Raw genomic sequence first — 136,883 nt, forward strand, 5'->3', positions numbered from 1 at the left:
AAGCAGCTGCACTATTATTCAATCTAGGCCCCACTGCATTTACATAATACTGTAAAGTAAGCTCATTAATCACTCTCAAGGAAGTGTATTGATCCCTTAGTGTAATACGAGTGTGACACAGGAACAGCACAAGAATGAAAGGGTGCATCATGGGTATGAGTGTCTCCTGTGGAAATGTGGTCTTAAGGACTCTGACACAGTGGTCAAAAAATATCTAGATTTCCAAGCCTTGAAAACATAGGTAGGTCCCGTTGAACACTTTTACATTTCTTACATACTGGTAATACAGTGTGGGTTGTCATGCAGAGAATAACAACGGTGTTAATATCACATCAAACCCCAGGCTTCGATAAATCCTTAATTGTCACCAAACCAAATCTATAAAATATTTCTTCCTCCATCACCGATAATCCTGGGAGAACTCCTAGTGTGAAAAGTTGCTATGATGATTTCAAATGACAAAAGCTCCAAAGGGGACACATCTGGCTTGGGTTGAGTGGGAGCACTCCTGTAATGAGCTAACTAGCCAAAACCACATGGCGGCTCATTTCGGAAGTCATCAACACTACGTTTTTTTTTAATTAAGTCCGCTGATGAAGTCATAGTGCCAAACTGAAATTCCCCATCTCTCCATAACCACACCACACCACACCACGCCGTTCCAGTCCACCTCCCCAAAATATAAGACTCTCTCAGAAAATCACTGACAGTGGCAATCAGAGGCAGCTCTTTGGACACAGCCTCAGTGTGATTGAGCCAGATCATAGGCGCAGTGTCTGGCTCTGAGCATCAGAGGGAGGCCGCCCGCTGAAGGGGGTTGAATTATGCTCTGCGCATCACAAAAATGCTCGGCAATCACAGAGTGACCCCTGTGGGGGCAAATCAAGATTGTGATTGCAGGGTCTGATGGATTATCACAGAAATACCAGAGCAGTGTCATTTTTCCTGCACTTGCTTGTTAGGGGTTTGACGATTGCTTTCTCCCAAACCATTTGTTTGGGCCCGATAAGCTAATTAAATCAATAACGCAAGAACACTCACGTCCTCGTCGGGCCAGTTCGCATCTTGATAATAAGCATGACCATGTTGTTTTTGTTAACAACCCAATAAAACACGCATGGCTTAAAATTGGACTGCTATTGACTGCTAATTGGTTTAGGGCCTGTTCAGAGGGTTTCCTGACAAAGACGGTTATAGATACCATCATTTACCATAATGACTTTTTCAGAAATAGAAGTAGAAATGCAACTTACTTATAGTCAGACGTTTACGGGCATACATGTAGCGTATGCCACACATTTTAATTTGTTTCGTTTCAGAAAAAAAGCGAGATGGTCCAGACATAATGCCTGATTAAGTTTTGACTGCAGCATCAAATGAAAGGAGACATTCTACTGCAGTCTCTTTACCTACCTAAGCATCTTGTATTTATTTCTGATAGGATCACAATATTTTGCTTTGTAGTGCAATCCTAACACAGATCAGACTCAGAAAACACCCACAGACATTATTTGAATCTGGTGTTAAATTAGACTTACTTATGCACTGTACCTCCCTGTCTCTTGTTTGCCAAAGACAACAAACAAATCTATACTATATAAAGGAGCATAAAGTAGAATTTTTTGTGAAGAATTTGTATGGTCTTCGGGATCAGTTGTAGTGCACAGAATTTGAACTGACCATTAGAAGCACAGATTTTAAACCTCTAGTAAGGAGATTACTGTTCACTTCCACATTAAATATAAGTAGTGCAAGTGAAAAATCAGTTGAACAAATTCAATTTTGTGAAAATCATTAGTTCCTGGAATGGGCTTTTTAGCGTTATTACTTTGAAGATATTGATCTTGAAACAATATTTTTGACTGAATTTCAGATTTCTTGGAATCTGGATGAGCAAACATGCCATCTCTCTCCATTTGTAGTGTTGCTGTTTTATGCTTGGATTGGAATAAGCTGAATCCTTCAACTATTATGTCACTTAAAGATATCAGTTTACCATAATGAGATCTGACAATGCTGGCAAGCTGGCAAAAGGAGTGAAGTGGTTTGCTAATACGCTTGCTGTCGCTTTTCCACCTTGATGTACTAGTAAATGATACCAGGATGCTAGACTTCTAGACTGTCTTATGTTAAGATATGGAAGTAGAAGTGGCAGAAGACAGTAATGAAATCAGGAAAACAAAACTGAGAAAGAAATCTGTATATACAGTGATAATAGTGTGTCTCTTGAACAGTGGTCCTATATTGCCAAACATTTTCCTCTGTTGTATATAGCAAATGAACATATACTACATATTTTACTCCATAGAGTTGACCATTTAAATGAATACACTTGTTGATAATGTCAAGAAAAACATATAGATGAGAATTTCAACGTATGATATATGACACAAGACAGTAACTCGTCTGGGCTGTTAATTTATATATACTATGTCTTAAATTCAATGTAAGGGGTTAAATTTAACTTTAAAAGACATGGGAACTGAGTGGCACTTGGCTGCTCCTTCAGAGGGGAGTGTTTGTCCTCTGCCTTCACTTTTTGCAGTCTGCTGGCATAAATTAGTCCTTCATTTTTCACAGGTTGAAAGTAAAAGCATTTTTATCTCTTCTAAGCCTTTCAAGAGAGTCTCTCACCTTCCTATTCAGCAGTAAACAAATGCATAACGCTAAGGAGGAAATAATTAAGGCCTAAAAGCTTCTTATCTTTCGGAAGAATGGTGCCATTGATTCCCCCCCCCCTCCCCCTCCCCCTCCCCTCCTATGTGTCTCGTTTGTACTCCGCTATGATCAGAAGAGTCTTTGTTTGGCGGGTGGGGGAAAATAAAAGGGGGACCACGATGAGGAGAGGAGACAGGCACACACTCATTATCGCCAGCAGCAAAAGTTCCTGGAACAAAAAGTCACATGACCTGTGTGGGCAACGCTCCTTATTTTCCCCCCGTTGCCTGCGTGAAAGCTCTTTGATACGCTCACTCTTTTATTTCTTAATGAGCAATATGGTTTAATCCCACTCCAACGTGTGGCATGCGTGACAATTCCCTGCGCCATCCTCCCATCTCTCTGCGTCAGCTGGTGGCCTCGGCGACCTGCCCTACCCCTCGATGCTGGCTGGGAAGGGATGGTGCTTGTTCTCCGCAGGATCTCGCTAGAGCTTTGTGGCGGCTTCATCGTATCTCATCTTAACAAGCAGGTCTGCAGTCCTTTAGCACTTCAAAAAACACAATACATCAGCTTACGCTCGCCATTCTTTTTAACTAGCAAGGAAGGGTCTCCCAGCCGAGTGAAACCTAGGCTCAAATGCATCACAGACCCTAACGCCCACAAAATAATAATAGAATTATTCATGTAGCCTCTCCCTTTTGTGTTGTTCTTGTATTTTATTACTTTCAAGTGATACAGAGTGTTTTTTTTACACTTCAGTTTCCAAGTGGTTGTCTTTGCACTTGTTTATGTTTTTGCACACATGTGCTTTGCATTATTCAATGATGCATATAAAACATTTGCATACAAAGCAAGTTTGAGATGCTGTGATAAAGATGATGCCTGGTTAAAATAAAATGCACATATGCTGACCAAACATGGTAACAACTGTGTGTTAGTAAAAATGTACAGATGTGTAATTGTTTATAGAATAAAGCACGATAAACATCTGTGATCAAATTGGTCGCATAACTGTGTTATCCTCGACTACACATTCCACAGTATATTCTAATGACTGCAGTGATGGTTAAAACATTCTATGTGGCCTTATTAAAAATAATTGGTTCAGACTGATTTTCAGGTTTATATACATTTAACATCCAATTATCAGATTGTTGTGACCCTACATAGTATCATCTCTCCTGTAAACTACGTAGTGTATGCATAGTGTAGTGACAACGGCATAAGGCGTTTGACAACATACTTATTTTTCATCCTCAATAACATCTGAAAAATGTGGCTTTTGATGAAATAAGTGCAGGTTGCTAGCAGTAGGAGGCTCTGAGAGCCTAAACCAAAGCTAATTACCCCCCCCCCATTTCCCCCTCATGCCTGATGTTTGTCCCACTGCCCCTGCTATAAACTAATGGTTGTTTTTAAGAGAGAGAATAGTAATATTCCATCTTAGTGACACCTCTGTGATATGAAGGGGGCGGGATTGATTTTCATTAATTGGATGTTTTCCATTCTGGAAAGCAGGTCCTGTGAAAGGCCAGTGGCTGATACTCATATCTTTACCATACAGCTAGGAGCTCAGAGCTCTGTTTTTGTCTTGGTCAAATTTGTCTCGGTTGCGTCCATGCGGGCATTTTCAATGATGATAAGGAGGATGATATCAAAGTGGCGAGGACCCTTTCAAGTCGATTTATCCTGCGTTTCTGCACATCCAGGACCCAGATGTGTCACCACCGGTATTATTTCTGCTGGTGTTGCCTCTCTTTGCTGAATTTCGGGTGGCGGTGCAAAACAAAGCCTTTTTTGCAAAACGTTTTGTGTTAGTCAGAGGCCTCCTTGAAGGACAGCACGATCTCAGTAATTCAGGTTCAAGGCAGTGGAAACAATGTGGAAAAACCTGACAGGTTCTGAGAGATTTTGCAATAGCGGGACATGATCGTATATGCACAGGTTCAAAGAGAAGTGATTCAGATGCTGAATAATTAAGGCACACTTCCCTTGGGCAAGGACATAAGGTTTCAGGTAATGACTAAAGTGAGATAATTTGTGAATCCCCTGGGCTGTTGTCCACAGGTACTGCTGATGAAAACATTCCAACCTCTGCTAGTCCGTTCCCACCCTCGCCCTCCTCCCTGTGCCCACAAAACTCATGTAATTCGCTTCTAATCACTGAAAATGGGCTTACGGATGTGTTTGTTGTGCTGTGGCACCATTATAGTCATTCTGTACAACTACATGCATACACACAGTATGAATATCAATTTGGCACACAGTTCCATATATAGCCATCCTGTGGTGCTGAGATCTTCATTGCCATAGTCAATAGAGTGATAGTATTAAATAGCTTTATTTTCCAAATCATTAGAGGCTATTAGAAAAGGATGCTTGTCCCTCACTGATTGTTTTCACCCTTTGAGTTGAGTGGAAATGATTATAAGAAAAGGTCACGCAATAATAAGAAATGTTGTTAAAGGTTAACCAGGCATTTTAACCTTCTAAATGTTACCCTGGCAACCTATGCATATTAGACTGCATCTTAAGAGATTTTTTGTCATTGACTTGAATGCATCTTAAAATACTGTCACAAATCCTTTAAATTGGCATAAAATCCCCTTATTCTTGCTTCAGCAGCAAAGTTTAAGTTTGAGTTTCTAACGTTGCCATTCTCAGGTATTCCTTCAGAAAGTCGTTAGATATCATCTTTATTTTTCCACGTCATACTTCCATTCCTTATCGCTAATGAGACAAGACTTTAGCTTGACTTGGTAATTATGTCAGCCACATTTCACTTTGATCATCTTTGTGCAAGGGCCCCTGTGTGTAATAGATGTGGCTTGCATCCTCCTTACTCGATCACCCATATCCAATTAAATGTAATGTTTTCGGAGAAGTTGGGAAACTTAAAGTCTCCTTTCCTATTTTCACTCTGAGAGTCTTCTCCTCAGAGCAGGAGTCACGCTCTGCAGACATCTGATTAATGCTCCCTACACCATGTCCAAGCGGCAGGAGAGAAGAGAGAGAAAAAACTGAATGTCCATACACCTCAAAGTACAGCTGTGCGGATGACAGAAGGGTTTAAACTTTTGGTAGAGGACAGCATCCGGGATGAAAAATGTTCCATATAAGTGGTCCCTTCTTCCACAGCAAACACCATGCATCTCCCTCTAATGTTTAAATACCTTCCTCAGGCATGGCTGAAAATATGCTGCTGCCTCTATTTTTCTTTTTCTTTTTTTCCCCCCGGTGTTTTTCTTTTTTTGGTGTGTTTCTTTTCCGTTTCAGCTCACAGCTCTTCATTATAATGTTGGAGTCCGACGGGTCCTTAGTTTTCAGCAAGCTGTCTGTCAAAGGTGATGAGGGTCAGTCTTTAACATTAGCCCCTCTTCCTGGTCATAGCCCCCAATTACCTCCGGAGAGTTTGCCTGACAGATCTCTTCAAAGGAAACCATAGAGTTTCTGCCCATTGGGAAATACATTATTAATAACATTATTATTCTCAGAGAGAGTAAAAAAAGGAAAATTATAACAAAACTTAAGGACACCACAGAACTGCAGAGATGGAAAATACCAGGAACAATTAGAACAACTACCTGTGAGGTAGCTCAGGTCCTGTTTATTGTTTCCAACTCCAGGCCTAGGACGTCATCATCTGACTGTACTTGTGTCTGTCTGGACTCTTGAGCACAAGTCTGTCTGAGCACCGCTATAGAAATGTTGTGACTTTGTCACCATCTGTCATGAAGGGGATATATAGTTCAGTACGCATGTCACATTTCCTCTGTCATCTCACCTCCGACAGGTAAGTCCCTGTGCTATGAATCAATCAATCAATCAATCAATCAATCAATTAGTTTATTTGATCAAGAGGGACAGTGTACATTCATGAACATTAAAATGTAAATGCACCCAATTATAGCCAAAAGGCTAGTTTCCATTGGCAGTCCCCCTGAATTGATTGATTGATTGATTGATTGATTTACATGTTTTTCTGTTCCTACTCTCCTTACCCCTGTAACAGTAACCCTATGAGCACAGTGTATACGCACTATACTCAGGTGGTATATAAACAGGGCTGTAGTGGAGGGTAAACGCACATAAACGGCGTTTACGCACCTCTGGAATTTTGGAAATAGCGTTTACGCACCTCTAAATAGCATTTACGCATCTTAAAGTTCCCTGCGCCTTGTATTCTGCCGTTGGAATAATCCGAAATAAACTTGGTGTAATTTTAAATCACCTAAGACTAAGTTTCATATTGTTGAACATATAAACGCTGTAGTCTGAATCATTTTCATCTGCGCTGTATTATGGTATGTGATCCACCAATCAGTGCCTTGCGGCTGCGGCGGCGACACCAATAAGGATCCAGGAAGTATGTAAACACATACACGTTGTGGGACAAACGCTTTTAATAACGTGCTTTCAAATACGATGATGCAGGTAACAAGCCAGCCTTCCTGGTTCCATCTAAATAGGCTTAATAAAACGTAAATTCTTTCAGCAATTGAAGATGCATGAGTAATTATCCTCATGCATATTGCTGCAGATTATGCTAATTCATTGGAAATTGTAGACAGATTATTTGCAAGCCAGTTAGACATAGCTAAGTGAAAGCTATAGAATCTTCCATTTTCGCAGTCAAGGTCAAATATAAGTGTAGAAGAAGAGCAACGGCAGAACAAGCATAAACCCGATTACCCCCTTCATTGAGGCAGAGGTACTCTTTGCCTCCCTTCCGTGTTTTTTCACTGAGGTTTTTTGTCAGATCAGCAAGACTAAATAGGTTCTACGCATGCGCTCAACCCAGTTTGTGGGAATTGCGCAATCTGAGATGAGGCACAGCTAGTCACTGCCTCACCGGCCCTGTTCGAATAGGCTTAAAATGCTCCCTTCCTTCCTTCCTTCCTTCCTTCCTATTAAGAGAGCAAGGACTGTTCGAAATTTCTTAAACCCTCTCTTCCTCTTTAGTAAGATACCTTGAAATACGTCACATAACGGTCATTTTTCAAGAGAGCATATGAGCTGCCTTGCTGTCTTATGGCGGCAGGTATTACCCATAACTCTCTGCGCCATTCCCTAACCAGAGACAAATAAAAAAAAGGATGGCGGATGAAACCGTCGAAGTTCCACAAAAGTATTCACCGATGTACGTTTCTTTGCTTTTTTTGGTAATTTTTAAAAAAAGTTACAGAGAAATAAACAGTGTACTATGTACTTATGTCATGATTGATTAACAAAAATAGTCTGTTTCGTTAGCGATGTATCCGTTAGCCAGGTCACTAACAGTAGCTGCTAGCTAGCAAATAAGCACACACAGCATGATGACACAGCGTCATGTTGCCGTACATGCTATCTTAACCTGTTAGTTCAGATGCGCCCCCTAGCGATCGCACGGGCGCGATCGGCTGATAACATCTTAATTACGTGCATGTAGCCACAAAAATAAAAAACATTTCACCATAAACAGACTTTTATCTGAAAAAGCACTAATACTGCCACAAGCACACGTAATATCAAATGCCCAGACCTGCCAACCTTGAAGAAAGTTATTGAGTACCAGGGGAGTTTCAGTTTGGCAGGGGCCTTTGCATACGGTCAATTCCCCACTCACCGCCATATCATCCAGTTATTCAACATAATAAATCAGCGGCGAAGAAAACAATACAATCATATTTTCTTGACAAGAATTCCATAAATGAAAAGAGATCTTTACATTTTGCATCATTTAGCACTTCTGAAGAATATATTTATATATATATATACATTTAAAACTCCTATTAAAGTATCCATCTATCTACTTCTAGTGGCACTTGCTCTTGACTGCTTTGCCTCATAGCTTGGCGACTTGGCCTTTTTGAGCAGAGCATCACTGAAGCCTTCCATGTGACAGACAGTCCCCTTTGCATTCATGCTCACCTTTCTTGTCACCAAAGCGCTTATCATGTCATTGCTCAGGGTTGCTCTGTATTGGGTCTTGTTTTTGGTAACGAGACTGAAAACCGTCATCTGACGTCATGATTATTTTATACCTGCAAGGCTGGTCGGTTGACTGGCTGCAATAGTAGGAATTATTTGCTACGTTAGCAGTCTGTAGTCAAACACCTTTACAATGGTTACTTTGCCCCAACAGAGCGATTCAAAGTTAGAACAGTCTCCGTGGCGTTTGAGTTAACGTTACTGCAGCTAAATTAGCCTACTCCATCAGTTATTCACACCGTAGCCGTCTCGTAACCAGGCGAATCACATCGTATGCTAGCTACTAACTAACTACTACTAACTACTAACTTTTAATAAAAATGTATCTGAAGCATACACCCCTTGAAATGCATCATCTCGTTAAGTTACCGAACACATGTTTTAACGTTTTATATGCTAACATTACGGTCACATTTATGTGCTTGATTATTACTCCCCCACTTCCCATTGTACCTCAGCAATGTATTACGCCTCGGTGGATAATAAAGTATCAGTTTAGTAGTATCAGTGGATGTTGAGTGAGTGAGAGTACTATTGCGGGTCGGGGAGGGTTACAGAACCACAGGCACAAGGTCGTAGCATCTTGTCCAATCTGAGGGATGTAGTTTAAATAAATGTACGGTATAGGTTTGTATTGATTGATAATTTTTTTTTGCGTAGTTTCAGCTGGCATTTCGTACCTGCGTATTTTGACTAAGAATTGCGTGGTTGGTACACAAAATGCGTGCAGGTTGGCAGGTCTGAATGCCTGTGTTCAACAGTTCGTTGACCACCAAAAGAAAAACGTGGTGTGCCCCCTGCTGTGCCCCACCACCGACGCCTCCTCAGACTGTTCGAAATCAACGGTTTTTGAGATACCTTCCCCCGAAAGGACCTCTCTCGTCAGACACCTGTCCAACAAGAGATCAATGATTAGACAGCTATCTATGAATCCGAACACACCCACCGTCTCGCTGTCTCGTGTCTGTTTGAACAGGACATGCGCAAATTCAGCGATTTTGATTATAAAAATGCTCGAAATGATAAAGGTAAAGGCTATTTATGCTGACATAGGTAGTTATAGCCTACATGAGTGTTCAATCCAACACAGTATGTGAAGTCCTGGCTGGTGAAGCACAGGAGAGCCATGAACCCCAGAACACACCCCTGCAAGGCAGGTTTCTCCAATGGTTAAAGAACAGGGGGAGTGTTTAATTGCAGCATGGTTTCTTTTTATATTATACTTTTCAGCTGTAACACCCTGGGCCTGTTTCCAGAGGCCTTCATTTTTTTTAGGTCCTATATAGAGGTCCTTTCTTTTGTCTCCCCCACCACCCCCTTCATTTTCTTTACTGTTTTCTTGAAATTTTATAAACTACAAACTCCAAACACATCTTTTCACTGTCATTGATTTAATATGACTTTAACTGATAACATAATGGAATATAGCCAGGTCAGCCTTACAGAGTCGCAGGTTTGTTTTGCGTTGCTTCGCGCCGTCTTGCATTGCGTCGTGTTGCATCGGGTCGAGGTCTGTCTGATCACAAAATTCATAGTTTACCCACCTCTAATTTTACCACTACAGCACTGTATATAAATGATACTTTTGTATGAAGGGAAGGGGGAGTTTATAAAGCCACATCTGCTTGGCTGCCTCAGTCCACCAATGTCTTGTTTTTTTGTCATGCGCACATCCGTCGTCATGTGTTCAGCCTTTCCAGCCCTGTGAATCATTGGTGGCTCAACGGTAATCTTTTTTTTTATAGCCACGGCAATCATCTCTGTTATCTGAGTCTTGCTTTTTTTCTTTCTTGAAATGTTACTCAAATGCACTCTCCCCGTTCTGTCATTGCACGTTTGGAGGTGCCATGTCGTGAGATCTTTGCAATGGTTGTCACACATATGCGCCATGTTGACATGGAGCTCAATTTGTACATTTTTCTGGTTTCCATTTACAACTCAAGGCTTCACCCACACCAGCCTTCACTGTTACGGCAGTGCTATTTTTGAATTCTATTTCTGAATCAGGCTGCTTATTGTTATTCAGGTTGGGTCTTGGGCTCTGCCATACAGCACAAGGGCTCTCAGTTTCCAAATGATTCCAAATGGACACTAAAATCAATAATAAACTTACAAACAAATACATTACGAGGAATTACACACAATATATATATTGTGAGTTCAATGCGGAGGGGTCTTTCAAAGGACAGCATTGTTTAGTTGATCCTCGATATGATGGGTAGCCTACTGTAAAATCCTCAAGCTATGGTGCAACACTGTTAGCTGCCATGTTTGTTATTGTAGTAACAGTGATGAAGATCTAGCCTGAGGGGTTGATGGGTCATGTCCTGCCCTGCATGAGAAAATGGACCTTGTTTGGATAACAGGGAGACAGAATTGACAACTTCCTGGAGAAGGAAAAGGCTGCCAGTGTACAGAGAGCGTAGGTCTTTCATCTAAGTCTGCTTCCTGCACACACCAAAGAGTCTATGCTAACTCTTCCAGAATGCTATAACAAATGACGTTGACTTAATTTGGCTAAAAAAAACACTTCAAATGAATTTTCAAGAAGAGTAGTTTACACTTTGTATTTCCCTAGCAGTGCTTGAATGGTCAGCTATCATCCACAACAGCATCTTGCAAGTTTCTAAACAGATAAGCTTCTTTGAAACAGAATGTCAATGTCATGTATAATCTGCCAGACATTCATTGAAACCCTTTTATTCAACTCTGAACTATTATAAAACTCATCAGGATTCATCAACATTTTGTAAGTTTATGCAAAAATCCTCAAAGCGCTTTGAGTGTGCATGGAGTAGCATGATTACACCGATAACATTTAGAAATGAAATAATGAGGCAATACATTAACAAACCACAGCCATAAAGTTGCAGCACAATCTGCCACCTTTCAATTTTGATCCTCAGCCAGTGATAAGTGACCTCAGTCAGTCTTTTATTAAACTTAAAGCATACGTTCCCATTTTGTCAGTGACAGGCATATTGTGGTGAATAAAAAGAGAAATTTCATGAAATATGATTTGTGGAGAGCAGGTAAATTGATAAGTTCTTAAGTCAGATCCTCAGGATGAGTTTCGGGTTCTCCCTGGGATATTCTGATATCTGGCACCAGCTTCCTGCTTTCAGAGTCGCTGTCTCCCTCTCAATTGTCTCTGGGCCTTAACAATGATCTAGGTCAGGGCTTTTGGCAAGCTTATCAAAGGAGCTGCAGCTTAGGACTTTTTAAAGCCGTAATGGAAAATTATTGGGTCATTACTGCATAAAAATCTGTCTTGATTATGCACAGACACAGGAGTAGAACATTTCAACAAAAGACGTTCTGCAGCATAACTAAATAATAATAAACCTTTTCAACACAGCCGAGAAACAAAAATGACTCTCCAGATATATGTGCTACAATGAGGAATGCTGATATGCGCTACCACACTCATACGTCACATTACTCTCTTGTAAAATCATAATTCTCTGCTCTTTACTAATCATTTTGGTAAATGCCATTTTCAGGTTGAGGCGCCTGTTCTTTATCATGGATTCCCAGTGTGGGCTGATTTTCTCCCATCAAACACAGGTGCTTGCCCTTGGCTCTCTCTCTCCCTCACTCTCTCTCCCTCTCCCTCTCTCTCTCTCTCTTTCTCTCTCTCTCTGTGAGCACTTTCACTTGTGATATCCCTTTAGAAATCCAGAGCCTGGCTAGATTAAAGACAGCGTGAAACTGATGCTTGGATGCGTTCAAAGGGGCTGCGGTTTATCTTATTTTCCATAGAACCCTAAAGCACAGTTTTCTCCCTTATCAGTTCTTTCCTGAATAATCTGTGGTGGCACTATCCACCCTTTACATTTTGTCATCAAATAGAATACATCTCTGGTAGTGTCAAAGTGCTCCCCTCTCACAGGACATATTGACATAGCGTTTGTAGCCCATTTATGTATTTGCTAATTTTACTGCATCCATTGGATGGAACGCTCTGAAAGGTCAGCGATATAGTCATAATATATTATCATAATATGAAAATGTATTTCATGCTATCAGATTTATCACATTAACTCTTAAATTTAATATGAATAACCACAAATGATAATACCTGGATTGTATTGTAAAAAGTCTATATCAGGTTGAACCTCTTAATATTTTATACTTTCACAAATTAATTGAGTTATCACTAATTCCCTGTGGCTTAATAAAATGAAAATTGCTCATAAGCATAGATTAAGTCTATTATTTAAACAAAGCCATTTACTGTAAGCACAAGCTTTTGTGGTGCTGTCTGCTGTGACTCTCTCAAACTGTTACCACTTGACAATGGACGTTCATTATACTCCTGTCACTGACGTGTAGGCAGCTGGAAATGACACAGGGTCCTGCTAAATCTCCACAAATTCCGCTTCAACCTCATTCTAGTCTCAGTCCATGCCCAAGGTACAGAGCAAGTAGGGGGTCAGTCACTCATATCACCGATCCCATCACCACTGCTGAAGCCATGCCTCATGAGAGCCTATCACTGTTTTGTTATCCCTGCCCGCGTCCACACAGTCTTCTACAGTCTCTTGAGACTTCGTAATCCCAAGATAACCACCCAATCCCCATTTTGCCAGAGGTTCTGTATTGAGCTGTCTTGTGGTTCTTCTGGGACAAGTTCATCAGTCTCCATCTAGTTGAGAGACCCTGAGGTATATATGGGGTTCATGGAAGGTTTTTCTCCAAATATGGAACCACCGTATACATCTTCATTGCACTAGAGATTGATGTACTATAGACATGCTAGCAGGCACTGCTTATCCCTGTGATCTTATTTTTATTACTTGCTCAGACTTGTTTTTATTACCTGTTGAGACGTAGAGTGTGGATGCTAATATCCAGAAGGCTTTAGGGTTGTTATCATCCTTTCACATCCTCTGAATCAGTCAAATTTGTCTTAATGCAAAAAGAGGTATGGCTTCTGTCTGCATATGGAACTTAAAGGTCAGTCCATGATTCTACACACTTTTTGTCAAATTCAGCATATAGCTGTTCATTCAGTCTTTGCGCTAAAAGAAAACTCTGGTGCTTGAACACGGCCCTGGGTCTGTAAATGGGAAACACACATAGTGGCTCAGACTCAGCCATAAACAATCCCAGCCAATCAACACTGACCTTCAGGAGCAGGGAAGGGAGGGTGTAAGTTGATTGGCTCTTGAGCTCAAATATCAACAACCTTTCGTAACCTTTAATAACATTATCCTTAGGCATCTGTATGTTCTACGTCCTCTGCCAGCAGCCACTGAACAGCTGTTTCTCACACTATGTCACTTACCTGGACTTCTCAAGTGCCTTTAGCCTTATTTGTATCCAAGAAGGCAGAAAGGGATGCTACCCTTCAGCACCCCCTCAGGCTATTTGGAATACTTGGTTATGCTATATTGATTAGCAAATGCACCGTCTCTCTTCCAGGCATTTATCAATACCATCTTTGAAGGACATTCTTTGACGGCATCATTTTACAGTGATGACTTAATTTGCACTTCAGCAATTCCTGCACTTTTTCTTTCTATGTCGTTTTTTATATTTCTTATGTAAAGTAGTATTTATTGTTACACCAGGTTTTTATTGCTCTTAGCTTGACTGTTTTCTCCCTTGTACGTCGCTTTGGACAAAAGAGTCTGCTAAATGACTAAATGTAAATGTAAATGTAAATGACATCTTCATCCACTCAGTCACCTAGGAAATGCACATAGCAGAGCGCAATCAGGGCCTGAAATGTGTCCTGGTGAAGCAGCTCTACATCAGAGCTGAAGAATGTCCACTCCATTAGTCCACTATCTGTGGACTGTCTCCTGAGTGATGTGATCAGCTCTGAAGGTGTTAAGGTGGAGAACCAGAATGATGAGGTGAGAACCGAAGACACTCAAAGAGCTGGAGCACTCTCACTTCCTTTGAAAACTTGCATGGCATTTAAACTGGTTTCAGTTTAGTGGTAGTCCCTCTCACTGTCCTTCTAAAGGGTGCTCCCTACAAACCTGTCAGCAGTTTTAGTCTGACACTGCCTTAATCAGACTAAAAAAGGGTTTCATTTATGGACTTTGATTAAAATACCGTGACCCCACCATGGTCATTTGTTATTGTGATGAATTCTTCTGGAGCAGGTGTGGTGCCAGTCTCTCGTAATTATTTCTCGAATATTTCTATGGAGAATAATCTTAAAATCCAGAGCAATAGCCTTACACTCTGACTGCAATATCAAAGAGCTTGGCTTGCTGGTATGGCACGTAGAGCATATACTCAACCATACTGAAGGGCTCCGTCACATTATTTCAAGGATTAAATGTTGATGACCAAGTGGCCATGGCGGTAAAGATGACATTAAAGTTGTATCAAGTACTTAATCATTAGCAGACACGAATGATCTTGCTTTCATTATGGTTCAAACCCTTTAAGATGTAGAGGTGGAGATCGTATGGCTATGATTATAGTATTTAGCAGACACTTTTGTCCAAAGCGAGACTGTGTGCCAACAATGATAGGGGATCAGGTACTGATGTTAGCAAGAGCTTCTCTGGGTCCTGTACATGTTCTGGACAGTCTTTTGGACATCTGCTGAGCAGCTACTGGACATTTTGTGAACACCATGTGAGCATTGGAGGAGAGGCATCAACAGCCACCTTGATTCAAGATGTCGCCAGGTATGTGAACCACTGTTCTGTCTGTGCCACTGAGTCCAGTCCTAGTGGTCTATTTGGTAATGGTCTATCCATCCTCTCTCTGTAACCCTAGCAACCACGGCTTACCAATCCATGGACCTACCCAATGCTTACACCTCAATTCTAGAACAAGCGAGTAAGACATTCTTCATATCATTCAGGCTCAGGCCTCTGTCTGGTAGCCCTGTGGTCTTCCAGGTCCCTTAGGGTTTTCAGCACTACGGTGCTGTGGAGACTGGGAGTGACAGTCATACCCTCATCTCCGCCTCCTCAGTTTCCACAACTCACCGGTTTATGAATCATCCTCACCCGCTCAAAACAATCCCTACGGGTTAAGACGCCTGACCACTACTAACAGTATCATACCCATTTAAAACAGAGACTGCACTCGTGTTAATTTATCTTGTTCTACTGCATTCTGTAAGTTAGTAATACATCTCTATATTTCCCTTTGACTTTCTTTTTAAAAATGAATGCTTAACCTTTTCTTATTATTTAAATTTAGTTTTGTTCCGCATGGGTTTTCCATTATCTGGTGTCTGTCTACTTTGAATTTACAAACTAAAGCAAAACATAATTTTTCATGTCCACACCTGTTACCCCCACAGTACATCTGGGATAAATAGTAAACTTTATGAACTTCAAAAGCCAAGCAAGAACAGATTTTTATGCTGTTTTCATGTGTCATTGAAGTTCCCAAAAGTTACGTTCAGAATTAGAAACATGTCCTCAAGCTAAAAGAAAGCATTTCTCAGTGTTGCATTCAATTATCTTCACCACCTGATAGTGATACCCTCAGTGTTTCATTCAATTATCTTTACCTTCTGATAGTGACAGCCTTTGTTTAATACAGTCATTATTATTCAGATGTGTCCCCCAAAATGAAATAGCTTTCTGCTTACTAGCATGAATGCCAGTGCTTTGCATGAAGTCCATCTGTTACACTAAATAGAAGGGTGTCATTTATAATAAATGAGAAGGTATGAATTTTAAGGTTATCTTTCGTTTCCCATAGTTTGGAGGACAAGTGTCCGACAAGTGAAAATGTGGACAGTGACTTATGGACGGTGACAAATAAATGCCTTAACATATAAGACATTGATGTCTTGAGAGAGAGTAAATACATTTCCATTGTCCCTTGTCCTACCAAGGATTTCTCTTTATATCAGTCATGTGATGGTATAGTGTGGTACAAGCAACTGCTTGAAATAAATGGTACTTAAAAGTTAAGAAGTATGAAGTCTCTTCATCTTTCTATCATGCTTTTCTGCACAAAATCATAAATGCATTTTTCAGTTTCCTTTTATGCTTTCACCTTTTTCAATTTGTTCCCGTCAACTAATGTGTGAAACAGATGGACGTTTTATGAAGTCTCAGTTCAGTTATTAGTATATACTTTAGCCAAAATAGTTATGCTTTTCCACGTCTTTATAGTCAGGTTTACTTTCTCACACATTTCTGTGATTTGCAGAGAAAATAATGAGTCTAAATCTGTTGCTATATTTTATCTCCATGTTTCAGAAGCCCAAACTGTCACAAACCATTGGACTTGGACTTGCGTCAAATGTGAAATAGGAGAATCTTTCTCAAGCCAACTGTTTCTCAGTTCCCCTGACTGCCAGCTTGCAAGATGTATGTATGTTTGCTTTTCTTTAATGATACACAGAGAAATCATGAATCTTAACATACTCCTACTCATTTTGCGTTTTCCTTCTGTTCTCTGGTACTCCAAGAACCAGTTTCTGGTTATTCCTATATGTCTACATGGATGAGAGTAATGTAGAGGAATAATATTATATTTATAATATATAATATATTAAATTAGTATAATAAGTCTTAAAACTACAGTCTTTACAGTCCAATGTCCGTTTTACATTGAAACTAACACCAGTGCCTGAAAGCCATGCCTAGTACCTAGGGAATGAAAATGATGGCATGGTTTTCCTTCTTGCACATAGAAACATTAAAATTCATTCCCATGCAGTCTAGACCCTCAAGCATGGAAACACATGGCTAAATGATGAGGTTATGAAAGGCTGTTCATTATTTTCTGTGAAAACCTTAATGAAACCAGTCACACGTATGTCTTTTTATTCATGTGTTATACATAATAAATGAGGCTTGGATTTGGGATAGATGGTAAGGAATATTTAATCATCTCGGACAAAAGGAAAAGATAAAATCAGTAAAAGACCTTCAGATCATGATTCTTTAAGCCGTGAGCTATCTCAGTTTAAAACTGAACATTGAATCAGAGCTTACTACAGTATGGTTTCCTGTCCTGTGCTGAAATGTTGATGTAGAAAGGAAAATAATGAAGAGAAAATTGAATCATATTTTTCATACAACTTTTCAAGTACAACTGTGGCATACAATATAGTGTTCTTTTTATGTCAATTGGATGAGCTAATGCATGCTAAAAAACATCACCATTAATATCACCTTTGCTATGACAATTTCTAATACATCTAGGTTTATTAATGCTTTCAATATGGGAGGAAAGTAATGGAACCAGATCATACTTTATTATAATCCCCTTTCCCATGGACAAATGAATGAACATGAAAGCAATGAAGGACACTGAGCTGAATTCTTACTTTTTATATTCTGAAAAATATGACACAACAACAATCAAGATTTGTATCATTGAAATCTGGCAATAATGAAATATTTGGAATGGCTTGTTATAGAGGCATACAGTGATAGATAAAGAAAGAAAAGAAAGGGATAGAAAACCTTGGCAACAATTGATTTTATATTTTTTATGTGATTTGATGTGAGCGTGCTATGCCCCCCCCCCCCCCCCCCCCCCCTCTCTCTCTCTCTCTCTCAGGGCTAAATTACACAAAGTAATTGCTCTCATTGCCGTAGATTTATGCGGATCAACCACCTTAAGCTGGGTGTGGTCTGACTGAACTCTGAAAGGTAGCCAGTAAAGGTAATCTACCTTCACTTTGCTGTGATTTAACCACAACTTGGTATGGTTATGAGTCTAGGTGATCACATTCCTTCTTGTTATCCCAACATGACATCAAATGAAAAGTTAAGGGACACTTAAAGTGTCAGCTATCCTACTCTTACAAAAGTCTCAGCTACTTGTATGTTTTCATTTGAATATAGACATATACAAATACATTTTTACCATTTACATATCGCCCATATTCCTGTTTTAACACTTTCATGGAATTGTAATGATATAGTTAATAGATATTTTCTTTGCCTTCAAAGTTGTCTTCATTAGCAACAGGGAAGTTGATAAAATTGGGCTGATTACAAATCTTTATTCAGTTCACCAAGATGACCTAATGGTTCCAGTTGCCAAAAAATTAAAACAGATTTACTCCTGCGAAGGAAGTGTAGTGAAAGGAAGTCTGTGAACAAGTTTAAAATCAGTAAAATAACACTGTGTGCCAAGTTGCAGCAAACACGTCCAACTTAAACACTGCCAGAGAATGCAGACTAAACAGAGAGAGTGACAGACAGATACCAGTTTGTCTCATGATCTCTTTTTAATATTTGAAATAATGGCAAAGTTGTTTCTCTTTACGCAAAGGAATATATATATGTATTTATATATACATATTAATCTATCATGTTATAAGGCTTTACAGTTTATTGTCAATGACAAGTATTAAATTGTGGTAAAGGAAGTGAAGGTATGGGTGCACCTATTCCTTTTATTCACAGTATTTGTCTGAAAGCAGGTAACATAATATTTAGAAATAAAATAAGAATAAAAAACACTTTTTTTTTTTCATTGTGCTCATGTTTTTTATGTACTTCAGCGCCAGCTGTTTGCAGTCCACAGGTTTCTGAACATTTCTAAATTTGATGAGATACAGGAGTGCTACAATATGCAATATAAAAACATGTAAGATACTGGCTAGTTTATCTATAAATCTGACAGCTTTTGGAATCTATTGAAATGCAAAAGACTTAAAAAAAATCAACACTGAAAGATTAAAGAAAAATACAGATATATAGATAATCCAGAAGTTTAAGGCGGTTGAAATAAGAAATTGGACACAGTTACCTTTTAGTAAGACATTTCAAATGATGTACAAAACCAACTGTAACAGTTCAGCTCTGGGGTATTTTCATGTCTATGTGTACTTTGCTCTGTCATGTTCGACACTTTTGATCAGTAACTTCAAATCCTTTTCTACATCGAGGAGCTCAACATTTACAAAAGCTTCAGCCAAACCATAGAAAATCCAAGAACAAGACCCTTAGGTGTACAAACATCTTTGTTTCTCTGATTGTTTGTATGCTGTCGAGAGAGATCTGACAAAATATATATATATATATATTTATTGAAAGGAAGCATGAATATCAAAACCTAGCATACCGCATGAAAAACAGGGGAGCATATGGCTGTGAATAACAAAATTTGCAGCAGAAAAAAGAGCTGCTTTATATCATCATGTATGTAATACATTCATCCTCAGGGCTGTAGGCTCGAAAATGGTGGAAACGTCTGCAGAGAGTGATGAGCTGCCACCCAAGCACTTTGGTAGAACATCAGAGAAGTCCTCCCTATATACGATGTCTAACATAATCGGTAAACAATAAAAAAAAATGTCTGGATCTAGTAGAGCAAAATGTCACACAACTACAATACTATAGCAGGGGGTATTGCAGAAAGCAGGTTTAGCAACATACCCAGGCCTGTCAACATATCACAATTTGTACAGGGTTTTCTGCTCCCAAAAGTGAGGTCAGAGTGAGTGTCGGTTTGTTATGAGGGAGCCTCATGCTGAAGCTAAAATGTTAGCATTTTTCTTCTCAGCAGTCACAGTCGTTATGAGAAAATTTGAGTCTTTACATTTGCCTTGAATCTGACAAGTAGTCTAGGCGGGCAAACTACAGCCTAGCCTAGACCAATCTATATCAGATTCATTAAATAAATCGGTAGCTTGGCAACACATTGAATAAGAGATGAACAGTAGGCAAGCCCAGTGGTTCCGAACTGAGAGTATGCGTACCCCTAGGGGTACTTGAGCTGTGTGCAGGGGGTATGTGGAAAGATTGAGGATTACAGTTATTTCCAAAATGATAAGACAACCTGTGGCAGGTGTCAACTGTTGCGCTGCTCTGTGAAGAGGTCACATTCACAAATGACAAAACAGCACGCAAATCAACTAGTTAGCGAACATGGATCAATGGCTCAAGCGTCCAGCTGCTGTCACTCTGGATTCAGGTTTTAGGGTAGCCCAGTGACAAAAGGAAAAAAGAGGCCAAGATCAAACACTTTAGTAATCAGTTATCAGTCGTGTTCGATACAGAAAGCTAAATCTATCTTCAATAGAACACATTTAGAAGAATCATTAATACGGTTGAAATGGCAAAACAGCTCAAGGGGTACAGAAGAGAACAAAGGTGGGGAACCATTGGGCTAGACTAATTCTATTGAATCAGCCAGTGTTTCAACAACCCTGTGCATACTGTCATCTTTTTCTCTGAAAATATAAGCCTACATTCATGGTCTGTATACAAAACAGAAGTCAACACTCAACCACAAATTGTATGAAACAGGAAGTTGTACCTACACTTACTGTTGCTGGATGATCGAACAACTTTGAGCGATCACGTTTGGGAACATTCAAATCCTCATCAGCTGTAATGGGATAGATCAATCATTAATCAATCAGCTTGATCATCTGGGAGTTCAGGCCTTGGTTATGGCTTTCTGGAATACCACCCGATCTGCATTCAGAGCAAACAATGTTCATGATTTGCTGCTGTTTTTTTTCTAATTTGGATTGGGATGATCAAATTTCGGGTGTCTACTTCTACTTTGGTGCTGTAGCTTACCAGTCATATGTAGTTAAGATGGACACACCCTCCTTACTGAAGCAATACAGTATGTAGTTCACAGTATCACTTTTGTGTTTGAAGTATTGTGCAGTTTGTCAGACGGCATTAAAATTGGCAAAGCATAGGACAGGAAAAGTGGTTCATGGGAAACATACCATTTCATTAACCAGTGCAATGTAAATCTGTCAGGGTCCTAGACATTCATTTAAGAACAGATGAAAACACAGGGACAATCTCTGAAATCCATGGTCTAGACCTGATTCAAATACATCACATCTTTTCACTTTTCAAACAGCAAACATTGTAAATATATAAATGGGATCTGTACATGTTTCCTCTCAATTCTGAATGAACTCAAATATTTGTAGGGAGATAAATCTGTCTTTTGATGAGTATACAGTTGTTCTCCAAGAAAATATACCGACGATTCAGGAGACATGTTCTTAATTAATAGAAGTTTTTTTTTTCTCATAGAACACAACAGGAAATCCACTGTCACAGGACTTGGCCATGCGATATCCAAATACTTATAATCCATTGCAACATATATATTTTTTGATTTTCAATATGTTTACTTTGTGTTGTGAAAAGTGATTTCCTTTTAAATTTGGTACAGAAACTCACAAAATCAAGTCTGATGTGGGTCGTTTCACTCCATTCAGTCCAAGTGGGCTGTTTCATTAAAATGGTAGTAATGTATTAAGGTTTCTTTTTAATTTCACCACTTGTCCATTAAAAAGAGAAACCTTGCAGAAACACAGGGTGAGATTAAGATTTTTGTTGGGCAGATACACCTTTCCAGTAGTCTAAAATATCATGCAGATCTTCATCCTTGGCAAACTGCACTTTCTTACGCAGTGCGTGGCCTGCTGCCATGTAGTCCTCGTCTTTGTGACGTTTGCGGTTGAGCTTGAAACGCTCCCAGAAGGTGTGTGACGGTTTACAGTAGTACTCCGGACTGGAGGAGTAGCTGAGGTTGTGGTACTGAGGGGAGAGCTGTGAGTAAGCTAAGTCTCTAGGTCGGGGCCGCGTCAAGGGTTCCAAAAGGGACGGCTTACGACAGTCTGGTCCCTCTAGTTCCTCAATCTGGTGGGATTCGGGGTACGAGTGCCGATGCTCGCTGTACTGTCGAATCTTTTCCGCCTCTGCCCTTAGAATCGCAGAAGCCGGTGTAACAGTCATGATGGTCTCACCGGTCGGTGAGGTTTTCTCTATGTACTTGGACTCGGACTTGTAGGGCCCCTCATGACGGTATGGCCTGGGACTCCGCATAGGACCTCCAGTCGCAGTGCTCGGTCGCTTGGGTGAGACGTCGGAGCCGTGGTGCCTCTGCAGCGAGTGGTGGTAGCTGTCTTTGTACATGGGCGACAGGAAGTCAGACTTTCTCTGTGGCTGCTCGGAGATCAGGATGAGCTGGGGTTCTGCCGTGGAAACAGCGCCTGATTTGACTCCCTGGAATGAGGTGGACTCCGATTTCAGGGCATCTATGCAGTTGTTGATGATCTGATTGACTTTGTCCACCTCCTTCGCGATCGTTGAGATTTCCGCCACTGAGCCTTGGCTGTTTCCAGGCATGGCCATTTCACACTCTCTGCGATCTGGATGATCTCCTGTGCGAACCTCCATGTAGCTCCCTTTCGCCATTTTAGGAGTTCCACTTATGTCTTGAAGTTTGTACTGATCCATATCACTACCAGAAGGTAAGTACGGCATACGGGACATACTCTCCCCAGCCATCATCTGCTTCTGAGTCATTCGTGATATAGTCCCTCCTTCCAGTTCTGCCCCGTACTTCAATTCAATTATATTTTTCTTGAGGCTGCCTGCCTTTTTGTGCTTCTCATCTTGTTGCCGCTTTTTGCGCAAGCAGAAATAGACTACCCCTAACACTATCAACATGCTAAAGAGGCAGCCCAAGATGGTCATAATGTAGTGAGTAGCCGTTGCATTGCTACTCGTCCTTCCTTTCCCTGCTGTCGGCCCTGTTGTTATTTGCAGACACGTGTGGTTGTGACTTAAATTGTTGCGCAAGGATATCACGCAGTAGTTGTACACCGTTTGCGGTTTCAAATCTGTCAACTCTACATCCTCTTGCTCTTCTTTGAGATTTTTGATGACCGTGTAGAAGCTGTTGTTGTACTGGACCAGGATGTATAATTTTTTGAATCGGTGCGGAATCTGAATGGCGATGACGGCACTCCTGGGTTTCACCTCCTTCACCCGCATTATTGGTTTTGTTTCTGGATCTACAAATGCGGTAATGGTGCTTATTTCCTCTGGTTCCATTCCTGATGAACAGTCATCCCCTGCACAGGATGTTACGGAGGGGGGAGGGGTGGTGATTTCAACAGGCACACGGGGGGGTATAAATTTTTCATCCGGATTGTCGTCAGAGCACACAGTGGACAGAATATACAGTGCATGGCGGGTCCCAGGGTTGTTTGGATTCTGACTCAAGAGACTGTAACCAGAGTAGCTTTGGGGAGAGTCACAAACCATGCGTTCATTTGTTCTGTTCGGGAACGTCGAAAGCCATTTCACAAAGCCCAAAAGCTCACAAGTGCAATTGAAAGGGTTTGTGTAGAGCTCACAAGTGCTCAGCTTAGTCAAGGAGGCAAAGGTGGATCCGTCTAGCACTTGGATACGATTCATGGAGAGGTCTATGTTCTCTATGTTTATACACTCCCAAAAGGCATTGGCTGACACAGTCTCAATCAGGTTGGCCTGGAGGTAGAGATACTGAAGCTTGCCTAGCCCCCTGAGGATACCCTCCGTCAGATTCCGCAATTTGTTGAAGCCCATCTGGAGGACTTGTAAGTTGTATTGGGCTGAGAAGGCCCCGTCCTCTATGTAGGAGATCTCATTCTTTGTCAGGTTCAGGTATGTCAAATTGGCAAAGCGGCTGAGGGCAGAGTAGTGGATGCTTTTAATCTTGTTCTCATTCAGGCGAAGGTCCACAATGGTGCTGTTTATATGCTGGGGAATGGCCTCGTATGGTGGCTGGTTCTGACTGCAAATCGCCAGCCACACAAAGCCCTTTTCCCCCTCGATGAGCCAGCAGTCTCCACTGACACCTCTCGTGTTGATAAGATAAACTATGGCCATGGACCAGAAGGCACTCAACACCATGCCTCTACTGCAAGCCATCGTTGCGTCACTTGAAGTCATGGGGATCAATGGTAGAAACAGATGAGTAAAACAACGGATCTTTTTAGGCAGGCTGAAGTCTCACAGTCTGAAGTCTCAATAGTCAATTTATTCCCCCACTTTAAGGATAACTTGGGATCTATACATGTCTGTTCTATCATCCAGGGAAGGATTTTTAGAGGAGCAGGATACCAGGTTTTTGGTCAAACAGGCTAGCCCTTTTTTTCATGAAAAGAAGCAGGACACTGCCTGTGCGCTCCAACACAGAGTTTTCATCCGGAGAGTTACGTTTTTCTCGTGGACGGGTGTCAGTGTTTAGCCACCTCAGACAGGATTGTGCTTATTTCCCCTGGGGTTAACATTGCTGATCTCCTGCATCCTCTCGTCTCTTCGCCCTTCCCGCTGCGTGAGTGTCATTTATGGGCCCAGAGGTGTAGCCTGTAAAGACATAAGACAGGACTTCAGTGGTCTTGTGGAGGATTGTAGAGGACGAAACCCAGCAGAGATTAAAAAAAAAGAAATATTGAACATGTACAGCTAGGATCACAATATGGAAGGGAGGTGTGTGACACAGAGGCATTCAAGTATATTATTAGAAGGGCATCATCATAGTTACATTTTAAAAGATGACATTGCACAGTGTATTGACATATATACTGTATATGTATATTTATAGTTGTATAGAATATATAGTAATACAATATTAACTTTGCTGGGAGAATTAGTGTGGTATGTGTTCCGTGAGTGAAACAAATGGATTTGGTCACACATGACTATCCAATTACTTTGAACAAAAGTTAATAGTTGTCCTAAAGTCCCTGTGGCATATTGCTATTATGGAGAACCATTTGCCAATTACCACCTGACATGTTAGAGAAAACAAAATGTCCCTGTTTTCACATCATTAACTCAGAGACTTTCAATAAAGGCCAGTGGTTAGATGCTAGACCAGATCAATTGCTCTGCACCACAGGAAAGTCTCTGGAGGAAGTGGCCCTGACTTCCAAGGCATGTTTATGAAATTTCAATGCTGTCAATGAGCTAGTGGACTGTGTTAAACAAAACAGAATCAAAAGGCTGTTTATTTGTCCAAAGTCATCCAGGCTTAATGCACCCCCTGTTTATTCGGTCAATGACAGAGAGCTTGAGGAAATGTCATCGAATGCTTCATTTTTGTCGTACATGTACTGCTGGGCATCTTAGAAAGAGACACACAGAGAAGAATGTGGTTCAGTAGACCGGCCAATGTCCCTGGCAGGCATTTTAGTCCAAAGAGTCAGCTGTATATAATGTTGGCTGCAAAGCAAATCATTTTTTTATTGTTTTCAGAGTTCTCAGAGGACATGCATCTGCATCAAAGGAAAAGAAAATGAAATCAAACTTCTCAGTCCACTGCGTAAGACAATCTACCCGTCTGCACTGAGAAATCTGTTTTTTGGAAACTACTTTCTTACAGGAATATGTCAACAGCTACAACACTATAAATGCTTACGTTTGTTGGGAGTGCATGATTTAAAAGTGCGATTTACTAGCTTCACTAAGAAACTTACATGAATCTAACATAAACTCACTACATGAGATACCTTTCCAGTGAGATGTTTTATAAAGACACTAGGCCCCTGTTCTCCGGTATACAGTCTTACAGTGTGTTAAATGAAGACTTGCTTTAGGAAACCATAGCTGTTGGTATATAAGGGACTTCATCTAGAGTGACTGTGCCCTGAAGTAAACATGTATACGCATACAGTACATGCTGCATCCAAAGTATGAACTGGACGAAATATAATTGATCGTTTCTTTGGAGGCCTTTCCTGAAAAACTGATGAGGTTAATGTAATTACCTATATTGTTGATACAGTGCCCTGTATTTTTCAGTATTTATTTTCTTCGAGATGGTTTGCCTGCTCTTTGTGTGTGACTATTAGACTTTAAGCCATGCCTTGGCATGATATATATTCCACTAGCCTCGCTGAGCTCGGGGAGTGAAGACACACAACCCTGTCCGCGCTTCTGATTTACATCCCGGCCCAGCCATCTGCAGCTGAATTATGCAGAAACCACACGTCCTCAGAGAAGGAGAAAAGCATTTTATAACTATGCCCACTTTCTCCAGTTCTTAAATCTCTCTCAGGTAGGCAGTGGATCAATGCAAGGTTTTTTTTATTTCGACGTGGGGGGTCGACCAGGCTAGGAAGGCAGACTAAATCTGCTGTTGAGAGCATACAACCACCACACATATCCACTCATTCAAGCCCGTAAAGGGAACTGAAAAAACTGCTCGCGACAGAGGTGGTCAGTGGTAGGTTTGTATGCGGGTATGACAAGTATAGTAGTATAGTATAATGCAGCACAGGCTCACACTTTCATGCTGCCTCTTGATTTGTGTGTTTCTATGCTAAAGGATCATGGGAATAAAACAAAGGGTCATTACACATTCTTAGAGGACTTTCTGTGATGTATTATGAATGTATTACAATGCAATATTAATGCGTGCATAGCATGTAATACTGGCTATGCACACGCACACAACCACACATGCGTGCACAGACACATACACAATAGGACGCAGACATTTGCATGGCCCACGTAATAGCCATTTTCTAGACAAACTCAGAGGGCAGCATTATTTTTCAGAAATCATTTGTTATATTGTGGTGCATTCCAGAATGACAGCAGATATTTTTTCATCTGCATACACTAATGTGATTGGATGTATGTATGTGACCTCAGGGCGATGCCTCCCAAAGAGTAACATCACCCATTTCTTTCTGTCATGCACTTTCAAGCCACTTAACCGCCTCTCAAATCGGATTGAACTCCTCAAGTTATTCATTTTCTCTCGGTTAAAATTCAATATTCCAGAAAAATACGCCGCAGGAGAAACGCGCGCCAAGATAGTTAGAATGTTAGATGAGGAAAATATATTATTCACATAGCCCTCCACACCCACCTTCATTTCTGTGAAAGGAAAATTTACGAATAATCCCTGCACCTACGGCAAGTGCATGCCCATACAAAACTGTTGACGCACTGTCTTTAAATTGCGTTGTAGCATTAGTTGGCGGGTTTTAATGTATTGAGGGCCGCAATCAGTGTATTACTGCTGCAGAATAAATTATACGCTGTCGCTAAGTGGTTAGATAATATGGGTGCGCAGTCCCGTAGATGGATTCGTGTGCCGTGATATATTCACACTTTATTTCTCCCCCCATTCGGCCAGCTGAGCACACTGGTCGGCTCTGCGATTGGTCGGTTTCCCGGGAGGATCGGTCTTGATTTAGGATTGATTGCCTTTACACCACTCTCAGAGCTGGGAAATGAATATCAGTTCTGACACGCCATCATTTTAGAATTACCATACTGTACCCAGATCTTAAACAGATGCGATGGCCTGCTGTGGTGTGCTAAGGTGAATGAGATTGGTGCCAGTGCGGGGTCTTCTTCATTCCCCACTCCCGTCTATAGACTGCCAAAAGATGAACACCAGGCTGAAGCTCAACAAGAGCTAAGTCGACAACATTAAACATTAAAACGCATGAGCACTGTGCTGTTTCAGTCGCACAATTTACTATGATTGGTTTGCGTGTGTGACCGGGAGATGCCGGCAGATTGATGGACAAATGAATGATGTTGGACAGCATTTGGGACGGTTTAATGTGAGATGTATGCAACTACAGTGTCCTTTCCAACTGCTCTGGGTGAGATGGATTTCACAGGATCCCTCGTGGCAGATGTGCAACGCTGAGACCTCGGAGGACTCCTTTTTCTGGGGCAAAGAACAAATCCATAGCCGTCGGACTGCTCTGCGCTGGTGGACGCGGATTGTTTTGGCAGTTTTAAGACGATGTCTCTAATGATGTCTCTAATTTGGAGGCCCTGCTGATGTACAATGGATAAGAGGTCATGAATTCTGACAGCTGGCTTTTTCTTATGCCAAGCTTGTCTAATGTGTAGCTAATATAAAGCATGTGTTTTTTTTCCCTCCCCCCTGTCATTTCGCCGAGACACATCAGACACAGGGGAGCAGGAATGAAGAGGTGAGCGTGCAGTATGAGTGTATAGAGGGCGTAATGAGATAAAAGTCAGTCCATAATGGGATTAGCCTTAGGCTAAGGCACTGATGGCAGATACTAGTAGATACCCACTGACAAGATCCACTGACAGCCCAGTGGACAACATGAGGCTCTGCCTGGGAATTCTTGGGGTTTGTGTTTGTGCCACTGATGCCATTTATGTAATCCACAATAGCTCCCAGTAGTAATGCATGTCTGTTTATTTAGATGTGTTAATTAGTGATGGAGGATGATGCGCTTACATTTTTTTGCAATGTAAATGTCAACACAATACCAAAGCTATATAATGAATGTTTCTTCTGGGATTCACAAAGAACAATAACATTTTATGGCATAATGCAATACCAGTAATTACCAGTGAAGCAATTTTCTTTCGCTTAAAGCAAATGTCAGAGTTCAAAACCTGCATTATGTAAGCAAGCTACCTGCATTCTGAGCATAGAAAAGGGAAAATAAGTGGCTTGTATGTGATCTCTCAGTATTGCAGTATAATTTTGAACTGCATCACACATGGCAGTTTGCAGTGAACTTGAAACATCAAAAACAAAGTATTGTATAAGAAACCCAGCGAAGCCCTGTGTAAGTGGCTACTTTTGGACCGTGTCTGAGGCCTCAGGGAAAGACTACCCTGGAATCTGAGAGGAAGCCTGGTTTAACTCGCACTTTCATAATCTGCGAATTAGAAACGGCATGCATTCCAGGGGCAAATGCAGAACACGGATGTCGCCCAGGCGTCGCATGATTCCTGTCCTCCTCTGCCTTCGCATTCTGCCTTCTCATTGCCCCCCCACCCACGGTTCATATCCCTCCATATTAAATGACCCTCTTTTCAGGATGTACCATTTGCGTCCGCCTCGGGGAGAAGGGTTAAGAAAATGAACTTTGTTTCCATCACGCCCGAGGAAGGAGACGAACCACCATATGCTGTGAGCCGCTCCGCTCCACACAAAACCATCAGGCGGATGGCTGGGCTTGACAGAACTCAGTGGCTGTCGGCAGGCACTCTTCATATCACTAATCCTGCTGCTCTATTGTAGTGTCACGTTTTGAAGCATGCTCAACCCGTCCCCCCCCCCCCCTCCCGCCACCACACAGACCCACACACGGACACACACACAAACACACTTTGGTTTTCTGTCTCTCAGGATGTGTACAGTGGCTGGTCTGCTGAAAAGAGTGTGTGATTGGCACACAACAAGCCAAGGTTCGTGTAACACAGAAATTCCTAATGAACGGAAATGACACCCTAATTAGTTTTTCTTTAATTTAATTAGCGCAGCACCTTCAGTACAGGATTTGGACCACAAAGAAGCTTTGTGGATTAACTTGCATGTATTCATGGCAGGATTTAGTGTATTGGCTTCTTAGTTCTGTGTTCTGAGCTTGGAACATGAAAATGGTTTGCAAGTCACAATGTTAATGATGTCCTTTGACACAAGGGTGCTCATAACTGTCACAATTTGGTTTGCTGTGCATTTATTTCAATTAGTATGTATTTTGTTTCTCACTTATATATGCACTTATAAGGTGCATAACTTCAACCCACTGAAAAGTAAGTGCTCTGGTTAACCGATATATCACTTTTAGTGCATAACTTATATAACTTTAAATGCATAACTTCACCTAGCTGAAAAGTAAGTACTCTTGTAAACCCATAAAAGGGATCAATGTAATGTTTTAAATGTAATACCTATGCAAAATTCACACAGCAAACTTGCCTAATACATAGCTACATGTGTTGCACAATAGGCGCTGATCTCGAGCCTGAGGAGTACGCCTGATGCTGCCGATGTTTTCTGTGTTAATCCGAACCAACATTTCCTAAGGAAGGAATTTACAGAATGTTTACAAGTGTGTGTATGTGACAGGGTGAAGTGTATGTGAGCCACGGTGAAAAACATGAACTTGATCAGAGATCATGGCCTTCTCAGGGACCTGCTCTGAGTGACAAGGCTAGGACTGACGCTCTACTCCACATTGTCCATGGATGCCCAGTGCTTTACAAGCCCAAGGGGCTGCAGTACAATGACTGGCAGGACAACATCTGGATTTTTTTAAACATCACCTTTTATCACAATGATTTATATGATGCTCCTTGTTTTACAGAAGCGGCCCATTTGCAGTGATTGCAGTGACCACAGGGATCTTTTTAACAACGCAGAGTCTCTGAAGACAAACTACTTTTTTTTTAGTGGCTTAGCCTCCAGCTGAGCATGAACATGTGAAAGAGGGGGCAAATTACTGCGCGGCTTTAACTCTTTCTTCCGATAAATTCGGGAACCAAAACCCAAATATCCATGAAATGAATATAAGAATCCCGCGGTAGGGAATGCACTGAGGCGAGAGATCGTTTTAAGGTGTGAGAGAGAGAGAGAGAGGAAAGAGAGGAGAAAAAACCCTCTCTCCATTCTCTTCTCTTCATATCTGTGACCTTTAAAGTAAACAGGCTGGCAGGGGGCATATGCGTGATTGACCTGACCAGAGATCTCTCATAGTGTGAGATGGAAGCACGACCCTTCAGGTTAACACTGGCGCCCTAGTTGGAGTTAAGAGAGTGTCAAGTTACTTCACTGTAGTGGATGTTGTTTCCATGCATGCCATGGTTACAGATATGACATAAGAACGCAGGCATTTATGAATATCCACATGAGACCAAAAAGCACAGATACACAGACACAAACACACTCAAATTAAATTCTACTCAGCTCCATTCTACTGTCCACTGGGGTATTGCTACATCTTTCTCTAGTTCTAACATCAAACATGTTGTCGATAGCCCCATGCTTTTTACATAAACCCCTACAGAGAAAACCCATCCTAGAATAGTGTTGTTTCATGATTGCACCGAGGCCATTTGCCTCTGCTTTTTACTTTTCTTTCATTTTCTATCACTTTCATATACTATCTCTATTGTATTTCTCACTGTAATTTTCCTATTCTGTTTCTCACCCTCATTTTCTGTCATTTGCTAGCTCTATCTCTCACCATCTCTTCCCCTCCCCTCTCCTCTCCATCCTTTTTTTCCGCTGCTCATTGTCTTCTGTGCTACGAGCACCTCATTCCCACTGCCTCCATTTGTCTCTCTCTCCCCCTCTCCCTCTTCCTATTTCTCCCCACCTCCCTCTCTCTCGCTCCAGCCTCCCTGTCCCCTTTATCTTTCACATTCCTCACTACATCTACTCTCTCACTCTCTCGCATGCGTTCTCTCTCTCTCTCTCTCTCTCTCTCTCTCTCTCTCTCTCTCTCTCTCGCGCTCTCTCTCACTTTCACTCTTTCTGCAAAATCCTCTGTATATCCCCAGCCTCTGTGGTCCGGCAGAAACGCCAGGAACGCCTATGGCCTCAGATCAAGAAGCTTCCCCTTGGTGGACGTGTGCAGCTGCTCTCCTGCCAGCCTGTATGACATTTCGGCGCAGCCGCCTGTGGAGTGGTGACGACGCTTTGCCTCCTCCGCTGCGCGTGACCCACCTCAGTGGGCTGCACTCTGAGCCGCTGCCCGGCGCCACACTCGTCATTATGGCCGTCCGACTCATAAGCACACACACTTGCCCATTGCTCTGGCTTTCAGTCTGCGGCCTGATATAGATCTTACATACAAGCAGCTGTTTCAGACATGTAGACGTGCATTGTTGACGGCATGCATTGAATAAAATGCATGTTCTTTTGTTCACGGACATAAACACACACAAACACGCCTTCTTTAGAAAACTGTATTTCTGAACTTTTCAAGGATTTACAGTTTCTGGGTTGTAAATCGTCCAATGGAGCTAACTGAGAACTGAAGCGACTGCTAGCTGCTGTCTCGCGGTGACAGTAACAAGCAGCTGGGCCAGGACTACCGTCGGTGCGCTGGAAGCGAGCTCTCTCAGCTGTGGCAGCTCTGGCTTAGCTGCCAGTGGACGCCGGGGAGGCTGGCTGCCGAGCTCGAATGCTGAGCCTCAGGGATGCTCTTCTGGGATGAGAACCGTCACTTTAAGGCAATGCAAAGGGAGAGGAAGGTTAGAGGAAAGACAGAGAGGCAGAGAGAGAGAGAGAGAGAGAAAGAGAAAGAGAGAGTGAGAGAAAGAGAGAGGGAGAGAGAGAAAGAGAGAGTGAGAGAGAGAGAGAGAGGGAGAGAGAAAAAGAGAGAGAGAGTGAGAGAAAGAGAGAGAGAGTGCTCTAAGGCCTTTTGGATGAAATGAACACAAGACCCTGGCTGCTCTCCTCACCACCCAAAGATGTGAGCTCAACAGTCACTTCAGACTTCTGTGCTCTATGGCTCCTCTGTCTTATCCTTCATTTGCTTGGCTCTCTCAATCCCTATATCCCTTTCTCCCTCTCTCTCTATCCCTCTGTCCCTCTCTCTCCCCCTCTCTCTCCTTCTCTCTCTCCAGGCCAGTGTTATCTTAGAATTTCAGTCATCACTCCCTTATTATAATCTCCCTGATCCTTATCCCTTCCTCTGTTCTGCATCTCTCTCCTTCTCTCTCTTCATCTCTCTCTCTCTCTCTCTCTCTCTCTCTCTCTCTCTCTCCTTCTCTTATGGGCTCCCTGTCCACAGCTGGAAGCCGAAGGGTGCAGCTGTCCCTCAGAGACCCTGTTTGTGTGAAGCACAGCCCGCTATTTGTTTGATGTCATTGAGGAACCATATGTGTGTTGTTGGGAACACTGAGAGATGAGGGGCGAGCAGTAGAGAAACAATTGAGTGGTAATGAAACAGCATCTCATGGGAAAAGAAAGACATTCGCGCTGATTGAACTCGCTTGAATTACCTTGCGGTGATGGAGAATTTACGAGGGGTTGGTGGTGGTAGGGGGGGGGGGGGGGGGAGGGATTGGTGGTGGTGGTGGGGGGGGGGGACGGTGGGTGGGACTAGCGTGCTTCATTTGCGTTAGATAATATTAGCATTACTGGTTAATTACCAAGAGATGACGTGGCTGGGATTTTAGTGACAGTTGTTCTGTCTGTCCTGGACATTCCATTTAGAACACAGTCCCGCTGGTGTCTCAGGGGGCAGGGGGGGATGGGACAGAGGGGGGGGGGGGAGATAGGGGGGGTACTCCGCAAGCATCCTGCAGCCACCAGCTAGCTAGGCCCCATGCAGAGGCCTGCAGAGCCTTGAGCTTGTGTGCACTGATTAGCGTTATCTGACCTTTCCCTCACTTGTGAATGAAACACGGTGCTGCTCGGGCCCAAGCTGACTGCATCTGTCTGCTGGACAAAAGCTGTATTGTTCCCCCCAATGGCCCATTCCAGTGTGACCTTGTGAAAGTCGTACATATCACTTCAATCTGTCAGTCAAAAGTCTATGCATATGCATGAGCTCACAAGGGAACAGGAAGGGAATTGCTGAATGTTGCGCTATTCCTCGCCTTTCTGTGTTATGCTGGTGTATGTAATGATATCTTTTTTTTTGCAAAGTTTAAGCAGAGGGAAATTCAAGGACAAGTATCTCCAAACCTGGACCCCAGTGACAGTACTGTATGGGAGACCCAGCTATTCATTCAAACTTTCTGATCATTATCAAGTAATGATCTCATACTGACATTTTTTGTCTAGGCTGTTCAGTGGAGTGAAGGTGAAATTGCTGTACAGGGAGGGCCATTTGCAATCTCATTAGCCTTTTTACAGTGCAGTACAGAGTATTTAATTATTAATCTTCATACAGTATAAAAATATCTAAGAATATTGGTTGCCAATGTTGAGGTGTCATTCATATATCATTGTAAATTATGTATGGGCAAAATTATAAATGTCAAACAGTTAATTATTGAGCTAATTTGGAGTTTTAAGACAAGGTCTGAGGGTGAAATAAGCACAGCCTTGCTGATATTAAATGACTTCCGGTTTTAAAATAGAATTCAACTTCCTCTCTATTTCATGTACGCTTTTAAAGGCCCAGTATGCTCCGTATGTCACTCACAACTGTTCCACCCTGGTGTAAATACTAACAGTCATTTATGGCCAATACAGTTTAAGAGATCAAGAGGTATGCTGGCTATGTTTGGAGTTATTTTACATTTGATATAGACAATATCCTATACACTTACATAAGATAACATAAGATATCGCACATAAACTTAATGTAGATCTAACCCTATCTCACACAATAACGCTGTTTTTTTCTAAATTAGATTATTGCAATGCAATTTTAACCATGAAACCATAGCAGATGATTCAGAATAGTCTATGATCTTTCATCAGCCAAAGAGGACACATGTAGCTCCCCTGCTGGTCACCCTTCACTGGCTTCCTGTACTGCCGTGTTCCCTCACTCTGGCCTATAGGACTGCCACTGGATCAGCACCAACCTAACTAAATGCCATGATTCAGTGCTATTTCCCCTCTCAATCACGCTGCTCCTCTGATGAGCTCCTCTGTTGTCTTTACCTTCTATCAGCAGCAAGAGATCGCAGTGAAGACTCTTTTCGTTCATGGTACCTCGGTGATGGAATGACCTACCCGGCACTATCCGTTTTAGTGACAGTCTTGGTACTTTTACTTTGACCTTTTTAAGCATCATCTGTCTAGTTAGTACATTTGCCTGAGGCATACTTAATGTAACTACAAGTCATGTCAATCAAATTGATGCTGCATTTGACCTGAAGAATACACTGTGAAAGTGCCTTTAATCAGTGTCCTTGGTGCTCAAATGAGCCACACAATCTATTTGTTTGTGATTATAGTAAAAAAAAAAAAATTGATAGACTGGCAAATCAAATTTCCCCAGTTAATACTGCAGAAATGGTTAGGAAGAAGGGTCTTGCTTATTACAATACCTCCTTTCAAGTATTCAGAGTCAAAGCAGAAGGTAACATTCTAGACATATTGTGATCACGGAACCACAAATTGAACAAGTGCTCTCCGTTTTCAGTTAAACCACTTAAACAAGAACAAGAATTAGGCTGTAAATAAGAGCCTTGCCTTGTCACAGTAAGTGTCAACTCCAAAGAAAGTTTCGATCAATTCTCTTTAAGCACGTACAGTGCAAGTCAGATAGACAACCTGGGAAAGAAAGACCTTCCCTGTTTAATGCAATTTTCCAGACCATCAACTTTCCCCGCACTCCCTTCTGTGGCTTTTGAGCGGAACAGCTGCCGGGCTGGAGATGAGCGCCGACACCTCTGCCTCTGCTGACTCAGGCCGCGGAACCTTCCAGATCCCCTGTTCTTAAGTGCCGTCAGGAGTGAGGCTTGTGAGAGTCTTGTTTTGATGCGTCAGGTAGGCCCCGGCCTGGCCTGGTGAAGCAGCCCCGCTGTGTGTGTGTCTGTCTGTGTGTGTGTGTGTGTGTGTGTGTGTGTGTGTGTCTGTGTGTCTCTGTGTGTGTGTGTGTCTGTGTGTGTGTGTGTGTGTGTGTGTGTGTGTGTGTGTCTGTGTCTGTGTCTGTGTCTGTGTCTGTGTCTGTGTGTGTGTGTGTGTGTGTGTGTGTGTGTGAGAGAGAGAGCGAGCGGCGGGCTACATGTGTTTCCTTTGATAGGGCCGGGGCTCAGTCAGCATGATTAGGGCTTAAAGAGAGGGCCGCTTTGGGATTTGGGTGTGTCGCCAAACAGATTATTCTGAAAAAGATAGGGGGGAATAAAAGTCCCTGCCAGACAAACAATTCCTCTGCTCAAAACAATTGTGGAGGTGAGCAGTTATTTTTTTTTTTTAAACCTGTAAGCTTTAAATTCAATTTAGTCCTCCAGGGGCGGGTTTATTTTCCTCATTTTTAATTCGCTGTCAAAATAGTCCAATGATTAATTCAAAATATCCATGTGCAACCACAGACATTAAGCTGTATGTTGTCAGTAACTCAATGCACACGAAGGCATACATTTTAATACCAGCTGTCCATCAGTGTTAATCCATTCTGTCAATTAATTCAGATATGCGTGTTTGTTGATGGACAGAAGAACAAAAAGTTAATCTGCACTAGCTTTAGTACTGTTGCTGAAGGCTTTGTGTACACGCATCCTTTCCATATAAACACTGTTGCTAAATCACTGTTGCTCCAGTCTTTCTGTGAGTCTTCCTAGACAAAAACATCTCCCTTTTAATTTGATCAGGTTTTGTACATAATGTAAGTATAATGCGTATCACACGGGGACTAATCGTTAACTAAAGGAAACATAGACAGTTCCAACATACACTCGTTGTTTGCATGTATTTTATGACAGGCAGGTATATCAGATACCAGTTGTGTCTGATATGGGTGAGTCAAAAAAAATGGGAACAAGGTGTTCCAACTGCCAGACATAATCTGAGTGAATCTGACACTCCTAGAATCCATTTTCTGTCAATGGTGCTGCTAGACTCAAAACTTTTCTTTTGTGAGCTAATCACATTATTGGCAAATTGGGATTTTAATCTTAAATCTCACTTGATGCCATACTAGCAATACCACTGCATATGCCATCCTACTTTGCCCAGCAGTTGAACTACAAGGCAGCACCAACTGAGCCGTGCATTTGACGCATGCATATGACTCTGTAATGTCAATATTACATGCCCTTTATTAGATTTGACTTACTTCAAGGTCTGTGAACAAGGAAGGAACTGAGGATTTTTTCATTGCTTCTCTCCACTCTGTAGGCTTTTGTTCCCCCGGCCTTAAATGGTTTGATACTTTAACAAACAGTCAGGTTACCCTGTGTTTGTTCACAGTGATGTTTTCTGTGTTGTTTATGTGAACTTAAAAAAATACCATTTGACACCCTCATACAAAAGATACAGTTGTTTTTGGACATATTTGAGAACACAGTGGAAAATGCTTAACGCACTACAAACATTCCCAACTTCAACTGTGCCTCGTGCTTCTCGCTTTATGTTTTTTTTTTGTTGTTGTACAAGGAGCTCAGATCCAGGCTGTTTAGCCTGTAAACCGCACCTAAAACGCACGGGAAGATTTCCTCCGCACCCTCCTTCTTTTCAAAGATTTCTATCACTTTCAAAAAGCCCCTTTAATCTCCCCATGAGTAATCTAGACTGACGACTGTTGGCTGGCTGCGGTATTTAGAACATGCGCTTCCTCGGCGAAGTGTGAGGTGCTTCGCGTTTTCCCCACCTCCCCCCGGCAGCCATGTCAGCCATAAAGGGAGGTGCTGATCAGAGTGCTGGAGCTCCGACATGGAAGAAGTCGAGGCTGCATTAACATAAGAGCCCACAGGTAAACTCCTTCGTTGGCTTTTCATTTCAAATTCTGCAGTGCTCATCTCTTTCTCTCTCTCTCTCTCTCTCTCTCTCTCTCTCTCTCTCTCTCTTCTCGTGTTTACATTCAAACCACTCTTAAACGATACTCTAGGCTTACTTTCGTGGCACGGACCCTTGCAGAAATCAAGATTGCGGTATTCTCTTTGAGATGCTGGCTGGAACAGAAGTGGGGAAAAAACTGTGTGGCTTTATTTAATTTTAATGTTATGGATGGCGGCCAGATATGTAGTGTAACATCCGAAATACTTGGACAGGATGCAGAGAGTTCTCATCCCCCCACTGGAAGTCTATGATGTATTTCACTTTAATTTGGGAGATAAAAGAAATACCTCTGACTTCCATTTCCTGACATAGGATGTATGAATAGCAAATTATGGCAGTTGGCGAATGAATAAGGCCAAGCTTAGGGAGTGGATGTTTGCAGGGGCAGGGAGGAAAAAATTACGCAGAATCAATCACACAGAGAATATGGTGGCAGCAAGGACATTGGGTCTGTCAGAATATTCCAGTGGCTGTGTGTGATCTATCCGGCGAGACAGCCGCCGCCGAGCAAAGACAGTGACAAGGAAATTGGAAAGAGGTGAATAGAAATGTTTGGGGCTGTCTAGTGAGCGGCTGCTATTTTGTGAGGGTGGAAGGGATATAAGAGTTTTTTTCCTTTTCTCTTCTTCTTCTTCTTCATCTTCATCTTTTTCATCTTCTTCTTTCACTTTCAAGATTAAATCATTTGACATGGCATATTCCCCCGGGGGGCGCAAGCTGGAAAGTAAAGGATGCGCGACCTAGAGATGTGGGTGGCAAGTGTAAACTCAATGGCAGGCAGACAGACAAAAATAAAGAAAGAGAAAGAAAGAAATCGCCTGGGCCGATGCATGCTGTTTATTATTATGCTCGGCGGAAGATGAGTTGCAGAGATTCGAATGTGCACTGGCAGGATAAGGCCTGTTGTTGGTGGCGGTAACACTGGCCGTGTTTAAGATGGAGAGATGCACTCAGGAGGAATTATGGCCTTGGTAAAATGCCGAGCACATGCAGGGGGTGTTGTGCACTCACAGAATATTCTGATGGAGAGTAACAAAAAAAAAAAGAAAACCTGGCATTTGCATTTTTATTGTGTGCTGTCACAAACACAGGGGTAATGGAAGAAGTAAAGGGTATTAGAAAAGCCGGTAAAAGAAAAGTTCCACAGGAAAAACACTGCGGCTAGAACACAGTGAAGCTTTTAACGGATGGACAATCACTATGATTTACTTAAGTAACAGTCAGCCCAGAGCACTCATGACTTGTTTGATCAGAGGTCCACCTCCACCCTTCAAACCATGCCCCCCATGTGAATTAAGATCAGCGGGGTTGCTGTCTAGGCAACCTGTGCTCCCCCCTGACTCCCCCAACTCCAACCACCATCCACCACCCACAGTCCTCCCCACCGAATTCTCTCCCAACAGGCTATGAGTCAGACATCCCACACAGTCTACAGCTGGTCCCCAGCTCTTCAGTCCCCTATGGAGATCCAAGGCCCCATCCAGCCCCCATCCAACTACACAGCAAAGAGATAGCGGCTGACTAGGGACAGCAGACCTGCGGGCTGGTTTCACAAAGATAGTCTTGGACTATGGCTTAGATATAACAAATTGTCAAACTAAATTCATCCGTTGCACAAAGCATTTTAGTTCTTGACTACTGTTTCTTAAGCAGGACTATGGTACAATAAATTCTGGGTAGATTAATACTTTTTTCAAAGTAAAAAATATGGCAAAGTACCCGTGTAACCACATCCAACCGCTCAGCTCAGTTTACCACAGCAGAAAATGTTGGTCTTCTGGAAGAATTCAACAGTTACAAGGACATTTTACCTGGAAAGACTGATATGGTAAAAAATTGCAGTGACATTAAACGGTTTAAACAAAAATGACTAACGAAGGCCTGACTGCTGAATATTTCCAGTGGGTTACCGCGGCCCCTTATCATTGCTCTCCCACAACAACGTTAGCAAACCACACATGTCTTCCTCTTTTTTGTTGCTGGGTGTTACTGGTCAGCAGGTGTCACTGATTGTTACCAAGGTCACATGAGTTAGGCCTGAGTTAGCCTGGGGGTAAAGTTTTTTTGGTTTATTTTTGTGACATGGTCTAACTTGCATTAGACTGATCTTTGAGCAAAATTAAGACTAATACTAGAGACCAGCCTTAAATTTCTTTGTGAAACCAATCTGATCCAGAGTCAGCTAATGTTTGGGTATACCCTCCATGGGCACTTGGTGTACTCAGATAAATCAGAGGTAGCGACCGTTTCCTCAATACTGGACAGAGCAAAAATGAGAGTTGCCCCCATTTGAAACAGTCAGTGCGATTTGGTCCATGATTAAGCTGTTTTCAGAGAAGTCTTCTCTATTTTGTGAACTTTTATCTCTCTCTTCTCATGCGTTTGGGGGCATAACTTTAAAAAACTAAAAAGATGAAACACCAGACTATGATGTAGTTTCCTGTGATATTCTCCTCATGTTCCTCTGCAGTTTTTTTTTTGTCCAACTTGCAACACAAAATGGACCTTGTGGGCCCCTACAAAGAGGAGCAGCCCCGGAATAATAAATATTTCACAAGACTATAATATAGCTGGATTGTTTCCCTGGGAAAACACAGGGGAAAGAGAAGGCTAGAATTAATGAAAGCGAACTGGATATCAGATGACCTTCTCTTATAGCATCTGACACTATTACTCTAATAAAGCCATAAGTTAGCCCTCCCAGAGGCTGGCTACTCTGTCTAGCAAAATCATGGAAGCTTGCCGTAGCACTTCCCCAAATTAAGTCTTTAATTAGTTGTCCATAAAAAGTGACTCTGCTCCAGTGGGGACCCTGTTAACATTTAGGGAGTTTGCCATGATGGTTTAAAGGGAGTGCAGCCTGAATGTTTATGATTTATTTACCAAACCGGCGTGTCAGAGGAATAGACAACCTTTAAAAGCAGGGGAGTCCGCTTCAGGCGCTGTGCAGCGTTTTCAGTCGAGCCATTTCCAAATGAGTACCTTTGGGCCAGAGAAAGGTATTGGTGCTTTTCCTTTTTTTTTTTTTAAGAAAAAAAAAATAGTTCCCTCCCAGGTATCATGTTGTTGGGTAGTGGAAATGTCAGTGCTTGCCAGATTTCATCCAAAGTAGTCAAAATGTTTTTATGAGAAAGTCTCCTCATTTTGAAGAGAAATTACTTCAACAAACAACACTCATGGCTATCGGTATGAAAGCAGCGCACATGCTGTCTGGAAAGAGGTGCGGCCCAAAGAGGCGGCGGCTCAGAAGCATGGAGCTGTTTTTTGGGCCGCCGCATCTTAATGGAGGATTAGGACTGCTGCACCACTAGATGGCACTTTTCCCACTTGGAGAGGGAGAATGGCTGTCTAACCCCGTCACCCCTAAATCAGTGGTGTCACTGATGAATTAACATACACCTCAATGCATACCTCGCATTAATGAGAGGGCATATATGGGGTACAGATATCAAAGATAGCAGGGCCCTGATCCATGAAATAATCTAAAAAAAAAGTTATTCCAGTTCCAACGCATATTAGATCTCAGTGGAGTCTGTACATTCTTTATGGACGGTGCATTAAACATTAATGGCCATTTGGCTGTGGGGCAGCCGTGTCTGTCAAGAAGAATATAATATACACATAGCTGCAGGGGCTATATTGTTTTTGACCAGTGAGCCAGTAGGTATTCATGTCTGCTAAAGATGTTACCTGCCACCTTGCGGATTACAGGAGATTACGGTGTGAATGGTTTAAGTCTTCCTCACTACAGAGCCCGCTTCCATCTCAGCATGTGAGGTCTGGACTAGATTAGCTAACACTTCGCCCATGCTGGGAGATATGAGCACCTCAGAAATGTCTATCTAGTTTGTCTATCTCTGTCTTGGATCCGTGTAGAGGACGGAATGTTGTGTTGGTAATAGGCGTTGCTCCCCCCCCCCCCCCCCCTCCTTTCAAGTGCAATGCGGAACAAAAGCAGATGGTCGGCACCATGCTTTAAAGGTGAGTGCCCTCCGCTTTAAGCCTTTGTTTTACTGCAATCCGTCTTCACTCTGCTTAGAACACACTGAAGCACCCTCCACTGCAAGTGTTGACAGCACCTTCTATTGTGTGTGGGGAGTACGAGTGGTCGTGCATCAAAAATATTTATCCTATACCACAGTTGACTGTTTTTAAACATATTCTTTGATTTCCCTCTCCCGTCACAAGCAGCGGTAGCGGCTGGAGTTTTCGGCTGCTTGTGCAGGCTGCTTGAGCCCTCCCTCCCCTTAATGACCTCAATCCACGGGCTTGAGACAGCCTGAAGGTCACCCCTAAGCCGTCTCTGTGTGTCCACTGGAGGCCCTTGGTAAGCTTGAGAGGTAAATAGTGGTGGTGAACGGCAGAGGTGAGGTTTCACGGGCCATCAGAAAGCACTTAAACACAGCAGGGTAATGACGTGTAGATAGGCGGCGTGCTTCGCCACCATTAATGTGTGAGACCTGCTTGTCAAAGCAAAGCAATGGCTCTTTGACCTCAACCAGACACAGTCATCTCCTGCATGGTGATTGGCAATGTGAAGGATAGAGGCCAATTTACACCTCTATTTGAAAAGCCCAACACTAATCACTCCTATTGTTAATCACACTATAGAAACCAGTCATCTGCCTCATCCTCATATACATGTATATCCTCATATATATATATATGGCTACCAGCTGCAGGCATCACAGGGCATCATCAATCTCATGATAAACAGAGAAAAGATGACTGATGAACAATACCACGCAGATGAGTATGTCACCCTGCATCTTAAGCCATCACTGCTGTGATGTTTCAGGAGCATTATCATGAATAATGTCTCCATCATTGTAAGAGATTCTCCCACCATGTCCCTGATTCTCCCTGAAGAGCAACCATCATGCCATTCGTCCTGCTCTCTATAGTAGTGAGACGGTAGTAGGGGCAAGAGCAGGTCGATTCTCTTAACTCCAGGGAGTCCCGAAATGGAGATTGACATCCCATTCTACCCTTACAAAGTGCATTATTTATTTTTTTGCACTTCACCATAAATAAATCATGCTGCGACTGGCTATGTAATGTGTACGTTGCATTTGTAAATGCATTATCCATTGGAGCAAAGGCCCTGCCCCAAGTCTGTGCCCTCCGCTGGCTAATCCAGATGCTCTTTAAAGTAATCCATTCAAATAACTCTCCGATTCAATTAATTAAGAATCCAAATGGAACGAAGACCAGCTCTTTAATGCACTCTAGCCTCTGCAGAGCACCTTACTGTCCCGACTGCTGTTGTGGGCAAAACAACTTTGATTAAACTGAGGCCTGAAACTTCAAGGGGTATATTTAGGAGTCTGCGCCCAATGTCTTATTTTGTCACTCTAGCCATCAGACTGGCTAATTGAATAGTATGCCCACAGGCCTCCATTTTTGCTGGCATCCATCTTTGTTTTTGCCTGTTTTTATTCAGGGTTTCATGCACAAGACACGTGCAGCTACGGATGCATCAGACAGAGCCGTGAAAATAGATGGACCCCCCCACCCCCCCCTCAGTTTGTTGATTACGGCACCGTACTCTCATTCCAGCCGTGACAGGTGAGACAGATTACTCTGACTGGAGGATGCGTGTGTTTGCCTTACTGTATGTGATAAAATCACCTCAAATAAATCCCAAGGTCATGGACAGGCTCCACTAACCTGTGCAAATACATGTTTCTCCTAGAGTCGCACTGCAGGGGTCTCTGTCGGCGTTCACACAGGTTTGATAAAGGGGGTTTAAAATAGTCTGGAACGGAATGGGATAGAATAGTCAAGGCCACCGAGCAGCATGAGGCGTGAAGAAACAACAAAACAGAAAAGTGTTGCGGTTTAAACAGCCTGAATTTCCCCAAAGCTTCTGTAGGAACATATTCATGGCAAGTTTGTTTTTTAAACAATCAATTAATCAATCAATGAGACAATACAATAATATATCCCAATTTTGGATTAACATTTAGCAAACATTAATCACCTTCTTGCACATCATGCTGTTAGACTTTAAAATGTAAGTCATTAGTGATGAGCAATTGCTTCAAGATCTCTATTTTTCCACTCCCCATATTGATAATAATAATTGCACTGGGAAGCTAATGGATCTGGCAGTAGGAGGAATATACTCTCTCTCTCTCTGCATGTCTCTCTCTCTCTCTGTCTCTCTCTCTCTCTCTCTCTCTCTCTCTCTCTCTCTCTCTGTCTCTCTTTCTCTCTCTGTCTGTCTCTCTTTCTCTGCATGCCTCTCTCGATCTCTCTGTCTCTGTCTTTATTTCTCTGCATGCCTCTCTCTCTCTCTCTCTCTCTCTCTCTTTCTCTCTGTACTCAAAATAGACATGATGACATTTTAGCAAATGCAACAGGTTGTTCTGTGATGTAACAGAACATTAACTCTGCAGAGGGTGTATATGTCCCCATGCAGGAGGAAGCGTTTAGCTCAAGGACCAGAAACGGAGAGATCTTCAGGAGGACCGGGATCGATAGTGCTTACGTATAATCACAACACGCAGAGTTTCTTCAAGCCTACATGATTTAGGGGTGGAAGTAACAAGCCTGTGCTGAAAAATCATACAAGATTATGTTCAGCTGTCCTTTTCCTGTTCCCTCAGCTGCACTTCACAATGATGAGGCCAGAATAATATAACAAAAGATTAGGAGAACTGCAGACATAGTGCACGCGCACAAGCAAATATTCTTTTGGTGTGGTGATTAGAGGTAATGGCTGTTCTAAATACCAAGCTCTAAAATTGAAACGGGAAAGTATAATAACCACAGAGAATGTTAATGCCCTTAACGCCATTTTGTGTTGTGACACTCGTAAAATAACATATTAGAGGTTTATAACTCATTACGATCCCGGAAAGGAGAGTGTTTTCGCTTTCTTCTAAGCCCTTGCTGAAGTCTAAGTGCGTTTAGCGCTGATTGAGATTACAGACTGCCAAAGCAGGAGGCGCGTGGGGTAAGGTCATTGATTTTGTGTGTCTTCAGTCCCGTAGCGTGTCAGCTGTCAACCCCTGATGTTTCACACAGGGCACGCTACCACAGGCTCAGGGTGGACCCATTTTTCAGAAAGCTTCTGAAGTCCCAAACCCAGCACTTAAGGTTTCAAATAGCTCTTTTGGAGTGTTCTCTTGTTGTAAACAATGCTGCATAATGTTCTGGTTAAAAAAGAAAAGAAATACATAAAAGGTTAGAAGGCTTAGAGGAATAGTAATATCTGCCATTATTTCAATATTTTAACAATTTGTGAGTTTTCTGAGTAGTTGCAAGTTCGGTCCCAATGCTGGATTTTATTTATTTTTTTTTTTTTTTGTGAATTACAGAGTACTTCATATTACAGCATGTTACAAGATGGACTTGGTGTAAGGGTTACGTTTAGAAAGTAGGCTACCACTACAGCAATGACACATAAGGTATTCCATATAAGCAAATTACAGTCAATGTGTAAATAACCTATAGGCCATCTATTCTATCGTGAATTCAAAAGCAGATTTTCTCTCAGTGGATGTTTCATGTAGAACCCCAGCATCTTCTCTGATCCCTACAGAATGTTGCCATCACACACTTAAAATCAATCGATATTGTTCCAGAATGGTGATTATATACCTACCATGTGATGATTTTGAAACTTACTAGGTGTTTTATGCACATTTTTGTACAAAATAATGCTTTCTTGCCTGTCTAGTACACAGAGTACAACATTATCTACAATTCTGTGCAGATTAAACATAATTCATAAAAGCTCTGAGTAGGGCTTATATGTATCAATAGAGTTTGCTACTTAGGCAGCTGGCTAACTTCTCAGCTAATGGATCCCAGTATCTACAGAAGAGTACTTAGCAAAATCCCGTCCTGTTATGCCTCAGCTTCAGGCATGGTCAGATATAGGCACCTCACTAGCAAACAGCATTGAGTAGCCTACCTAACAACTTAGCTTACTTATCCAGGACCTGCTGAATGACTTGCTCTAAATATGAGAATATAAGGTAAATGTGGACTTAATGTTTGGGGTGTTAAGCGGAAAAAAAATGTTTTAATACAAGAAAATGTGACTTTTGTGCAATGATATTTATTTTTGTCAATGCGCGGCATATCTACTACAGTCAGAGACCTACAGCTGTAACATGCTTAATTTCTCACAGACAACTCAGAAAACCTTACAGACAACATGTGTGATGGCAACACCTTTTGTATGCTCCACCTACAATGGTTGGGACTGGTGAATCTGGTCTGAAGCGGGTAATACAACGTGGAGTAAAATCAGCTGTGGGAGTATTTGCGCCTGCCCATGTTGTGCTTTCCTGCAGGGTGAATTGTGTAGTCGGCTGTGTCAAGAGGAGGACCTTGTTGCTGCTGATCTTTTAACTGGACCATTTCTGGGTGGTTTCAACTACAGGGCGAGGTTCAGCTGTCGGTGAGGTACAGATGGTGGCAGATGGACTGAACATTTCATCTGGAGTTGCCAAAACAATGGTTTTTGAATGCGACTCTAGTTCCTTTATGGAGCCATTGATGGAGTTGGAGATGAGGACATTATTAGAAAGTTCAGCAATTAGATTTGGTTTATTGTATGGGGCTCGGATTTTTCAATAGTGAAGGACTTGGCGTTCCTCCTTATAGTGGCCTGGTGGTGTTTATGATACCCTGTGGACATCTGATGGTGAATGCTAGAGCCATGTACACCTGATGTGTATTCTTTTGGTTGCATTGCTGTTTGTGTGTCTCTCTTTTTACCATCCTAGGACCCAAGCCCTGGAGTGGTCATCCTATGGTGGGATGGAAGAAGGCTGCAGCGGCTGCTATTTTTGTGGTTTTGGTTCCTAGAGGAACCATTTTGAGGTGGGGGGGGAGGTGTTACGACCGTCTGCCGTCTGCACCCCCAGCTGGCCTTGCAGTGGCAGTGTGAGAACATTAGGTGGTGCTGGGCAATATCACCTCGTTGTCCATTGTCCTCTTTCTCTCTCTCTTTTTGTGTTGGTGCTTCTGTTTGGTGTACTTTCAATAAAAGTGATATTATTTTATTGAAACTTGAAATTGAAAATTTTATTGAAACTGTCCGTATCCGTTTATGATGTGACTCTGAAAAGACTGAAAAGACTGAAGTCTGACACGCTCTCACATCTAAAGACAATAATTATAATAATAATAAAACGTTTTCAAAGTTCTCAAAGACACTTTACATACTGTGGGATAAAAGAAAACAAACAATAAACTCTGTAATAAAGACATAAAAAGGTAAAAACAAAAGAGTTTTCAGTCACAGACTGGTTTTGCAAAGACTGGGGACCTTGCAGGGTCACTATTTGCAAGACTGCAACTAGATTCTTTTTGAGTCTAGTGATCTCATTCAAAAGAATGATGTCACTCTTTATTTTTATGATTCAAGACAGCTTGAGTTAATACTCATTTTTGTCACCGTAAAATTTTGTGTTGTCAGACCATATTGTGTGAGAATTCCCTGTGTGAGAATTTACTGGCTCCTTTTGCACAGTCCAACAGGACTGCAGGTTCCGAGGCCTCACCGGAGTCTCCTCCATGTCTATCTACATGCCTGTACGCACTCTCTTGCTTCCTGTTGGGTGCTGGAAAGAGCTCACCTAATTTTTGTTTGCAATGTCCATGTCACTATTTGCAGGAGCCAAGACAAAAAAAATTGACTATGAAATCTGTGAACTACTCCACCTGCAGCAAACACTGCATGCCACCATGTGTCCTCAACAACCCTTCTCACAGGGGACAAACTTCACACTGTTCATACAATTTACTACTTAAAAAAAGGAAAAAACAATCCCTTGGTAACTGAACCCCATCGAAAGATGCTGGGGAACTAAGACTGCATCTTATCCCTCTACAGTACACTTAGTTGCTCTGTAGTGTTGCAGAGTTGCATCAGCCGTAGACACAGAGTGAGCGCGCTCAGACTGAGTGGGCAGATGTGTGTTGGCAGTCAACACATGTGTCCACTGCATCCAGAGAGTCCCCTCAGAGCAAACACTGCCAACGCAAAATGCCTGGCAAGACGTTACAGGGCTCGGATCATTTTAATTACACGAGAAAAGCTCGGGCCAGTAACTCAATATTTGATGTGCGCCAACATCAAATGTTCAAATTCTTTCTGATATGCTGCTTAATTTTGACTTTCACAGGAAACATCAAAAGATAATCTCGGTCTTGTTGAAATGAAAATTGGAATAATCGTTTCCATGGACACTCTGTGTCAGCGTGGGAGCTTGTAGGGAACATCAAGAGACAATGATGTCAAGGCTTTTTTGGCTTTAGATGATTATCCTTTGACAGGTGGAAATTATTAAAACATTAAAGAAAGCTCATATAGTGGTGCTCCCGCTGTCCACAGTATCAATTATGAATACTTTCTGCCTTTCATATTTCACCTAAAAACTATATTATAACATTGTATATATCTATATTATAACGAACTATATTATAACATTGCAGGAGTTTGCTGGAATGTTCTCTCTCTAGGTATTGTATGGAGTGGAAGTACATAGCTGGGATCAGAGAGTGCACTTGGATTCTCAGGAGTAAATTTAAACTTTTCAGACTTCTCAGCTTTCTCTGACCAACATGCCACCCTGTCTCATGATGGACTTCATCCTCTCCCCAGGAATCTTCTTGATCTTTACTGATCGACTCTGTGTGTACTTCCTTAGGATTCCACTCATATTCACTCCAATCTATAAATCAAATCAACAACTTCTACTTTCTACTGAGGGAATGTCTTACCTCAGCCAACTATCATTTCTAAGCTTAAATAAAGTATAAACAGTGTTTGCTTTAGATTGTGTTTGCTTTAGATTTAGAAAAGGCATAGTAAATGCATTAGTTAATTATCTTATTGTGTTATATGCCATTTATTATTATTTTTCTAAATAATGAACTACATGTTAATACGTTCAAGTGGGTTTTTTGACATATTTATTGACTATGGGCTTACCCTTACAATGAGGTAAGGGCTCGTAAATATCTAATTATCCATTTGATAATACCTTGTAAACGGTTTATTAACACATTTTATTATAAAATGTTACTGCAGCGCCTGCACTCACTACCACGTTCAATGTTGGGTTGAATCTCTCCTTTTTTTTACTTATTCCTTTAAGTTCACAAAAGGTAAAGATCCACTCAGTAAAATCGTCTTTTTTGGCAGTGTGTGTATTTACTTCCCTGTTGGAGAACCGCCATGATCATCTCATCATAGATGCGTATAATGAATTGTGTGTTCTGTTGAATATTCAGATCATATTCAGCCTTTACCCAGGGCATTTACCACCTTTTCAATATATCCTCACGAACCATACTATCTGGGAAGATCTCCGATTTAGGTGTAACATACAAAACATACTCTGATAAAGCCATGATGTTGAAGGCTCACCAGTTTGACTTACCCCTGCTCAACAGTCTAAGCTCCCCGGTAAGAACACACATCCCTGGAACTCTCCATCAGCATCCGGTCAGACCCTCTAGAAGAAACAAAAGTACAAACCCATTAACAAATAGCGCCAGTAGAAACACTTTTGACCTACTGTGAGAGATGCGATTTCACTGTAAAACATTTATTAGGTGAGCTATGAATCTATAAAGCCTGTACCTGCTGCTAGGCAATCACCAGCAAATGTGGTGATGGGAATTCTAATGTTGGAGCGATGGGATTTGATTTTGCCGTAAGGCATGACAATAAAGTGCAGGCTTGAAAGCAGAAAACTGTAAAAATAGAGAAACAAATAGCCGTAACATTCAGTTAAGAGCTTTAAGCAACTGCAACTGTCCTCTCTATCATGACATATGCATTCATCCTTACAGCACTGTGATACTCAACAGAGTCCCCCTGCCCACTGATATCAAAAAGATGTAATACTGGTGAAACTATTCGCTTCCACAGCGCTTATATTCTGGTGTGGTTGAGCCCATGACAGACAATCAATTTCACTGCATTAGGGATGTGTGGAAGCACAAAAAGATACTGCCACATCCTGGAGAACAGTTCTGTATTATTTCACTGGCCGGTTTATTTTCTTGAGAGAATTCATTGACATGAATTCAGTCCATCAATCTATGGGGAGCGTGAGAGAGAGGGGTTGGGAGAGAAGGAAGAGAGAGAAAGAGAGAGATAGAGAGAGATAAAGAGAGGTGAGTGGTGAGGCAGACAGAGTAATTATGGGCAACACAGCTCCCCCTAACCCAACTATGAGAGGGTCAGGGGAGTTGACCTTTTGGCTTAGTTCTATTAAAGGACAAGGCCACCATAACAGCAGGCATAGAAGACCTTGTCAACGCTCAATTAGAATTAATTTATAGGTACTACAAACCCAAACAAGTATGTGTCATGTAATATATATATTTTAAACCAAGCTCAGGCTTTGAACATCTCCATCTGTGAGTTCAAACAGTTAATTTTGATGTGATCGTAAATCTCCTGTCTCTTCATCCACCCACTCCTCGGCCTGAGTGTACAAATTAATGATCACTTGTAAACTACTCCAATATTGACCTGTACGGGCACTGATTGTATTAATATGACCTTTGACCTTTTATAACCTATGACTCTATGTCATGTAAGTATAGAGATCTTAATAGTGTTCGAGGAAGTGTGTTACATTCACAGAAAATATGATCTGGTGAGCCAGGTTTAGCATGTCTTTGTGCTTTCAGGTTCTACAGAAGACTAGATGTGAAATTGACTAGATGCAGGTGCAGTTTGTAAAATTGCACACATGGGCCTTCAACATCAGGCAGTCCTTGCAAGGAAGCCCGTTAGACCTATGGGTAATTGACAGGGGAATGAAATAATTGAATGAATGAATTTATCAGGTTATAGATCTAAACAACAACAACAACAGCCTCTGCTTGGAGCAGCAAGCCAGTTAAACCATTAAGGGTTAAAGAGTCACGGTGGTCATGGTGACCACCCCGAAGCCTCATAAGCCACTAATCAGTAAGTAAACAAATTCAGCCCTGTGAACACTAATAACACCACTGAAGAGATTTGGAGATCCAGCAAAGGTAGTATATCGTGCCTCCACGTGCCTTCCATTGCAGTATTATTTTTATCACTGAAAATCTATCAATATATTAATCTTCCTCCACATTTTAACCCAGCGTTGTTTTCATGTCCAGAGAGGACAGTTAATTTGAAGTGAAAATGGTTCTTGGTCTGGCAGTGTAATCAAGAGCAGAATGTGTTTGCTTGGTATGCGTGACGAGTTCAGACATGCACTGCTGGTGTTTGTGTAACACCCTGCGGTGGACACCATATTTGTGTAAACTAGGGGCCTGACAAATATAAAAACCTGGTGGCCCCACGTCCATATCAATTTCTGAAGGGGCCGCATTTAAATTCTTATCAGGCCTCGTTTCTACAGAATGACACTGAGTTTTGGGTTCCTCGTGGTTTGTTGCTAACCTAATGTATATGCAAAATACCCCAAACAGCAATCCTCCTCCACAATTTTTTTTTAAAATAAATTATAAAATGTTGTTTTCCCAGGGATGGCTTCACACTCAGCCAGAATTTCAATAACGTGGAGGAACCACAGATTTTGCTGTTTAATTAGCTGGTGAGGACGCCATTTGCATGTGAGTGAAAGAGGTGATAGTCAGAGCGCCTTCAGCAGCTGCCGTACAGCGCGAGCCTGTGAAACCCCGAGCGCCAAGGAACCCAGAGCCCCAGCAAGGGCCCCCGAGTCCGGGGTGCTATTCTTTTAATTACTCATCATAATGACTCCATTTAGCCGTTCAATGACCCATTTAATGGTGCTGAACAGGCATGGGAAGAAGCCACGTCCTTGGCAGGGTCGCTCCTGCAGCTGTCCCCGGCCCACGCTGCCCCCTCGACCAAAAAACAGTCGGGAAGTTCTCCCTCACTGGGAGAAGGAAAGGCGCAGCGGAGTTTGAAAAGCCCACATCCTGTAAACAGCTTTTAAACACCAAAAAAAACCATGAAATTGAGGTCAGAGGCACTGGCAGCTTCTATCTGCATCATTTAAAAAAACAAAAAGCACAACGTAGATAAGAGTGTAATTAAAAGAAAGAGAGCCTCAGGAGGTTTATTCGAATTAAATAAAGAGAGAAAAGACAATTACCCTGCTCTGTTCATGTTTGCCGAATTAACAGAGATGTGTTGAGAAATAAAAGCCCTGTAAACGTGTCTCGGAAAAAGACTTGCCCCTTCATCAAAGAGTTCCCTCCTCATCTTCACTGGTTTAAAAGGCCTGTTTGTGCGCCTGGCTTTGAGAAGCATCTGACCCACATGTGACGCAAGAGTGTGGGCAGGTGGGAGGGGGGAGGGGGTGAGGTTGGGGTGGGGATGGGGGTTGGCAAGGGGGTGGCGAAGGGGTGGGGGTGCGTGGGAGATGGGTGGGTTGTGTTAAGGGAGCGTCTTGGCCCGGGAGGAAAGCAGAGAGCCCCATATGGTGGAGTGGGGCACATCACAGGCACACTGGCCAGAAGCGTGCCGAGCTCCTGTCTTGTCTCGCCACGGCTCTGATTGACTGACTCTGCTTAGCTGTTGACATGTGCAGGGAGGCAGGGAGGGGGTGGAAAGGGGTGAGGGCGGGGGGGGGGGGGGGCAAACACACATGGGCACGAGGACCAAAAATAAACCACAGACTGTGGCCCACTGCAGTTGGCTGCAATTCTGAAAAAGCGGGAGGCGTGTGTGTGTGTGTGTGTGTGTGTTAAAAGGGGCAGAAGTGCCCACTCACATGTGTGTGTATTTTGAGACACACAAGTAATTTGAAGCATCACTGAAAAAACAGCAAAGATCTTTGCCTCTTGGTTTTTCATCTCCATGTACACTGGAGACCCAGAGGCACAGGCTTTGCATTGATCTGCAAATTAATATTGATAAGATGATGTAAATTCTGAGCACACTTGCCAGATAAGAAACAAATATTCCTCAGTAACATCCAGGGGAAGTTGTGTATGAAGCCCTGTAATAACAATGATTTCCGCCTTTGTGCTTCTCTCTTCTTTATCCCTATAGCCTTGCACTCAGAAAACTCAAAAGCTCACCGGAAGAAATAAGGCCAAATAGATTTATTTTTCATACGATGCCGTTTTTTGCCCTGTTTAATATCTCCGACCTCAGAAACAAATAAGCAAGGTCCATTTCAAAGGATATGTTTAATAAAGAAAATACCAGCAAGAAAAAACTGAAGACAACGTAATTATGTTATGGTTTAAGGCTGTCGTTAAGGCGGGTTTAGATGTACTTTAATTTGACCATGCGGCATTGGCAGCAGTTTGCCATATGGAAGTGAATGTAACTACAGGGAAATTAGATCATCGACACCACAGGCCTCCTCATCAACACGCCCTTGCCTGTGGTGCCTTCACAACATGGGCGGGTTTGTTTGAATTGCCAGTCTCCGCGTGCTAACTCTCTCCCCTCTCTCCACATGCTAACTCTCTCCCCTCTCTCCTTTTTCACTGACCCACCTGACTATTGTACACATTCCCAGTAAAATGCCAGAGGATATGCCACTTTCTATACAATAGCCTATTGTATGCACGGCATGGACACATGGAAGGAAGCAAATAACAGACAGGCAGGCAGGCAACACGCATGACTTATTTGATGTGTTATGAAAATGATGTAGCGTCCTGATGAAGGAGACGTGATTTGCATTGGTTTAAATAGGAGTCTAAGTTTTGCTGTGTTGAATGCCTTACGGAATGCAATTTTGTTGAGTGCCAATTGACAGGCCTATTCCAGTGCCACTGCCACTCTCTGTCAGAGTTCTCTTTTGTGCACGAAAGGAACCTGACAAGCGCAGACAACAGAAAAGGGAAAACAATGTCATCCAGGCTTTATTGACTTTTACAATCACTCACTGGGCCATTGAAGTGGAAATTCAACATTTGCCAATTACACATTACATACAGTGCGCCTTTAATAAGGGGGAAACCTCAAATGCAGAGACCACAAAGCCTGCATGGTAATTACTTTACACAAACCCAAGCATCACACATAGCGCGCTGGTGTGTTTGATAACGGCACAGCTCATATGTGTACAAAGAACACTGCGCTGGCAGCCTAGGAGCCAGAGAAAAAAAAGTGTATTGGTTTATCAAGTGGTGCTGTTCCTAGGGCGCTGCTGTGTGGGTTCACACAAAAGAGAGGCGGGAAGCTGAGCGCAGTGACTTTCGGTTTTGCAGAAAGCCGTTTGGTGTTGTGCAATTAAAGTTGCCAAACCGAAAGGGTTAAATCCCCCCCCACCCCCCTGTAAAGTGCCTGGGGTTTGAATAAGCCTTGTGAGAACAGGCGAGGACTACCTGAACACTAGACCTCTGCAGACACAGGCGTCTGTGGGAGCACAGCGACGGGGTGGGAACAGGCACAAAATCCAAAGCCTTTAAAGCTATGAATACAGTGCAGTGATGAAGTGAAGGGGTGATGGAGATTGTCCCTGGGAAAAGATAGCTTTGGTTGGGCCTGATGCAACCACATCCTCCTGGTGGCTCCCAACATTGTCTTTTGGGTCTTGTTTCCACACACAAGGATGTGATGTCATTCTGTTTTCAGCACTTTTTTTTCGCAGGCGCGTTCAACCAATCCTCGGGGACAGGCAGACACACAGGCGGTGCAGGTTCACGCAGATGGACCAATCAGAGCCTCCTTGATTGAGCGCTGGGAAACACCTCGGGGACGATTCAGCACATGACCAATTTCAAGCGACAGAGGCTAAAGCAAGCAATTTGTATGTGACACAGTGATTAAGCACCTACGGGAAATATTTAGACCATGTAATTAATCAAATTTAAATAACAAAGCAATATAGAGATGCATTTGTGCTGCACCAGTGAGACAGGGTGATATAAAATGTTCCCCTCTAAGTATCCGTTAATGAGCAACAAGAAAAGCGACACAAAATATCTAGAGGAAGAGTATATTATTTCCCTCGTTTTTTTTTCAGCACTGTGCTCCTAGAGAGAGACGCGGAAACAGTGAGAGGATCTTTGGGTAAACTTTATTTCACATCTGGCTGACTCCATTTCTCAGACAGACCTGGAGGTAAGGGTGCGAAGAGCAAGACTATGAGCCCCTGCCCTCTCCCCCCTCCTCAGAGAGAGAGAGAGAAAGAGAGAGAGTGGGAGAGAGAGAGAGAGAGAGAGAGAGAGAGAGAAAGAGAGAGCGAGAGAAAGAAAGAGAGAGAGAGAAAGAGAGTGAGAGAGAGAGAAAGAGAAAGAGAGAAAGAGAGAGAGAGAGCTCTCATTGCTGGTCTTGCAACCCATCAGCCCAGAGCAACTCAAAGCAATGCCAAAAAAAAAGCCAAATGCCAAATGGAGACCAGGGAGCACACAGCATCTCTCAGCTACAAAGAGAAAACCCTGAATTTCGTTTTACAAAACCGTGATTAAAAGCTAACAATCTATGATTTTTTATGATTTTCCTTCTGCTTTGTAATCGACACATTTAATAGTTGGAGGTGGAAATTGGATTGTCGCTGTCGAGAACAACTGCTCTGAAGGATACAAGGTAACCACAGAAAAACCCCGCACATCACAGAAAATTGTTCTTTTCGGAGAGGTACACGCCACAAGCTTTTCTCCTGATTGACAAAAAACACAAGACCTGTCCACTCTGATCAAAAGCAGCAACCTGAAGTCCTTCTTTCCAGAGGCACTCATTAGTGGCCCTTTTCTCTCTGCAGTCAGACTTAATGTGCAGCAAGACGGTGCCTCTTGTGCTGTCTGTCATCTTACTCCCCTTTCAGCCACTAAGAGACCTCTGCATATTTTCCAAAACACTCAAGCCATCTTTGCATGTGTTATCGCATCAAAAATACATTAGCATGAATGTAATACTCACTAATGTTCTATTCCACCTCCCCTTCATTCTACAGAGGTGCTGGTAGTTTAAAAATTATATCCCCTAATATGAAGTCAGTGCTCCTACCTGTCAACATTACGAATGTCACTTAAGGTGTACCTAAAAACCGCACACTTAACTTCTGGCCTGTAAAAGCATAGTCAGTGTTTTTCTTTTCTTCTGTACCAGGGCTGTCACGAAGCAGGGGACTCATATTCATTTGTTACAGGCTCTTAAATGGAGTCTGGTGAGTGGCAGGGAACATGGTAATCTCATCTCATGGAGTAGTGAGTGGTGTGCTGTAGAATACCGATTTAGCCAAGCTGTATGCACACCAATTTGGCTCCAGGGGAACCTTTTCTTTTATTAATTGCTATTTGTGCTATATAGATTCTATACAGAGTGAGGAAAGAGCTGCACCATAGTGGTTTCGCATGGGCCGGACTGTCCCTGCATACAGAGCAGACAATGAAATGAATGTACTCTGCTGCCATTACCGAGGTAACCAACTGTTCTAGAACATACCCTCACTAGTGTAACACAAAAAGAACTACCAGAACTTTTGTCAGAAATCAGTGGAGGGTCTCCAGAGTGAGTGGCGTGTGCTGAAATGAGCTATTATACGAAATATGTAGGGTGGAAAAATGAAGTCAGCCATAGAACAAGGGATGAGTGCTTTTTGGTCATGAGTGCTTGGAGCATCCTCTCTCCTAAGCACACAGACCTATGGAGTAGTGCGCTGAATCATCGCTCATGTGTAATCCAGGATTGTGTCTGAAGCTCCCTGGGAGACAACCTCCCTTGAGGTACAGAATGGAAGAGTGAAGACTATCTGAAAGGATGAAAGCTATCTCTGCTGTATAGCTGGGGCTTTTGAATGCATCTGGTTAAAGAAATGATTCCTTACATTCATATATAACCTTGAACAAACAGCACTGTAGACTAAGGTTGAGACCTGTCATGCACTGAAAATGACACTGATAGCAAAGCAGTCAGCTCTAGTTTGTTTAAACATTCAGCTTAGACATTAAAGGGCACTTCACCACACACACACACACACACACACACACACACACATTTCACACACAATGTCGTCATCATTGCTGAAATCAGTATCGGGTGACACTTTCGTTTAGGGCACTGTTGATATGGTTACATCCCTGACCAGTTCACTTCCTAGCTGACTGGCTAGATACAAGATTTTGTCTTTGTGTGCTTCAAAGTCTCAGACATCTAATTATAAAGCTTTCAGTACTATACTGAACTGGCCAAATAGTTAAAAAGTAATAGTCTAAACTATATTTGAATCCACTGACATGTCATTGGCATGGAATAACATGGAACTCAATATGTAGCTGTTTTTATTATACACAGAAAAAGATGTTAAATTCTTTGCGCTGTTGGCTGGGGATTTCCCACAGCGGTCAGTCCTCTCGCTGTCACATGCAAGTCCTCATAGCCAGCAAACTAACCAATATAACAAACGCTCAACAATAGATCCTGCACAGCAGGAGACAACAACAACAACGCAAAACTGGCTGGTAACAGCCACAACACGTTGTATCCGGGATCCGTAAAGGCCCTCTTTCACTGCACAACATGGGCTGTCTGTACCTCACAAGTACTAAACACATCAACATGACTGCCACACCATAGAACCTGAGCATAAAGATACAACACTAACAATGACAACAATGCTGCCGTTGTAAGCATTTCACTGGGGTTCACTGCAGGCACTTTCCTTCATCAGTGTTTTGTTAAATTAGGCCCACGATACCTCCAGAAGGCTCAACAGCGGTGTCTTGCGTCCCAGATGGGTTAGGAAACTTGCCACTACCAGGGGCACCAACAGATACACCCCAAGGTACACCTCACCAAGATTTCACATATCTTACTGTAAGTTCAGGTTAAGTCACAACCCCAAGAAGTCTGCGAGCGCCTCAGCCTCAACCCCGGCCTCGCTTTTTCAGCAACCTCAAACAACTCCTTTAAAGCTCCTTTGAGTCTCCAAGTTGTGGTTGATTTAGGTACAAAGTAAACACCTATCTCCACTGGTCTTGTGTGTGCATACCATAGCTTCTTTCTTTCAAATGCTTCCTAACCAATGATATCCCTATGCTGTAATGCATATTGTGCATGTTGAGCTGCTTCTTGTGGATTCCACTTCTTCCCTGTTTTCACCGTTAACTTGGAGCAATGTTCTTGACTACTGGATCCTTAGACTGTGAAAAAGTAATCTTCAGGCTAGTGTTGAACTAATCCACCAAGCCGGTCATTGGTAACTCCAAAATTCCTTTTTCACACAAAGCTACAGCGTTTAGACAAAGTGGCACCTCAAGCCATTTCCTAACTGCCTTTTTCATGACTCAAATATCTCCAACTATGAAATAGCAACTTCATGTTAGATGCTATGTATATGCCATCTACATAAACCCTTCATGACAAAAGATACAAGCCGTATGCATGTTTAACACTACCCTAACGTGTTTCCTAATAATGTACCATTTGTGCAACATACAGTGTACACCACTGAAAACAAGGAAGACCAACCTACCAGCCCCGAAACAAGCATTCAACATTTGTTCATAAATTATTAAACGGCCAAGAGGGCAGATCATTTACGGTTAGCTGGTATATTTTTAGATCACAACAACTCTTGATGTTCGCTTTGCTATTAATTAAACATGGGTGTGTATGATATTATTTCATTTATTGTGCAACGTAGAGGATTTGTTGCTCCATGGCCTCCCCCAAGGTTCTGAAAGTGAGAAGTGCAGCACTTCGGAATCTAATCAGGGGAGAGAGAGAGTAAAAGTTAACCTAATTATCCTCCTTTCTCACGAGGGCAGAATTTGCTGGGAGTCTGAGCTCCTCATACTGCGGCTTTCTGGCTCATTCCGAGGCCCTGGACGCTGAAACTGTATTGAAACGGCAAAGACAGCCTCTGACAACCGGAGGCTGCTCTGGCATACAGTGATGCTTCGGCCTGCTATGACAATATTTTCTACACCCTGCAGTTTGTTTGTGCCTGTGTGTATGTGTGTGAGAATGTGTGCAGTGCTTCGTGTGTGTATCTGCTACGTGTGTATCCCTGAGTGTGTGCGTGTGTGTGTGTGTGTGCGTGCGTGCGTGTGTGTGTGTGTGTGTGTGTGTGTGTGTGTGTGTGTGTGTGTGTGTGTGTGTGTGTGTGTTTGGATGTGACTGCAGATCGAAAAGAATGCAACTGGAATATAATACAATCTTGTGAACACACCCATAAACAAATCCTTTGGTGTCAGACAATGAGAATCCCGTATGTCTTGGCTGTGCCTGTTCAAAAAGTAAGCTGCGGATCAGACGGTCTGATAATCTCGCGCTGGGTCTAAAAACGAAGGCCCTGCGCCATTTCCACTCAGTCAACTTGGCCCTCTGTGAATAGAACGGGAAGAGTATAACCATTACAATCGTAAGTGAGGTTGGACTCGAACCCAGTCAGTGTAATTGGGCAGACAATGAGTAAGATCTGTGAAGTTCCTCTGAATAGCAGTGCTGAGTCACACACTCTTCTCCTCTATCTCATTCTCTCCTTTGATAACATCTCACCATTTCATTTAACACTTTGCAAAAGAGGGGGGGGATGCTCACAATTAAATACTTTAATGTTTTACACAAAGAAAAGAGGTCCCCAAATGAATTAGCGCAGACGATTTTAATAATATGACAAGGCTTAACAAAAGCTCTCTATGCCGACGGAGAGCTGAAATGGCTGCCACAGCCAGCCAGCCAATCAACCAACCACAACTGCAAAGGAAAAAAAAATCTCAGCAGCCTTGAAAATCTGCTGCCGTCTTTCATATATTATTCATATATCACTGATAAACTTTAATGAATTATTCATTCATCTCAATCAGCTCCGATAATAAAAAAACACACACAAATTGCTACCGAAGCGCTTCACGCCGAGACAAGCGAAAGTACACATGTAGCTACACAATCTCGTTGCCGTGGCAAAATATTTGGGTTTGGGTTGGGTGGGGGGGGGGGGGGGGGGGGGGGGGGGGGGGGGGCGCTGTTACATACACAGGGGTACAGAACAGGGACTTTGACAGGCCTCCGTTGCAGGGCTCTTAGGGTTCTTAGCAGCACAGGAGACAGGGGAGGTAAAGAGGCTCGGGCTCGGGATCCTGGTTCCTGCCCTGCATGCTGATGTCCTCTAAATGTTTTTGCATGCCCCTGTCAGAGGGGCCTAATGCCTGAGCAAATGATAGGACGAGCTCCAAATCCATAAACGAAACAAATTGAGCATTAATTGGCATGCCAGCACAGCATGGTGGATGGTTTCACAGCAATCAAGGCAAGGCGGAGGTGCAGAAAACCATTGGCGCATTATATAGTGCATACATACATACATTAAAACATACACACATGCATACATACATATGTGTGTGTGTGTGTGTGTGTGTGTGTGTGTGTGTGTGTGTGTCTATACATACGTCTGATATATGACTGAATATCTTCATAAACTGGAGAAATGCAGCCAATCTCAGCCTTCTTCACCAGGGTGCCAGTCCTGCCAGTGTGTGCGTGAGTGTGGGTGCTGCGGTGGGTTAAAGGGAGGGAGGAAGTTAGAGCGCCTGCTGATTCAGGGGCAGCTGTAAATCATGGGGGCCTGTGTTCAACAAGCTGAACATTCCAAACCACTCTGTCGAAGAGACGGAGGCGGTAGAAGAAAAAAAAGGAAAAAGAGAGAGAGAGAGAGAGAGAGAGAGAGATACAAAGAAAGAAAGAAAAGTGCCTAGCCAGTTGTTTGGGTCTACGTGTTACAAGCTGTGAGGCTCACCTTTCCACAGTGTTGGGTGCAACGTTTTGTCAGTCTTGTCTGTCTCGCGAAACACTCTCTTGTTGTTTATTTTCCCAATCCTGTCTGATGTTGATATTCAAAGCCCTCATGGCACAATGTGCTGAATTGCCGCCGACCCGGGGTTTAATTCCTCCCCATTTAAATGTCCGTGTTAATAAATATGGAAAATCAATTTGTCTCAGTATATTTTCATTGCGGGCGCTTGTTCATTAAATCCCTCGTGAGTGTGCCACAGTCAGACTGCATTGTGCCTTGCTGGCTAAATGGCTCAGTTGCTGGACATCTCCAGTAAACACACTCAGTAGTGTTAGCAAGGGACGAACGCGCTGTTGCCCGTCTGTTTCCCCCCGCCTGTTTGCAGACTCATCATCACCACGGCACAAAACGTTGTGAGGGGAGACGGCGTGTAGTTTCTCCTCAGACTACTGTGAGATGAGGAGTATTTACACCGAAGGATACATTGCCGCTTCGCATTGAGGGAAGGATTCCAATGCCAGCGCTTTTCTGACTGTATTCTGGCTGTGTTGTGGGCAGCCAGTTGTGTGCCTTCCCCACAATGCAGAAGTAGACCAGGGGGTTGGGGGAAGAGGGACAGGCCAGAATTGCATGGCTCATGTGCTCTGATCGATAACAAATTAATTGTATGCGGGCCTTATGTGGCCTGTTTTTACTGTTTACTTCGGGAACCACTCAATAGTGGAAAGATTCACTAGTTAGAGTGTTTGCACTGGAGGCATTAGTCAACGTCTTCGTATTGATGGCGCATGCCACTGTTGATTCATTAAAGAGACTTAGAGGAACCAGTAGTGCACTCATGGGCCTGATAAAGTCACGGGCGTTGACACGCGGCCAAAAGCATGTGCCATTAGACATCCCAGCGCTGCAACATCCCCAAACAAGCCAAAGTGGTCCAGCATCAAACGTCTAAATACAGCATCAGTCCAAAGAGAGTGTGTGTGTTTGTGTGTGTGTGTGTGTGTGTGTGTGTGTGTGTTGGGGGTGGGGAGGAGTTGTGTGTAAGAAGACAAATGAGAGCAATCCCAAAGACCGGGCCGGTCTCTAGAACCTTCCGGCATCCAGGTATGTTTGCTGGGCATGCAAATGGTGGAAGCTGATAACGAGGCCTAAACAGTCCTGGTGGAGGGATGCCAATATCGGCTCATTTCTCAGCATCTGACATAATAAACGCTAATTGCTCAAGGCAATTAATCCATTATGCGGCATGCTCTCACTCGAGGCACCTCACTAGCTCAAAATGGATTCGTGAATTGAACCACAATGGATATGCATTTCTGCATTATTTCAATAAAACAGTGCAATTAACACCTTGTCGATTGAGCCAATGTCATGCCCAATGCACTTTACCAGTTACAGTGATTATAGAAGATGAATAAAGGTATTTTTTAGAGAAAAAATAGTCTGCGAATACAAAAAGGGGACCAGCATAATTTGGCTCCATCAACTGAAACACTTTGTGGCGGTAATAGAAATTGGTTTCATGCAAATTTCCCAGAGCAGTAATTAAAATGATCGTTTTTAAAAAATGAGGGAGACTGTGCTTCACAGGTTCAGAAGCGTGCTCATAAGTATGCATTGCCGTTAGGTGATCACAGCGGTGGGATTTTAATCATTTGAATCCGAGTTTGACTTGCAGAAGGGAGGAAAACTATAGCAAGCGTGCTCAGCGACCCTCGCAGTCCCAAACTGTGGCTTAATGTTTGGTATTGATGGGAATCTGACACGCTGTTTCGAGGACGCCCCAGAAGTAGCAGGGTCTTGTCAACCCACAAAGACGCACAATGCCTCGTGCGGTTGTCGACGGCACAATTCCCCCAGACCTCCCGCCCCCACGCACTCCCCCGGCTGAGCGGCGTGCATGAGTCTGCATCATGGCCGTCTCATTAGTGCCTTGGCAACCGTCTCCATCTGAGGCGATGCTCAGGCCCAGAGTCCCACCGTGTCAATCGCAAGGCGACACTCCTCCAACTTAATGCAATGAAATGCCAATCAATAGTCGGAGGGAGATGGATGAATTCTCTTTAAAAAGTCGAAAATGCTTTCTTTTTTCCCTTGTCCGTGGGAGCAAGCACCAGGGCCCTGGTGTGGTCTGAGAAAATGGTAAATTATCTCTTTGTTTCTTAAGAGCCTCATTCGTCTAATGGCCTCTTTCCTTTCGAGAGAGGGAAAATGGTTACTCTTTTATCACACTCAAATTGAGGCTCATATTGAAAGGGCCAGAAACTTAAAAAAAAAAGAAAAACCAAACAAAAAAAACAACCCTCCTTTCCATACAATGGGCCCTGTTTGTCTCTCTTTGGTGGGTTGTTTCCTGTGATGTGCTGCGCATGACGCATTATTGTTGAAAGCCAGCTTGCTCTCACGGAAGCTTGTCTCTAAGGGAGAACATTCCCTCTCTTGCTGGTGTGCCTCTGGGAGACAAGAACACCACTTCGCTCACAAAATGAAAACAATACACACATCCGACACGCAACCGCCAGATACCGGCACTTCCTTCTGAGCTACAATACTGTCCCTGCACCGCCTAAAGAAAAAAAGAAACCAACACAAAAAAAAACACTGTCCTGTTTACATCTCATTAGCAATGCTTAGCTCTTCCCTGTCACATCCCGGCCATTGACAGCCTCATAAGAAACCAAACCTGTGAGATGTCGCTACATCTAAAAACTACACCTCAGTCGAACCACCACCAGTATCTTCAACAGCCCCCCCCCTTCCTGCGTCACCCATTCCCTGTCTCTCATACCTGGCTGGTGAATAATTCAGTGCAATTTTCCCAGTGACATGTGGGTTAGCAGTTCCTTTTGTAGGCTACGGGATCAGCTTTATTATTCAGATGTTCCTCACCAAATGAAAGATTACTTTGTCTATATTCCTTTTTACATCTGCCAGCTCTACTGCAGCTCTACGTGATGGGCGGTCTGTTAGTCTGTCTATCGATCCTGTGTTTTTATTTCTGCTTGTGTCACTGGTATATCCTTTGAGACATTATTCTTAGTAGTTGTCAAGCACACTTCAGCCTGCTTGTCAAGTATACAGAATATATATATATATATGTATGTGTGTGTGTGTGTGTGTGTGTGTTTGTGTGTGTGTGTGTGTGTGTGTGTGTGTGTGTGTGTGTGTGTGTGTGTGTGTGGGTGTGTTCCTTCTTCTCCTAAATGGACAAGGAGATCAGTGGATGATAGTGAATGAAGTTGCATGCGGGCACGAACAGTGAAAGCAGCCTCATGGATTTGCTGCTGCCAGGGCTGTAACTAGGCCTTCCCATCATAAAATGAATAATTTACAGGAGTAAGTAATACGAAATGGAACTTAAAAGGCATTTGTTTTTGCTCTTGGGTAATCCAAATGTTTTGCTATGGAACAATTCCATTATTCATGAAACCTTTGAAAGTCATGGTGGAGACAGTATGTGCACCTGAATGAAAGTGGAAGCTGGCTTGAGCCTCACACCATTGCCACTATGGAGATATGTGTGTGTGTGTGTGTGTGTGTGTGTGTGTGTGTATGTGTGTGTGTGTGTGTGTGTGTGCGCACGTGTACTCGCACTCTGCTCGCATGGCGACTTTCTCCAGGAGAGTGAGATGTGCCAGAGTGATTGTTCACTGCCCTTCCAGCAACTCGCTGAAAATTCACCACAGCACCAGGGGCTCATTGTTAGCGCTTGTGCCGCAATGAAATGGCAATTTAGCCCCCCCCCCCCCCCTCGCCTGGCAACGAGGGGCCTGAGCGAGAGATCCAGTATCTATGGCAATGTGGATTTAGTCCTGGCTTATGAGTACTGGGACTGCTCTAGATGCTTGATTATAGTGATGTTGCACTCACAGTAGATTTCTTTCTGTTCTCTCCCTCTCTCTCTCTCTCTCTCTCTCCACACATCGGCCCCCTTTCCCCTGCGCCTTGCCATTGAAGATTTAATGCTCCTATTGATTTCTCGAATTTAAGACAGAGCAGCACTTCAAAGGGTATCAGTAAATGAATGAACTGTATCTCCCAAAATGACTTTGAATACTGTGGCCTGATGCGAGGCCTCTCTTTCTATTGACAGCTGCGGCAGATCAAGGGCCTGGGTAACGTATTACAAAGGGTCCATGGAACGCAGTGTGGCACAAGGGACTCATTCTTCATTTCACTTCACTTCAAACAAGTCCCTCTAATCATAGTGATATGATTAATTATGAAATGTGCGATCATCGAAATATGACATATTTTTATCTATTAAGATAAAAGGCACCATTGCAACACATTTAGAAAAAAATAAAGGGAAGCGGTAAAATGTGTGGTGATGTGTCATTCAAATGCTGACCCTCCCATCTCCCCCCCCCCCCCCCCCCCCTTTAACATTTCATTTGATTGCCTTTTTCTTGTAAACTTGTAAGGCGGTTGAGTATGGAGCCATTGGGTCACATCTGTGACATCTGTGACATCATCACCCCATGAGAGGAAGTGAGAAGATTTTTAAAAAGAATTCCACATGTGATGTAATCTTTGCTTGCATATGCTGCATGACAGAATGCTACTTTAGCAAATGTAAGTTTTGTAGGTCGTAAAAAAAGCCTCATCGATACTAACTGTCCCCCTTCCTCTTTTTTTCTCATTTGATTTCCTCATCATATCCTGACACCTCTGTCTGTGTTTTGCACGCAATGCCTTATATATTTTACCGTTTGCCTTGAGAGTGGCTTCCTTTAGTGTAAGTCTGACAGGGATTTGTCAATGTGTTGCCACTGTGTGGCCCATGCCAAACTCATTAGAACACTGAATCCACTAACATACTTTTCCTTTAACACTTCCAACCCCAAGGCTTTTTTTTGACTATGTTAGGTAGTCTGCCATGCCTGATATTTTTGTATATTTCACCTAACTAAAAACCATGAGGCAAAAGTGGCATTTATGATTATATTCTAGAACACCTCAGCAATAATAAAATGAGAGTAAAAGGAATGTAGTAAAACACGTTTTTTATTAAAATGAAATCTAAAGACACTAAAATTAAATCTAGTTTTAGAGGTGCTCAGACTTTGTACAAAAACACATTGTTAATATTTTGGAAGTTTTCTTTTTTACTCTGAGCCCTGTAAACATAGGTGTTTGCTCCACATAGGTGAGTTTAGCATTCAGAAAGTGTGTGTGGTTTCAATACTAATTCTAAGTAATATACAATGTGACACTTTTCTTCACTTAGACCACTATGCATATTGATGAGAAAGGTGTGAACATTCTGGGACACCTCGGTCAATATCAATGGCCATGACGTAATGGGCCTGGAATGTCTTTGTTCCTACAGGTTTACTTGACACATCATGACCCAATAGTGATCACTGAATTACCATCTCCTTATCATATGAATAGTTGTCATTTGCTAATGGGAGGGTCGAAACCTCACTCAGAGGCTTAAATTTGCAAGGGATTTGTAATATTGTCCTTACAAAGTGATTATTTATATTTTAGTTTCAAACTTTACATATTTTAAAAGAAAAGGGTTCAATGTTGCTGTGGGTGTTAGTTTTATGTTTCTAGGACAAAAACTCGCAGAGATTTTTAAATATATTAATCAAAATACCACCAAGTTCCCCACGGGGCCCCTTGGGGCTGGAAGAGTTGAGACCAGCAGGAGGCTTACGCACACACACACACACACACAAACACACACACACACATAAACACACACACACACACACACACACACACAAAAGGTTGGCTTGTCTAATTAGTGCCTGTTTGGTGCTGATCATCTCATTCTGTCTTGATGAGATTTGAAAATGTGTTTGAGACAAATCCGCCCATCTAATGATGCACTGATTGGCTTTCAAGTGATTTCCCTTTTAAAATGAGAGGCTTCCTACAGTAAACATCAAGCACTTGAGAGTTTGCCTTTGTTCCCTGTTGTAATGTTAAAAAGATGACCGCTTCCAGAGAGCAAAGGTTTGGTGGTCAGATCACACAATAAATGCTACCTAGTACCAAAATAAGTCCTGCAATGTTCAGGCGTGTTATGTAGGCTAGTGCAATGGCATCATCAATCACGGACCACGTTTCTCCTTGTAGTGTCAGCACTCTCAACAGTAATAATCTGCCAGGGCCTCTGTATTTTCAGGGTACAGGATATGGATGGTCAAGAGCATCTCTCCTCTGGTGACGTGAAGGCTCATGATAGCTGATTTTGCTCTCCTTCCATTAGGGCAGTACAATTTATCTCTGTTAAAGGACATTGTCCTAGTCCCTGCTATTTATAGAGAGCCATTCTGCCTGCCTGACTGATGTTACTTAGGGGAACCTTTTAGGAACAGCAGCAGCAAAAAAAATAACATCCCTTGTCTCTCCAGATCAGTCCTGAGGCAACATCACGCTTTGAATGAAACAAGTTAAGTTCATCAGCTACCCCCCTCCCCACACACACACACACACACACTCCCACTCTTGCCCAAACAAAGTCGCGCAGAGTCCTCAAAGTCACATGCTCAGCTATTCTCTAATTTATGTCGAGAACCCTATTGAGTCTAATTAGGGAGCCGTGGACAGGTTTCAAAAACAAGGGTGAAGCGTGCTGCGGGGTCTACTGGCTTTTGGAAAACAGCCGTTGCGATGGCGGCTGATGTGGGCACAGAAAAGAAGAAGGGTGAAGACAAGACAAGAAATTAAGAGTGAAAAGGTCTAGACATGCCCAAATTAGAATCCTCAGTTTCAGCTTTTAAATGCTAAAAAAAAAAACGCTTTCTCAGTATATTAAACATCTCTCATTGTTTTTTTGTTTTTTTTTCCTTGACTGTTTTCCACATTTCTCTGACTCCTAAAATATGCAGTGGTGTGGTAAATCAAATTATACAAAAAAGCTTCAAACGCAGACACGCTATATAGAGAACTCATGGGAATAATGAGAAATAATGCTTTTTTAATCAAGGCTTTAGAAACACATTACTTTCTGTAGATATAGGCACAGTTCCATTCGGTCAACAGCAACTACACACTGAGCCTGTTAAACACTCCTACCTGTCTGTTCTAAATGACATACAGTACATCAGAGCTGAGGCATTTGACTGTGAGAGGCGTGTGAGATGTGTTTAACACACCCAGCGGCAGAGCTCCTGCTGTTTTCACCCAGTTAACCAAGCTCAAATTCACGTTTAACACCGGCAGATTGTGCCTGTGCATCACAGTGTTGAGCTGAACCAACTGACACATGCCCATCAGTCTGAGGCGGTGAATGGGGTTGCCGAGGGATATGGCAGTGCTGGAGAGGACCTCCTAGCTTCTGAGTGAGGACTGGCTGGGAGCTTTGCCTATGACTGGTGACAACAGTGCGTCTAGACTGTCTGAGATTACACATATCTCCCAGCCAAGCCAGTTTTGCCTTTTTTCTTTTTTTTTTACCCCCGACTTTCTTCCGCGAGTTTAAGCACAGAAATATCAGGCAGTCCCTCCAGTGAGGTTTGTGCTGTACCGTGTTATTTGCGCTTGATGCTCAGAACCCTACACACCCCCACCCATCTACCCAGAGCTTATCAAGTCTGCTGGAATTCATATTACAACAAAATGCATCGTTCAAGTCTGAGAGTAGGAGTTTTTTTTCCCCCCGTTTGTGCTGCCATCGTGAGCTGATTCTGTGCCACAGGGGACAGGATCCCATGCCTGTCTAACATCAGTGAGAGTGGGACACAGAGAGAGTGAGAGAGGGACACAGAGAGAGTGAGAGAGGGACAGAGTGAGTCTAATTGAAGACGAATGGAGAGACTGAAGTTTCCACGGTAGTGTCGGCCATGGAAATATTGTCTATCTTGGAGCGCAGTGAGTAAATCAAGACCCACATGTCACGAGGGGTGTGCCTTTCAGATAATTATTTATGGCATGCAACAAACCTTTCGAACAATGTGTTTTAAATGTCAAAATCAATATCTAATTTCAGGAGATTGATGCACTTACACGCCTGTTATTTGTCTAGCTATTCATATCTTGGGGGGGAAACAATCCTACCAAGGGCCAATGGGAGAGCGACGCACTTTAGCATTAACATAAAACAGGAGGAGCGGAGGACTATATCTGTGGTGTCCCAGGGGGCCCATGGAGCTCACCGACAGCAAATTGGCTGATATACTTTATACTTACGCCACAGGAAGACTGGATAGCAGGATCAATGACAGCTTCAGGGTGGTGTGTGTGTGTGTGTGTGTGTGTGTGTGTGTGTGTGTGCGTGTGTGTGCGTGTGTATGTGTGTGTGTGTGTATGTGTGTGTGTGTGTGTGTGTGTGTGTGTGTGTGTGTGTGTGTGTGTGTGTGTGTGTGTGTGTGTGTGTGTGTGTGGTGGGGGGGGGAAGATGGAGTCTACCTCTGGGTGGTTGGAAGCTGAGAGGAGTCGCCAGTGATCAGATAATGTCAGTTAAAGTAGCTTCCAGCTCTGTTCTTCGGAGCCCCTGATCCTCTTTTCCTTCTAAACTTTGTATTCTTACACTGCACTCGAAAGCATGACAAATAATGGATTACCGGGATTAGAGGCAGACAAACATGAAAAGAGCCATATGTTGTCAACCTCCCCCTGACCTAGATATATGTGAATGCGAGAGGCAGATAAACCACACTGACCATGTGGTAGGTTGTCAGTGTTTTCACACTGTGTGTGTGTGTGTGTGTGTGTGTGTGTGTGTGTGTGTGTGAGAGAGAGAGAGTGGGTGAGTGTGTGATTCTCTGTCCTTGGCCATCGCCATGAGAGATTCTGAGGCCAGTCAGTGTGTTTTCACACACACACACACACACACCGGTGTTATTGTTGCGGAGTAGCATCACAGGCCGGAATTAATTTATAAAAGATAATTGTACATTTCCGGAGGGAAGGAGAGGAGGCAGTGAAAGGCAATGAAAGAATGAGTCTACATCGGCGCGCACAAACGGTGTTAATGAGGACGATGATCATCTCGAAATGAATCCAATTAAGGAGCTGTTACTCTGAGACCTCATGAATCTCAACACATTCCTATGGGATCTTTTGTCACCCATGAAGAGGAAATTGGGGACACTGACTCCTGGACCTCGCCGCTAATACATGAGCGTGTTTTATTTTTTTTAAATAATTTTTTCACGCCCATCTTGAGACCCCGAGAGGAGGGAGGAGGGGGTCTTTTTGTCTCAATTAGAGTCGGGCGTGTGAACGAGGAGGACCCGGGGAGGCGCGGAGGCTCCCGTGGGACCGGATCCAGTGCCCGGCTGAAAGCAATGGGATTACTCCGGGATTAGGAGGCGATAAGCACGCTAACAAAATCGTTTGACGAGGGAGGACACTTTCGTTTTTTAAAGAACCGCGGTGGAAAGCAGCCAACAGACGGCACCTCCTCAAAGCAACAAAAAAAAACAGGAAGTAAAGACAAAAGAAAAAGAAAAAGAGAAGGGCCTGGGGAACGGAGCACAGAGGGTTGCCGTCTGTCTCTGCGAGAGCTCGCTCACTCACACACCACAGGTTGCAGCTGATTAGCGCGGGGAGGTGGATAACAATGCCACCGCCTGTCCTGTCATCTCCTTCAGAAACACATTAGCAGGCCCTGGTGCACAGCCATTGCTCCTTATTCAGCAGTTTCTCACAGCTGTACATCACACCTTTTACTGACAGCTTTATACGTCCACTCTGCCTCTCGGACTGAGATGCGGGCTCATGTTTCTTAATGAGGGGTTAATACAATTGTAATGTAGCCCGGCAAATTGAAAATAGATTAAGATGAGCTGTCATCAGGCAAAGGGGAAAAAACTGGGCCTGGGCCCTCACCTTGCAGCAGAATTCAGAATTGTGTGCCAGTGTTAACAGAGCCAGTAATTACACCATTTTCTTTTTTTGGGGGGGGGGGGGGGGGGGTGAAATAAGATTACTGTTTTTTTTTTTGTTCAAATGGCAAATTAGATTATTCTCTTTTCTGACCGTTTTCAATTCAGACTGACCTTTCTTTTTTAAAGGCAGTTTCACATGCTCAATTATGGCAACGCTCTTCCCAGAGTCTTTCCCTCTCTTTAAAACCCTGTCACGGTGCTGAGGGTCTCTTTATTTTTGAAGGGAGGAGAAGAATGGAAAGGATGAAAAAAAAGGATAGACTTGAGCAGAGGTGATGGGTAGCAGGGGGTGGGCAGAGTACCAATCAGAAGAGACAACACAGGTGTGGAGGACAAGGAGACAGATAAGGGCTTGATTTAGAAGAGACGGCCTGTTGCTCTGGAGACGTGATGCTGCGCGTGTCCCGGGGAGTGTAGACTGCCGCAGTGCTGGGAGACCCACCGCGGGGGCCCCGAGGCCCCACAGCACATATTCAAGGGGCCAGGTCAACAGGGGGCATCGCAAGCAGCAAGGCAGGGGAGCTTGTCTTAATTCTGAAGGCAAGAGAAATCCAAGATCCCCATCCAGGCCGACACGCTCTAATCGATGCGGACAGGTAATTCAGACGAGTGCAGGGGGAGAGCGAACCGCTCACAGCTCGGAGCTGCCGCATGGCAACCACCACACACACACTCTCACACTCAGGGATACACACGTAGCAGATAAACACACCAAGCACTGCACACACTCTCACAGACAGACACACACACACACACACACACACACACACACACACACACACACACACACACACATACACAAACACACACACACACACTCAGGGATACACACGTAGCAGATACACACACAAAGCACTGCACACATTCTCACAGACAGACACACACACACACACACACACACTCACACTCAGACACACACATATAGCGAATGCACCACACACACTCACAGACACCCCCCCCCCCCACACACACACACATATACATACACACACACACACACACACACACACACACACACACACACACACAAATAAACAGTCACACCACACCACACACACAATCAGAGATACACACATAGCAAATAAACACACAAAGCAACACACACACACACTCACAGACACACACACACACACACACACACACACACACCCACACACACAAACACACTCAGAGATACACCCATAGCAGATAAACACATGAAAAAACACACACACTCTCAGGAACACACACTTACACACACATAGACATGCACTACACCACCAAACACACACACAGAAAAAAAACACACACACACACACACTGACACACACTGTCACTAGGCTACATCCACAGAAATGTAATCAGAGGCGCTCTTTGAGCCCGATACAGCACCAGCGCTGAGGGTATTATGTAAGAGATAACGGCCCACAAAAACACAAAGGGTTTGAGCAGGTAATAACAAGCGCTAATTATGAGAGCTGTGTTTATGAGTGTTCCTTCCTTCTTCACGTAGAAATCTGTTCCATCTCGCTCGGAGCAATGCAGATAGAGCACATACACTGGACATGGGACGAAGCAGGGAAGCAAGCAAGATGAGAGGCTGTCTGTTCATAACTGTAAGTACTGGCACAGCATAATTAAGAAAACTAAATCCTTTCATCAACCCGGGGATTGGGGGGGATCTATGGAGAAAGAGTTCTGTTAGTTAGCAGCCAATGTGAGAAAGAGGCCTTAGAAGCACAATGACTGTGCACTTTGTGCGATCCGTGGATGGAGCATTGCAGGCAGCTTGCCTTGCCTCACCAGAGCCCTTGGCAAGCCTCCAGGAAGGTGCATTACACACTTCCACACTGTCTCCCTCCCTCATACGACACACACTGTGTGCCTTCCTCCCGCACCGCCAAAGAGGACGATCTGTGCTGCAGTCCCAGCCTCTGCAAGACTGTTTGCTCATGGAGTATTTTGCTGCTGTGAGAAAAGAACTAAGACAAATGCACTCCGCTCAGCCACACCAGGGACAGCCGGAGTAACCACATAAGCACCGCTTCTCTCAAAACAAGGCAGACAATCCCCACTGATAAATGTTTTAGCATCTCACAGAAAAGTAACTGCCTTCTTTTGTGCTGTCAAAAGGCTCGTGAAACTGAACTAAGAAAAACCGTGGAAACGTATTTTGAGTTATGATATTGACATTGTGTAAGTCTTCAAATCAATGTTTTGATGAGATTTTTTGGTTTCCTCTATGATGCCGTGGCATCAAGCAAATCTTACAATGAGGAGAAAATGGATGTGTGCACAGGAACACGAAAACATGAAAAATTGTGTGCTCCATTGTGTGCTTCATTTTGCAAATGAATCCTCTCAGAGAGGTACATCCAGAGGTCTTGGCAAGACATCAACAAATGGTTAAGTTAATGGCTACATGTTTCACAAAGCTGGAGTCCCTTTTTTCTGAATATCGAATACCATTCCCTGTGTTTCTTAAAAACCATGTTTTTTCACTTTTCTGCTATGGCATGAAGGCACTGCATTTCTTTTCTTTTTTTTCATTCTCTATTCTACCCATCGCTGTATAGAGAGAAGCTACCCTCTGGCAGTGTTTCCAATGAGATTGCTTTCATTCATGTTTGGAGAAAAAAAGACAGAAAGAAATCTCTTTTTCTGACTCCAAACCGGCAAACCATAGGGGAAAGAAATACGCCAGAGGACAGTCCACGGAGGGCCATGTGCGCACACCAAAAAAAGCCTGGCTAACGTTACCTGAGACCGTAGACTACCCAAGTAAAGCGTGGCTGCGCAGTCTACACTTAACTCCCGGGGGCAGGATAAGAGCACTGAGAGAGAGAGAGAGAGAGAGAGCCAAGGCTCAGAACCCGACTGGGGCCGACCTCCAGGCGTCCAGGCCTCCAGCCAGGTCCTCTCACAAAAGGCTTGCCATGGTGCCCCTGCCAAAGGCTGGAGGTGAAGGATGGCCATGGAAGGACTGTGAATCCCGTTACCTCACCCTGTCTCGAGCCACAGCCATGTCCCTCTACTCGTGCCTGTGTATTTCCATGGGCTCTACGCTATCTAATTTTAAACACGCACACATATGCTGGGACGTTCCGCCTCCGGAGATGTTCTTATTGTATGGCAGCGAATGGGTGGTAGGAACTGCAATGTTGCCTATTCATTCTGTGAAGGCTTGTTGAATTTTCAATAAATTTTATCTTCATGCAAATACTGCAAAATGTGCTTGATCACTCCCCCTTCACTCCTACTGCAACTGTAATACATATATATATATATACTACCTACTTAGAGAGCATTACAGTATTGTAATATCACCGAACGAGAAGGAATCACATTCTGAGACTGAAAGAAGGTGATGCTATTTAGTGGTGAAATCCTTAGGAAATAAAAAATCTCAGCCAATGAGAATATCATAAAACTTTAAGGTGTCACATGGCCTCTTCATGCTAATTCCCAACCAGCTAAGCTGCCACAACCCATGATGAAAGTAGGCAAGGTGGGCTTCGCTTGGAGCAGCCTGTCACAGGGGAGGGGGGCAGGAAGGGGAGGGGTGGTAGGTCTCTGCACTCACACTGAAGAGACAGAAGGGTTCCATGGAGGGAAGGTAACAGAGGTGCCCCCCACCCCTCACACACACACACACACACACACACACACACACACACACACACACACACACACACACACACACACACACACACACACACACACACACACACACACACACACACACACACACACAGGTCCTGGAGGAGTGTCTAGGAGCAATGGCTGTTACATATTTAACCAACCTCTCGCGCCACCGCTGGGACAGGTCATGCCACTGCTTGCACAGTGTGTCACCGCTTTCTATGAAAACATTCCCAGCAGACATGTCACCTTGACCAGCGCCGCATGACAGCTGTGCATGTGAGCATGTGGGAATGCATGCATGCACGCACGCATGCATCTATTTATAAGGTGGGAGTTGGGCGCTGGAGCACAGCTGGAGACTGGGAAGGTTTTCTGAGACGCAATGAGAAGTGAAAGACCCCAAAGCATTAATTAAAAAGCGCGCGGAGAACAGCTTCGCCGAAGCCAAAGATAAGCGTCTAAGCATGAAATCTAGATTAGATGACAAAGGATACAGCTATTTAGGTTACACTGATGAAGTAACGGGGACACTAAGTGGTCCAAACCGTTGGACAACTCTAAAACTTCCTCCCCCCCCCCATCCCCCTCTTTCCCGCTTGTTTTCCATCCCTTCTTCTCGCTTTCTCGTCTCACTGCAGCTATAATATGACCCCTCTGTTTGGAGTTTGGATAATGTGGATTTATATGGTGGTCAAAAAGGATTATAGCTTTTAATCAGACCCAGATCTTACAGAAATATCAAAAGGGAATTAATTGGATTTTCAGGCTTTTATGGTGTGCACAGCCTCCTCGTCCTTTGTGCTGAAGCCTACTTTACTTTAAAAAGCTTGCCTTCGCATTGTGTTTCCGGCGGTACACTTAAATGGAGTGGCGGAATAAAAGTCTTATTCAGAGCGAGACAAGAAAGAACGTCCAAAAATACAGCATGTAAACTACAGACAAACATTTCATTCAAGTCACACAAAAAGAATTTTCATGCTAAAAACAAAAGCTGTCTATTCATCGGAGGGGCGGGGGTCAGCAAAGAGCATAGTGAAGAACCAGAAATATAAATAGTAGCCGGCAGACCTAATCCAAAAAGAAATGAAGTCAGCATGTAAATGAGCTCAATTAAAATAACCATGTTATTGTGCACAGTAGTCTAGGCTGGTGCTCAGGGGGGCATTTTGTGTGTTCCTCCCGGATACAGAGCTCCACAGAGAAATTGAAGTTCTCCGAAAATCAATACATACGATAGTATTGTTAAGGCTTGTTTCTTTTTCCTCTCCATTTCCTTCCTGCTGCCTGTGACTTTGGAGGCCACCAGAAGAGATCCGTGTAACTAGTATTTCTCTGCAAACAATACAGAACAGTGTTGGCTGTGGATTTGAGCTCCTGAACTGCCATTTACCAAAGTGTTTTTTTCTTCTTTTTTTTTAACTGTGCTTCCATATTGGTCAAAACCTCTTGAACCAGTGGCTTTCTCCATGTAATTCAGCAAAGGTAAAAGCTAGGCTCTTCTCAATCTCTCCAAAGACCATGTAGCCCACCGTCTGCTGTGTCCCTCAGCCCACCCCCTCCCCGTTCTTTGAGGCAGCGACAGCTCGGCCAAGCTCAGGTGGACCACCGTGAACGTGAGACGCTGTAACTGACACGCAGGGCTTTACATGGATCGCCATATTTATCTCCAGGATAACACCTTGCACGCGCCGCAATCTGCCGCCCAGGAGCGTTCTGCTGCGTCGGGCTCTCTCCCTCCCCCCCTGCAGCTCTCCCTGTTCTCACTCATTGCTTCCATCTCTCCGTCGCTCCGGCTCTATTCCTTCTCTCCTCCTCACACCTCTCTTGTTTTTCCTTTCCTCTTCCTCCTCTCTTTCTGTGTCTCTGTTTTTCCATGTCCCCCCTGTCTACCCCTCTACTTCCTCTGTCTGTCCGCTCCTTCCTCCCGGTGAGCGCTCACACTGGGTGATCAGCACTCAGAGCTGATTGGTGCTGAAAGGGCGCAGCTTAATGAGGTACAGAGAGATGGTGTGTGTGTACGTGTGTGTGTTTGTGTGTGTGTATGTGTGTGTGTGTGTGTCTGTCTGTGTGTGTGTGTGTGTGTGTGTGTGTGTGTGTGTGTGTGTCTGTGTGTGAGACTCAGGGACTGAGGACACAACAGGTGGACTGTCAGATTGACATGCTGTAGCTGAGGGGTTGGATTGGGTGAGTGGGAGGGAGTGGGAGTGGGGGGGGCAATGATGACACCTCTGTTCCAACCAGCTGTCCAGCTGTCAGACCTGGGAGACCTGATCATTTAAAGACGGAAAGAAAGAAATGAGACAAGAATAGAGGAAAAAAAGAAGGAACTGAAGAATTGGAGGAAATGGAGAAGAAAGATAGCTAGCTTTGAGACATTGCACCTGCACTGGAAATGGCTTCTTGCCTTGAGTGCACACGCTGAAATCACTCTAGACACTTGGCTTGTAAGCGCATGAACCCAGCGTGCAAGAGTGCAAGTACCATCATTTCCTGACTGCTAACTGCCCAGTATATTAACCGCTTGACAGTCCTGTAGCGTGCTGCGGGTGGGCTAGTACAACGTCTGGGCGAAAGGCTGCTGTGTAGCCTCCCAGTGTGACTCGGGGTTGGTCTGTTTGGTGAATTACCATTTCGGTGGTGCATCCCTTTTGTGTCCAGTATGTGAGTGTGTGTCTGATGTCTACAACAATTTATGTAATTTTATAAAAAAAAAAAACGTATTAACCGTTACATGTGTGAGCACGAGAGAGATAAAGAGAGAGAGAGAGAGAGGGAGAGAGCACCAGTTACAGGGCTTGTCATTGATGGTACCTGGTGGTAGCTAGCCAGCTAATTCATTAAGTCCCGAATGTTTTCAACTGCTAGCAACGCCCCTGCCATTAGAGACTCTAGCAGCACAATGCAAAGGCCTTTTCAATTAACACACTTCAACTTGTTTTGAATTTACCTACTTTGTCGACAATAAATAGTAACAATGCAGGGGTAAGGTAGGTAGGTAATTAAATGAAGTCCCTCCCCCTTCTCACTGTGGTCCAGGAGGGAAGAAGGACTGGACTCCCCTACCTAAATGGTTGGGTCTGGATTCCCCCACCCCTTTGGAGGGGTCCAATTACCTTTTAATTGGACCCAGGTGGCCTTACTTAAGGTGCACCTTATTGTTTCATGGAGGAGAAGGACAGACTGAACATGCTGGATGGAGCTTGGACCAGGTACTAGACAAAACCTGAATGATCAGAGGTGTACCTGGTCTAGTATAGGCTTTAGTGTGTTCAGTTTGTGTTTGTATGTTTTGGGGTTTTACAAAAACCCCACTGTAAATAAATATAGCTATTTTTATGGAAGCCACTGTCTCCTGCGTCGTGTGTTCCTGCCTGCAACCCCATTCTACCAGGCTACATCCCACATGGTGAGATGGCCGGCGCAAGCGGTCTTTCACAGAAACACAAGGCTTCACTGATGTCTTTATTTCTTATTTGAAGCACACACACTGTCTGAAGTCACACACAAGCACAATGAACTAAAGGTAACCTTTACCTATCTTGATCGTACTTTACACCCTAGAGGGGGTGTAAGCTCCTGTGAATGATCTCTGTGTCTCTCTCGTTAGCATCAACATATAAATGTCATAACGTGGATATGTACCAACCGGTTGACTCTACGTTAACATTGGCCTTGCAAAGTTTATGGCTTTTTATAAAATTGGTAAATTTGTCAATATTAACACCACCATTAATGTGTTCCATCACGGTACAGTCACTTAGTTTACAGCACACAAAAAAACCCACATTTAAGTGTCCACTACCTCTTTAATTCAGTTGGTATGGCACTGTGAAGTTGCTGCCCTGAAAACTCAATGCTGTGTCCACCTTCATTACCCTGCAATCGATCATCATTGGAGAGGCCCACTTCTTTGGAAATGACTAGGCAGTGGTGTACATGCTTGCAACGATCCAGAGCAAAACAGCAAGTGACAAGCAGGAACGGTAAAGGGCCAGGGAGAGGAAACTAAATGAATTTTTTAATGAAAGTTTGTAGTTTTGTTGGGTGCTCTTGGGTCGGAGACACAGACGGCAAGTCCTGAAAGGCCCCTTTTTGACATCAGTTAAAGTAAAAATGTCTACAGTATCCATCATTGAAGTCATTTCAATGATGTATTATGAATTAAATCTTTAAATTGTGCGTTCATTCATAATAAATACATGAACAAATAAATATATAAACAGCAAATGCAGGTCATTCTGGCCTGATTTTATATGTTTAATCTTATGGACTTACAGAGGTCAAGTGAAACTTTTCTCTTTCTCAGCTGATTTATATGTCATATTCTGAGGATGCATTAAAAAAGATAAATCGATGCTCTGCTGTGCAGTAATTATGTGGGTTAGTTTGCCCTGCATTATGCAGCCCTTTATAAGCCATTTAGTGAGCATTGTTGAAACAGTGTAATTAAAGCGCACTGTCAAGTACACTGTATGAGTATTGGCATATTTTTAATAAGTACATGCTAGCATGTTTCCTCTGAGTTTAGAGGCAGTTGCTATGGTTACATTGCTCTCCCGGCTGACCAGCAGTACACTTCTCCACGCTAACTCCTGAGACGGATGTTTTCAGTCATTGAGATGCTTAAATGGGCTTCCTGTTGATGATTTAAAACAATCCCCAGCCTTTAATTATGGGCAGATGCTTGCGCTTAGGTAAGTACAAAGCCTGTGCCAACCAAATCTCCAATTTATGGACCATCTTGACAGAAATGCTTAGAGGCCTTTAAAATCTTAGGATGCATTAAACCTATCTTGGCAGCTAGTGTGAGTCTGAAGTCAATAGGCTTTAAGAGACATTTTGCTTAATTATCTCTGGGCCTTAGGATGTTGGTGTGGGTCCTTAATGGTGCCACAGACAGAAAAATAAATGAAAGACATTAGTAGGATGGTCGCTTTTTTCAAGGTTTGTTTGTTTGTACCTCACAGCATTTTACATCACTGGAATCTTGATGATTCCATGTCACCCCCCCCCCCCCCTCCATCTCACCCTTTCTCTCTATCTAGCGATCTATTGTCCATCAGAAATATTGAGATAAAGACACAAGCCCCACACGAATCCAGCCATTTGTGGGCACGTCTAACTGAGCGACTGCAATTAGCAATTAGCGCTGGACAACAGGTTACTGGTCCAGTTTCTGAGGGAGCACAGCCTCTGATAAAACCACCGGCCCTTTCTACGCTGTCAGTCCCTTTGTATAAAAGCCTCCTCTTGAATGATTGATACTGAGTGCCTTGTACTGTAGGCACGTGGTTCTGCGCTGGTCCATTTCCAGTCAGGGCAGAGTCTTGGGTAAGAACATGTTGCTTGTGTGGAGTGAGCAGATGCTGTGATTTAACTCTTTCATAAACTGGCCCCATAGGATACGTGATACGGCCGCCATCTTTAACTGCCCCAGTGCGGTCCTTCAGCCCGATGATGCCTTTTAATGGACTAGGAAAATGCCCACTGCTAATAGCCTCGTACACCTGTGCAGCATAACTTTCTATTATGACGCCAACTGTTAGATAAGGGTGATTAATCACAGTGCCAATGAAAACTATACACAACTTTGGGGCCATTGCACTCATTTAATCACTTAGAGCCAGATGTGATAAGGCAGTGGTGAGTGTTTGTAGGTAGTGGTAGCAATTGGGCATTGTAGCAATATTATGAGGTTGTGAGACTTTCACGAGAGGAGCTGTGACCAAGCATGTGCTGTTTAATAGAAGTCACTCCTCCCATCCCCTCTGACAGACCATCCCTAACAAACGTACATCTAGGGACAATCTGTTCAATCTCATCTTCACACACACACACACACACATACACACACACACACACACACACAAAAGGCTCTACTTGTAATCAGGAATGTTTTGATGAAAATTCAAACAGTGCAGCTTTTATCTCCAATTTTGTTGACTCAAAAAAGCCCAAATAAAAAAACCTCTTTGATATCTTTCAACAACAACAATAAGCTGTTCCCCTGAACGCATCCTTGACTCCTCCCATGGTGTTTGAATGGGGAGGTCAGTAAACCAGCCCAATCTGTTAGTCATCGCCTGTCACGGAGGAAACATGCCCCCTTTCATTCCATTGCAACTGACAGGAAGACGAATCTGTGGGATATAAAAGAATAGTTTCGCTCTGTGAAGAGGCCCCAGATGACCCGCCGATGATGCCTACAGTGTTCTCGAGGATTGGCACAAAGGGGAGATAAATCAATGTGTGATTTATCATCAGAGACTGATAAATCATTTGTACCAATCAGCAGGCCTTGTGGCATCAATGGAAAACATCGGCAAACTGGGGGGGAAAAAAACAAAAACAAAAACAACAACGTATCATTAGCAACAGGATACACCATACGTCATGTACAGTGTGTGTTTCTTCGTTGTGTCAGTGTGCGCAAAGCACATACATCTTGACACTGCTTGGCATGTTTCGTTTTACAGGGTGAATTGCAGGAGTTTACAAATGTGCAACAGCCACATCTGCAAGGGAAAAGCACCAGTTGAGACATTACTGTAATAAGCTCTGTAACTATCAGACCACAGAATGTATTGACTAATTAATGTATTTCTTTGGAAGGCTTGGGAACATCCCATAGCAGATGGCCATTCGACTATCTCCATCAAACAGCACCTGTTCACAAAGACTCCAGATTGCTGAGCGCTTGTGACTTCGGCTCCCACTAGTGAGGATGATCACTGATAGGACTCGCCGATTTCTCAAATCTCTTTTTGTAATAAAACAGAATGATCCTCTTACACCTATTCTTGTTTTTCTTTGCAACACGGGTTTTGGTTTACGTCCCAAAGTGACGTTCCCGGTTGCACTGCAATCTAGCAAAGAGGAGCCTGGCTCACTTCTTGAAGGAGAGCTGAGCTACAGCTGAGAAACTCAGTGAAAGGAATGTGAATTGAATACCACTTCCGTATAGCTTATAACAAACTCGATATTCCCAGCTCCAGCGAGTCTTTTAGGCCATCCCAGAGGATACTTCTCAGACTGGTTGCATTTAGTTGCCATGTGGGAAAATTCAGCAAAGAAAATATTCATCTTATCTCATTTCAAAGAAATCCTGACAGCCTTCCTTTAACATAAATACATTTGTGTGAATTATTTTGAGTGCAGTGGAATGAAGAATTATTTTGGACTTTGCAGACTTATTTCTAAGGTTTGTGATTCCCATGGGGGCTAATTATAGTGATTGGTGTTGAAAAAAGGAAGCACTTTTCTTAAAATATGCGCGCGTATGAAGTGAGTGTGTGTCAGTGCAAAAACAAAAGTAATTACAAAATGAGAAAAAAAACAATGTGGGTATGCCCAACTATATTTAATGGAAGACAGTTACTCAAGACAATTACCTAAAATAAAAATCTCTCTTTCCTCATTGTCATCTTGTTTCAGTCTTGGGTATGCAGTAAACAGACCTCATAAATATTTCCACCTATACAGCTTTTTTTTAATTACAATGTACTACTTGTAATTATGCAGCGGCAAACATGTTTCATATTCTCTGAGACATGAGTTGAGCTGCTTGTATAACATACTCACACATTCTTCTGGTGAGAATTCTTTGCTAGAGACACCAGGGCAATATCCTGGAATGTTCCTGACATGCATTTATATCTCGCCGATTCGCTCATATTAGCAGTTACCAGCCAGTAATTGCTTTTCTAGTCTCCTTCCTAACACAATAATATGGCATTATCATACATGATCAGTAATAAAGGGCCCAAGCTTCCTCCAAATGCAAACAAACTATTTGGCATCGTATCCCTCAAGGCCTCATTCCGTTCTCGCTATTCTTGTTGTATTTTTGTCCGACACTACATAGACGTTGCAAATGCATAAACCGATAAGTAAACATTGTGACCTATCTCTACAAATAGCTCTGCAAGAAAATAAATCCTATTTTGGCAGAACATGTCACTTCTTCCCACTGTACCGCACATCTTGGCACGATCTCACAATAGTTTATCATACTGTATGATGTTGGTGACCTTCTAACCCCGAAAACTCTGCAGTCTCTTCTATCTGCAATGTGTGCATATTCTCCCATGACAGCAGTGAGAGAGAGAGAGATAGAGAGAGAGAGAGAGAGAGAGAAAGAGAGAGTTGAATAGCAGTAAGAGAAAGGGAGAGGGAAAGAATGGAGAGGGGAGAGCAGAAAGATTTCACATTAGAGGTATACACACATGGAGAGAGGAAGAGTGAGAGAGAGAGATTTTGCTCCGGGGTTGGTCGAGTGAGGAACGCTTTTTGCTTCACGCACTCACTCAAAAACTCAATCAATAAAAGAGCCTCTGAAGAGAGCATTGACAAACCTGTTATGTATCACTGGCTTTAATGGCTCCTCATGCACAGCATATTCATCAAGCCCCGGATGGCAGCCCGCGGGTGCCCTAGCACAGCAACCCAGCCTCTAATTACTACACACCGAGCACTGCAGAGGAGGTTAGGCCCGCGTTCAATACGCCCCAGCGCCGTCAGTTGCAGAGCGCCGGCTTGTTTGCCGTGGGATTGTGTCCCATTAGAGGGCAGCTGCCAAAGGCAGATCAGCTTCCACGGTTAGTATGAAGTCATTACTGGACCATAAGAGCGCTAATTAAATGGTAACTAATCAAGCCTGTTCCACTGGACAGCCACCAAACTAAGATCCATCACCCAACTCCCACCTGGATGGAACACATGGCAGTTTTCCTGTCTTTATGGCTGTGCTGTTGGACGGTCTCCTCTTGTATCACTGATGCAGTGGCACACTCATAGGGCCATAGCTTTTTTTTTGCATAACTTTGATACACCCTACCATGACGTACTAAAAAAAGCTTTGGAACTATGCCCCTGACCCTGTGCCCCATCTTGGACCGAACAAGTTCTGTCATTGCCATCTTGCAAAGAGAGCCCAACAGTTTCATCGAAATACATTGCCATCTTTAAAAGGACAGGCATCAGCCCAGCAACTGCAATATGCAGCTTATGAGTCACACAAGCTGCTCATTCAAGGTGAAGTTGTTAATGTCATTTGTATGCTTTCATAGAGATACCATCTCCACAGTCGTGTCATCTTCATAATGATGCGCTGAAAGAAAACAGCACCCAAAAGGCAAAGGCTTAAATGAAATTAGCTGTGCCATGTTTAGCCTTATCTGCAGCAGACAGGCATTTATAATGTCCAGAATGTCTTTCATCCAAAATGGACATGGAATGGAATGTGTCATCTTGTTTAAAATCACTACACAATGTGTAAGGTTTTACAGGCTGGTATTGTGCTTCGTGCATGGATGTATATTCCATGAGAGAGAGGGAGAGAGAGAGAGAGAGACAGAGAGAGAGAGAGAGCGAGAGAGAGCCCACAAGCCCACATGCACCTTAATCCACAACCTCTCCCCGGAAATCAGAACCTTGGACAGCTCCTTCATTCTCTGTCCTGCCTGGAACAATGGTCAACTTCTTTCTCTCATTCAACTGATTTTTTGAGCCAATCCCCTCAATTAACTCCACGAGAATTGTCCATTTTACTTCTCTTAATACCTTTGGCCTCTGAACACAACACCCCCTCAGCCTACCTTTAAAAGCGTTAAGCCCCCCCCCCCCCCCCCCCCCCCATTATGGGCGACCTGGCTATCTCTCCTTTTCACTACAACTACATATTTCCATGGGCTATCTCGCTTGGGATGTCTCAGAGGGCTCTGTCTAAAAGAATGACATACATACATGAAACGTTTTGTCCTTTTGCGATTACTAAGTTAATATGTTCACTTTCTAGTTGCAGTGCTATCCTAAGAACACTCGCTGCATTTTGATATTACGAGGTTTTTAACATTCTTGTCAAATGTCTGGTCTCGTATTGTCCGCCTCAGGGGATTACGACATACCTTCATGATTCTTCACATTTTAGAAACAGAGACAAGGGAGTTCATCTTTAGGCACAATACAACGAAAAGGTTTAAAAAATATACAGTTCTTTTGAGATAAAACATAGAACATGTACTAACCAAACTAGTCTATGCCGTCACACAACTCCAACATATTTCTGCAATATTTCTTTTTTTTTTAAATCGTCACCGGCATTACTTACATTTATCGGTGAATATCAGTGCCAATTTTCTGGTAGACAGTGCCACTAGGTCACAAGAATCGGGAATTCCAAGAAATGCCCAGTGCTCCGTAATCGACTCGGACCTCTTTATCCCAGCACTGAACTGAGCCGAAATTTTACGATTTGATTATCCCCTTTGAGTAGAGCTTTAATAACCATCGCATGTTCTTATTCGTAGACTTAATTCTGATTCATGAGCATAATTTACCTCCTTGGACCTCAGTTAGTTTGCACAGTGATTTGGAAAAAATGCCGCTCTTCCTCAATGACAGACGTGTTCAGAAGTATTTCATTTCTCCTATCAGCGTTCAATCAGTGATGCAAGACTTCGTGGTCTTCAACATCCAGACATCCCTCTTACGAATACCGTTATGGGTATATGTGCATCAAACATACTGTACGTCCTGTCAGGTACGTGTAATTTGCAGCAGTGTAAACAGATAGTACGTTTAATTTGTGAGCTAAAACTAGTCATTTAGGAGGCGCTTTGCTGCTATAAGTAACCTAAAATGTCCAACAGCAAGGTGCTCAGCAGAATCGTATCTCCTCTTCCATCCCATCTTGTAACGCGCGGTCTCTCTCTCTCTCTCTTTCTCTCTTTCTCTCTCTCTCTCTCTCTCTCGCTTGCTCTCTCTCTCTCTCTTTCTGTATCCGCAGCACGATCGCACTCTCTTCCACAAAGAGCCAAGCCAAGGCAACTTGCATACAAAACAGCTGACTCAATCTTCAAGCTGCATAATCAAGATAAGAAAGACGGAGTGAGACGGAGGCGCACAAGTTAGTGAGAGACAGCCGACAGCTCACAAAATCACTAAGCAACACGGCAGTATTGCATAAAGTATATATGAAATGCCCATTTTCTCGCACGTAAACATGCTGTTGCTCTTACAAACCATATTTCCTAAACATAAAATGTTAATCTAATGTCGCCAACGAAAGACCATTCAAATGAAAAGTCCATCAGTGTTCCTCGACGGCCTCCGTGGCTTTTATTAAACCTTATGAGAGTAACTTTCTGAGTGTTTCCTCCGACCTGTTGCACTTCATCGGACACAGACTGAGATTAATTTAGCGCATTAGTCGTAAACTTTTATTCTCTTTATTTAAAAATTGTTTGCTAAAACAGACTCGGTAGAACTTAAGTACTACTTGTTCACCTTGTTTTGGTACATGAAATCTGAGCAATCCTCCTCTTTCGAGGAAATCTAGCATATAGCGTATTTAAATTTTTTCACAACATGCACCGAGCTAATCGTTCGACAGAGATGAATGCCATTCCGTTTATTATCAACAAATATGAAACTCGCCAGACACCGGAGCTGGAGACAACAATCGTGCAAATGGATGTAAGATTTGGTGTGATATTGGTGTGTAAGCTTGCACCGCATATCTCTGTGATATTGTCGCAAGTATTTCTAAGTGAATGTCTTGTCCTTTTATTTGAAGAAGCATTATAGTACTGATGCTGGTACCATGACAGGCCAATGTTATTAGCAGATACCCTTACACGTAGCCTACAGGCTTAAGATACGACGATAGCGCTCATTACATGCGGTTATGTAATGTAGTCAACAATACTTAGCTAGTTAGGGCGTCTTTTGTTCAAAACCTGAAGTACCCACAATGGTGATCTTGCTCTCATGAAAGTTTCAAAAACACTATTCGCTCCTTTAAATCGCCTTTCAAATACTCGCTTTCGTACGTGCGTATCTAAGGAACATCTGATGTAAAAGTTGAAGGGTTAAATGCATGCGTCACTCCATTTAGCGTCAAATTAAATGCACGAATAGAGAATAACTCTGTTCCACAAACATAATTAAACATCCTTAAAGTGTGTATAGGCAGTCAGCGGTTTACATGTACAGTATGTTTAGGCTAAGGCTTCGGAATGTCAGAGCAAACGATTTCCCCAACAGCAAATAACCAGACAGATCGCATAGCACATAGCATAACTTGCAGGTTTGCAACAACCCTGTTTAATTCTATGCCCAGTGATAGACTAAAGCAATAAACCAATGCATAGTCAAGTAAATACAACTTTCAGTGTTAGAGACTTAATAACCTATATCTAGATTCTCCAAATGCTAGCTGATGCCAGCTATTGCTGTTACATTGTCAGATTTCGACATGCACATATGAGACTTCGCACAGTACTCACGTAGTTCACAAAATACACAGAAGGGACGAAGATCACTGGCAGAAAACGACTGGAAAATGTTATGGTTGCAGGCGAACTCTAGTGGTAAACGCCACTGTCTGCTGTCCAAGGTTCTGAACCATATAGAGATCCCGTAGGTGTTGCGTCGCCGATCCGTGTACGTTTCGCTTGAAATGATAGAGTAACATGAAATAAACGGCTGTACCGTCCCCGAGAATAGGGTCTGCTGGGATTGTATCACTGAGACGTCCCGATGCATGAAATAAGCTTCTCATCTTTTTCTGAAACATGTTCATGTAAATGTTTTTTCTAACATGTATGTAAAAACGGCCAGTGGTGACTTTTATTCACAGTTTAGGGCAAACGTAGCTTGAACACACACCTACATTATGTAAAGATATCGCTATATGCAATGGAAAGTTTGTGTCAGTTTCATGAATGCATCCTGTTACTTAACTTCGTATATCATTTTTCACGTCTCACTGAGCGAAAGTACTACGATACTATGCTCTATTTGCTGCCAGCTGAAACGTGAGCGAGTGATATTAAATGGGCACTCGTAGCTCTGAGAATATGTTCTCCTTTTACATTTGTAGTTACAAAACGTCGTTAACCCTTCATATTTTGCATTCGTTCATGCACACACAGCTGACGTTTTGCTTTAAATAGACCAGCGAAGAATTTTATAGCATAATATGTACCATATATATCACCAAAAATTGTCCACTAACCTGCTATAAGCAGAGGCGCAGAAACCGTGTTGTCTCTCCGGAACTAAAACCAGGGTCCCTATGTCACCATGAACCCCAAGACCTTTTTGTGCGGCAGCAGATTTCGGAACTGAAAATCCAGGGTTCCTCTTGATCTCGGAATACAAAGAGCTGCAGCTCCTCACTGCGTCAAGCCCGAACCTCAGAGATCCATTAAACAGTGAGTGATTAATTCACAGCAGAGTCCTGATTGAAAGCGTTTTCCTTCCTTAGCCCCTATATATTCGGAACAGAGTAGGAGTCAACAGTTTCCTTCAAGCCGTGAGCTGAGAGAGCTTTTCTAGAGCCCACGTTTGAAATGTTTTTCTTCGCTTTATTACTTCAGTGAAGGCGCGTAGGGAGAGAAGTAGGTTACACGACAAAGGCATGCTGATCCAGAGGTCTAGTTAGGGCGAAGTTAAATCTCATAATAAGATTGTTTGTCACCGCCAGGCTATAAATGGTGCCGGTTCAACACATAGGGCTTGAGGGTAATTATAAATCTCTCTAATGGAGCGTGCCACGCGAAACACATTCATACACAAGACCAAATGGAGGCTTGCTGTAATGTGATATCCTCTCGCATACCCTCATAAAAGTATTTTTTCAGAAATATGGAATTTTAAATATATTTCTCAGATAGATGGGATGTATGTTTGTCAGCCACATAACGCTGAACTTTCAAGCTTGTGTTCTTTCCCGTAAGTTTCCTTCCACGTAGAAGGAGGCTAATACATTCATATTATGGGCAGCTTTAACCACGACAAGTGTTCCGACCTAAAGATAAATAGATCGTGTAGCTAAGATAAACACAGGTTAGGAAACTAGCGAAACACACTACATTCACCATGGATGACCACTGTTCATACATGTCTGTCTCCACTGTAGCGTCAATTTACACGTTTGTTTGTGAAAACCATTTCGCAATTGTGTCAAATGATCAGTCTGTCCACTTTCTTTTTATACGCCTTTGGGACACACTGGAAAACGCCAGTTATTAAAGTATTGGGATTGGATCGTGTTATGCACCTTGGCAATTCACAGTCCTATCAACTGCATTGACCGAACAAGCTAATTAGCAGAATACTTGAGAGTACTACAGAATCAGATGCTATACGGTACACTCAGGTGACACTGCTGAAGGTGAACCAAATTATTGTCTCTGACAGACATAAACAACAGCAGTCCTCTGTGCTCCATCACAATTACAGGTGGCTAAACTTTTTGCAGGCCCTTTGTTGGCAGTCATTCACTCTCGTCTCCCTGCTGTCATTAAGGCTTTGTCCTCTTTAGGTTTATTTATGGCCCGTGGTGTTTGACATCACCTCCAATCTTTCTCTGGTGAGGGCAGGAGGGGGGATGACCAGGGGCTGCAGCAGGTGAAGTTGTCTGTCGGGGGAAGAGAGAGAGAGAGTTGAGCACAGGAGAGAATGTGTGCTAATTCAATTCTCAATTACATTACATTTTATTTATATAGCGCCTAAACAATAAAATTGTCTCAAGGCGCTTTACAGAGCCCAAGGCCTGAACCCCGAGAGAGAGAGAGAGATGGAGACACATATGAATGTGTAAAATAAACCATGAGGAAAATACAGAGAACACAGAAAAAAAGAATACATACAAAAAGAATGAGTGATAGAGAGAGCCTGAACGACATCAGCAATGCCCAGGCCGACTGCAGCCTTATCCAACTGTGAGTGGGCAGCCAGACTCAGAGTGAGCAGTGAGCAGTGAGCAGTGAGCAGTGAGCAGTGGCAGCCCAGCACAGCACAGCACAGCACAGCACAGCACAGCACAGTACAACACAACACATCCCAGCCCCGTCCAGCCCAGCCAAGCCCAGCCCAGCCCCACTGCCTTCGCTGCAGCACCAGTGGTGGGAAAGGCCCTCTTGTCACCCTGACTAATATCAGAGTGCTTGGCGGGGAAAGCCTGCTGCGCTCTCCTCAGGCCCACACAATCACAGAGTGCCACTTTGCAGCTCAGCTCCAGGTATGCCACGGAGAGACGTGTCAATCATGCGGGCAACAGATTTCCGGGGGGAGGGTGTGATAAAGCCACCTGTCAGTTCGTGTCAAAGGTGCCTGTAAGGAAGCCTTGCCTTGTGGAGATGTAAAATAATTCCTCAGTATGTTGAAGTTGCACGTCTTTTTCGTTGTTTGTGTGGGCAACAGAAGATTTAACCCTGTGCAATCAGAGCTGCTATCTCCTCCCTCTGCATCTGCCTGTAATGGTCTATGCAGGCAGTTTTATGTGCCATAGATATGCCTCTGGAGACCACACGGTTAGGCAACATAAAACTAATGAATTTAATGGGGGGTCTTGGCTACATGCTACTTGCTGAATAATAGCGCACAAGCAAACAGTCTTTAATTAATTTAATTCAGTCAGGAAATTGAGGAGGGAGTAAATGTGCTCTATACCAGTACTCTGTGTGGAAGACATAAGTGCTTGCACTTCATAAATGGAAGCACCGAAAAACACCAATTTTAATTACCAGAATGTTTCCTGATGAATTACACATCAGAGGTAATCATTTGATCATATTTCATTCTCATTTGAATGGGTTGGCCTAAACGGTCACAAAGTGTACATAAGCTCTGTACATTTCCATTTTGTTGACTTCTTAGACTGCACTTAGAGGTGCAGTGTGTAGTTTTTAGTGACATCTATTAGTACAAATGGAATATAGTATTCATAATTATATGTTCATTAGTGTATAATTACCTGCATCTATGAATCGGTGTGTTTTTGTCAGCTTAGAATGAGCCCTTCGTGTCTCGTGTCGGAACGGGTTCTCTTTTCTGGGTCCTCTTCCTGCACCACCATGTTTCTACAGAAGCCCAGTCACACAAACCAAAACACTGGCTTTTGGACTTTTCACACTTTGTACGGCATTTGGCGGCCACCGTAGGTACTCAAGGGTATTCATCTGGTTGCAATTCTACCACACACTGTACCTTTAATCGAGGGAAAGTGGAAATGCTCTGAATGAAGCCTATTCAGACCCAGGACCAGGTCCAGTTATGGTGGGCGGATATTGTCTGTATCTGACTAATGAATATGGCCGTGGATTGATTACTGCAGCAGTGGTACAGTAAATTGGAAAACAACATGGCCTGCTCGCAAGGCCCATTTCCCCATTGACTAAACCGTTAAGCATTCCTGGGAGGATGGGATGGCGGGAGCGCTGGTTGTGGGATTTTAGAGTATTTACGCTAAGCTCTGAAAGCAAGAGGTAAATATTTTAAGTAGCTGTCAATAGGTAAGAGAGTGACATTTAATGTGCGCAAATGGATTTGGGAGGGAGGACACAGGAAAGCAGGAGGGCCAATAGGTGAAATGTTGGTCGTGATTTATTCAAATCCTCCATTTATTTGCTAAGCCTATTAAGGTGCTGAGGCATTGGGGGGGGGGGACAGGGCTAGTTATAATTCTGTGGAGAACATTTGTGAGTGACAGACAGAATAATGGAGCATCTGCTGACACTAAGAGCTGGCGATCCATCTTGACATCTGGGAAGTGGGAGAGATGCCTACAGCGCCTGGCTCGAGCGAGTATGGCAATGGTGTGTGGTGCCAGGGAATCCAGATCCCATCAGGTCAGGGTGTGTTTTAGGGTGAAAGGTGTGTGTGGAGGAGGAGGAGGTGGTGGTGGGTTAATGGCATGCTGTGTCACTGTAGTGCTCTTGAAATACAAAACATGGCATTACACATGCGAGACACGTATTTCTGATGGCACAAGCAGAGGTTGTATTGATTAGACCTCTGATGTAGTGTAGGTGGGGCCGTGGATTACGTGGTCTCTTGACAAGGTGCGACATTCAATTTTTTTTTTTTTTTTTTTACTTCTGTAGAAGAATGGAATGAAACACTTCTATTCAGCTATGGTCCAAATGACTACCCGTAATTGTTTTTATTACTACGTTCATATTCTTAATGAAAATTGGATTATGGAAATCCATGTTTAAGGGATTAGGCTTACTTGGACATGGTGCTTACAAATACATTCCAGGAAGAGGAAGTTAATTCTATTGTTTTTTTTTATTCTACATTCTAAAAACCCGTTTCAGAATTGAGACTTTACATTATTATGAACCTTTATTCATGAGTCAATGTTCAGTTTTAGTCAGTTTAAATTATAATTTGAACAACATTACATGAATAAAATAATGTATGTTTATGTGACGAGATATCTCATCTGATAGCAAAGACGACAAGATAGCACGTCTGATAGCAAACATATTCTATAACAGCCCATCTATCAGCTATCTTCTAACTAACTGTAATATTTACATAATAAGGGGGAGGAGGAGAGAGAAGTAAACAATCGCATGAAGTTACTATGACTCATAGTAGGAGCTTCTTTAACGAACCTTGCCCAAGGTAGAGTGCATGACTCAGTCTTTTCCCTAACTTAGGAAACAGTGAGATATGCTATGAAGCAACTTTCAGAAGCAGTCTTTTAGAGATATGATATGTAATTTGCATAAATACATGCCAGCATTTGCTGTGACTGGGCCTGGGTTCACATTCAGAGGCACAGCGGTTCTTTCAGTAGGTGTTATATTTGCATACATTTAAATATGCGGGGACACCAGCCGGGGCCAACTTGAACCACATTTCTGTTGAGACAAAGGTACACACACATCGTTTCTTTATTTACCCCTGTAACCAATGATAGTTCGAGGAACAGAGATTCCTGTTGTTCTAGCATGGATTCAAGTACAATCTGTAAGTGCAAGTAATGCTCTCTATACAAAATATGATCTAACCATAAATCAATTGGGCCTTTGTTTGTGCATGTGAGTGACTGAAATGAAGAAAAGGAGAGAGCTACGCATGAATGTAAAGACACATGAAGGTACATTTATGAGAAGGCGTGTGCAATGTGTGCAATGTGTGTGTGTGTGTGTGTGTATGTGTGTGTGTGTGTGTGTGTGTGTGTGTGTGTGTGTGTGTGTGTGTGTGTGTGTGTGTGTGTGTGTGTGTGTGTGTGTGTGTGTGGGTATGTATTGTAAAGCCAGTGCTTGTGTGTCACGTTTGTGCTTGTGTAACCGTTTGGGAACTATTTGTTTTTACAGAACATTTCAGAAGATCCCCCAGGGTACCATCTGGCATGTGGTGTTCCCATTTGTTGTTCTAGAGTAAATGATGCTTCATTTGTCTACAATAAGTTAGGAGCTTATTAGGAAAGGGAGATGGCAGTTGCAAGGAGTGTTGGAAGCAAATATTAAAAAGTAAACACACTAAGAATGTAAACACACTAAGAATACATATGTTCACACACACACCAAACACACACAAACATACACATACACACACACACACACACACACACACACACACACACACACACACACACACACACACACACACACACACAAATACACACTTGCTTATGTGTGCGCACATGGACTCTGAAAGGCATGCACATGTACCCAGAATCCTGCAGAGACATACATTACTCATGCGTGAATATGTACTTGTGAACACTCCAACACGTGCAAAATACATGCTCATATACACACTCTCACATGCTAACATGAATGGGCAGAGACATAGTCTCTTGAAAGCACACACAATGCACACAAACACACACTGTCACACAGACACACACACACACACACATAACCACTCTCCTCATGGGGTTAACACACCACCTCCACTAAAAGCCTTACAAAAGCCCTTTCCCTACCTTTAAGAGCTGGGTGCACGTGCATTCACAAACACACAAACACACATACACAAACACACAAACACACATACACACATACACACATACACAAACACACACACACACACACACAGAAACGCACTCAAGCACACACACAAATACACAAACGCACAGACGCACACACACACACACACACTCTTCCCCAGACTTTTGAATGAGCAGCCCTTTATTTGTGGCTTGTACAACACTCCACGGCGGCTGAATGAAATGGCCTGACATGTGCTTTTTTGACAAGGCAGCCCTCTCTCTCTCTCCCTCTCTCTCCCTCTCTCTCTCTCTCTCCCCCACTCTCTCTCCCGCTCTCTCTCCCTCCTTTCTGCCTCACTAGGACCCGGGGTTGACTCCCCGAGGGCAGCGCCCTCCGTGACTGTAAATAGAGCTTGCCTTAGATTGATACACTTACAAGGTACAAACGCACAGGGGGCTATTTTGACAGCGGACACAGGGGTATGAATAATTAAAATTGGCTAAGTGCCTATGCGCCGGCTTTCTGTACTACCCCCCACCCCACCCGCACCCGCACCCCACCACACCCCTCCACCGCAGCCAAACATTCTCCATCAGTGAAATGGGCAAGGGTTACGGGGCGCACGGAGGGGGGCGGGGGGAAGTGGGGGTTAGGGTTTAGTGTCATACCATATCATAATGGCACTGAGCATCACTATTGAGCTCTCAGAGCTACGGGGGAAAGCTCAGATGAAGAAAGGGTGAGGGGTGGCAGCCCCAATGAATGTGCTGTAGATGTCAGTGGTAAAGATGGGTCACAGACACTATTTTCAGGTTCACCGACTCTTGTTTTATTAGGAGGACCCACTGACCTCTGAGCTTTGACTATCACACTTCTTCAGCACTGTAATTAGTGCGCTGGTGCATCATGTGCCTGTTCACATTGCTGAACAGTCAAACAAATATACAGTATTTATATTTACTTGTATCACTTTCCAAACACACACACACACAAGCACAAGATCACTATCTTGCACTACCCATCCTCACAAGCACAAGAACATTATATTTTTTTGCACTATCCACACCAGCAGCACAAGATCACTTTTCACTTTCCTCCTGGACACCGACACTGTCAAAGTCATTGCACTCTGTACAATAGGGTCAGACCCTTTCCTGTATCTGGAAACACTGTGTGAATATGTTCTCCCTATGTGTATGTATATGTGATTTATGTATGTATGTCGGTGAGGTGTATAAGTGTATATGTGTATGTTTATAAGCTACTGGATGACCTAAATTTCCCTCAGGATTAATAAAGTATCCATCTATCTATCTATCTATCTATCTATCTATCATATTTCTAATGTAACCACTTTATAACATTAGTGCTAGCAGAATTAATGTTTGCAGCATGAGAAAACATGTATGTGCTATTTTCATAAAGTGTGTGAGTTATGAGGTTTCGGAATATACAAGAGATGCTAAATGAATCCACGTGAAAGAGACACGAGTCACCGAGGCCCCCCTCGTGCTTTTTATTATTTCCGTATGAGTTTGATATGGATACAGTGTTGCTATGAACAGGAGGGCACATTCCATAGCCTGCCAGCCATTCTAATTTCCATTTCTATGGGAATGGACTCCACAGTAGCTAGCTGCATTCTTCCCTTCGCCATTGAGGTTAAGCCAATTCTCTTGCCTCCGGCGTGTCCTTTTGAATCAGCTCACAGCCTCATAAAAAGTAAAAGGCACTGGGCCTGTCGCCCGATGATGGAGTATCTGTGATCACTCCCAGTCACTGGTGGGTACTCAGTGTGTGTGATGTACCGCACAATGAAAAATTAGACGAGAGAGAGAGAGAGAGAGAGTAAGAGAAAGAGAGAGAGATGTGAAATGAGAGAGCCCATAGAGAAGAGGGCTCTGGATTCAGATCATGTAAACGCCGCTTCCCTGTCACAGCGCAGTGCTACGTGCGGCTCGGTAAATAGGCAGCCATTAATTTTGTCTGGCCGTGGGCCCGTTGAGCCTCACGACCCTACCGACATCCTGCCAGGGTGGCTCTTTACGCGGTCAACGGCCCGCTACGCGCACCTGTCGGCGCTTCATACAGACGTCCCTGATCAGAACTGGGAGACAGGGGGGAGGGAATTCATTATCTGTCTCAAGGCGACAGCATCGCCTTCGCAGTTTATTACGCGGCCCCATCTCAAGACATATTTATGAAGCAACGACGGCATCCCTGAACGCATTGACGTGGTCGCGTGTCTTGGTTCACCGCCATATGTCAGAGGGTAATCGACCTGATTTCACCATCCATAAACTACCTCCATGCTGTCTTGCGCCATTCAATTAAGGCAGCCGTCACGGGGGAAGGAAGGCGACCACAAAGGGTGTCCGTTTCACGAGGCAGTGGCGTCACACCTACCCTCATCCACGCGAAGCTTCGGCATGAAACATTCATATGTACTCTCTCATGTTCTCACTGCAAGCCCCTCTGGACCAGTGGGCTATTAGGAGGTCAGGGCTGAGGAGACAACTGATGCAACACTTTTTTTGAGGAGTGAGAAGAAACAAAACAGCAGGCCGAGCCTGGAGCCCCTCTCGTAAAAAGCCATACATCAGCGGGGTGTGTTGGCATGAGTGCAAGAGCGTTCATTTGGCTGTTTGTGCGCTCTGGAGCACCCACCACTCTGCAGCTGTCAGGAGTGGAGACTGCCAGCTTGGCTGCAACAACCCACCGAGCTACACCCCCCCCCCCCCCACCACCCCCTCAGATGACCACACACACACACACACACACCTCCACCCCCAACTCTCTGAACCACCACACACAAACACACGCACGCACACACCTCCCCCCAACTCTCTGAACCACCACACACAAACACACGCATGCAAACACATACACACACACACATTCTCCTATCTCCTCCATTCAACACACACACACACCTCTCCGAACCACCACACACAAACAGACACGCACACACACACACACACACACACACACACACACACACACACCACTCCAGTTCTCTCTCCCCACTCAGATGAGGTGGATTCCGGAACTCTGGGTGACTCGCCGCTGTCTCCGCGAGCGCAAACAGAGACACGTCCGCCCACAGCGGCGCGCCGGAGTGATTCCCAGCTCACGACGCAGAGGGAAAAACAGATTGCAAAGTGTCTGTGTGAGAGGGGTGGGTAGGGAGGGAAGGAGGGAGGGAGGGCTGGAGGGATGTGAAAAAGAACAAAATACCTGATTCATTTCCATCTCTGCTTCTACTATCTGTGCGTGTGTGTGTGTGTGTGTGTGTGTGTGTGTGTGTGTGTGTGTGTGTGTGTGTGTGTTTTATAAATTATGTCCTAATTGAATGTGTTCTGCAGTGGAGAGAAAGACTAGAGAAAAGGGTCATTTTGAGAAGTTTGAGATCGTCTCAGAGAATTAGGAGCATTTCCTCCGTCGTATCTCAGTGCCATGGAGACCACAGAGAGCCCTTGCACTCCTGAATGCCTTGTAAAAAATTCACTTGCTCCCATTTCGTTTGCATCAGTTGCCACGAAGGGAGTACAGCAAAGTGTTTTTTATTTTCCTCCACAGCCCCCCCCATCTCACTACCAACCCCCCCACCCCCCCTTGACTTCTCCACAAATGAATCATGCAAGCTTGATGGCACCTAATTACATTTTGCAGACATACACTGAACTCACTCCCGGTCCCGAAAGTAACAGCCGTTAAAAAGGCTCACCTTTGAGTCGCTCAGACGGGGCTGGTGATGATTAGAGTGGGGGCTGGCCAGAGGTAGGGCCGGGTGTGCGCGGGCGGTTTGCGTGCTCGTCTTATTTGATGAAATTGTCGGCTCCCCTTGAATACACCCACAGAAGTGATTGTCTGCCCACTATCCCGGTAATTACAGACCCCCTGCCACCGCCACTCCTCACTCCTCCACCGACTCTTTCTCTGTTTGCCTCTGTAATACCATTAGGCTATTATTACGCGAAAAACATACACACACACACACACACACACAATGCTTTACAGATGCTCAAAATGCATACACAAAACACACACACACACAGCTACACTGCATCAGTTTATACATGTCACTACATGATGAGCACATATACAACAGCCATGAAGGCAAACAGAAAAGCACAGCTATATGGACTGGCAGAGCCTTAACATATGCACATACAAGGACAACAAAAACAAGCGCACAGTATTCCACAGACACAGACACACGGATGGCTGGAGTCACAATATTTTAGATTTAGGCTAATAATTATCTGCAGCAGGGGTTTCCAACTGTTTTGGAGGTTTAATCATGATCCAGCATGTCCATTAACCTCGATCAGTAAATTCTTTGTGAGCAGATTAGCTTGACGTTCTAATCACGGTTCATTAAGATATGAATTGATTCATGAGGTCCTGTAGGGCTGTGTTTTTTTTTTAAGTAATTATTCTTCCTTCATTTGGAAATGATGAAAATGCTAATAGGTTTGGGGCTGTTTTGTTTCAGCCGAAATAATAACTTTCTGCTTCAGACGGTTGTTTGCGTGCTCGAGAGAAGTGTCTTGTGTGGTAGAAAATCTTGATTTTGACTGGTACACTGTGGCGGGCGTAGTGAGTGGAATATTCCCAATCAATTCTGAATTTTTACTCGCACGTCGTGTTCAGGCCGCACCTCTCAGAGAAGTTTGAGTTTGAATGCAGCAGTTTGTGGATGAACTAAGCAGAATGAGAAGTGCAGTCAGGGATGACCGACTCAATCATCTTGGGCTTGGAGCTCTTTGAAGGCACCGTAGTGTCACCGAATCGCCTTCTCTTGTTCAGGGACAACAAAAAAAAGGATTTGGGGAGGAGAGGATGGAGAGATGCATGGCACAATAGCAACAGATACACACCTGGAAAAACAACAACAACAACAACAGCAACAACAACATCAACAACAAACACCATCCTTATATATAAATATAAAGACTGCCCTAACAACATCCTCAAACGAACAGGAAAAAGTACCCCAAGCTCACTTAATCTCCTTGTGTGTAGGCTTGGCCCCACACAGTTCATTCGACTCCAAGGAGTAGCTATCCAGAGATAAGGCTGAGCCAAGCCACTGTTTTTTTACAGTATCTTTCTTTGGAAGGTTTCAGTTTCAGAGAGGACTGTCTCTTTATATAACAGCTGTGAGTCGTGCATATAAAAGGCTCTTGGAATCATCTCCAGAGTCTCAGAAACGGCCAGTCATGGACCCTTTGGAGTAGTATTGCCATTTGGAAATACAAAATGTCCTTACAGAGCTTATTGTTTCTCTTTTTGTTTTCATCAAAGCCTGACCCTTTGGAGAATTATTGTCATTTGGAAATACAAAATGTCCTTACAGAGCTTAGTAACACTAGGCAGTGTCTCTTGTTGTTTTGTTAGAATGCACATCTAAGCCTGATAAAGCTATTGATAAGCAATTTGTAATGCAATGTGGAGCAGGTCAGTATCGGGCAGCTCCACTATGAGCTCTTCTTCTCTGTTTGACATCACCCTTACGAAGGTCACTTGTTTCATGAGCTCGCCTATACCATTACCAAATATTGTGTTTACATTCTCAAACTTTAATGAGTAGGCCTCCAGGTTTGTGTGACATGTCAGAAATTTGATATCTCTTTTCGTAACCTCAGATCGAGATTTGAGAGGCACCTTGAGCTCCACAGGCCCTAACAGATAGCCCTTGCAAGTGCTTCTGGCCAGACAGAGGGGTGAGATCACTGACAAACTGGTCTGTAACATTTAGCTTCACCCTTCTTTTAATTCAACTCTAATGAGGTTTTGAGTGAAAGACCATTTGGGTAATGGTAGGAAGTGGCCAAATGGTCTTAAACACTTTTTTTTCACTGCAATGCACTGCAATAGAAGCAATAAATGAATAAAGCTTAATAAGGCTTCATTCATTTTTTCCCCTCTTTTTTGAAAGACTCATAGTTTTGGGCTAATTTGTTTATAGTGTGTACCTTTTACTTATATTCCTTTTCAAGCAGGCAGAGATGCATCCTGACTTATATCTTGACTCATAAAACCAGTCTTTTTTTTTCTTTAAAGATTGTATCACTTGATGAACTAAACTAAATGATGAACAGAAAGTTATTAACTACTGAACTGCGCCCCTGTGGAAGTTGATACAAACCCATGGTCTGCTGTATACATTCCTTCATCCTTGTTATTAATGTCTTCTGTTTGCGCTGTAACAGTAAGACTCTACTTTTAGTAAGTAGTAACTACTTTTAAGCTCCTGCCACTGCTTAATGGAGAGATCTCCAAAGAGAGAGCAGACACTGATGGATGAGAGGTTAGACAACTTCCCGGGTCTACAGAGTATTCAATGTAAGAAAAAGAAAAAAAAACACTTTAACACTTGCATTACAAAAAATAAACACATTAAGACTTTATGTTCTGTTTGCAAACAGTTCTGTGCTGCTGAATCGCTAAATCTTTGTGCTTTTTGTGATTTTGGAGGATGCTAGTCAACAGTAGGACAAAGTTAAAGTTTTCTCCAGTATGACTGTGATATTTTGAGGTATGTCATACCTCAGCTCCACACTTGGTTTCTTCTGTTTGATGTCCTATCTACAGCTCAGGGCCTGTTCATTTGACAGAATCCCTCAGATCACTCCAGAGTTAGCCCCCCAGCCCCCTTCACAGGACTCACACTGATTGGCAGGCTGAAGTGAGAAATTAGCTTCTGACCACCAGACACGGTGGTTAACTCCTGCCGTACAGGCGATCCCATCACATCTCTTCCTGTCAGATTAGAAGTGAGATCGGAGAGCTAATTTTCCAGACCGCTATCCTCTGACCTGTGTTTGCAAAGACACGGAGCTGATAGAGCCTCTCTCTTTCCTGTGCCGTGTGGCCAGTCCACCACCTCCAGCCTCATCCAAAAATCCCACCTTAAGCCTCTATACTTCGCCCCTCCGATGCTCAGTGAACCGGGGCGTCACAAGCACAGCTTTTCACTCCTTTGGAAATTGGAATTCCTGAGTTGTATCGGGTGCGATTCAGTACGGGGGGCCAGCCGGCTAAGAGAGATGTGAAGTGACAGAAATGCCTCAGTTGCCACGAGCCGGTGCCGCTCTCAAGGATGCATGAGTTATTTGCCAGCACTCGTCTGACACAGCTTAACACATTTTCAAAAGCCCCTACAGATCTTATGTATTTCATTGCACTGGGGACCGTTCTATGACAAGCTTCACAGTTCACAGCCAGCCCTGGATGACATGTTATACGACGCCATGTGCTGTACAGCTAGATCTTATAAATGTTAAATGCCCACAGTGTATGAATTGTCCTGTACTGTCAGTGTGGTGTATGTCATAACAGATATCGCAACCATGGCGATATTCTTGTTCAGAAAGGGAAATTGCATTCGACAACAAAAACTAAATCGATGTTTCGCATTTACATTCATTTACAACCAAATTGATTTGTTTACACACATGTCATTACTTTCAGACATTAGTAATTTGAGGAATAGGGTTGAATGTTTAAATCGAGATGTGGGGGATACTTGAAAGTGTTTGGTAAATCTTTGTCAGCATGCAAATCTGTGATAATGAGCTTTTTCCATTCAGAGAGTGATTAGACATCCTCTGATGTGACTGATGTTGTGTAACGTTACTTTTCAGTTTTCATCATTGAAAAAAAAAATGAATTAAACAACTACAGCAGGCATTTTTCTTTTAGCTTTCTTGTTTGTCATGAGTTTTTAATCAGCTTAGAGAGTCATTGAGGCGGTCTTCACAGAGCAAAGCAAGTACAAAGCACAAACACCACACTCCTTAACGTCAAAGCCGATTGTGTTCTGCACATTTTAAAGGGGTTGTTACCCCAGTGGATTTCTTCACCTCTCCACCCCTAAGAGATGTTAAGACCTCCATCGAAGCAATTGGACTGAATTTTGACAAGAATTCACTGATGACTTGACATACAAATAATGTTGTTAAGAGGGAGGGTGGGGGTGGGGTACCTGCTGTGAAAGAAAATTATATATTTAGCTTAACATCTGCTCACCCTCGTGCCCCGAGGGGAATCACGTGGCAACCGCAGCAACCGCGGCAACCGCCACTGCATGGAGAGCCTCTCGCCGAAGTTACACAGTTGACACTCGACGCATTCATCATTCATGGCATCTTTGGGATTAGTGTATTGTTTTGTTGCGATGTCAATGACTAACAGAGCAAACACAGCACTGTGCTCGGTACAGTCATGCTGTACAAATATAATACAGCACAATGCGCAAATGAAGAACATGCAAAAGACAACAAAGGAAGTGGAGTCACAGTATGGTAATGATGAGTGAAAAAATGTGTTAGAATATCCTGTCAGACTTATCGAATACCAAATACCTTAAAGGAGTAGTCCACAATTCTGGCAAAAGGTTGTTGACGTTTGAGCTTAACAGCCAATCAAATTATGCCCCTCCCTCACATGCTCCTGAAGCAAGGTATTGATTGGCTAGAATAGTGTATGGTTCAGTCCGAGTCACTTTCTTCCCCGCTCACAGAGCCAGGTGTATGAATACTAGAGTGTTTTTGAATGCACACACAGAACAAACTGCCTAAACTGATAAGTTTCTTGAATTGGACGAAAAGTGTATTGGATTCGATTTGTGGACCACCTTTAACCCACTAAAATATGTTGTCAACCATGTGTAAAATGCTGTTGTTACAACAAGGGTTTTTGAAAGCTGTGTATGGTACAAAAATGTTATACAGTAACATAAATAGAATAGGAAATAACAAAATAACTGATAAAGGTGATTGTGGAACTGATGTTGAGGGAAAATGTAGTATATCCATATTCTACTAATTCACAGTAACTTGAACACAAAGCTAAAGGCACAGTAACATAATTTTTAAGTTTCCCTCATCCTCTGGGTTTGGAAGACAGACATAATAAAATTGATGTGGCTCATTTACCTTTTAGTGGAGGTATCATTACTTCTCTCCATACCATGGTATGAAGCAAAGCCATCTCTGAATCTGTTGACACTGTCCATCAATCATGTATTACAGCTCACTCGATTGTTCTCCTCCTGTTGGCATGGTTACATGATTACATACTTGTGTCACAACCACTATTGTTTTTTTTTTTTGTTTTTTTTTCTTTGTGCTTTTCATGATTCTTAGCCTCAGGTCACGATGACTGATTGCATTAGATCACTTCGTATTTGACTTTCTGTGTGAGGTGATTTGCTTTGTGCTATTTCTGTGGGAATGACAGTAGTGTGAATGACAGTAGTGGGAATGACAGTAGTAGATAAAAAGCATAAAAGGGGGTCAGAGTACAAAGGGAACGTGGCAACATCCTCCTACCTGCAAACGTGGATGAATGCAAATGTATTGTACGACTACATGTACCACATAGAGAACGAAACACTTTCACTTTTCTGGCAACAATACACTAAACGTTCGTTGTAGATCTTATTTTGAGTGAATATTTAAGGAATTATAGTTTGTGGATGTGGTGGCTGTCAACTGATAGTTTGTGAAGCAGAACCTTGGGAGTTATGTTCTGCGGTTTTGAGACCTGTGGGAACATGGGGATGAGTAAGACTTTTTGTTGAGCGGGCCAAATGTAATTTCACGAAAGTTGGCATGTGTCCAAAGAATACGGTAGTGATGCAGGGTGTCAAATTTCCAGAAGTTTAAAAACTTTACATCACATGAAATTGGCTAGTGATTGGCTAGATTTTTTGCTTTAACCATTATTCACTAGGTGGCACCACTCCACAAATAAATTGTGATGAAGTAGAGTTATGAGTCTCCTATAAAAGTCCCCATAAAAATGTGAGAATTTTTGGCAAAACGGTTTTCAAGCAATTGCCCAAAAGGTGCTTTGGCCCTACCCCACTTCAGGGGGCGCTAAAGCACCGAGGGCAACACACAGCTAGGGACACAAACCTTCTATTCCAGATCAGCCATGTGGGGCTACAACCATACCAAGTTTCATGTGGATTGGTGAAGAGTAAATATATGTAATCATCAACCAAAAACTGGTGGGAAAAAAGTGAAAGAAGAAGAAGAGCTATATGACCGCCTGCCTGAGTGAAACATGCCGCAAAATTTGAATTTAAATAAGCATTTTAATGCCGGGGTTACAATCAAATTCAATATTACAGCAGTAGACCTCAGAACTCACCTCTTGTCAGATATCTTATATTCAGGGCAGTGTTATTGTTTTGTTTTTCTATGTGTCTGACAGTGATATTTTATAGCCCAAAGCGGAACTTCATCATTTATATTCCAAAAGGGAGATGCAATCTAAGGAATGTTATAAATTCAAGGACGGCGGTTCACCAAGTGACTGTTAATAGTCTCTCGATGGGTCCAGGAAAGGGCACCTCTTTCACTGCGCAGTGCGTGCTCGGCTGCCACGTTATATTACTGTCGCCGCCACAGTGCATTTTAACAATCTCTTGGCCACTGTTAGAATTCCAGAGTGTCACGGGTCCCGCAAATGGGAAAACGCGGACACTGGGTTCCTGCCCGAGAACCCGTATCCCCTCATGCTGAAGTGGCTTTCATGCTAATCCACCAGCCTCATACAGTATCTGTTTCTGTGGCCATCACTGAAAAGGAGGGTTTACTTCTCGATCTGCTTCAGGCGTCTGGCTGAAACCAAACCATTGCCTCTATGGAATTTGAGCTCCCATATTCCCTGCGCTCTACTGTTTAATTAAGTTAGTAGCAAAACAACAGCATCAGATCTATTGGACAAGAACAACTTTACAGTGTAGCCAAAGGCACAATACATGTTTGAAAGTTTATATTCCAGTGGGATAGTCCAGCCATTTGTATGACTGAGTGTGTAAAGCAGTACAGTGTGCCAACTCCCTCACTGAATCTTAGAGATGGTAACACTGGTTGCTGAGTTACCTTAGAATGAACCGTCGGTTTAGAGTGTTTAAATATTTGGCTCAGTCTGCGCATTGGCAACATTCCATGAGATTACAGTACATTACTTTTTTACAACATTAGTACTCAAACAATCAAACCACAAAAAATGAAAGGGACGGTCATACACACTGCTAAAGCAGCTAGAAGAAGGTCTGACCATCCACAGAGAGCCACAGAGATGGCACAAGGCACAGAGGAGTGAAAAATTATTTTTGATGCGCTCGGCTGACCGTGAACCAGGAGGGAGACTTGCGGAGGGATCCAGGTAGGCATAGTGATGATTTGATAAGCCGTGTGTTGGTAACACTGGCTCACCCTTTGGCAGACTTCATCCTCCGCAGGAGATTTACAGAGCCACTCACTCTCTCTCGTCGTTTGGGCCACTGCTCTTTCAAAAACCCTTCAACAGCGGAAATCCTGTTCCACGATCACTCTGACTCATGGAGGAGCTGCTCTGAAGGGTTGGTAATCCACTGTCAGACAGGATAATACACTGACAAATGTATTTAATACACCTAACACACAGCATACACTGCCTAAAGTGATTTGGGTTTTAAGTCTGTTCCAAACATCTTGTGCAATTGTCTGTGGAGCCAGTGAAAGTATCACCAAAAACTGTTGACAGCTAATTACCACAGATGTGTATCTTTTGGGGGCTCTGTGATGTTCTTTTTCACTGAACTGCCCTTTTACGAATTCTGTTCCCAGGATGCATGCATTCATGTTAATTGTTTGGGAGAGACACCACCGGTGGGTAAAGGGAAGATAATATCACACTAAGATAATATGATTGTATCTTTGCTTTGCCCAGATTCTATTTGCAGAGTAATTTGCCCCTGGGCAATGACATCAATCACCTTTTGTGTGCTATTTGAGAGATGCACTTCCACTCTGGCCTCCAACAAACATTAGCATTATGACACAATGGCGCTGATTAGCATGTGCAAAGGGAGACAAGGGCCGCCAGAGCCCCATTTCCATTGCAAACCGGCCGTGGTGAGCATTTCAAAGCACATCTCTGCTATCATTTACATTACTCATACCTCGGCTGAATTATTTATTTATTTTCATCGGGGACGTGTCGTTAGCCTACTCCTGGCTGACTGGAGAACCTTCGGTAAATTGGTTTAGTGTTGAGACACAGGAAAAGTGCTAAATGTGTTCCTCTATCCAACTTGGATGTGGTCTATCCATTAGGCTGTTTTTCATCATTAACCTTACCGCTCACCGTACATGAATATATTTTAAGTAACTACTTGAAAGTGAGGGAACTCGTTGTCTTCATGAGAGCCTGTCTGGGAGAATGGGGGGAGGCAAACTGCTGACTCTCAGATTCTCTTCCAGCGATGTTTCTGCTTACCGATTCAGAGTGCATGGTGTAACTCATTGTCTGCAGCTGCCATGGACCACCACTTTAATGTGTCTTTCAAATACCCTCTCTCTTTCACTTTCTCCCTCTCTCTCTCTCTCTCGCGGTCTCTCTTTCACTCACTCTCTTGTTCCATCCTTCTTGCTCTTTCTTATTCTCTTTCGAAGCACAGGCTACTTTGTGTTTTTCATTGCCTGAGGCAAGAGCCATTTTCCACAGAGACGCAGAGAATCAAGGCAACCTTTTTCTGTCAGGCAGAGGAAGCACACAGCGAAGTCCAACAGCATAAAATGAACATGCACGGAAAACATAGATGTGCAATGATAACTACTGATCAGTTTATTGACATTTTAAGTGAAAACCTTACGTGCATATGAGTGTATCATAAATAATTTGCACTTAGAGCAGCCCATTGGCCAGTAGTATATAGTTCAGAATGTGCACCCAGTTTATTCTGAATAGCCTTAGGTCCTATGTAATTAATAATCATTTAACTCATTAGAATGCTGAAGTCAAGATGCACCTGGCCATAAGGCCAGGTTTAGGTTACTAGTTAGGGTTACGGACATGGAACTTGATATAAGCATATTGTATGAGAACTTGGGTTAGACTCTAGAAACATTACACCTATTCACACTGAATCTGGGTCTAAAGTTATATACTCAAATAATATTAACCTATAGTTTATGCTACCACTTTAATTTTCTCATGGAATGCAGCTGACAGCATATTTTAAATCACTCCAGTTAAAATGTACTCAAAGATCACACAATCTTTGCATGGCTTTGCTAATGCATGCTTGTGCCCTGGCATTGGCTCTCCATCACTCTCTTGGACTGCTGATACTACACAGAGCAGCTCAAGAGGCATTTTTGGGCCTGGCTGTTTCATGCAGTGTTTCTGCATAGCATGGACTATATTTAACATAGTCTGGTGAAGGCATAAATCTGCGCTCAGCACCATTTGCTCCGAGAGGAAGGTCTCCCAGTGGCAAATGTGATCTACCTACACAGAATGCCGTAAACCATATTTCTCCGACCCCTGTAATACATCCACCACTAGCATTTGTAACACCCTTGTGACAACCGTTTTAGGAACCAAATGCTTTGCTGTGCACATGTGTGTGTGGGTGTATGTATGTGTGTGCGAGCGTGTGTGTGTGCGTGTGTGTGTATTTTTCTTTGCCAAATCTGAGGGGACGGCTCACACTCTAACTGTTTTAAGCCTCACATATGTGCACACCGGGCCCCCAGAGACCAGAGGTGCACCGGGGACCGTCCCACTGTGAGCGGCTCCTAACCCCCCCCCAACCCCCCTGTCTCAGGCCGACGGCTCTCATGTGTGAAGAATGCAGCATACGGAGTCAGTGGACTGAAAAGCCTACAGGGCGCCCGAGCGGAGATGACACATTCTCGCTACATCTCTGTTTCTGCACCTCAGAAACATGGAGACGCCGAAATCGGTCCGTCATCATTATTTAAGGAAGTGACACGCCGCCGCTTTGTTTTGGCACACGTTTTGCGCCCGTAAGCCTGTAAGAGTACAGTGTGAATGGGCATATCAAAGACCAATTTCCGAGCCCGCGAAGTAAGGGGGGTGGGGGTGGTGAGAGACAGCCCGGATGAGCACCGTACACCAAACGATTTAGATGACGGGAGCGCGCCACAACTCCAGTAAAACCCTCATGATTTGATTCCGACATTGGAAATTTGCCTGCGCCAGTGAAAATCGCTTGGTGTAAATCAGACACTAGCCAACGTTAGCTTTTAGCAAAAAATGACAGTAAATAAATGCATAAGCCTCAATAATTGCATGTGTCAGTTAATCTGATGTGATATTACAGCTGCAGTCAACGGTGCGACGAAATACAGAGACCAAACTAGATTCAAGCTTTTTCTCAATTCCAGTCGGTCAGTGGAGCTGCTGGCACGAGTAGAGGGAATGCTGAGGGAGAGGCAGAGGCAGCAGCAGGCCTCAGTGTGGTAGAAACAGCAGCAGGTCCCAGTGTAAGTAAGTCAATAAGTTATTAAGTAACACTGTATTTTTTATAGCACTTTTCACACAAAGAATGCAGCTCAACAAAACAGAAAAAATAGACCACACAACAATAAACAAAGATAAATCACTCCATCCAAGGGGAATAAAACAGGGGAAGATCATATAAGTTAAAGACATAAACAGTTTAAAAATAGTTTTTTCCCACCTCTCTAATACCCTACTTTGTGATACAGTTAGGGTCAGGGTTAAGGGATAATCCTTAGACCTTAAGCCCACTCCTCATGGATGTGACAGTGCAGCAGAGGAAGGTGCAGGTAACCAAGCAGCACAGTCCCAAACAGCACTATCTTTGTATTTTTTCAGATTTTGTGGTTTTTTTTTTGCATTGTCTTACTCTTCCCATGAGGGTAGATGGAGAGGAGGGTTAGTGAGGTTAATCTGTTATTTGTTGTTTGTTACATGTAGTAAGTAGACCAGTGTTGGAATGCCAATAACACTGAAGGGGGAAGTGCACTACGTGACCTACAGCACAGATATCATATCCAGCAATTCTCATTTGTGAGCATTTTAGTCACTTTCTTTGATTTCAATCAAGAACAAGTCTCTAGATATTCTCTTTTACACGACTGTCCCTGGAAAGCCCTTTGTGAATGCCTCGAGAAATGTTCTCGATGTGTCCCATTATTATATATTGTTCCCCTGCCATTGTACAGGGGAAGCATAGGGTCATGCCTCAGCAGGGAGTCAGCCGTCTCGTCTCTCTCCCTCACAATCCTCCATTTCCGCATCCTATGCTCCGAGTACTTCTGGCCAAGTCAACTTAGGACACGACGGCAAAACAAACAAAGTGTTTATTGATTCAGACAGCCATGTAATTATTCTCTTGTTAGGTTTTATTGGCTTGTTGTGCTTTTGGGGGGATTGTGGTCATAATTAGCTTGAGCGAGCTTGATACTAAAAATTAAAAGGCCATTTGCACCATTTCCATCTGTGGTGTTGTTGCATCCAGAGTGGCATTTAGCTGGCTGCGAGGCTCACTGAGACATATACCAGAGGCGGGGAGCCGGGGAGGCTGGGGATATCTCTTCAAGAAGAAAAAACAACTGGAGGCATTGCTTCACAGTCTGGCGTGAGGGACATGAGGATATTTGAGGCATTTTCATGACACCATAGAGGACATTAAAGGGCAGGAGATGGTCGATTCCAGTTCAGTTCTTCCAATTATTTGAGAGAGAAAAAAAATAGAATACATTCAAACTCCTAGGAGAATAAAATGTCCCAGAAGTTTGTGCCCAAAGTAAGCCTGTAGTTACCTGGTCTCCTCAGGTGGACTGGCAGTGTTTAGCCCTGGCGGTGTGTATATGCGAGTTCAAGGTCAAGTTCAAGAGTACACATCTCCATGACTAACCAAAGGCACTGGCTGGCCTTTTATAAATACTCTGTAACATCCCTCCACTGCCGTATGAAACGATATCTTCGCTTCCTTCGAGTAAAATGTTCTGCTGTGCTCCACCTCACCGATCAGCAATGGCACCATACAGAAGGCTGTTCTGCACAAATGAACTGCCTGTTATACGCCGACAAGATGTTTTTCATTATTTTTCTGTCACTCCAGTCACCAGTAAAGCCATGCTCTGTGATTAACAGTCACATGGCAGGGGTACAAAACAGAGTCACCCCATCAAATTTTAAGGCCACAAGATGGCCAGTCCAGTCAAGTAAAGAATAGGCATTGATTAATATGCAAATAGCTTTTGTTCCCTTGTGTAGATCCCATACTCTACATTGTTTTGCTTCAGCATCATGCTTCCAACCACTAATCCAAATATTGGCCTGTCTGTTAATGAAGGTCATCAACGCTATAGTTACCCTCAACTACGTGTCCAAGTAGAGATTTCTGAGTGCCACTCTAACGAACAACAGAGTAAGATGAAGCACAAGTATCTTCAAAGCAACTCTTGAAAGCATGACTCCACATTAAATTCTGATTACTAATTAGACGCAAACACGTTCTTAATTAGAGATTGCGGATATACACACTTGATTTCATCAGTAGGTAATTAAATTAAAAGGCTATCCTATTTCAACAGCACTAACATTACCTTATCCTGAACTCACACTGTGAAAAAACAGCCTATACATTCTGCTGATTACAATAATATGTTGCTAATCTTGCCATCAGAGTTAATTTCTTTCATGCTTGCAGATGATTTCCATGCATGACAAAAACTAATTAAAAAAACCCACAATAATGGCAAGGGGTGAGATCCCTGTCAATCAGGCTTGATATCTCTAAGAGCAAAAGGCAGGGTCCCATCTCCCACAGTGCATGGGACTCAAGTGGCAGACCTGAAAACCCTGTAGTTATGCGTATGTGTGTGTGTGTGTGTGTGTGTGTGTGTGTGTGTGTGTGTGTGTGTGTGTGTGTGTGTCTGTGTGTGTGTGCCCATAATGACTTCATCAGTACTACTCATCTGCATACAATCAAGCTGTGCAGTCAGCCATTAAGAGGGTGAGAAGGAGGCGAAGAGGACGAGCAGTGACGCTGATGAAGAGTTTCTGAGATCTGTACAACCAGCCGAGAAATTAATCAGTCAATCACCTGCCCGGGAGCCTCCATGTTCTCTCACTGTCCACTTTCCCCCCCTCGTCGGCTCCTCCTCTTCCTCCTCCTCCTATTCTTCATCTTCATCATCATCTTCTTCCTCATCCTCCTCTTCCTCCTCCTCCTTCCTACAAACTTTTACCGTGGCTGCTGTCTAAACATTACGTCTTCTTTATGGTTTTGCATAAAATGAGCTTGCACTTTTTAAAGGGGAGTATTTTTTTTAAATAATTTTTCTCCATATTTCTAACACAGCCTACTCATTATTTTGCTCAGGAGACAGATGGTGCTGTGCCAATTAGCCAGGGAATTTACATTATTAGTAATTGAATTTTGCTGCTGGCGTCTCTACAGACTGTGGCTGAGCATAATATTTCACTTCCTTTTTTCCCCTCTAAACCGCTCGGCTTAGTTCTTCATTTATGTCCCCACGCTAGAGTAAGCCATATGTTTAGAGAAGAACGTAATTCCTTAAAAAGCTGGTCATTTACAGCTTCCACTTGTTCAAGGAAAAACAAAAACAAGGTGCTCGTAAGGATAACTTAAGAGAAACCACAGTGATATGGAATCATTGGATGGATGAGCAAGTAGTTTGGAAGTACTTTCTGGAAATAAATTCAGTAGTAAAGAGAAGCCATTTTATACCAAAGAGTAGATGGCAGCTGGTCTTTGATATATCAGTGTATGATTAAAAGAACAATATTTGAGTGTAGATGCTAAGGGCGTTTTAGGTTTTTTTCTTTTTCTAGGTGACAGTCTAGCTGGAAGGTGAAATAAACTCTAAATTATACCATAACAGCTGTTAGACAGAGGAAGACATCTGACTGCAACATATGCATGTTCTGGCAAAATCCTAACAATCCTGTCCATATCCTAACATATACATCTAGGGTGTGATACAACCAAGGTTGTACAGCTTCGCCCCCTTGTGTAATCCCCTTCTGTGGCAAGGGTATGAGGCAGAGCCGTGTTGAGCTGTGTTGTGACATAATGGGAGACGACACTGCCAGAAACCTGGGAACCTCTTCCCTCCGCGCCAGTGATCTGATCCAACACAGACATCACCTTTATGAGAATCTCAAAGTGATCAGTCCTGGATCATTTGGGTCCCCCTCCCCATGTCAGTAATGAGAAAATAACATGAGTAACGTCTTCTGAATGAACAACAATGAATGAACAATGCACACGATGAGAATCCTTGAATGAAAATTTCACACGATGAGCATCCTTGACGACTGGACTTGAATACATTAAGAATGATTAAGAGAGCCCCTAAAAAGGTTTTAATGAACCCGTTCACAAATCTGTTTATCTCATCCTTGCTGGTGGAAAAAAACAACAACAAACAAAACAAAACCTGTTTCCCCATCTGCCTAGCATACTTTGGGATGTGTGGCATCTCAGATCATGAGGAAACAGTGTGTTTCACAGGCAGGCAGCCTGTCTAGATGAAAGCCAAGCCTCTGTGTGTTAAAATGCAACAGCAGTCTGCAGCACAGGCAATTGTGCTCAGTGAATATAGCGCACTACAGACTGGCATCAGGTTCCAGAGTGGGAATGGATCCTAATCAAGCTCATTTCACCATAGGTCGTATTTGTGTCAAAACATCCTGTGCTTTTTTTTTTGCATTATCTTCAGTTCATGCCGAATATATACTAGCTGGTTTGGAGTGCCAGTTTTGAAATAGCACAATGATTTGTTAATAAATCATAATCAAATCTTTACAAACAATGGTCATGAAAAAAAAACAGTGGTCTAAAGCTCAATGAAGTCAGTTTGTGGGTAATTACATGATAATCCATTGCCCAGTGTCGTGATTGTTGGCTGTCACAATGGCTAAATTAAGGTAAAGACCTTCTAACCTTTCCACAAAAGGCCCTCATTACCGGTGCTTTAAAATTCACAGAACACCCACTCTCTATTGAGAGGGTCAGAGAGGTTAGGGTGACTGTGAATAGAGAGCCATTTAGAATGATAATTTTATGAGGAAAACAGATTTTGTCCTTTAACTATGTGACCATGATAAGCAAAGTTAACCTTTCGCTGAGGTTAATATAGCGATAAGCACGTATTGTGTCGTGCCACACCTCATCCCCCAACAACCCTCCTGATTCCTGCTTGGGGTTTTATTTAACAGTGATCAATGGCATCATGGAATCATTACTGGTATGATATGAACTCTGTTTTGTCTTTAAATCAACTGTTTAAACTCACGTCATGTATCAAGCTAGGTATTAGACAGTTGACTAAGTAAAGGTTGTTTACCAAATGGAACATGTCAGAAACAAAGCATATTTTACATGTTATGTATTTCACTGGTGTAGACAAAACTGTAATATTGTGTTAATGTCATGGCCAGTGTTTTGGGATTAACCTGGATCACATATTTATCAAGCAATATTGCCTCTTAAGGGATGTTCATGGTGCAACAACAGAGATCTGCTGTTAGTTCCAGTGGAGAGTATGTAAACTAAGCAGACATTTGAATATCCTGTGCTCATTTTCCCGGTGTCTGTCAAAGTCCTCGGTGCATCTGTTACTTTGGCTTTCCCTCAGGATATGTTATCATCAGCAGTTCACATGGCACTTGCAGCTATGGCAACGTAACCCTGGTGCAATTGTAAATTTCGTAAATCTCAAGAGAATTAAAACATGCAATTATTGGGTACCCTTTGAACCATTATATCCCTACCTAATTTTTCTCCCATTCACACAGGGTCCCAAGGTTCTCACCTGAGGAGGCCAGTATTCACTGCCACTTTCCCTCGGTTGGGGTCTTGCACTTCATATGAAGACTGAAATTATAGTATGCAGATTCACACATGGCAAGAGATTGAAAAGGTTAATGGTGAAATCAAACTGGACCTTTTATAACTAGTCAGTTCATGTCCCTACTCAAAATGCAATGACGTCTTCTACTTTTTGGTGGTGTATGCAGCCAGGGGCAAGCTAGGAAGGGGATAACTGATATTAAGCATTCTTGTACCACTTTCTGCCCCACCATCAAGCAACCACAGTGACTTTTCCATCACCCTTTCTATTATGCAATTGAATTTGGATCCTGTTTTACCTCAGATCTCACCTGTGTTTCTGACAGAAATGCACCACAGTAAGTAGCCAATGTGCTGTTTAATTGGGTTTGTGTAGGCGTTGAGCACAGCAAGTGCTGAAACTCCCTCTAATTTCTATGAAACTTCCTGAAAGAAAAACCCACAAAACATCAGAAAGCTGGATTATTCCCACTGTGGCTGCACTGTGGCAAAGACGCCAGCTCATTGCTCCTGCCATTTGGAGCTCATTCTTGACTGCATGTGTTATGCTGGCAAAGGCCTTTCTTTCCCTGGGCTTGAAAGCAGAGTGGCACCCCTGAGATTGACACCACTGAGTGAACAATCACCTCGGCTCTTCCCCGAACGGGAGGGTAATGCTCCGGTGCCAGATGTTGGGTGGTTGCAGGCCAACTGAGCATCAGCCACCACTGCCAAGTTGGAAGATTACCTTCATTTGTTCGGTTGTTTATTAAGACGGGTATATAGACTGATCTTGGATCAGACACTGGGTAGATTTTCTTTTAGGTACCAAGCAAATGGAATTTATTTTGGTGTCATGGTCATTTTAAACTGGCACCACCGTGGTACAGCAGTGATGGGCCAGGACCGTTCCCTCTGAAGGCTGTGCTGGTTGGCTGGAGGAGGCTGGAGGAGGCAGGGGACGGTGCGCCGCGGTGCCAAGAGCAGTGGGAGCGGAACACGGCGGTGCTCCATCAAGGTCAGGCTGCATCTGCAGGGCCTGAGTTCTCACACTGGCTGAGTTCTTACACTGGCTGAGTTATCACAATGGCTGAGTTCTCACAATGGAGGTGGAGGGAGATTCTCCTTAAAAGGAGTAACTGTGTGGTATATCAGGATTTTGATTTACTGCTTTGATGTGTTTGGTGGTAGGCTGAGGTAAGAGGCGATGATTGCAAGCATTTTGTCAATGATATGTCAGTAGATTAAAGTTTAGCTAGGAAACAGTTGCTAGACAAAGTCTCTGTCAGACACTACGCATGTCAGTGAGTGTAATTCCCTACAATACAATGTCAAAAGAACAAAAACCTATAGTGCCCTGCTAGACATCGAGCAAGCCTCTAAACCAGCATTCAGGGTGGCCAGACCCACAGAACAGACAACACAATTCCCAAAACTGATCACTTCCAAAGGAACCTTTTCTCTACATCTTTCTGTCCTCTCTCCAGTTTTCTCCTCTCCCTCTTTACTCTTCAGAGAGCGTAAACAGTGCAGACAGACATGAAACATCAGAGAAAGAGGACAGGGCTGTCTGAGAACTCAGCACAGCCTGTCCGTGTAAGCAGGCTCTGACATTTCCTCAGCACTGCGAGTCTGCCTCGGACGTTCGGCATAGTTAATTTAATTTAACCTGTGAGCATTAAATCCCTACTTTGAACCACATGCTGCTTTGAGATTAGAGGCTGCCTTTGGTATTTCAAGGGACTATCATACTGTACTTGTTATGTACTTCATGTTAGCGACTGATGACTGTGTTGCTTGGCAGTTGAGTGTAGGAGCTAAGCTGGTTTTAAAGACTATCTCCAGTGTTAAAATTCAATTTGACTGCAAGTACAAGGGCTTTAAGAAAGGATTTAGTAAATTAACAGACCATTTGAACAATATGTTATGATGAGGTGATGATAGGCACTCGTGGATGCAAGGAAAGCGAAGGGTATGTTTTGGCTTTGTTTTTCACATTCATTGAAAAATCAAAGAATTCACCTGTGGTCCAAATGAGTACTTCTTCATTGAGTTATGCTCTCAGCTATGTTTCCCCCCGCAAGAGCACACCTATTGTGGAAGCGTCAGTCAATGAAAAATAGTGTTGAGAACACAATAATGTCAGTAAAATATAGCCTGTGATATTTTTTCATCTGCTGCTCATTTCTCTTGTCAGTCAAAATAAATGAACAGACAGGAAAATAAAAGGCAGTGAAGGAGATTTAAGACTACCCCCAGTAAGTCTTGTGAATTTTTATTTACTGGATTGCTCTGGTGTCAGTCCCAATTAAATGGAGACATACAGAAATAAGGCACGGTTTCACTCAATATATTTAGAGCAATCTCTCTCCATGCTCCACAAAACTGGATGTTATTGGGTTTTTTTGGGGGGGGGGGGGGTTGTACTGCCAGCCTCTGGTAAGCAACTGGTCAAATATGCTGTACGGTGTGTCATGGCAACACCTTGTCCACCAAAATGTGTCGCCTTGTGACCTTTTGTGACCTCACGGTGTGTGGGCGGAGTTCACAAAAACACAGTTCCTGCTCAGTCGTCAGAAACCTTCCAGACAGACACAGAGGTGCCACACAGTCAGACAGACAGACAGACAGACAGACAGACAGACAGACAGACTGACACAGAGGTGCCACACAGAACAATGGACTGAGCTCGTCCTACTCCTTCTCTTGCACTGCCTATTTAGCTGGGGTCTGGGGGTGTGTGTCCAGTCCCCCCCTGGTGTTGCCACCTCTGCCCATAAGGTGGGGTTAGGAGGATGGGCAGGAGCCGAGGGGGTGCAGCTACTGTGCACTTAGGTGATTGCCAGCTGTCACCCGGCCCTGTATTAAAGGATGTCTTGCGTTAAAGTGCTCCCTGACAGAGTCTGTGCTCCAGAGGCAATCATTTTATGTGTGGTTTCGGAGATTTTTCCTTGTCATATCTTATCTAAAAAAACACTGGTGCACTATCTCCCTCCTGTATCTCCTTTTGTCCTGATGGATGTCGGCGTGGCTGTATCCAGCTAGCTCTTCAGTATCTGTCATGAAAGCACTGATGATGAGCATTATGTAGGCATGTATGCAGTGGATGACTGCCATGAAATCTGCTGAAACTGATTTGGTCTTGTTCAGCTCAATAATGCATTTGGAGAGCAACGTTTTGATAATGACGTCCTTGTCAGTGTGGTTGAGAAGAGTGAGATCAGGAAGGTCCACAGCAGATATATGGTAAGCCTATACTTTAACTTATACATTTTGAACACAGTAGGTTTAGGTCAAAGTCTGACATGTCTCAGACTGCAGGATGAGAACAGCCTAAAACTCCCAAGTATATAATCACACAGTATTTTGGACTTTGCAGTTCAGGGTGGTCATTTAAGTGTATATGGTCTAATTGGCATCCAACCTGTTCCTTCAATTGTTATTATTGACAGTTGTACTTATTAATGTGGGTTTTACCATACAATTTTTTTAACCTTACTTGTGACATTTAAGCATACAGTTTATCGTATTAATAAACTGTTCATTCATTAACCATTCATACAACTCCTCGTATGCCATTACATTGTGTCACTAGCTTATACTGCTTAGTAATATTGGAGATCAATTTATAATTTCGTGGAGTCAGATTAATAGTATTTTTCCACAGTATTTTCCTCTCTAATGCAATCCACTGTCCCATAATGTTCAGAAACATAAAACCTCCAGCATAGTGTTTTCTGTCTTCAGTAACATTTGGGCTGCTCATTTACGACAGCAACACATCTCTCCCTCTCACACAGTATTTAATCATAGACCTCTGCATAGACACCCCCCCCCCCCCCCCCGGGCCTTGGGCCGTGGTCATCTGTAACTTTTTCAATCCGAAGCATTCAATGTCAAAATAAAAGAATGCGGTCACATGCAGTCATAATCTCATAATGTCCATGCAAAATTTAGCTTGCAATAAGAATAATTCAAACCTTCTGTCTACAGATGTCTGGTGAGTCATTCATATTATGGTGTTCCAAACAGAGTTACACATGGCTAACAAATTCCCCCCACTAGCTGCAAATCTAATGGTACAAATCCATAGGCCAGAAAACTACAAATAAACAGCTTGTGGCATTACTGCAAGATCGTTGTACCTTCGTAGGCACAGTACCACCATCCACTTCACGAGGTCACAAAGTGCCAGACTGTTATAAACCAGTTCTCAACTAGAGAATGTGCCTTGAAAAAAATGCCTTCTTTCAGCCAAGAAATAGGCGAAATAAAAGCATTGTTGTTTATTTGGAGAAATGAACAGCTGTGTCCTATTTTGTATCAGGACCTTCCAGTGCATCTGTAATTCATTAGTTTTATCTCTTTGTCCATACACAAGCTGTTATTTGTAATGGGGGTTCTGAATCCTTGTTGTCAATGTTTACCCAGTGGTAATTAATAAAATCTTTGTTTGAATTCATAATTAACATGTTCTCATACATGGGCTTATTAGAGATAATGTTAAACGTGCAGAACCAACATTAATGTTGCGTGCAAGGGAAAATAATTAGCATGGAGTTTCTGTATTTTAGTTTTATGTTGAGTTGCAAAATTGCAGAACTTCCAAAACAACACAGTAAACATTAATTCCCAGATGGATGAAAAGGAACTCAAAGGCTGAGGAAAAAAACAAAAAACTACCCTGCTCTGTAAGAAGACGCTTACATAAAATAGACATGTTCAGTTTCTAGTGTGTTTTGACATTATTTTCAAAGTTTTTTCATGATGTGAAATAGAACATTTCTAAAAGCTTTTGACAGAAAATCGACAAAACGCACAGCTTGGGTTGTCCTAAATTACATTGGGTAAGCTATTCCAAAAAGAATGCTGTGAAGTGTATCATGCCATCATGCCTCCTATGATACAAGGATGCCAAACCCACCTTGTGCTGGTGTATGACAGGGTATCGTTTAAGGGTTGTATCCCCCTTCATACATATTTGTTATTTCAGAGGGCCAGATATCATACATACAGAGGAAAGGGCAGCGATATCTACTGCGATACGAGCACACCACTCCAGAAAAGATCTGGTTCCTCAAGGAGCTCCTTCATGTTTTTTTAAGTAGCCATTCTGTAGAGCATGCCCTCTTCTAAGAGGGACCGGATTGTGGTATCTAATCCTCGGAGCTGCACTTTCGTGACACATGCCATGCTGATCATGTTGTCCTCCGTGTGTCCCTCTCCAAGAGCAAAATGCATCACCAGGGGGAGAAGGCCCAACTCCTCCACACTGACTTCAAAGGCAGCCGAGTCTCAATCCACAGCAGATTTATTCAACAGAAAGCAGACTGAATTTGCATACATGCTGCGTTTATAGCAGGTGCGTGGGAGAAAATAATAATCTGGGAGAGCGGAAGGGGGGGGGGGGGCGTGGGATCTATTAAAGGAAGTTCCCACCGTGTTGCTCCTTTCAATGCAATTTTTCAACTTTTCAACAAACTTGAAAGGAAACTTTGTGCAGGCATTAGTGTTCATTCAAGGCACCATACATATTCAGCATATACCTACCGCTAATTATATTTAGGGTACACAAAGGCATGTGCATAGGATAGCATCATTCCACAATCAAGAGCCACTCATGTCCGTGGCCTGTGACTGGAACACCCATTCTGTGCAGATGGGTGCAGAAAAGAGGTAGAGATGCACCCAACCCCATCATTACCTATCTCTGACATTAATGTATGCACTCTACAATTGCGTCATCACTTCTGAGATAGCTGGGAGGTAGCGTTCTATAAGAGACCATCGAGCAGAACATCTGTGGAAGCCGGTGTTTACAAAGATAGGTGAGACGACATTACGCAAGGGCTCCGGTTGAATCGATCGGGACCGCAGGGGTGGAATTGTTGCTGAGAATGCTGTTAGGCTCCATTGATTGCTGTGTAATCAGAGGTCATTGTGCTAGCCTGGTAACAAGGTGTGGTGTGAAGAATTAAAAAACAAAAACAAAAAGCAAATTTTCTAAGAAGGGAAATTTGATTACAAAGTGTGTGGGGGATCAAAGTGAATCAATCTTTTAAGACATATGATTACGTTTGACATTGTTCACCTGTTTAGACTCCTGTTTCAGATGAAGTGCACTCCTAACTCATGCCTTAATAACATGTTCTCCTGCCTTTTTAGTGGAGAGCGGTTGTGTTGACAACTTAATGCGCTTCCAATATGCCTTTCAAATTGTTCTCCTGGATTACAGCCCAAGAAATCCACTGACACCCATTAAAGCACTGACTAGATTAAAACTAACCCTCTGACATCGTTAAAGGTTATGCAATAACTAATCATTTTGAGTGCTAAGGAGTTTATTCAGAAGGCCTCCAGCTGGGTTGACTACAGCAATGGTCTTTTCACAGGCCTTCCTAAAAAAGACTATTAAACAGCTTCGGCTTGTACAAAAACAGAAAACAAAAAGAACTGACCACATGACTCCAATACTTAAGCCACAGAATTTACTTTAAAGCACTGCTGCTTGTTTATAAATCACTAAATGGGACAGGACAAAATCACCTCTCAGATATGTTTCAGCTGTACACACCTGAGCTCTCAGATCACTGGAGAAAAATGTGTTGGTAATACCAGAGATATCAGAACTAAACGTGGTGAAGCAGCTTTTAGCTAAACTACTGCTCTGCTCTGGAACCAACTTCCTCATGATAGCAAAGGTGCTCTTACTGTAGCCTGTTTCAGATCTAGACTTCAGACCCAACAGTTCTCAGATTTCCCTTGTTAACTGATCAAATGCACTCAAATACACTTTAGAACTATTTGCAACTATTGATGCACCTCAATGTATATATATATATATATATATATATATATATATATATTTATTATTTACTCAGGGATATTTATTTCTCTATTTATTAATTGTTATTTATCATTATTTAGCTGTGCCAGTTAATGTCCACAGCAACTTAAGTTTTTAGCTGTCTGTTGCTGCCTCTACTGTCTCGTTGTTTTTGTGACAATGACAAATAAAGTACTTTGAACTTTAAACTTTGAAGTGTTATATATGGGCCATTGTACCGAATTGGTGCAAAGTCAGGTTGGAAATATTTTGAAAATTTGTATGTTTTATTCCCAAAACTTTGTCCGTTTGTATATTGAACCATATCTAAAGCACACATTTCTAGTAAAAGAACCGTCAATTTTTATGTTGTATTTTCAGAATGTGTTGGAATGTTTTTCCTCTCCAAAAATTGTCACTACCGAAACATAGTAATACACTATGGTAAAAGAGTATTATTATTAACCTGTTCAGATTGTGTTTCCTTCCCTTCTCTGAAGAGTATTTTTACAAATATTTCTTGAAGGTTTTCACAATGAAATCAATAAAAATGAAATTCTTACCAAATTTCAAAGTTCAATTTATACAATTCATCTTACCATTCCATTTTGTCACTACCGAAACGATCATGTCACTACCGAAACGTTACCATATGTTTTGGTAGTGTGACTGTTTCGGTAGGGACTGTTTCGGTAGTGACAATTCTAGCTAATTTTGAGCATAAATAAATAATTCTAGCAAGTACATGGCTAGCAAACAAATCTTTGAAGAGGTGTACACACAAACAAACATAATACTTTGCATAAAACCCCCAAAAGTTTACTTAATTGAAGAAAAATATGTGTTCGATAGTGACCATTCTTAAGGTTACACACTGATTTTCAGACTTTGGAACACAGTTATATCAAAAGTATGGGATCTAGCTACTTACCATTCAGCCATGAGGGACAGGGATGCAGTATCACGGCCTGGTTATAAATGCAGGGGTGTGGCTAAAAACCAGGCTCAGCCAATGGACTAAAACTCCTGTGTTTCGGTAGTGACATGAAAACTATGGACATGATTTTTTGAGCATAGTTTATTTTTTTTTAAATTAAACCCACAATAAATCTAAATCTTCCCATTTCTGTTTAAACTTAATCATAAAGATCTTTGTAATTAGATCATTGAAAAAAATAAAAAAAGTGTTATTTACAGACATTGAAATTTAGATGTCAGGGTTGGGGACAGCTACTTCCCAATAGAAAGTATAAATGATGATTTTGTATATATTTAGCTTATCCCTATCTCATTTAATGTCTTGGGTTTAAATAGACCATAACATATTCTTAGTAAATATCTATGTCTGAATACTTAATTGTTTTGTAAAAAGTTTTTCTTGTTGTGGGACCACACTTTGCACCAATTCGGTAGAATGGCCCATATATATATGCACTTGAATTCTGCAAGTAGACCTCTAGTCATTCCCGACAGGGAAGTGATATCTCAAGCTCACAGAGAAGGCCTGTGGGCTACTGATCTTTGGTTCTCTAGTCGCTCCTCTGCATTAGAGAGGAAAATACTGTGGAAAAATACTATTAATCTGACTCCACGAAATTATAAATTGATCTCCAATATTACCAAGCAGTATAAGCTAGTGACACAATGTAATGGCATACGAGGAGTTGTATGAATGGTTAATGAATGGACAGTTTAATAATACGATAAAGACCGTCAGGACACAATGCCTTTATTCTATTTTATAGACTTCATATGTTCTTTTAATGATGTTCTTTACTTCATTTTAATTGTATTTGTATCTCTCTTCACTTGTCTTTATCTCGCCTTTGGATGTCCCCTTGGCTCTTATTTATGCAAAGCCCATTGAATTGCCTCTGTGTTTGAAACGTGCTACATATATCAAGTTGTCTTGCCTCTATTTTTTTAGATAGAAGAGGTTCATGATCCAGCTGGGGAAAGGGTCTGTTCTAATAGCGTGCGTTTCCTTGATGAGCCAGTGCTTCATGGCACACTTGAGTTTTCGATGGCCATCAACGGCTTCCCTCATATACTTCCTTTCTGTGTTAAACAATGGAGCATTCCTACTTCCTGAATGAAACAGAGCCACAGTGATTTAATGAAGCAGCATGAACGCCTCGTGTGCATGTGATTAATACAAGTGGCTCCATTAAGATGCATTCACTTTATCAAACAACAAAAGGGTGCAATGTTGTATGGTTCAATTCTTAGAAATAGATATGAATGCAGTTCAAATGATGTAATATATTGTGTAGGCTGTGTTGGGTAAATATAATAAAGGTCTACACTATTTACATAGCAATGCAAAATGTACAGTGATGTAAATGTCTTCTCTCAGACGGCTCGAGGGATCAGCTGTGAATCACTTAAGAGGTTATTGAGAAGCACTCACACTTTGTCATACAAACTTAGTTGCATTTTGTTTGAGAGGTTCAACCTCATTGTCTGTGAGACTGAATTTGTAGGTGTTATTAAAAACTGAAAGATAGCATAAATCAAAAAAAGAGTGCAGGAGCAGAAGCTAACATAATGGAAGTATGAGATGCACTACAGCAACTCCTCAGCATGCCTGCACCCTAGGAAGTTCTTTATGGTACAAGTTAGGAAAGGGAATGTTTTATTTGTGTTTTAATTCTGCCTTCGGAATTAAATGATCACTGAAGATCTACAAGGATTTTTTTTTTTCAAAACAAAATGCATAAAAATAGGTTTCTACCTTGACTGAATGATAACTAAAATGTTCCAAATGACTGCCCTAGATTGTCAAATGATTTCCTGTGTCAGTTGATCCCTGAGCTATATGGGTTCCAAAAATGTAAATGGGATTTCAATATGGAAATTTCCATTTAAAAATTAATAGAATAAAACAACAGGAGGCTTATATAGCACAACCAAATCATGAACGATTTGATCAATATTTTAGAGGCATGAAAATCACTGGATGATGAATTGCATGGTTGATGCTATTGCCAGAGACTCTCTTGTGAAAAGCTGATGAAGGCCAGATATTAGGTTCATGCCATGCTGATGAAAAAAAGCTATGCTAATGTTACACAAGGAGGTCCTTTTCAAGAGCAGTCCATTGTAATGTTATTATGATTTAATAAGTAATTGACAGGATCCACATGACCCAAGTGTTAGTGGGTGTTAGAGAACCGTTAGTTAGTTCCTGGAGGTTGATTCAAATGGAAGAACATGTGTGAAAGAAAGAGACTGAGTAATGCTGCATACCATATTACAGTGTTAAAATGCTCATGCTGCATTTTTTGAAGAAGTACCATGTTAACCTATGAGTAAGGGCTTGATGTGTGGAATATTAACACCGTTTGTGCATTTGCTTAATGGATATGGTTTGTGGCAGTCCTGGCAGAATCCATTACCCAGCCATAACTGTGTGACAGTGTAAACCCATTTGTATGTGGAAACCTTAAACATCCGAGAAATTAATTTTTGTTTTCAGTGATTCAGTGATCTGAGAATTAACTGACTCATCAATTCAATGTACCCAATTTGAATTTGATTTCAGCAGAGGCGTTTTTTTCTTGTTTTTTTTTCTTCATAACGTCATAGGCGTGTTCACTAAGATAGCCTACCAGACACCACCACCATTCAAAGTTTAATCATGTTTTAACCTTTCGGATTGAACAAGCGGAGAGAGGGAACGAAAGCTGAATGAGTCCCATGCTGTGAACGGACCTGCTTCGCTTCACTAACTCCCAGCTTTTCTCCTCGATCTTTACTGACAAGACTCTTCTTACTAACACATTAGTCCCCAGAGGCTACTGCAGGAGAACTGGACCATCAGGGGCAGACAAGTTTTATTAGACGGCAAATATCAGAAAGTGCTGATGTGATGCCTGCTGAACACAATAAATATGACTGAAGCTCACCACTGTCTCTGCTGCCCCTTTCCTGCTGAAACGGAACAATTAAGAGCGGTGGGCGGATCATTTTGATCCCATCATTATAAGTTAAGATGAAAGTCAGCGAACCTCCCCTGTGTCAAGACCGCTTGTCCGCTAAATAGTAGTCTGACAGAGGTCGATTGAAAGAGACAGGACCTGTTTTACATAACTCTCGCTAAAGATTATAGGCAAGGTGAAATTGCAACTACCATGTTGTTTGAGCTTAATTTGGGGCCAAACTTGAGAGAGGTTATTGAGAGTGACTACAAATGTTCTTTCCTTTGGAGTCTGTCAGAAAGCATTATTGGCCATTACTGTCTGATGTGTAACACATGCTGCAAGACTATACTCCAAATATACTGCTAGATGTGTGTGTGAGGTGAAAAAAGGTGTAACCGAGGGCAACCAAGTGCTGGTGACAAAATGGGGAGTTCACATAACTAAGCAATACAGATACAAGCCAATTCCAGGTTTCAGTAGAAAACATAAAGCTTGAACTTCTATGTGAGTGTTAATATAGGCCTGTTATGCTGTGCCTATTCACACTGAAGCTCGCTAATTGACATGCTACTGTCAGGAGACACACAGCAGGCTGACACATTGACATACGATGAATTAATTGATGCACTGGTTCAAAAACTGAGTACTTAAATCCCAAAAGCCATTAGCCTCTTTCACATTCTGGATTTTGTGACTCATTGGGGCTTTTTACACCTGGCGTTAAAATGTGTCTCATAGATAGAAGAAGAAAAGAAGATGGTAGCCAATCCGTGAAGATGTGTTGTTTTCTGTGCTGAAAGCGGGGGAAGAAGACAACTTTTACGACTGGAATGCCGAACAGTCGCACAAGATTACACGCTTCCACCCATGTAGTTGTTGTATGTGGATCGACTACGCGGTTGCATTCACACTTCTGTTCGGTGTGGTCCTAATGCATCCCTAACCACCTCGAAGGTGGTTTTGACAATCTAATCCATCCTCAATGCGCCCCCTGGCATGTGTGTCTGTGTCAAGTGCAAATTTAGACCATGCTATATATGAGGTGAACAACACATACAAACACAGTACAATAGCACTGACTTTGCCAGGTTCATCATCCTCACCTGGCTTACCCCTAACGTATAAGACATCCATGGCCGAGTGTCTCCTCAGAGGCAAATGGCAGTACATGAAAGGGTAGAGGCAACTCAAAGTGATCCGTCTGCTGACTGCAGACATGTCGAGCCTAGCAACATCAGGAGAAAGTGTCTTTCTGAACAGACACCACCCACAGCCCTAAACCTCACACCTCCAACCTTGTCTTTCAAGGCCAAGTCTGTGCCATGGTCTTATGTCACAATCTCTCTAAATACTTACAGGATGATACACAGAAACTATTCTTGGCTGTCTCCATTCTCCCAACCACAGCAGACCTCATTAATGTTCTGTTTCCGAGAACTGACAGCATTTTTTTCGTGTGTAATGTTTTCATTATATGGAAGTTAAAAAGGAGTTGTTCTTCAAGAAACTGAATATCCAGTGCATTCATAATTTATTAACATGCTTATGGCAGATACTGTTTACACAAAAAGAAAGGAAAGTATACACATCAACCCCAAGAAAGAGGAGGGAAGATGCTATCAGATAATAAGTCTCCGGTGTCACAAAATACTTTCAGTTTCATCTTAAAATCAAACAAGTCAACCACACCAAAATAAGGACAAGCTCTTTTGAAGGAAAAATCATATTCATGACTTTCTCATAAGTTATGCATTAAACATATCCATTGCGATAAGTTTAAAACATTTTAAGTAAAAATCAGACTGGAGTAAACTAAGTTTCAACAAGGCTAGCTTGAAACAGCAAAATAATAAAATATGCTAGAAATATAAAATAAAATGAAAAAACTGTCATCACTGTCATTGCTCTCATTCCATTACTTGTGGTCTATAAAACAATGTTGAGTGGGGAAGTCAGTATCATTACATTTCCCACACAGAAACAGCACACAGAGTAGATGCTGCAGCTGCAGAAATTACTTGAAAAATGTGATGGTTATGACAAATGGCTTTGACGCGTGCTGGCTCATTAATGTGACGAACGGCACGTGAAGAGATGCAAGTCTGCACTCTGCCATCGTATATCATACAGCCAGCCAAACACAGTGGGAAAGCCAATATTTGTGTGATCAGAGAGGTAAACTTGAATGAAAGTAGATTGGCTGGTACGTTCACAAGCACTGTGTACACGCTGTGTACTGAAAGGTGCAGTCAGACCATACTGTGAAAAAAAGAGAAGCTGGGATGGTTCCGTTAATGAGAGCTGGGAAAACAAACAAATAGATACGATGACAACTTCATCAAAACAGGATCTGACCCCTCCGAAACACACAACAATGGAGGACATCACTGTGAGCAAGATGTACTTCCATCCTTACCTTTTCTGCTTTTTTTTGTGCTGTCCTGTTTGGTTACACCGCAGGGCTTGCGAATGAAAAGAAAAGAAAAAATGCAGCTGTGGAATTGTCTGCAAACATTACATGGACAATAAGCGTTAACTGTTGCTTAGCAACAGCCATGTGGACCAAAGGGTGACAGCATCAAATACGCCTGGCTCAGTCAAATCCTCCCGTCCACAGGCTCTCACTGTGGATGTGCACCTTCAAACTCCTCCAGAGGGATAAATCAAAGTCGAGGCCATGACATCTGATGGCCTACAGAACAGAAAGGCTAGGCCTATGGGACATGACCTGTCAACTTCCATCAAACCTCCAGTTTGTTAGACTAATTGGACTGACTGGTTGAAGGTAATGTATGTTGTTGTTGTTGAGGGTAATGTATGCTTTATTTGTGCAAGGATATCAGTGGATATTGTGTGTTTGGCCTCATCCTGTAGTTGCACACTCTCCGTCAAGCAAACCAGTGAGATTTGAACTTCATACTAACAATAGAAACAAAAGCAGCAGGGCTGCTGCAACCTTGGCAGTGTTACATTCAACAAACTTGCTGCTTATTACCAATGAAAGAAACACATTTTGCATGAGTCATTTTATTATTGGTGGATATATAAGCCCTCAGTTCCACTGGTAGAGCTCAGTGCCTCCCTGCATCCATCTAGACTTTGTCTCTAGCTGTGCTGTGTTGTTAGGCAAAACAAAAATGACAGCCAATGGGGACTGTAAGACTTCAGTGGGGTTAGGACATTAGCAATTGATTGAAAGGCATGCCTTTACATGTAGCCCCATAAAATATGGGAGACTTTGAGAGTTTGAGAGGGGTGTATTGCTCTGGCATCATCACTGGCTACTCAGTGTGGTACCAGGTGCGTAACCATGGAGCCCAGTGCTGGACCGGAACTCTGGAACATGATTCTAGAACATGCCAGACAGTACAGATTTTCAAGAATTAGATTGAAGGGCTTTCGATTTTTTCAAGGGACCCACAATTTTCTAGCAGAGAGCTAGTACAGATTGCTACTTAGATAATGTTAATAATAATGCCTCTGAACACGCCAACAAAACATCCGTCATATGTCTGTTGCCCAGAAAGAGAAGAGTATCACTTCATTCATGTCATCCCATTGTAACAGCTGAACATGAAACATGAAACATAGAATGAGATATTTACATGTGCAAGGATTTCTACAGAGATCTACTTAGAGCTACTTAGAGTCCAGGTTTTTGACCATACCAAGTCAACATACAGTTAGGTCTTTGAGGGTATTTACATCAAAATTGGAGGAAGGGTTTAGGTCCCTTGCAATGAAGACTATGCATGGTGCCTTTGCCAGAGGCTGCTTTGGCTGGCCGTATGAGGAAGATTCAGCGAATAGAGATAATGAAACTCTGACAGCAGCTTTGAAATCGAAATGAAATAGCAGCGAAAGAAGATAAAGACGATAAAACTAGTGCATTTGGATGCGTCTATGTTCATGGTGCAGACAAGTTAATGTGCAGAGGTTTCAAGGCGTTTACTGTTCATACCCTGATGTCTGGACCGTCATTGTACTGTATGTTGTGATAAAATGATATATTCTTTTGTGGCTGAGCTCATATCTGTAATTATACTCTTTGCGGTCCTTCACTGATACACGGCATGCCTTGCAGAGGCACAGGGCAAATTGGAGCACACACAAAACACACACACACACACACACAAAACACACACACACACACACACACACAAAAGGACTGGGAGGCAGATAAGACTAGGTGAAGTCAAACTCAATGTTCCTGTTCAGTGGGCATATTAAATGACCAGATTTATTTTTCCCTGGACCCTGGGCCTACTTGAAGGAAAACAGCACAGATCTGGATGTGTTTGCGTCTCAGCAGAGAAGCTTTTTCAAATCACACGCTGGGATAACGCAAATTCCACAGAGGACTGCTGCCAAGATCCCAGCAGTCCCATGTCCATCCATTGCAAACACTCACACACACACACACACACACACACAGTCACACACACATACACACACTGATGTCCTGATGCCTTTGTGACCGATGACAGTCTCTGCAGACTCATTCCAAATTGCTGGAGCACCGTTGTTAATTTACTGTGGTGCCATGGAGGGAATTAAAAATCAGGCTTCGGGAGGCAGCTTGATTTGCTGAGTAACACAAATCCACCCCATCCCCAGTGGAGGAGATTGTGCTTATTCAAGGCGCTCATGTATGGAAACGCTGCACCGCTACATCTGGAATATGGGATTTCAGCGCATTCAACTGTAAATAATTTACCTTTAGATAGACGGCCCAAGCAAATCCAGAACGCTTTCGCATAGCCTCGGAAATTTGCTACAGCCGTTTTTTTTTTTTTCTTTTTACCACCACCTGACATATGTGGACTAGCGTCATGAAATTGAATTCATAATGTGATTAAGCAGGCAAAGCAGTGTTTAAGGATGATAATTTTGTTTTCAGAGTCAGCTCCTGGTTTATTTTGTTGTGCGGTTCCGTGTTTTCTACAGGTATAATAGTCGCCTCAGGGGAGCCAATAAATGAAAAATTAGCTTTGAAATGAGCAGTTTCAATCTCTTTCAACCCCTGAAAGTAATTGATACCATGTTCATAAAGATCACACAGGGCTGTGCAACGTCAGTCACAGAATTTATTCTTCTTCTATCAGTGCCTTGGCATTCACGCTGTAGTGTTAGCCGACATGCGGGGTAGCGTTTTGGTGCAGTGAAAGTTCACTGTGTGACATTGCCAGTGGTTGATATGCCTGTGGGTGTGGTGTTAACCACTAACCTTGAACACATGTAAGGAGAGAGCTATTCATCTTTGAAATGAAATGCCTTGTGAAAGCATTCCCAGCATTTTGGACCACACGATCATATTCTCTGTAGGTACAAGCTTATACAGTATTTTCAATGTTTTTTTTTTTTAGGTGAAGATGTTTCTCTGGATGTAATGTTGATCCAGTGAGAGATGTTTGTTCTCAATGATCATAACTGTCCCCAGAAGCACTTAGCCACAGTAGAACAACGCAGAAGTGCATGATATATCAGAGCGCTAAAAGCACGTCTTGCACGTGTATGTGAAGGATTTAGTCCCCTCAGCCTATTCAGGTTAATGAACTCTGCTGAGGCACTTACTGTGAATATTTAGTCAGGAGCAGGGCCTCCTCGCCATGGTGATGTGTCTGGGTGCCAGTGCAGCAAATGACGGATAATCTGACAGCGAGGCTATTTACCCCGGCTCTCCATCTCCCTCAGCCTTTACGCCCTTTCCCACCCGATGTGCCGTAATGTATGTGTGTGTCCCTCGCTGACGTAAATAAGGCCCGGGCAGGATGTAGGACCTGTCACCTCACCTGTGCTCCGTCCGCACCTAATGTCACCCAATCATCTGACACAGAGCGGGAGATTGATGCCCAAATTCAGCCCAGTCCGCCCTCAAGCACCCCCCCCCATCACCCTCACCCTCTCCCCGGCCGCAGGGAAAATAGGGAGCCTATTATTTCCCTCTCAAACAAGCAGATATTCCCCTTGCATTCACTATTTATTCATCAAGTGATGATGGATGGCATTATTCCAGGTGGGCTGGCATTGTATTACAATGTGAGATCACTGTTAGCTACTGTGATTGAAAGCAATAGCTATGCAGCATGGGGAGATGGGGCAGGGAGAAACACAGCCAGCTCTCTCTGAGAGGCCTATTTATTGATTATTTTTTTTATGACGTTATACCACATCTCATTCTGATCCTTTTCCGGGTTTTTTTTTTGTATGTTTTCCAGCCAGCCTGATGGGTAAACAAGATTTCTGAAGCTTCAGGACTGTGTGTGTGTGTGTGTCTTCAGGGTTGTAAGATGATCAAGTATTGTCTTGTTGTATGTCTCAACTCTTTTTGTAATCTCATCATTTTCCTGTCGCCTCACTTGGCCCTCTCGGTCTCATAACATCTGAGAAACATTCTCTCCCACTTCCTTTGTAGGGGGGAAAAAACCTTCTCTCTCCTAATGGCTAATTTCTCCGGCCCATCCTGCAGTCTGTCCCCTCTGTTTCTTATCTTCTAAGAATAGCAGACCAGGGAGATGTGGAGCTGCAGCTGTTCCTCCGGAATCTCATTTACCTGCTGTCGCGTCCGTGCTTTGAGACCACATCGGTAATTAATAGGCTTTTTTTGCCCTCCCTCCCTCCCTTTTCTCTCCGTTCAGAGGCATCTTCTGAAGAAATGCCTTCAGCCACTTACCCAGTGGGCGGTGGGACAGCTATGAGACAACCATGAGACAGACAAGCGTTTCTCTCCAGAGACTCTCCTGCTTGGCAGCAGCAGCTGAGTTTTGAGGGCCTGTTGAAAAATTGAGAGGAGATCACTACGGTGACGAGAGCCAGGCTTGGTCAGGCTGGAAAATTAAAAGGCACCAGTCCACAAACATGGAGAGAATGCACGCAGTGTTGTTTTATTCATTGATTGGAGTCAGGAGCCCCTTACTCTTGTGTTGCCTGAGTCTTGTGATTGCACCCGGCCTTCAAAGTCTTCAACACACAGCCACTTCCCTGATGGCATCTTGATGAAATTCATTCTTCATAATCACATGCACAGCTCCTCTAAATAGCTGCAAGAGAATGTAGATGCCTCTTTGAAGAAGACCGAATGCATTTGTGTTCTGTGAGGCTATGTCCTACCTGAAATATGAAATTGTGTGTGTGTGTGTGTGTGTTTCAATAATATCAAACTTTACTCTCAGTAGGTTCCCTCAGCTACAGTGCCACTGGCCTCTCTGCAGTAGTCTACGGTGTGCTGAGGAGCCTACTCTAATTGCAAAGAGAAAAATCGAGTGAATAAAACAGATTATGCAGCACTCACTCTCTCTCTCTGTTTCTCTCTCTCTCTCTCTCTCTCTCTCTCTCTCTCTCTCTCTTTCTTTCTTTCTCTCTCTCTCTCTCTCTCTCTCTCTCTGCGTTTGGATTCCCCACATCCCCTGGCCTCTCTGGGGCTCTGCAAATGTCTCAGTGTGTTCAATTAAAATCCAAAAGTCATTAAAAATGTAACCACCTCGAGACTTCTGAGCTGCGAGAGACGTTGGGATTGTCCCGAGTCTTCTTGCATGCTCCCAGGGAATTTAGATGAAGCTTTTAATTGCCTTCTTGTGAAATTTACATTGAGGGTGTGCCATTGAAAATAATAATTCATCCACAACTAGTGTAACCTCTTTCCAGCAATTAATACGGAAGGGTTGACTTACATTAAAAACATGCTTTCTCAAGAATAAATGTGAGTTTTAACACCTCCACATTATTAAGCAACAGAACAATGAACGCAATGGTTGTCTGATTCACAGTCATCCCCTCATGCTCTATTGGTTCACATCAGCTGCTTAAATATGAATGTATGCTTGTCACTTCCTTGCAAATATTTTCATCACTGTTGAATTCACAGCTGAATCATGCACATTTCATACACTGTATGCTGACTACCAATAGATCCCCCTAAAGAAATGTATTCTTCTCTGTGTGACCTATTCCTCAGCCCATTAGACTGTGTGTGTGTGTGTGTATGTATATAGGGATGAGAATTGATAAGATTTTAACGATTCCGATTCCATAACGATTCTTGCTTATCGTATGTATGTATACATTTACATGTTTTAAATAACCAAAAACAAACCTAAGAATAGGTCAACAAACTCTCAAAGTAGGGTCCAGAGACCCATAGCCTAGGGATAATTTTCCTTGATGGGGTGCTAGGAGGTCCCAACAAAGAAAAAAAGTATTTGTTTTGACTATAATTCCAACCATAAGTAACAGAATGTATGACTGATTTGGTAATGGGTTTCATACAATTTTTGTAATAAAACATCTAAACTCAAAAATCAGATGGGGGAGCCTGGAAAATAATCTTATCAAATAGGGATCCCTCCCTGGTCTAATTTGTGGCAGTTTAGGGGTCCTTGATATACCAGAGTTTGAGAACCGCTGTGCTAAATAATATTTGAACTTGCCAATTACAGTGCGTTTTTTTTTTTTTTTAAGTGTATTCTCCTTGAACTAACAATATAACTGACATAAACAAATAGTGAAAGCTGGTTTACACAATGAAACCAATGGCACTAACACAATAGACTGTTAGAGTTTACCTTCCATATTAACAGCTGAAGCGCTAACGTTAGCCGCGCTGCTGTTGCTTGGTTGAGATTAATTAACGTTATCGTCACTCCGTAGCGCTCAAAAACGTGACATTCCTGCAAAGTTATTGCATGCAGTATGGACAAATGTTTCGGCGTAATGGTAGTTTTTCCCCCCTTTGACGAAAGAGACGTTTTGCAGGCATTGCAAGTGGCCCTATGGTCATATTTTTGCGTGAACTATAACCACACCTCTGCCTAGACGACATGTTGGCTGCAGTCTAAAACAAAACAAAGCTGCGTGCACGTGACATCAATACATCAATTAACGCAACACATATTGTAAGGCAGTGGCAACCTGTTTACTGCTCCAACAGAGCAAAGAACCCATTTTATGTGTGAATAATTTAAATACCTGTAGGTTATTCCTCTTGTATACTCGCGGACCCATGATTAATTAAACAGCTATCAATTAATGTTTAGTTTAAAATCATTAGAGACAATAACAAGCATTATGCTAACAAAGCCAGACATCTCTCTTTAACCATAATGAAATGGAGGGGGAAAAAAACCTGGAAGAGAGAGATACTCCTCTAGGAGTTCTTCCGTGTATAATAATAAGTCCATTCACTGGGACCAGAGTCATGGCATTTAATACATTAAGCAGGCAGTGACAGAGGTCAGAGGTCAAAAACCTGTATGTGATAGAGATCATACTCTCACCACCAAAGCAATGAGTCCTTTTTATAAGTCTTTCACACATGGGCAATTTGTTGTGAAATTATATTTTTCAAAACATCTACATACGCACAGGGGTGTTGCTTATTACCTTATCCTATCTTATGGGGTAAATAATATCCATGTCAGCCAGCTTCTCTGGGAGATAAAGGTTTAATTAACTTATCAAGCAGATTTGGTGTTTTGAACCTGTCATACTTTCACTGACAGTAATGGCTGGCTGTCTGTCTTGGCATCACATTTGATTCTAATTGAGTTTTGGAATGATTATGTCTAGAACTAAAAAAAAAAAACTGAAATAGGAGCTGGCAAGTCAACCAAGACTACCCCATCAACATTGTCAACAACAATATGTGGCAGTGACAAGGTGGAGGGACAGAAAATACGTTTATGCTGCTGTGAGTGGATCTGTGTGGAATGTCAAAGTCAGGTTGAATGTCAAATTTATCACACACACCATATCCCCGCAAAATAGAGTCAGACATAGTAATTGATCAGAGACTCCTAGCACTTCCGTTGCACTGTTGCCATATCTCCTGTATACATGTATTGCAAATGAGAGGAACAGAAAAGGAGAGACTTTCCATGTGGAAAGGAAAAGCAAAAAAAAGAGACAGAATAGCACTGTGTGTTGAGACTATTAGCCACTGTGTTTTCCCAAAAGCTGGTGGTCACAATGTCACAAAAACGGATTTCATAAATACTCTGTCGGGTTCACACACTCTGTTGCCTAAATCCCAGGAAATCTCATGTACACCCTGTGGCTCAGAACAGTTGCAGCCCAGGGCAGCTCTAAATGCTGCATATGCACTTTCTCTCCTGGGCTGGTAAGGACATTTCACACACACATATATATATAAATATATATATATATATATTTAAAAAAAAAACAGTTCTGGCACCGTTCATCTGGTCAGCATGCTTAGCCCACAGCAGGAGCTCAGAGTTCTGGCTCCATGGAGGGAGATGGATTTCTGCAAGGTCAGCCTGTCGTGAAGCTCGGGGAGAAAACAAGCTGCCCTGGCTGGACTGAGGAGCTGAATGTTTCACTGGTCCTCACAGAGAGCCGGAGACGCCTCATCAAGCTCTCCACAGTGGGCCCTCAGCCTCCACCACGAGAAGCTTCACATCAGAGGCTGGAACCCGTCCCCTAACTCACACTGCTGAGCATAATGACTCCATCAGGGTAGTCATGAGCTAATCATAGGGCTTTTAATCAAAGCCCATACAAGCCAAGAGCTAACTAACCGCAATCATATAATTGCCCTATCGGATGCAGCAAATAGGGAAAATGTAGGACCAGAAACATACTTTAGAGCATGTACCTCAAAGGTGGAGTTTGATATTTGAGAGCAGTCTTCTTTGATTCTTCAGATTATGTATACATTGAAACACAGCTGCATCAATAGTACTTATGTTATGCCGGAGAGAATAAATATGAAAGACAGCTTCAGGTACAGAGACCCTGCACATATCAATGAAAACTCTGATTCTCTTCATTTGGCTGTCTAAGACTATATACATGTGCTGTATGTAGTGGGTGATTTCTAAGCAAAGACCATTAAAGTTAATATAATAACCAAACATGTGTGTATATGTTGGAAAATATATTTTTAGCAGTATTATCATAATGTTGATTATCTGTATTTTCATAATTTCACTGTAGAAAATGTAATTGTCTGGTCAAAATATCTCAAAATATGCTGTTTCTGATTCTGATTACTCCACATTAGTCTTCAGTTTTGATGAGCTGCATTTGTGTGTAGATGTAGAACTGAAAAGGTTAGGACATAGTAAACCATTATCCGCATATTAACAGTCAAGAATGAGCATCAGCAGGGCAAAGGAATCTCCAAAGAGCTCCAGAACCTCTTTTAGAAAACCAACGTGATTGGTTCAGGACTGGCGCACATGACATTCGACTTGCGGTGAGTTGTTTGATGCGGTTGTTAGGGAGATACTTTGGAAATAACCGGCGAGGTCAGAGATCATGCTAAGTTTATTGTGTCAAGGCTTTTAAATAGGGTTTAAGCGGTATATTGTGATTCACAGTATGCTATCTGCAATGCAGCACAGCACTCTAGTGGCCACAAGGGGAATGAAATTGTGTGTGTGTGTGTGTGTGTGTGTGTGCGCACACGTGTTGTACAGGGGTGGTTAGAGGGTTATATCCAAGAGATGATCATGCAGGTCCATTATTTCATGACTGAATGACACTTCACACCAGATGTTACCAAAGTAATCTTCATTAGTTGAATTGTTTGAAATATACAACATGAAACTCTTCTGAAGAATTGCAAATCTGCGCTTCCAGAGTTTGGTAAAAAAAAAAAAAAAAAGATTTGTGGGGGAAAGTTTTTTTAAGTTCCATAAAGAGGAAAAATGCTCATTCAAATGCTATCAAAGAGAGCTAATGGTACATTCCACATCAAGTAAACAGTCTTGAAATACACATGGCTGAATCCATAATGGTGGCAGTCTAACAAAGAGGGGGGAAGTGAAGCTCTTCCTGGAAACTGAGATAATTACCTGCAGCGTTTCTAACATCCCTCTTTCATCGTCAGGCTGTGCCTGCATAAGAGTGACTGACTGAGCTAGTAGGAGAGAGAGAGACAGGGAGAGAGAGCGAGAGAGAGAGACACGTGTAGAGAAAAAGAGAGATGAGAGTTATGACTGTAGGCAGGAGCAGTGTGTCATATCAATGAATCTCTATGTAATCTGTGAGGCAAGTGACCCAGAGAGACTCCTATTAACCTCAACTGAGCTCATTCTTCCAGCACTATAAGAGCGTGCCCTGAACCTTCTCACACACCCTTTGATTCTGACATGGCCATACTGACAGGGGACAATAGCATGACAAGAACAAGCCGTCTGGCATGAAAAGTTACACGACCACCTGCCAAGCCTGAGCCCATCACGAAAATATGTAATGTCACTAGTCGTTTGTTAAATTGCAAATTAACCTGCAACGTGTGGCTTGGAAAAACAATCGTTCGTAGTTTTAAAAGTATTTTCCCTTTATTTGTCATAGTCTCTCTATCATTTTCATTACAATGACCTTTCAGTCGAAAATACTTACCAGTGTAATAAAGAATACATTGAAATAATTAATTATACCCGTTTTAGTCATATCTACTCAACTGAATAGATTTACCATGTCCACCACAGCTATATAATCCCTTCCTCATTAGAAACAAGCTGTAAAATGAATGACTACTACCGCTTGCAAAAAAAGAAGTTGGAAGAAAGGACTTCAGGTATGTGCAGAAGTGAACAACTGAGGATGAAATGTACTTTTAATTAAATCCTGCCGTGTAATCACGCTTATCTCTTCCGCGGGAACATAAAACAGTAAAATTCTATCCATTCTTAGAGGGGAGCATAAAATAGATATTAAACCCATCACAGCAGCACAGGATGTAAGCTAATCATGAACACAGGGTTCATTGGTTTGGTCCTCTTAAGTTGTGTGGTTGTTTGCTAGTATGCTTCAACTTCTACACATCTCTTGTCATCTCCTGTGCACACAAATCCCATAAATGTTATAACTGGAGCCTCTTAATGTCTTTTCTTTCTGAGGGATAATTCACCTCGCAGCTCGTTTACTGATATTATTTTCATTATAATGTCAACAGTCGAGAAAGAGTTTATTAAATTGTGCCTTTAAATCAAGAAAAACAATGAGCATTTCCAAACTCATTCGGTCTGAACGAGCCACACAGGATGTAATGGAAATGTGCCTACCGCTGAAAACCCCTGTGGTGATTCTGCACCTCATGTGTCACTGTCAGTGATAATACAATATGCTCCGCTATGCAGGACTACACTGTGTCATCTTTAAAGAATCAGCCTGGAAAAGCTTGACAAATCATTAGATTCAGTATATTTGCCCCTGCAAGACTAATAATACATATATTGTAATTAATATGACTAGTGCAGAGGAGAGTAGATATAGGGAAGCTAGCTAGTTAATTACAAAAGTGTGTTGATGCACTAAGTAGCCTCTATGGTGCCAAGTATAGATCGGACCCTCCCTGGAGTTTTGCTGACAAAATGGCTTCCCTTATCTCTCTGACACATTTGGCCCAGATCCTCTGTGATGTACATTTGGCCTTTCAAAATAAGATCCCCCCCCCCCCCCCCCCCCCCCCCACAGCAGCAGCTAGTAATTCTGGGGAATAAACTTCCAGGGGAGCGTCGTTAGAGTGTCCGAGGCCTACCGTGGTCCTCCCTGTCCTTCAGGGCATCACAGGGGATACACTGCAAATCAATCATACACTAGCAGACATGGATCACACCCCACAGCGATTGATAGGTTGCTGCAGCTGCATAAAAATGATATAACATACAAACTGCATGCACAGGGCAGACTGATTGGCTTTCAGGGAACTGTCCCAATGAAAAAAAAGAAGTGGTATGTGCTTGTTACAAATGACCTACATTACCCCTTGTGGACCTTTTAAAGAAATTGCATGGCAACGTGTGACATACAGCAAAGGGCCAGAGGGGAATAATGGTAAATGGGCTGTAATCAAATACAGTGACCACAGATGGAGGATCCAGCCCAGAGGAACACCTTCCTTTTGACATGGAGGAGGATAGGCCAGTGTGTTTTGAATTAATGTCGCACCAGAGAACAAGCAGAGGAAGCAGCGAGGTCCGCATACAGAATACGCTTGTATCAAAATCACAGGGGAGAAAGAAACAGCGCTACTTATTTGAAGTGCCATTGTCAATATGGAAAGAGACAAAATGGGGTTTATGCCAGTTTATTTTAGGCATCA

At 42.8% G+C, this 136,883-nt stretch overlaps 1 protein-coding gene across 5 annotated transcripts; it reads right to left on the reverse strand.

Moving 5' to 3' along the window:
* Positions 1-18,121: 18,121 nt before the first annotated feature.
* On the reverse strand, positions 18,122-87,763 carry elfn1a (extracellular leucine-rich repeat and fibronectin type III domain containing 1a). 5 transcript variants are annotated; one of them, XM_031566494.2, is made up of 3 exons: positions 86,694-87,763; positions 48,960-49,034; positions 18,122-24,707 (listed from the first exon to the last, which is right to left on the reverse strand). In XM_031566494.2, exon 3 carries the CDS (start codon positions 24,288-24,290, stop codon positions 21,891-21,893), a length of 2,400 nt encoding a protein of 799 aa, XP_031422354.1. In that variant the 5' UTR covers positions 24,291-24,707; positions 48,960-49,034; positions 86,694-87,763; the 3' UTR covers positions 18,122-21,890. The 5 variants fall into 5 exon arrangements, with proteins under 5 accessions (XP_031422354.1, XP_031422379.1, XP_031422356.1 ...); XM_031566519.2 differs by having other exon boundaries at positions 48,947-49,034; XM_031566496.2 differs by having other exon boundaries at positions 85,963-87,763.
* Between the last annotated feature and the right edge of the window lie 49,120 nt (positions 87,764-136,883).

This window comes from Clupea harengus, chromosome 1 (assembly GCF_900700415.2).
Source record: "Clupea harengus chromosome 1, Ch_v2.0.2, whole genome shotgun sequence".
NCBI lineage: Eukaryota > Metazoa > Chordata > Actinopteri > Clupeiformes > Clupeidae > Clupea > Clupea harengus.

Excerpts from the sequence above, each read along its gene's own strand:
- elfn1a (XM_031566494.2), bottom strand. The coding sequence starts at position 24,290 with ATGACTTCAAGTGACGCAACGATGGCTTGCAGTAGAGGCATGGTGTTG.